The following is a 144,179-nucleotide window of genomic DNA, read 5'->3' as shown; positions in this document are numbered from 1 at the left end:
GATAATGTGATCTCTGAGAACTACCCTGCTAACCGATGACCAGTGTCAACTGAAACACAGATTAGAATCAGAGTGTATGAGAAAAGCAGTGCTCTATCAGCTAGAAACTTCTGAAGTCATGCAATTTACCACTTAAAATGGTGACTAGTGGAATTTCAGAGCTAGATGAAAACTGTGAGGTCCTCTAACGCAACGTGTTTATTCTGCAGATAAGGACCCTGAGGCCCCAGATAGGTGACATGAATCCTATAAGGTCATATATAGATCTATGAGGGAAGGGACTGAAAGCAGAGCCTGGTGCTGTTTCCATCACTCCATTCACCTCCCTTTCAAAGAGCCCCAGTGTGTGTGTGTGTGTGTGTGTGTGTGTGTGTGTGTTGTTTCAACTCCGAGTTCTTTTTCCCCCCAAAACTTGATAGGTAAATTACATACAGAGGCTTTAAGTGAACAGCTGAATAAGTTTTGACAAATGCATACACCTTAAAAGAAATATCTAGTAATGGAATTGATGGGCAATAAGGTAGACACATAAAACTGTCAAACAGTCTTTCAAAGTGGCTGTACCATTTTACATCCTATCAGCAATTTATGAGAGTTCCAGTTTCTCCACATCTTATCAACGCTTGAATGTCCAGTCTTTCAAATTGTAACTGTTCTGGAGGATGGGTAGTGCAATCTCATTATCGTTTTAATTTCTATTTCCCTGATTAATGATGTTGTGCATATTTTTATTACCAACCTACTATTAAGCATACATCGGATGATTTATAAATACAAACAAATGAATAAACAATCTTAAAAATGATGATTTTGTTAGTCCCCATAGAATTAAGTACCTCTGCAGGGAAATTTGGATATTCTAGTTTTCTTTTCATGAGCTCTGATGCTTCCTTTTCTCTCAGCAAATTACTTGTGGCAAGAAAATATATTAATAAATAAGCCACTAGTGATTCTTTCTAAAGTAGTTGTTCCAGCAATTAAATATTTGATGATTTCAGTAAGGACATTGGTTATAAAAATTTAAGAGGGGCAGCAATGGAGTGTAGGGCACAGTGTGGCCTTTGAAGTCTTAGAGAATTAGATTCCAGTCCTGGCTCAAGTTCTTACAAGTTTCAGTTTTATCCCCTGTAAAATGGAGACAAAATTATCTCCTGTACTGGTTTTTTATTGATGCACTAGCAACTTACCACAAACGCGGTGGCTTAAAACAAACACATTTACTTTACAGTTCTGGAAGTCAAAAGTCTAAAATGGGTATCACTGGGCCAAAACGAGGATGGCACAGGGCAGCATTTCCACTGTGTTTTCTTGACTTTTCCAGCTTCTAGAGGTGCCCACATTCCCTGGTTGGTGGCCCCTTCCGTCTTCAAGGCAGCAATGGAAGGGTGAGTCTTTCTAACATTAGGTAGTGACTCTGCTTCCATCATCACAGCTTCTCTGACCCTAATTCTCCCACCTTCTCTCACTAATAAGGATCCTGTTTTAACACTGGGCCCACCTGGACGATCCAGGAAATCTCCCCATCTCAAGGTTCCTAAGTCAATCCCTTGTGCAAAGTCCCTTTCACCATGGAAGGGAAGAGTCATAGGATGTAGACAATGTTAGGGGATATTGTGGGCATTTGTGGCTGAACAAGTGTTTTCCCAGGTCAGGGTCCTGGCATCACACTTGACCACAGTAACAGCAACCACATAACAATTCTCTGGCTTAAGCCCCAAGCTGCAGAATTGCAGGACCTCTAACCCTCGCCTTTACCCCCACAAGAGCCCCCCACTTGTGCTCTCCAGCCTGTAGCACCTTCTTCCCTCCTCTGCTAATGTGCTGAGAACATCAGAGAAGCTGGTCAAGTCCTGACCAAGGCCCCTGCAAGACACACACACGTAACCTTCTCCAGGTCTCCAGCTCTGTTACCTGCTCCCTGGTCCCAGAACGGGGTTTAGACCTTTACTGCTACTACCCAGATGCCATTTCTGCAGGATTGTGTAGGTCATTAAGGCCTGGTCTCCACTAAAGTAACTGAAGCCTTGGCTCACTATTGTCCCCTACTCCACCTTCTCTGAATACACTGAACAAACCCTATGAGCACCATATTCATCATGGTCACTGCATATGGTCATGTCGATTACAACAGTCCAACAGATGGCAGTCTAGAGCCTCAAGGAGGTGGTACCTTTCTAATTCACAAAAAGGTGCCCTAAGGACTAGCAGCATGTCCCTGTTATGGAGGGGCCTTGAGAGCCTATTACCCCTCTCATGGTACATGGGAGGCAAATTCAGCCCTGCGAACCCTGTGCTCTCAACCCCTCACATCATCCCCAACACAAAGGATCCAGAGGCAAGTGCACAAAGCCTCCCAGCATGCCCTCCCACCCAGGCTAAAGGAGAGAAGTGCCCCCACTGGGCTGCAGGTACCTCCAAGTACCATCTTTCTTTTCATCCCTGAGACCTTCCCTGGAGAAGACGGCCTCTTTCATTTATTGCAGCATTATTGATAAGAGCCAAGATAGGAAAGCAACCTAGGTGTATCCATTGATAGGTGAATGGATAAAGAAGATACACCCCCACACACACATAGACACACACACACAATGGAATATTACCTGTCCATAAAAAAAAAAAAAAACAAAAAAAACAATGAAATCCTGCCATTTGGGAAAACATGGATGGACTTAGAAGGTATTACTCAAAGTAAAGTAAGTGAGAGAAAGACAAATATTGCATGATTTCACTTCTATGCAGAATTTCTAAAAATCAAAACAAATGAACAAACAAAACAAAAACATGTCCTGGCTGCTGTGGCTCAGTGGATTGAGTGCCAGCCTGCAAACCAAAGGGTGGCTGGTTCAATTCCTAGTCAGGGCACATGCCTGGGTTGCAGGCCAGTTCCCCAGTTTGGGACACAAGAAGCAACTACACGTGATGTTTCTCTCCTCTTCTTTTTCTCTTTCTTCCCCTCTCTCTAAAAATAAATAATAAATAAAATCTTTAAAAAAAACAAACTCAAAGAAACAAAGAACAAACTGTTAGTAGCCAGAGGGGAGGAGAGTAGAGGGACAGGTGAAAAAAGTGAAGAGGAATATAGTCAATAATAGTGTGATGAATTCACACAGTGACAGGCGGCTATTAGACATCGTGTGGTGAGCACAGCATAAGCTATGTAAGTGTCAAATCACTTCGTTGTACAGCTGGAAAATGAATATAATATTGCATACAAGCTATAACTTAAACTTTTTTTAATTAAAAATAAAGAAGTTCTCTCACTAGAATGCAAGAGGGATGAAGCCTCCCACTGTCCCTTGCTATCCTGCCTGAGCGTTACCCCACAGATTTATGGGGGTCAGGGGTTGATTTCATTTTCCTGGGTAGCAGAAGTTTCTCCTTTTCTGGTTCCATGACTCCCTAAGGCATTGCAAACAAGGGAGGGGGGCCTGAGCAGGCCTTAAAGGGTGACATTCAAGGCATCCATTGGGTAGTCTTGAATGTGCTTACAGTATTCCCTCATGTATCGCGGGTATTAGGTTCTAGACCCCACCGCAATAAGTGAAAATCCGCAAAGGAGGAATCTTACATTTATTTTAGTATTTATATATATTTTAAGGCTTTATAAACCCTTCCCACACACTTATAATCCATTCCCAGTCCCTTATTAACCTTTCCCACTCCCTTATTAACCTTTTCCACACTTTTATAAACACTAGTTATGTTCTTAAACATATTCTACACTCTTAAACCTATGTTAACTTTAACAACATACATATACAGTACCATAAAATTCCATAATGTAGCAAAAAAATCCACGACAAATAATTAAATATAATATTTGTAAAAATCCCGCGATACACTGAGGCCGCTATAAGGGAACCGCACTATAGAGAGGGACTGCTGTAGAGTGAAATGAGGCATGAGAAAGCTCATGCCTGTTCTTAGAGAATGAGTCACACTGAGCAGAGGATGTAAAATATTAAACATCGCAGCTCAGAGCACCCTGATAGCTGACATGCCAGTCGGCGCCCCAGGAGGCAGGGACTACGCTGTATGGTGTGGCAGGAAGTCACATACCCTAAGGCTTGGGCGACCAGGGGAATGGTGAGAGTCATCACAAAGAGAACAAGTTATAAATCGCCAATTACATCAATTAGTGGCTGCACAAATCAGTGGAAAATGTGACGCCAGAGAAATAATTGATTTAGCTGGTTAGTGACGGACAAGGAAATTAACAAAGTTAATGACAAATCTAATGATCAGTTGTCCATGAATGGCAACTCGGCAAACATCATCAAAGAGATTCCTCAATGGAAAAACCTTCTGAACCCTCTTCCTTCTTTCTTCCCGGGACTGTGAGTTGATGGAGGTACACGTGTGCACAAACTTGCACATACACAAGCATGCGTGGTCAATGAACGCAAGGATTCTATGAGACTTTCAGTCTTTTTATGCCTTACATCTCTTTGCCAGAGATCAGTTTTAGAAGGACGCTATGCTCTCCATTTCTTAGCTTTTCCTCTGAAATTGAGCCAGGCTCAGCTATTCCACTGCTTTTCATCCACCGCTTTCTGGAAAGATGAATGGCTGTAACAATGATAGAGAGAAGAATAGAGGTATAATCATAGCCATAAGAATATAAGACGCTGTGTTCTTTAAAATCTCTCCTATACATTATCCCATCTGAAGCTATCAATATGGGCTGCTGTGGAGAAAAATAAGTGATGGCAAAGCACCTGGTAAATAATTAAATACCAGTCATTCATCCTGGTAGTGTTCTGAAGGAAAATAGCCTTCGGCGAATTTAAGGGCTCTCGCCATCAATAAACAGCCATAAAATCTGTTAGCATCAGTCCTCCCTTTAAATTGTTGTTCTGTCTTTTGAAAATGTTGCCTTGCTGAACTGGAAGAGCACAGGTTTCAAAACAAGTGGATGAGAGGGCTATAACAGGGCTCCTCAGGCAGGAACAAAGAGCGCAATATTAACATTTAATTGCACCGACTCCTTCACTAAGTCATTTCATGACATTGGTGTTTCTCCTTGCCCTTTAGGCCAATATACAGTCATGCTACTCCTGGGGAGACCCCCCACCCAACCCTGCCTGTACCATCACACTTCTTTAGGAAGCATTACCTGCGCGTTTTCCCCCTAGCCTTTGAAAAACTGGGGCAATTAGCATAGAATCTATAAGGTTAAAAACCACCTACATTTTGATTTACTTGTTTTCAAAAAGAATAAGCCAGGTACAGTTGTTAATATTTGTTGTTTGCCTTCTGGCTCTGAGTTAATAATAACATAGTTTATAGTTACAGATGTGCAGGCTAGTGCCTGGTGACTTTCTCTTTTTAAACGACTAGAGGCGGTTTGCCTTTTTGTCACTTTGCTTTTATGCTTATATGATATTGTGAATAAACAACTGATGGTTGTGTAACAAGGGACACGTTCCCCTCCCCCAAGGAATGACACATCCTTAGGTAGGAAAGGGACTGAGCCTTGAGTCTTAGAGGTGAGAAGGGGATTTTCCCTCCTGCTGATTCTGAGATGCACAGGTCTGGGCAGACGGGTGATTCCTCGGGGTATCCTGGGGCCACAGCCAGTAACTTTCTGTGGGCCCAGCCACCCTGGCGCTAAGCGGTATCTTGGGCTGCCCAAAGTGAGCCAAGAGACAGAGATTTCCTTTCCTTATGGATCCAGGATGCAAAGGCATGACGGCAGGACAGCAACTGTGAGTTTACCTGTGGTTGTCAGTCATCAAAGCTTTGTTACTTGGGTGGCCTGAGACTGTATCAGACTATGGGATTGTGGACAAAAAAGGGGCCATGTACCAAACCTGACAAGCTCAGGGGAGGCCTGCAGGGTGGGCCTTACAAACTCAGAGACCTAAAGGAACCACATAGGATGGCCTGCGATGAAAACTTCCTAACTAAAAAAGTGAATCATGGCAGGTAGTCATGCCTAGGCTGGTATCTTCCTTGACAAAGGTCAATCTTTACCTTAAGTGAGCCTGTCTATTGTCTTTTTACAACTAGGACAAACTACGTTTGGAATGTCAGAGTAATCCCCTTTATCTAGACCCCTCAGGGCACACTCTCTCACCAAAGCAATGAGGCCACGACCCCCTCATTGTTATCTTGTCTGTATACCATTTCTATCTACTGTAAATGTTGTTAATTATTGCATACCAACCAATGTAAAAGGAATATGTGTCTCCCCATGTTACACTTTATCCAGTCCCAGAGGTCTCCCCACTTGGCCTTCTCCCCCCTCCTTAATCTACTACCAGTGGATTTCATGTAACACTTCTTAGGCCTCCTTCTTTGAATGTAATGTATAAAATAAACCTCAAAAGTGCCATTCTCTGGAGCACTTTCTCAATCAGTTCCAATTTTGTTTTCCAGCAATCAGTTTGGCTCAAATAAACTCATAAAAATTCCCCATAGATTTGGATACTTCTCACATCGACAGGATCACCAGATACCAGTGGTGACAGCTGCCCCGGTCACCACAGATGATCTGAGGTGGCTGAAAAGAGGGCACCAGATGGCTGGATAGCCCATTTGCAGGGCTCATTTCTGCCCATGGCAGGAAGCTTGAAAAACATTTGGAATACTATTAGTGGGTTTGGAAATCTTATAAAAATTTGAATTATAAGAAAATAATTTTGAATTGTTTTTAATTCACTATTATCAACAACCAAATATTTAAATACAATACATTTTATTGATTTTTTTTTTTTTGAGAATGGAATGCGTTTGTAAGATGTTGTCTTAACCATGGGTGCTGGTTGGCTGTTGGGAGCGTCCTTGTAAGAGAGGATTTAATGTTGGAAGCACTGCTGTGTGGATTACAAGGAATGATTGGCTGCTTTTAGAGGCCCAGGCACGATATAAGTCACTACCAAGAAACACTCTGATTAACACCCCAGAACACCAGAGCAGATCAGTATATCCTGACAGAGCCTTAAATTCCATTTCCAGTCTCCTGCCTCCAGTCATGGCCAACTGCCCTTCCATCGATTTGTGCAGTAAAAATCTACTCACTGTCCTTGATATCTCAGCTACTGGTCTTGGCGCTGGAGGCAGAGCGCTCACCAGAATCCATCCTCATGCAACATATCTGTAGCAGAAGAAAACAAACAATTAACAAATACATTAAAATGCCTTAATACATAATCTAATATTAGGCAGTGATGGGTGTTATATAAAGAGAAATAAAGCAGGGAATGGGGAGGTGGTGGGGGCAGAGAATGTCATCCTAGCATGCCCAGGAGAGGCCTCCCTGGTGAGGCCATTGTGAGCCAGGCTCTGAAGAGGGCAGAGGATTCTGAGCAGGAGTGGTCTGAAAGGCCATGGTGGTTCATGAAACTGTTAGGAAACCCCTGTGAGTGGAGTGGAGTGGGGTAAGTGGACGGGAGAGTCATAGAAAGTAAAGTAGGAGAAATAACCAGAAGCCGGGTCAGGTCGGTCCTAGGCAGGCCATGGGAAGACATTTCGATGTCATTTTTGATGACATGGGAGCCATTGGAATGTCTTGAGCAGGGAAGCAACTTGATCTGATTTGCTTTGTTTGGGACTCTGTGCTTTCTGGACGTGTGTGTCTTTATCCATGTTAGGGAAGTTTTCAGCCATTATTTCTTCAAATAGGTTCTCAATTCCTTCCTCTCTCTCTCTCTCTCTTCTTTTTCTGGTACGCCTTGATGCAGATGTTGTTAAGCATGATGTTGTCCCAGAGGTCTGTTAAACCATCTTCATTTTTTAAAGTTCTTTTTTCTTTTTATTGCTTTGATTGGGTGTTTTCTGCTACCTTGTCTTCCAAATCTTTGATTCAGTCCTGTGCTGCTTCTAATCTTCTGTTGATTCCTGCTAGTGTATACTTCACATCAGTTATTGTATTCTTTATTTCTGACTGGTTCTTTTTTTTTTTTTATGCTTACTATCTCTGTGTTGAAGTTCTTGCTCAGTTTATTCATTCTTCCCCCAAGTTCCTTAAGCATCCTTATAACCAGTGTCTTGAACTCTGTATCTGGTACATTGCTTGCTTCCATTTCATTTAGTTCTTTTTCTGGAGATTTCTCCTGTTCTTTCATTTGGGACATGTTTCTTTGTCTCTCCCTGTTTTGGCTACCACTCTGTGTTTGTTCCTATGTATTAGCTAGATCGGCTATGTCTCCCAGCCTTGGAAGGGTGACCTTATGCAGTAGATGTCCTTTGGGGCCCAGTGGCCCAGTCTTCCTGATCTACTGGAGTGAGTGCTCCAAGAGTGTCCCAATTATAGTTGAGCCTTAATTGCTGTTGGCACACCAGTGGGTGGGATTGACTCTTAGGCTGGCTGGCTATGAGGGGGCTGACCACGTGGAGCAAGATTTGTTACAACAGAGTCCAGTGTCTGCCAAGACCTCCCTTTGGCTGTGTCACTTGGGGAGCTAAACAGGTGGTGCTCTCTTGTGTTCTGAATCTTGCCCCTAGGTGTGTTGGTTCTGGGGACTCTTGGGATGTACTTCAGTGCAGATCAATGTCAGACACTGCTGTGACAGGTCCTGGGCTACCTATTAGGAGCTACAGAGTAATTCATGGTTTGTAGCTGCCTGTGCTTGGCCTGGATGTGTGTGGGAGGGGCCATGCTGTGAAGTAAGGCCATCTGCCACCAGTACCAAGCTTGGTCAGCAGGAGACCCAAGGCACTCAAAGACATGCTGCCACCTGCCGGCTGCTTATAAGACATGAATGTTGAAAGAGCCTCAGGCAGTAGGTGAGCTGGATGAGGCAAGCTATTTGGGAGTCACCAGGGCAGCGCAAGTGGTGTTCACCAGGTTAATACAGATCCAGATTTGGTGCCAGCAGGCCTGGAGATAGTCAGCAAAAGTTTCAGGGTACACCAAGGCCAACTGCTACCTGCCTGGGGCCTGCAGAATTTTGCAGTGGGTCCGGGTCTGAGGGTGGAGCCACTGGATGGTAATGTAGATCCAGATCTGGTCATGTCGGCAGAAGGGTCAATACAACACATCGGTGGCCATCCCTCCAGCCCTCCCCCTGAAGCCACACAACTCAGTTTCTCCCTATAGTCTCTGGCACGTCCCACCCCCCACCCCCCACAAGCCACTGTTCCTCCACCAGAGTTCAAAGTCAATGCCTGCAACCAACAGTTTGTGCGCTGACCCTTTAAGGGGACTCCTGGGTTTCCAGCAGCCTTCTGTCTCATCAGGAGGTTGGAATTCCTGTTGATTTTCACAGCCACATGTTATGTGGGTTCCTCTTGCTGGCAATGGTGTTCTGGGCTGGGGAGCCTGGCGTGGCGCTGAGACCCCTTCTTCCTCAAAGGGGACCTCAGCAGCTGAGCTCTCCCTCCAGATTCTCAACCACCAGTCTCGATGTGGCGTTTTCCTTTATATTCTTAGTTACAGGACTTCTGTGCAGCTAGTCTTCGGATGGTTCTCCAGGTTAACTGTTCCATAATTTAGTCGTGATTTTGATGTGGTTATGGGAGGAGGTGAGTGCATTGTCTCCCTACTCCATCATCTTGACCGGATCCCTTGCAATAAAATTTTACATTTAATTTTTGTATATACTTTTCAATCTGTCCCTTAAAAAAAACTATGACAGCAGGAAAAAGACTGAATTGCACCATGGCGGGGGCAAATAACTCAAGATTCAATAGCGACACCTACTGGCAGTAAATAGCACCAGCTGAAAAGCATTTAATTCTTGACAGTTTTCCGTTTTTTTCTTCCTCAGCTGATAGTGTCCAGGCTGACCTTTTGTGTTGAATAAACACCCCTAAACGTTCTTGGAGTCATCTGAGGAGGGAGGTCTCCAGAGAAGGGAAAAAGTTATTTTCCTGGTGGGTAGGATAGGGACCCAGAGTCATAATTTAATTTTGGTAATAAGGATACACTATGCTTTCTCTGAGGTAAAATGCTCTTTGGATAATTCAGGGGGATGGGTTCTCCCTGGACTGGAATTTTCTGAGCAGCGGCTCGGGCTGTCACCAACAATTCTTTTGCTATATAATCTGAGAGGAAGGTTGGAAGGGACTCTGGCCAACAGAGAGTCTCGCCTTAGGACTTTGAACTGTAGAATAAAGGCAGTAGCAGGTGTGTTCACTTCCGATGAATTCTGGTTGGCTCTTGATGTATAGCTTTTCCCAAGACCCTAAAGACATGCCATGGTCAATGTTAAAGACAGTTTAAAATTTCATCTTTTCTGCCAATAGCTTGATGCTACAGAAGATCCTCAAGAATCTACAGTGCCCAGATGCAGCTCATGCAATCCCATGAGAGTCATGGGCTCTTTATATTCTCAGTCTTTATTCTAAATAATGAAAAGAATAAATGGTGCAAATAAATGAAAACATCCAAAATGATAAAGGGAAAAACTCACATAGCTGAAAAAAATGTTTCTACCCTGAAGTGTTTACCATAACAATACCATAAAAGGTCATCACGCATATGGGAATATTACACGGATTAGAAGATAAATAAAATTAATGAGTTGGACTTGCAAATCACCTTCCCAGTTGGAGCCTGAGGCAAATAAAACAGGAAGCACAGAGCTGACAATCCTCTAGATTTGCAGTAGTTTGGTCTGAAGTTCTTTGTGGAAATAGAATTCTCATCCTATTCCAACCTGGTATGTATTCTTGTCTTCACTTTATTCTTGGCTTTGTTTAACGTGTAGGGAAAGATTTATGCTTCATTGGGAACTGCATTGTCTGTATGTACTCTAGGGCATACCCCTCTGGGGTTACCTGATTCTCATTGTAACTCAGTAAAGTGTAGATAATAATAATTATTGTGTATAGACATGCAAATTCGGTCCTGCCAAGTAGATGTTTAATTGACTTCCTTCTCCCACAGTGAAAGGAGCCAGTTTTGTCTCTCTTTGTACATTCATTTAAATATTCCTGAGCTATAAATACACCTATTTCAACTTCTACCTTAAACTGTTTATCAGTTTCCTCATTAATAAAATCGTTAACGTATTTTCACTTTGCTATCTGTATTTATGTTATGAGTCTACCCTATTTTGAATATTATCTTCTGAAAATTATCATTTTTGAAATTATAAAATTATTTTTTAAAATAACCTTTTTGAACATAAAGTTTTTAAAAAGTTCTTACCTACTATTTCTATTGCTTTACTATATTTTACCTAACTTTTGCATTGTCTTAAATTCTTTCTGAAATAAGCTGGGGTATAAATGAATAAACAATAAGTACTTAATAACCAAAATGTTCAGGTGATATCTAAAGTTCTTTCTTTGATATTCTATGCAGCTGGGAACAGGAAGGTCAGAAGTAAACCTTCTTTCATATAACTTCTTTTATTGGTGTAAAATATACACAACATAAAATTTACCAATTTAATCTCTTTTAAGAAATATGCTTTCTTACAAGCAGGGTATGAGTGTTCCCTAAGAAAATACAACAAACCCCAAAAGAGTGAGGTCTTAGCCATGTTCCAAGGGCAGAACTTAACCCACCTGGGCGTGGATCTGCCGCCAGGGTTCTCCGCCAGCTAGCCCAGCTACATGATTTGGAACGAAGTGCGCTCCTAACATATAGCGCTGGGTGGAGAGCAGGGGTTATACCACTTCCTACTGTCACTGTTGGAAACCTCAAATCCTTGATTCAAGTAAATTTTTGAAAAAGAAATTCAGTGATGAAATTCCTTGTAATTACCATGCTACCTGTGACTACAGTTAATCAGGGAAGAAAAACCATCAGAGGAATCGATACAGGGGGTTGTGAGACATGCTGACTGTGATAGCATTTGCTTTAGGAAGTTAAACAAGTAGGGGGAGGAGGCCTAGTTTGAAATTGGCCAGAGTTCCTAAGCATCTGGATAACACAAGACAAAAAGTGAGTGGTTTTATAGAAGAGCTTAGAGAGGTTGCTCCCCACCCCCCCCACTCCCGCATTGGAGAACAATAAAATGAAAGCTTCTTTTTAATTCATTTAATATTTAAATGAACCACTGGAGGTAAACACAAGCTACTCATGCTGTAGGTAACCAGCCTGGGAGCTTGGCCACCTTGGGTCCTGACTGTCCTTGGAGGGTAGAGGGCATCACTTTGTCAGCACACCTGTAACCATTCAAGCACCCTGGTCAGGAAGCCCTACCTTGGCAATGCAGCCTGCAGCCCCTCCAGAGAGAGGACAGATATTGCATGGCTTCACCCTCACTGGAATCACATTGTTAGGCTCTCTGGTGTGGTCCAAGGCCCCAGGTAAACAAACACACTCATCAGGTAGGACATCCCAAGGGCCTAGAGATGGGGGGACAAGGGCAAAGGCCAGGCCTCTTGGGTATGGTTAATCCTTTATTACATACACTGGCAAAAGCTAGCCACCCTTCACCAACCAGGAACTCCTCTGAGTTAATAGGAAACTGAACCGAGACAGGGACACTTATCCTCTTTTACCACCACTAAAGCTTGACTTCTCCACTTAGGTAGCATCCTCAAGTTCTACCTCTTCCCATGAATGTCCACCCCCTGTTAGGGGAAACCTGATCATGGCGTTGAGGTTTGGCCTTTGCTAGCAATTCAGAAGAACAACTGTATCAGCACACGACACAGCTGCTCCCAATGGCCACTGGAAGAAGTCACACACATCAGTAGGTATAGGAGAAAATACAATTAGTCACAGCATATGCTCAAAACAACAAGTAACAGGGACTGTGGGTCCCCTACAGTCCTCCTCAGAGGGAAGTTCTCCCACTTTTCTGTTCAGTCCTCCTTAGTCCTTAGGCTGCCGCCCTCTGCTTGTTGGACGTACAAGTGTTCAGATTATTGAACAGCTGGTTTCCATGTAATGAGTGACCTGAGTTGAGAATGTTTTACTCTGAGTTCCCTGGAGAAGTACAGCCCGAGACAAGGGCTTGCAAGGAGATGGTTTATCTTGGGAAGTGGTTCCAAAGGGGAATGGGGACAGCGAAGCAGGTAAGGAAGGAACACCAATACAAGGAAATGTTATTAAGACGACCACCATTTTGGGAACGGAGGCTTTAGGATCCTGTTTGGGACTCTCCAAGGAGCTGTGTAGAGTGTGTCTCAGAATTGTCTGCCCTGGAAATAGAAGATGACTGTAGCGTTTGTGCACCACCTCCTGTTGTCTTTGGGGAAGGGTTGCTTCCTGGAGTGTTGACTCCATTGTGCTTCCCCATGTGCACAGGCATCAGGACGTCTGAGTGGTGTGCAGGTGTTTCTACAGCATAGGCAGCCACCACCCAAAGTGGACAACTGCAGCACTGCAGCCCCTTCTGGGACCTCCCTGAAGGACAGCGGTGAAGGCAAACGCTCCCTGGGGACAGAACTTCAGACAGTGCAGTTTGCCCGGAAGGAGACATGGAATTACATACCAGTGGTGGCCAATGGTATCATGGGCAGTCAGGGACTTGGGGGGAATGTGATTGCTAAACTGGTAACGAAGAAATTTAAGAAAGAAGTATGTGGGTAGACCTCACAGAGTGGGCAAAATTAATGGAGATGTGTGTGTCCCGTGTGAATGCTCACCAAAGGGCAACCTCGGCAGATAAGGACCTAGATCATCAGGTGGACAGGGTGGCCCACCCTGTGGATGCCAGCCAGCCAGTCTCTTTCTCCAGCCACCCCTATTATCACCCAGTGGGCTCACAAATCAAGTGGCCGTGGTGGCAGGGATGAGGTCAGACATGGGCTCAGCCACAAGGACTTCCACTCGCCAAGGCCCAGTTGGCTGTGGTCACTGCTGAGTGCCTTATCTGCCCGCAGCAGAAACTGACACTGAGACTCTACATGGCACCGTTTCCCAGATGATCAGTCAGCTGCACACCTGGTGGCGGGTTGATTACACTGGACATTTTCCATGATGGAAGGAGCAACGTTTCATTTTTACTGGAATAAACACTTAGCCTGGATACCGATTTACCTTCCCTGTAAACACTGCTGCCGCCAGAACTACTCTCTGCAGACGTATAGAACGCCTGATCCACCCACTGTCACGCATCCTTCACAGCACTGCTTCCAATCGGTGAAATCACTTCACAGCAAAAGCAGTGTGCTGAGGGGCTCATCCTCATGGGCGTCACTGGTCTTACCATGTTTCCAATTATCCTGAAGCAGCTGGCTTCATAGGATGGTGAAGGGCCCTTAGGAAGGTTCAGTTACCACATCCAGCTAGGTGGCAATACTTTGCAGGACAGGGGCAAGTTTCTTCAGCAGGCCCTATATGCTCTGACTCAGCATCCAATCCGTGGCGCTGTTCACCATAGCTGGGACTCCTGGGGCCAAGAATAAAGGGAGTGGCGCCCCTCCCTATGACCCTTAGTGTCTCACTAGCAAGATTTTGCTTCCTCTTCCAACAACTTCATGCTCTCCAATCCTAGAGGTCTAAGTTCCAGAGGAAAGAATGCTGTCCCCAAGAGACTCAACAATTCCATTTGACTGAAAGTTAAGGTGGCCTCCTAGTCACTGTGGGCTCCTCAGGCCTCTGAGTCACCAGGCAAGGACGAGAGTTATGGTGTTGGCTTGGGTGACTGATCCTGACCACCAAGGGGAAGCTGGATTGCCCTCTCCACAGTGGAAGGAAGGAGTCTGTCTGGAATTCAGGAGACCCCCTACATCATCTCCTAGTACTACATTGCCCTATGGTTAAGGTCAATGGAAAGTGACAGCCCAATCCAGGCAGGAAGAGTAATAGCCCAGACTCTTCAGGAGTAAAGAACCACAACCAACTGAGGAGCTTACTGAAGGCACAGGGATCACAGAGCTGCGATCAAAAGTAGTTGTAATACCAGCTACGAGCTCATGAACAGTTACAGAAACAAGGATTATAATGGTCACAAATTTTGTTATAAACATGTTTGTGTGTATATTCATATGTTAAACAAATATCTTTGTTTTCTTCTTGTTCCCTTATGTCATGTAAGATGCACTGACTTTATGTCAATACAGTCATGTGCCACATAACAGAAAGATATGTGGAAATCAAGTATGTATCCATTTAAGTTTAATAACTATTGCCTGAGTGCTTCTCCAAAGATGTTAGAAAAGCAAATTCCTGAGTCAGAGTGCTTGTTTCCTGGGGAGAACTTCTTTCTTCAGGGTGGTTTGGAGGACAAACAAGATTCATCAGTGATCTCTTGGGCACAAATGTCATAGAAAGGGAAGTATAAATAATGGAAATAGCATGAGATTTGGGGCTCGCTGGTTGTGTGTCATTAAGAAAAACATTCGGCCTTGCTATGTTTCACTTCCCCACAGCAAAGACTCGCTACCGAAGCCTCCAGAGTCCGACTCTTGGGCTTCCAATCCTGTCACTGTCACTAACTAGCATGTGATCTTGGGCCAACTAACCTCCCTGCACTTCAGTTTCGTCACCTGTTTAATAACGATGATAAAGATCCAGGTCACCACGTATCCTGGTTTGCCTGGGACAGCTCTGGCTTATGTTTGTGGTTCTGCGATAATTATTGATAGTGCCCTGGTTTCAGTGATAAACATATGCTCACTCTAATAATGGGAACTGCGCGTTATAAGGTTGTTGAGAGGATTATTAGTTACCACGTACAGAGTGTTTCGGCTGATCAGTCACGCTCCTCTTCATCCTTTCAGGGTGTTTCAGTGCCTGCTATGCTCCACTTTCCTGGGGGCTGGGCCGTATGAGGAACAAGGCAACTACTCAGGGTCTGGGGCCTGACACGGTGGTTAAGTGTGCAGGCACGGATGCTCAGCTACGCAAGCGTGAATCCCGGCTCTACTCTCTGTGTGACCTCAAGCAGGTAGTTTCAGTTCACACCTGTCCTATGGCTTGTTATGAAGATTGAATGGGCTCATATTGGCAAAGCACTGTAAGTGCTACATAAATATTCATTGAATAAAATAAATGGAAATTTCATTCCAAATGGTAGGAAGATTGGACACATTGTATTGGTATGTGCAATGGTTACATGCATTTTTACTGGAGATTTGTCTTTTTAAGCTAAAGTTGTTCATGCCGGTGGTTTTCCCAAAACAAAGGAAGACTCCTCCCAAGGTGAAGTGATGGCTCCCCCACTTCTAGAGCCAGGAGCCTTCCAGGAACTTTTAAGGGGACATTTTTTTTCTAATAAAAAAATCTATAGTCCCATCATATTCTCACAACCACCGTAGAAAAAAGATATTATTAATAGGGTTCTTGTAAGGAAACTGAGGCTCAAAGACACTCCAAGGTCACAAAGCTTTGGTCGGTCTTTTTAAATTAAATCTTTAGTAAAGGTGTTAAGGTGAATGTGGCATTTAAGTGTTTGCTAGAAGACAGCAAGCAAGCTTCAGGTACTGAATCAGGCCAGAACAAGTCATAAAAACACATTTTCGAAGCCAACATGAAGAAGCTGGACGGTTCCATTCCTGGAGATAGAAAAGCTGTAATCAGGGAGACCCCGACTCAAACACAGGCATTCTAGCTGCACAGACGTATATAGAAAACTGCGGCGATGGGACGAGAAGAGACCCTGAAGCTGATGAGGGCGAGGGACCCAACGGTCAGCCCTGATCTTTCATGGGATGAGATAACACACCCTCCCGCGGGTGCCCCCTGCAGCCCAACTCTATGCGACTCAGAGTTTCAGGGCCCTCTCCACCCACCAGCTCCCAGGCTTCCGCAGATTTCACCCCTCCCTGTTTCCGACATCCATAAGCACAGGAACGCTTTCTTTTCTGTCAAGAGACTCCAAACATTTCAAATGGCTAATGCATGTGAGTCTAATTCCGGCTTTGCCGACTGAAACCTGAGTACAACAACGACCTTTATTTGCCATAATACATGCACACCCATGCACTTAGCGGTGCTTCCGCCCTCACCCACCACCGCTGGGAATGTGCGAAATGCGCCTGTTAAATACCCTAATCCTTTTTCTCTGAGTGCCTTTTTCCCTGGAGCCTTGCAAGTAGTTCTCTACTAATGGCCTATTTTTAAGGGTCTCCTTGAGACCGGAGATGACGCTTGGGCTTTAAATCTAATGGCCTCAGAGCCTGTCCCCATTTTAAACATTTCTAACATGCTCATAAAGACACCCAGAACAATGGCCTACTTCCCATTGGCTTCTCGTGTGCCCTAGGGGAGTCCTGACTGAGGTGATGCCTTTCTAACTCCAGCGTAGGTGGCAATGGCGATGCCCTATCTAACTGTGGGCCGATTTCCCTGGCACGGGTCACAAGCCGTTGACCCATCTCCCAGTCTCCTCTGGATACTCGTGTGGTTTCTCACAGATCCAAAAGAAGATTGAAGAGCAAAGACAGAACATCTCAGAAATGTAAAACAGAGGGAAGAATCATAGATGTTTTCCCCTCTTTAAATATTAATCATTTTAAGTGTATAATTTTAAGGGTGCCTTGATGTTGCTTGACAGCTCTCACAGGAGAACTTCCTTTCCTTTCGCAATTCTGTTCCTGGATTTCTCTTAGCTCAAGTCAGAGGTGAGGTTTCACTGCTCTGCTCCAAATCCTGTGGCTGACGGGTGGGCGGTTCTGGAGTAATTGTTAACCTGGTGCCGCTGCTAGGCATCTTGATCCTGGGTTGTACATTTCTAACTCTTGAGACCCCAGGCGAGAACACATGAGAGAAGGAAAGGATAAAAGGGTGAAGAGGCTGAGAAAATGTGTTTTTTTCCCTGGAAGCCCTTTCTGTCTTCATGCCATAGGCAACAGCTGAACCATCAAAAACCTGTTTATAATTACCATTAGTGAAACCAGGGGCTTTGGGGAATATTGGCCCCGAACACAGGCAAGAGTGGCCTATCTTGATACAGTTTGCAAAAGGGAAGGAAGACATAGGATTTTAAAAAGTTGAAATACAGAATGTCCTATATTAATTGCTAAACTCATATGGCTCTACTTATGGCAATTTTTAAAACAGATGTTATAAGGGTATATTCCTTTTTAAAAGTATATATTTTAAGCCCTGGCTGGTGTGGCTCAGTGGATTGAGTGCCGGCCTGCAAACCAAAGGGTCGCTGGTTCAATTTTGAGTCAGGGCACATACCTGGCTTGCAGGTCAGGTCCCCAGTTGGGGGCATGTGAGAGGTAACCACACATTGATGTTTCTCTTCCTCTCTTTCTCCCTCTCTCCCCCTCTCTCTAAAATATATATAAATAAAATCTTAAAAAGTAAAAAAAAAAAAATAAAAGTCCTAACTTGTAAAAAATAAAATAAATAATAAATAAAAAATACATATATATTTTATTTTTAAGAGTTTTTTAAAAAGTACACACACACACACACACATTTGGAGAAGGGAGTCACTTTTCCTGGAAATTACCAAAGCCACACAATCTCATGGTCTATACCAGGCTGATTAATGCTTGATTGGTGAGAGAAATCTAAGTGAGAGCTAGTTAGTTCAATGTTATCACCCACCTGGCCACGTTAGTCTTGAGCACTTTCTCCAGAGGATTACATTCTCACTATCTCCTGATGTAGCCACCAGAGTGAAATTCCTACCCTCTCTGGGTGCTTCAATGCTTCGCGAGGGGTGGAGGAGGCTGATAAGAAAGAGTGTCACAGGAGTGGAGGCTGGAGCTATGCATGGACTGAGCTTGAGTGGAGCCAGCTTGGGAACTCACACAGAAACCTTCTGAGTTATTACACTTTTCTTCCTCCTCCAGTTCCAGCACATCGGGGGATGCAGTTTGGTTTTCCTTTGGCAATAAGATGCATCTAATTGGCCACAAGGAGCTCATTCTGCATTTACTGCCCAAGTGCAGGCAAATCAGTCTATTTACCTGCTCTAAAAATACTGTGATCTAAGGTTGTGCTTCTAGGACGTGCAGGAAAGTCTGACACACAGGGCGCATGGGAGCTTCTGGGGCTTCCTGACATTCAGGAGCAGGGCAATAGGTCATGATGTACTTAATAATCAGATTTTTATTATATAGCTCTGTACCATTTACAACATTATATTTTTGTGTGCTTGCTTTGGCAATACATGCAGTATATGAAGTTATTTTTTTTTTACCTGCATCATAGTAATTGAGAGCAGCCTTGTTTGGTGGGAAAGGCATAGCTTTGGAGTAAACCAGAGCTGCATTATTAACTTGGGTGCCTCCCTAAGCAACTCTGGGAACTCAGGAGCTCAATGCTTCATTCCTCCCACCTCCGCTCCTCACTGCAAATGTGGTCCCCAGCCATACAGAGTGAGAGAGACCATGTTCAAGTTCATATGAGAGTAGCTGGCTGAGGAACACGCTCTGAGAACCAGAGACCTAGCAACTATTATCATCTTACTGAATTTAGCCTTCTTAAATAGGGCACCAATTTTCCATTCATACTGATGTGTCTTGCTTTTCCTTTTCTGTCTCTGTCAGAATTTAAAAATTACTTCCTTGACAAACTCTCCTGTCTTGAGTTATTAATGCTTTCTTGTCTGTTATGAATAAAACTTTTAGTCATAAAGTTTCACTTGGTGCAGCAATGCAATAGATGTGTGTGGATTTCTCTTATAGTCTGCAACTCTAATTTTTCCACTCCCTTCATTTTGGTTGTGTTTGTTGACTTTCCTAAGTACACAAATAATAATGTAACAGGTTCATTAGCTAAAGCAAGTGCAACTTTGTAAACAAGGTTATTCTTTTCTCTAATTACCTGTTAAACAGTAGTCTTTCCTCCCTGCCCTTAAACAAAATCTGTGGCAGGTCTCACCATTTCTCTAGCTGATCTTAGGTGGGTCTGTTACTAAAAGTCCTTCACAATTGTTCTGGCTGGGCCTCCAACCTATCAGAACTCATGCTGTCCCGAGGGCTAGAGCCCGAGGCCCCCTGCGGGGCCAGGCTGGGGGGGCTGGGGGGTGCGGGATTTTTTTTTTTTTCTTAAATTCTGTATCTTGGGGCCTGTGGAGAGTCCCAGGTGAAGGGGTCCTGGCAGCCTCGCGCGCATGTTTGTGTGTGTGTGTGTGTTTGTGTGTGTGTGTGTGTGTCTGTCTGTCTCAGGCTGGAGCATTTACCATCTGGTACAGAAGGACTTAATAGATTAGTATTTCGATGAGTGGGCCAGCCGTACTGTTGTGGACTGGCTCAGGATCAGCCTTATTCTTAGACAGTAAAACAACCCTCTGGTTACGTCTAGTACCAAGTCACTGCTCACAGTTTTATCTCGTATGTTAGTCTTCACTTAATAGTAAAGCCTTTCCTCTACCCCAGGCTGAGGAAAGGAGAGAAGACAGTCTCTTTTTTTCTTGCCTGTGCCTCCCGCTGCTCTTTCCTGGCCACCGGGATGCCGGGCAGCTCCCCATGGGATGGGGCTGGAGGTCGGGGAGGCAACTGATTAGAGCCAGGCACAGGTGCACTGGTTCTCTGGTGGTCGCAGTATATAACACTGTCTGTAAAAAAGCAGATAGCTACTGCTAACATCCCTAAGACTATAATAAATAAATCCAGGTATGTTAACTGGGGCTGTGGTTGCGGGTCTGTAAGCGACAAGCAGGTCCAAGTGTTGATATCGCCACCAAGTGGGCATAGAATGTAATGCACCACTTTACAGCAAATAGGGCAATAATCTATAATTTCAAAAATACCATTAAAAAAGGTGGCTGAAGCAGTATGTATACATCTTTGAAAAATAGTTCGGTAAAAAAAAGGGAAGATAATAAGGAGTAGCTGAAATGTGTGTATGTGTACTTAAAATAATTTTCTATGATCAAACCACATTACCAAGAAACACAAATCATTCGGAAAAAAGAAAGAGAAAGAAAACAGAACCCCTTAACCCTAGTACAAATATGGTTAAAATTTTATTGTATTTTCTTCTAACATTTTTCTATAATGACAATAATAATTACTAGGTGTCATTTAGCAAGCTAAACGCTATATGCCAAACTCTTTTCTAAATGCTTTAAAAATATTTTCTCAACAGGTAGGTGAATAAATAAAATGTAGTACACACATACAATGGAACATTATTCAATTATAAGAAAAGAAATGGAATTCTGGTATATGCTACAAAATGGATAAACCATGAAAACATTATGCTAAGTGAAATAATCCAGACACAAAAGAACAAATATTGTATAATTCCACTTATATGAGGTACCTACAATAGGCAAATTCATAAAGAAAGAAATTAGAATAGAAATTTCCACGGCCTGGGGGGAGGGGAGAATGGGGGTTAGTGTTTAATGAGTAGAGTTTCTTTTGGAAATGATGAAACACGTTGGAAATGGATAGCGCTGATCACTGCACAATATTATGAATGTACTTAATGTCATTCAGTGGTGCACTTAAAAATGGTTAAAGTGGTAAATTTTGTTTACCACAAAAATGTATTCTGATTCAAACTTCCTAACAATTCAATAAGATGAGTTACACAACTAATAAATGGATTTGAACCCAGGTGGGCTGACTACAGAGCCCACATTCTTTGCCCGTATTTTTAAAAAGAGAGAGAACGTTACCATGAAACTACACCTGCCCATCACCTGGCCTCACCAATTATCTGTTTATGGCCAGTCTTGTTTTATCTGTTCCTCCACCTGCTCCCTGCCCCACCCAGAGGGTATTTTGATGCAATTCCCAGCCATCACTAATCTGTAAATATTTCACTATACATCTCTAAAAGAATAATTTTTTAAAAGCATTGTAACACCTAAAAAAAAAAAACAATTTCTTCATATCGTCAATTACTCAGTTACTGTTCACATTTCCCAAATTGCCTAATAATTTTTAAGTTTGTTTGAATTTGGACCCACACATATCCCATATACTGCAATTGGTTGCTGTGTTTCTAAACCTTCCACCACGAAGTGCCCCCTCCATCTTTTGTTGTTGTTGTACTTAGGTTTTGTTGTTGTTGTTTTTTAAATGATGTGCATCATGTGTCTCCTAGAGTTTCCTCCAGTCCGGATTTTGCTCATTGCGTCCTGCAGAGTCATTCAATGGGTTCCTTTGTCCCCTGTGATCCCTGCCCAGTGGTGGTTATACCTGGAGGCTTCCCCAGTGCCTGGGTTGGCTGCTTCGGCAAGAAGTCACAGGTGGTGTTCTGTACGCCCATCAGGAGGCACAGGATATCCAGATGCCTGTTTTTACTGTTCATGATGTTAGCTGTCATGGATAATTATTGCCCCGATCATTAATTCACCCAGGACTGGGAAACGATGATGTTCCCTCTTTATGTATGAGCTGGAACCCTTTTATAAAGAAATGTTTTTCTTTCTCAAATAGTTGGTTACCAGGGTACAGTTTGTAGAGAAAGAGCAGGATAAAGCTTTGATCATTTCCCTTTACCAGTTTTCAGAATGCTGTTTCCTAGCAGTGAGTTTTGTTTGCCTTAATATAATTTTGAGCGTACACATTTGAAGATTTCTGATGTGTTTCAATCTGTCATAGTTACTGTGATAGGCATGTTACAGAACCCCTGGGCTGCTCCAATTGAAAACAAACCCACGGGCTCTTTAGTTAGGGGCCCGATTGCTCGCCGCAAGAATTATAACTCTCAATACCAGAGTTTAGTGAAAAGAAAATGAATTGTTTATTTAACAGTTATATAGATTTAGATTATTTGTGGATTTCTGCTGTTAAGTCTTATGTTCTTTAAACAACCATAAACACATATCCTTGCCTCCCCCCTACCAAACCTGGCCAGTCTTAGGAAGGTCAGAAACACCGTTTCCCTACTTTCCAAACACAGTTCAGCTTTACCAGTAGCTGCCAATCACTCAATTCTGATTGGGAGGTCCTTTCTGTGCTGTGGTGCCCTCCAGCTCTCAATACAGGACCACCTGGATTCTCAGCCTCCTTGTAAACTGCCTTCTTCCTGCAAACCATGTTGATCGCCTCTCCTTCTCAAAACCGCATGGCGAGAGCCTCTTAAAGCAGCCTGGAGACCCCTTCTCCAAGCCACATGGAGGGAGTGCTCCACAGCGAGAGCGCCTCTTAAAGCAGCCTGGAGACCCCTCTCAAAACCACATGGAGAACTTAGCTTCTTTATTCTTCATGGAGAAGGCCCCTTCACCAAGCCGCATGGAGGGGGCAAGAACAAGAGCGAGAGCTAAAATGTCCGCAGCTGCTTATATATCCCTGACTGCGTCTTCTGATGCAGGGGGTGTTGCAAACAGTTCTGACCATTCACAGAACCTCACGCAGGCTCTGTGTGCTTTTTCCATACCTTCCCCTGGTCAAAGACCCCTCCCATTTACCTGAGGCTTTGGATGCATTAAAGCCATTTTGCATAAGAAAGACACTAGCCACCAGCCTCAGGCATGTGGAGGCATTCTGAAAGCTGCTTCCTTCTCCCCATCCCCCAGCCGCAAACTCTGGGGATTTTTGGACTCCCCTGTTTCTGTAACAGGCAGAATAATGCTCCCCAAAGATGTCCATGTCCTAATCCCAGGAACCTGTGACTATGCTGTGTTACATGGCAGAGAGGAATTGAGGTAGTGCATGGAAGCAAGGTTGCTGCCCAGCTGACTGTACGATAGGAAGATATCCTGGATAATCTGGGTGGACCCAGTATACCACTTTTAAGGGTCCTTAAAAGCAAAAGAGGGAGGCAGAAGAGGAGGTCAAACCGATGCGATGTGAGGGCTCTGCCATTGCTGGCTTTGAAGATGGAGGCGACTGGTCATGATTCAAGGAAAACACAGCCTCCAGAAGCTGGAGAAGACAAGGATGCGGATTTTCCTCTAAAGCTTCCCACAAGGAATGCAGTCCTGCTGACATCTTGACTTTTAGCTCAGGGAACCCCATGTTGGGTTTGTAATCTAGAAAACTGCAACTTTGTGCTGTTTTAAACCACTTAGTTGTAGTAATTTGTTACAGCAGCAGCAGAGAACTGATACAGTTGCTATCGTTACTGATGCTCATATTAATCCATCTTCGGCCAGTGTTATCTTTTTTAAATGGACTTCCAAGACCTTGGGTTGTCTTGTTTTCTGGTATGACTAGGTGTTCCTGGCCCCCCTACTGCTAAACTCTTAGAATTTGACTTTTACCTCAACGTCTTTTCTCTTGATGGTAACCGGTGATTTTAAGTAGAAAACATCTACTCTTTATCATTTTTGTTTTCTCTGTAGCACTTGACACTACTCTTGTTCTTTTCCAAAAGACGCCTTTCCTCCCCTATGACCACAGAATCCTGTTTCAGTGCCCTTCTTCGGTCTCCCTTCCTAGCCCCCTAAGGTTGTCCTCAGTCCTCACTTCTTCTTTCTCTACTCTCTTCCTCAGTAATTCCATTCATGCAATAATGCCCCACCCCAAGGTCAATGGCTCCTAAACCTGTATTTCCCTCCCTTATCTCACCCTCTCCAAGCACCAGGACCTCATTTCCAACTGCTTGCTGGTAGTTGCCACCGGTACAAACAGCCAGCACCTCAGATTCATTGCAAAGCCTTTATTCCCATCGTCCCCCAGCTCTTTCCTGTTTCTGTTCTCTCTGACACTTAGATTTAAACGCTGGGTGCTACTGAAAAACCTTCCTTGTTCTGCGACCCTCCTAAAATAAGAAATATAACTGGCACCCAATACTTAATTATAATATTTTTATTTTTGTTTTGTTTTTCCCATAAGAAATAAAATTTTTAAAGTTTGTTTTGCCCCTGTGACTGGTGTGGCTCAGTGGGTTGCACAGAGTCCTGCAAATCGAAAGGTCATTGGTTTGATTCCTGGTCAGGGCATATGCCTGGGTTGCAGGCCAGGTCCCTGGTTGGGGGCAGAGGCAACTGATTGATGTTTCTCTGGCACATCAATGTTTCTCTCCATTTCTTTCTCCCTCCCTTACCCTCTCTCTAAAAATAATAAATAAAATAAAAATACAATTCCATAAAGTTTGTTTTGCCCTTGCGTGTCCATCCATGGCCACAGAACCCCATGAGAAACCACATACTTGTCAGAGGCTGCTTTGTGAGCAGGGGGTTAGCTGGGTTGAAAATTTAACAGTCTCCAGCTAAAATGGTGTGCGTGTGTGGCTTTCTTATGGGGTTGCAACATGAAGTCTTTGCTGAAGCCCCCTCTTCACTGAGAAAGCTGAGGTGGTCCCTGCCAATGCTTTTGCAACTTTCCTCTCTATGCGCTCTGTCTGACAAACCTTATTTTGTTTTCCTTAGAAATATTAGTATTGTCAATCTGGTGACTGGCACATAAAATCACAAAATTAACTGAGATGGACATCACTAAACTAGCAGTATTTCTAGCTACCTGAGAAGCTATACATTTCTATTTAACACTTGGTATAACCCTTAAGAAATATCACTTGAAAACAGCTATTTGTACAGATGCTGTGATGTTAGGTGTGGGCTTTAAAGGCCTGTGCTTCATTGTGGAGCTTAGCGCCCTCTTGTGCTTACTGCGAAGCACAGCCGGCTCTCCATGATTTCCCAGTCTTATTTTTAAACACACCTTTTAGTTTGCAGGAACTGAGAAAAGAACATGAACTTCTTTAGACCCCCTATCTTCTCTTTCATCCTACTTTATCCAACACTATCATTTCCACGTTTATTCCCTCCACATCTCCCAGATCATATTTGACCCTGTAACTTTTTATTAAATTGTCTAAATTTACATCTGTGTAATTTTTATGCTTCCAAGAAATACTTTCACATATTAGGCACAAAAACATGTGGTATAGATGAGTATATGGAACCAGAGAAAACTCAATCAGTTGTATCAGATAATACAGGCAGTGGGGAGGCAGAGGTAGTGAGGAAGAGGAGAGCTGGGGGGCAGGTCTCCTCTTACGTGACTCTTCAAAAATGCCCTGTGTTTTGAAAGAGTCTGGAAAGTGACCTAATATGGATGTGCTGACCATAGACCTTGACAGTGATGGATTTTAAACCTCCATTCTTATTTTCACCAATTGTGCAAACTTGGATAAATTGTTTAACTTCCCTATTTTCAAATGTTCTAATCTGTAAGATAATAATAGTACCTTCCTCACAGGGCTTTCAGGATGACTAACTGAGATAATATATGCAGTATACTTCTAGTATACAAATTGTATATTTAAAAATACATGTTAGACTTCCGGCCAAGGTGGAGGCCTAAACAGACACGCTGGGTCTCCCTCCACAACTAAGAAGGAATACAATTATCTCAAAACTAGACACAACCAGAAGTTCCAGAAAATCAAACTGCATGAAAGTCCAACAAACAAAGATATAAAGAAGAAATACTCACCCAGACAGGTAGGAGGGGCAGAGCCCGGTCAGAGAGGACACAGTGTGGTGACGGCAGCAGCAGTGGCAGTGGCAGGCCAGCAGAAAGCACAGCCACACATTTTAAAAAGTGGGGAGGAATATCTGGGGAGTGTTCCCAGCTCCTGACCAGACCACACAGCTCACAGTCCCAGCACCAAGGAAAATCAAGCCTCATTGCTTCTGACTGTGCAAACCAGTGGGGGTTTGGGCAGAGGAAGAAACTGCCAGTCTTTCAGCAGAGTCTGCTTGTTTAAAGGGCCCACATGGTCCTAGAACATTCGCAGATGCACCCACTCTGGGAACGACAGCCAGGGCAACAGCTAGAGAGGTGCCAGTCCTATATGGAAGTGGGAGAAGTGCCTGGTAAAGGGGTGAGTGCTGAACAAGTGACATTGTTCCCCTCAGACCCTTCCCCCACATAAAGTGCCACAATGTGGTGAAACAATTGCCCTGTGCTGACGAATATCTAATGCTCTGCCCCTTACAATATAACAGGAGTGACAGCTCTATCTAAGACACAGAGGCAAACAAACACAGGAGCCTGTCAAGATGAGGAGACAGAAAAGTATGGCCCAAAAGGGAGAATGGATCAAGGTTCCAGAGGGAGAAATAAGCGATGAAGAGATAGCCAACCTAACAGATGCAGAGTTTAAAACACTGGTGATAAAGATGCTCACAGGTTTGACAGATATGCTTGAGTACGGCAAATGCATAAGGGAAGAAGTGAAGGCTATACTAAGTGAAACAAAGGAAAATCCACACAAAACCAATGGTGAAGGGAAGGAAACAGGGGTTCAGATCAATGATTTGGAACACAAGGAAGAAAAACACAGTCAACCAGTACAGAATGAGAAAACGAGAATTGAAAAAAATGAGGAGAGGCTTAAGAACCTTGGGAACAACTTTAAACGTGCCAACATCTGAATCACAGGGGTGCCAGAAGGAGAAGAGGAAGAGCAAGAAATTGAAAGCTTATGTGAAAAAATAATGAAGGAAAACTTCCCAAATTTGGTGAAGGAAATAGACATACAAGTCCAGGAAGCACAGAGTCCCAAACAAGCTAGATCTGAGGAGGACCACACCAAGATATATCATAATTAAAATGCCAAAGGTGAAAGATAAAGAGAGAATCTTAAAAGCAGGAAAAAAAAGCAGAGGGTTACCTCCAAAGGGGTGCCTATAAGACTATTAGCTGGTTTCTCAAAAGACACTTTGCAGGAAAGAAGGGACTGTCAGGAAGCATTCAATGTGATGAAGAGCAAGGATCTACAACCAAGATTACTCTATCCAGCAAAGCTATCATTTAAAATGGAAGGGCAGATAAAGTGCTTCCCAGACAAGGTAAAGCTAAAGGAGTTCATCATCACAAAGCCATTATTAGTTGAAATGTTAAAGGGACTTATTTGAGAAAAAAAAGATCGACGCTGTGAATATTAAAATGACAACAAACTCACAACTATCAACAACTGAATCTAAAAAATAACAACTAAAACAAACTAAGCAAACAACCAGAACAGGAACAGAATTACAGATGTGGGGATCATTTGCAGGGTTATCAGGGAAAGGGGAGAAATGGGGAAATAGTGCAGGGATTAAGAAGCATAATTGGTTGGTATAAAATAGACAGGGGGAAGTTAAGAATAATATAGGAAAGAGTGAAGCCAAAGAACATACATGCATGACCCATGGACATGAACTAAGGGAGGTGGTATTGCTGGAGGGAGGGGGTTCTGGGTATAGGGGAGCAAAGGCGAAAAAATAGGGACTACTGTAACAACATAATCAATAAAATATACTTAAAAAATACATGTTAAATTAAAATAACAGACATAAGGCAAATATAATACTAAAAGGCCAAATCAGGACAATGTAAAATGGCTTCTTTTTGTAAACGTGCATCCTGAATGATTCTGAAAGAAGAATGGACATATTTCTCTGGTAAATGGTAATCTAAAAATAAATTATCATAGCTGTAGATTCCATTGCGGAAAATGTTTAACCTCAAAAACAAGTTGGTCTTTTTTGTGAAAGGCATGGAACTGACTGTGAAGAGAGGGACCGATCCACAAACTCTTCCAGAACCTCCAAATGGCAATGACAACAACACCTCAAAGAACAGAACATTTGTACACTAATTCAATGTTAAGACCCAAACAAATATTCAGAATACACTCAACAGGACCAATTTATACAAAGTCATAAAATCCTTCTTAGCTCTCCCTTCAGATAACCTAAACTTGTTCATTCTGAACTCTGTGAGGGACCCTTAAAAAACATGCCCATCACAACGGCTATCGGACCCACCGACTACTTCCTCCTGGGGAGCCGGGAGCTAAGGAAGCAGGTCCTCCCAAGGTTGTTTTTTTGGAGTAAGAGAAAGCCAAGGACTGGGACAGAGATGGGACCCTGAAAACCTACTGAGTGGCTTGCTTTAGAAAGCTGTACCGAAGGGGGGAAATTAACAAGGTAACTGGATTTCCCCTTGGGTAGCTGAATGGGGAAATGTGAGCTGGTCGATAGCAGATGTAGACACAAAAAAGAAGGAAAGTCTAAAAGAGGAATTATATTAGTGACAACATGTTAAAGATCCAGTAACTCTTGTTGAAGGGGCAAACATGCTAATCTGGTCTCTAGAGCTGCCTTAGTCTGTGAATGGTGCTGTTCTGAGAAGTCTTTTAATAAACCCTCATGACTTGAGATAGTTGTCTGGTCCATGCAATCAAGAAGGAGTAATTAGCCACAGCGTGGGGGGAATTAAAGGAGAGTCGGGCGCTATTTTTCGTAACTACAGAGTTTCAGTACGAGAGGGGGAGAAAGTTTTGAAGATGGATAATGTTGATGCTTGCTTAATAATGCAAGTGCCACTGAACTGTACACTTAAAATGGTTAGAATGGTAATTTTCTGTTATGTGTATTTTCCTATACTTGAAAAAAAGTTTTAACAAAGCTGAACAAAAACATGTAACATGGGAAAGGATCTGGGAGAAACCTCTCATAACTTAAGATACCAAATATGAAAGATGAAAACAATGCTCACAAACATCTGTTACTTGAAGTAACATAGCTATTCGTGTTGGATTTATGATATTAGGTGTGAAAATATGGGTCTGATAAGTTGTAAGGTATTAAGCATCTCTTACTACTGTTGATATTGTCTCCTGAAACAATATTGTCTAGAAAATTAAACAAGTTAGAGCTTTAAAAGTGATGCTAACAGAACAAAAATGTATTAGGTCAGTTTATAATCAAGATGACAGTTATACCTTTTTTTTTTTTCTTACTATGTACGATATTTGCTCCTCAAGTCAATAGCTGATTAGCTGGTAGAACAGCAAAGCTCAAACACCAGAAGTAAACCCCGAGGCGACGTTTGTTCAGCAAATGCTCACTCTACAAATACAGGAGGGCAGGCAATGCCCACGAATCTCGCCTAATGCCGTCTCTGACATCCAGGCCTGGAGCGAGGCTCAGGGTAAGAAACACTGAAGAAAGTCTTAAGAGACGCCAGTGACTACCTCTTTTTGTGTTGCTGTAACCAGGAAGCAGAAAATGAGGCTAAAATTAAAGCAGGTGAAAGTTCATGTATGTAAAAAATACTAAGCCAGTGAATGTTTGGCCCAGAATTTTTATTAGTCATATTATAAATAATCTCATACAGATTTTAACCACTGAACTGCCTCCCATCAGCATCCAGAATTTTCCTTGTGAACATACTGAAAACCGGGAAGTAACCACTTGCACATTCATGGGTCTCGCCCCGCTTCTTCTCTGAGGACATTGACCAAACGCAGGGCAGAGGACCATCTTTTAATCAAATCAGTTTTCCTTAACTCCTATTTGGAGCTTTGCTCAGGTCACACAGGCATTCTGCTGATGTCACACCTGACAAGTGATATCACCTCGTGACTGTGAGCTAAAAAGGCACCAACACAATGCAAGGACAGACACCGGAAATAGAAACACACCAAAGGGAAAGAAGGAAATGATAAAGACAAAGAAAAAGTGCAAGAAATGAGTCACACTATAATCAAACTTTCAGCCTGATAGTCTGGCACGAACTGTTCATCATTGTCAGGTACCTGAGCTGAAGGAAAAAAAATTTTTAATTAAGAGATAAACTGCTAAGTTGTAAAGATTGTCAGGTAAGATCCTTCATGTCAGATCTTTTTAGGCTGAGATCAAACCTATTATTATCTGCCAGTGAGCTCCTATTTAAAACGGCATTGACAGCAATACTTGAGGGGAAGTAGAAGTGATCATTGATATCAACTAGAAAACATGCATGCCAGAAATACAACGGTGGCAATCCCTCTGAATTTCACCTGCCAGATGGAAATAAAAGACACATGCAAAATAAAAGAAGCTGCAGGATTTCTATTAGCGGCAGTGTCTCTTTTTGCAAAAATGGAGTAAAAGGTATTTCAATTCACCCACTGCCAGTGCTCAAACCATTTAAATTAACCACATAAATCTTTCAAATTATGTGCGGTTATCACACACATTCTGCTGCTTTACAGATGTCTGGTTTTGAGCACCTGAAACGCGGTCAGACCAGATTGAGATGCTCTTCACACGTATGACACACACTGACTTTTGTGAACTTAGTACTAAAGGAGGAGGGAAACTCAATTTTTACACCAACTGCACGTTGAAATGATAGTATTTTAGACATACCTGGTTAAATAAAATCTATGATTAAAATTTAAAGAATAAATTATTAAAAAGTAAATTATTCACAAAATGTATATAACATATTAAACCTAGTTCAAAGATTAAAAAAAATAAAATATTTTTATCATGGTTGATTTAGATATCAAAATAACCTACTTCAAATAGACAAACTATTATAAAAATGAATTTTTACATGCACACAAATATAGACACCCACACACATACAAATTACATAAGAGTTAGGTTACTTTTTGGTACAAATATAATGAGATATTCTAATTAATTTTTGCTATGATCTAATTAGCTAGTATTACTTTACTAGTATCTAATATTTAAAACTTTTATCCAATCAACTCATATTAAAACAGATGTCAGTTAATTTTTTAAAAACCTATTCTGTATGGGGACTACTTATTAAAATAATTGGTCTCTGTTGAAAAATCTTTGAGTTGGTAATTAAATGAGTTAAGAAAAATTCTACATAAAAATTCTATATTCAAACATTCTGTATAAAAATGAATATAATATACATAGAGTTAAAGTTTCTTTTTATCAACTTATATATAGTATTTTTTTAAGTGGAAATCTTTGGCTGAATAAAGTTTGTTATATTATTAGGAGCAGAACCAATGATAATCTTGCCTATTATCAAAATATAAGTAGTTTCACATTCAACCATTTTCTAATAACTTTCTTCTGTACACCAATTAAAGATAAATTCCAGCCTGTGCCACCAAATGAAACCAAACAAATTAATAAGTTTTTTTCCCCTAATAATAACAAATGCCTATTTCATCAGCCTATACTGGAAGAAGGGTTCTTTTCTCTACATATTCTACAAATATCTGATGCCATGGGTAACTAAACTTACCCAAACTTTAAATCATAGTACTATGACTTGCTAGCTGTGTAAATTGTGTATTATTTGACTTTTTGAACTCCATTTTACTCATCGGTTTAACATGGACAACACAGGTTTTTTGTTTGTTTTGTTGTTGTTGTTTTTTGTTTTTGGTGAGGATTAAATGAAAGTGTCTAAATACAACACCAGATATACAAGAAATGTTACTTATTTTCCCCTTTGCAAGCTTCCACCACTCACCCATTTTTTTTTTTTTTTCAATTCTCCACAAAAAAACTATAGTAGTCTCATCTTATCTGAGATTTTGGTTGCCTGTGCTCACTTGTGACAAACCATGGCTTGAAAATATTAAACGGAAAATTCCAGAAAATAACAATTGGTAACCTAACTTCAAAATGGTGAGCCACTCTGAATAGTGTGATGAAATCTCGCGCTGTCTGCGCCCACCTGCCTGGTGCATGAACCACCCCTTGGTCCCAGCGTCCCCACGCTGCAGACACTCCTGGACTGTCAGTTACGTAGCAGCCACTAGATTATTAGGTCCACTGTCTCAGTATCACAGAGCTTGTGTTCACGTAACTCTTATTTAACTTAGTGATGTCCTCAAAGTGCCAGCGTAATGATATTGGAGATTGGGAAAAGCCAGAGAGGCCAGAAAGTGCTTCCTTCAAGCGAAAAGATGAGCACAGTGCAGAAAGATTGAGAGAGCCAGAGAGAGATCCCACCCACATAAGTTTTATTACAGTATATTGTTATAGTTGTCTTACTATCATCCATTGTTCATCGCTTACTGTGCCTAAGTTATGAATTTAACTTTATGACAGGTAGGTGTGTATGTATAGAGAAAAGACAGAGTATATATAGCATTGGGTGCTATCTGCAGTTTCAGGCATTCACTGGGGGTCTGGGAACGTATTCCCCATGGGAAAGGGGAACTACTGTAGTGCATTAGTGCCAAGGGTACAAAGCTAAACAGAAAATAGACTTTGTCCTCCAGAGGCTCAGAGACTCTGATGGGAAATGGGCGAAGGGGATGTCCAACACGCAAACGAATGGGGGCGGGACTGAAGTTGATTCTAACAGGTGCAGTGATTGCTTCCTACTATTAGAAAAGATGCTGCCCAGTGTTTCCATCCACTCGGAGGAAGCTCGGTTAATAGAATTCATAGCCTGTCTCCGTTCCCTTACCCCTTCCTCTGGAAAACTATGGATTTAGGAAGAATTAAAATGGGCCTGTGTGAACCAAGTCTTCTCTTCTTCATTTTGGGATCAAGAAGCAGAGTCTAACTCTGGTCCTGCATTGCCTACCAGTGGGTGCTTACATCTGCCTAACTCTTTCCCTAAGCTTTCCAACTTTATCTTTATCGGTAATCAACACTTAATTTCCCACCTACCTGTTCTTTGTTTTATTTTTCATTTTGTTCAGAATCTGAGTAGGTAAGAGAGATCATTATTTGAACCCTCTGGAGACATCAACACTCACCCAGAGTTTTTTAAGACCATATATGAACTCCTCCAACCACTGTTGTCTGGAGTATTGAGGGAACTGGGCCAAGAGCCAAAACAGGCTGATCAGAAATACTATACGACTTAAGGTCAGGATGAACAAATGAGCCATGCCAATTACATCTTGTACTGAAGCCAAATATGTGTGGAGTATGGCTGAATCCCAATAACTGTAGTGTAGAGCCCCAAACTCCTGCCACCTGCCAGCTCCAGATTTATTCTTGGATTTTCATAAAAGTCCACGGGTATGCTGGGAGACAGTTCTCCAGGGGTCTCTCATATTCTACTTTCCTTGTGAACAGGGATACTGTTCTAGAGAACAGGGCCTTTGGGTGATTTTTTCCAAGGATGTTTATATAATGAACAGCCTCAGAATAGAGAGATAGGTTTACTTACTGCCCAGTAAAAGAAAGATAATGTCCCCCATGGGGGCAAAGGTCAGGAAGGCTCAGGCCCATTATAAAAGATTGGGTTCCCTGTGTTGTGGGTTCCTCACATGATGTAACCCGCCTTATGTGCAGGTCTCATCTGCCCCTTTTGGTGTTGCCCTGTGGGAATTAGGGATTGGAGAACTGACACCACAATGCAGCATTTAATAAACTGTCCTTTGTCTGTGATCTGAGGATCTTCTGTTTATTGCCAGCGTCCACTACATGGCAGCAGGATGACTTGTTAGCTTGCAAGGAGGGTAAAATCTCTGAGTCCTCACCACTGACAGGATCCCTTATAAAAACAAAACAAGCCTTCAAAACTTCCCTTTATCTGATATTTCTTGGGAAAGTCTCTTTTCCTTACCAGGAGCCCTGACTAGAACATATTTAAAACAAATCATTCTGGGGAGAAAGGAAGTTCCAGCGATAGGAGTGATACAAAAGCTAAGTAGGGCATAGAGCTAACAGCACATGCAGATCTACCCAGAACTGAGCCCAGGGATCTCCCCAATGGGGAACCAACTCAGTGTATGTGAGGGTCGTGATTCCACTTCCTCCCTCACATCCGTTGCTCCTCACCTTTGCGCAATCCACGTGAGGCCAGTAGCTCCCTTAGTCCCCATCAGCAAGTCACTGATGGTTGTGCTGAGATCTGGATATTATTCTTTTTAGAGGTAACAAGGTACTTAAAAGCCTTCAATCTTTTCTTTGTGTTCTTAGCCACTAACTAGTATTTACACATATTCTTTTTTTTTAATTATTGATTTTAGAAAGAGAAGGGAGAGAGATATTTGTTGTCCCACTTATCTATACATTTATTGGCTGATTATTGTATGTGCCCTGACTGGGTATTGAACCCACAACTTTGGCATATGAGGGCGACACTCTAACCAACTGAATTACCATGCCAGGACCTAGATATAATATTCTTAAATTTTGTTATCAGCCTTTGGAAATGTCCTGTATGTCACTGCGTTTTAACTACTCAAAGTGATGGACTATTTGAGTCACTCGCACTGTTACCAGGGACCCCTGGGTGGTCACAACGACTAGACAGGGTTGAGGTTAGAAACCGTATGTGACATCAAACACTGAGAGCTAAGGGTCAAGAGGCAGAACTGTAGTAGAAAGAGCCAGGGCTTTGGAGTCAGAGACCTGACTTTGAATCTTAGTTCTACCACTTGCCGATGAGCAATTTAACATCTGTCAGCTTCATTTTCTCATAAACAAAGTGCAGTCAGTAATTACCTCTGCCCACCCCCATGCGCAGGATCGTCGTGTTAAATGCGAACAGGTATAAAAAACACGATACGCATGCAGTTGGAGCACAAACTATCGAAGCTATAAAATAGCTCCCATTATCATTTTCAATGAGGAACTTTGATCCTGCTTACCAAAACAGCGCAAATGGACTCATTTACAATTTAGAGAAGAGAATGCAGCCTACAAGAGGGCTATTGAGGCTTTTCTTTGGGGCATACACTGAAAACCAGAATGCAATTTATCTTTGAATGTCCAAATGAGATTTCTTTCACGACTGATTTAGAGCCGGCCCAGCACTTATTCCAAAATCATCAACAAGGAGAAAGGAGTTAGGACGCCATCAGCAAAAATCACAGGACTCAGAAGGCAGGCAATCCTACTCCTCAGGAAAAAAAGGAAAAGAAAGGGTATTAGTATTATTCACTCCAGCCTGGGATGCAGAGTGAGACCGGTGTGGGGGTCGGGGAAGAAACAAGACTGCGACACTGTCAGATCGCGGGGAAAGAGAGTATCATCCCTCTGCCGTTAGAGCAGAGCTCAGGTCCCAGGCTACTGCCTTGCAGGGACCGGCCACAGGCGAGAGAGCCTGACGGGAGCAGTTCGGGAGGCCTGGCAGCCGCCCTCCTCCCTCCTGTGGAGCTAAAATGAAGCGCATGGGCGATAATGGAGGAGAAACTGGGACTTGGTTAGATGAGATGAGAGAACTGCAGAGAAAGGTCTGTAGCAGCCTCGTCCCTCAGAGAAAGCACCCACCTTGGGCGTGGAGCAAAAGCCTACGAATCCAGGGGAAGGGTTTGGGCAGAGGAACTTCTGGGGATGGAGAAACAAAAAGGAGAGACCTGAAGGGTGAACGTCTCAGCCAGAAGGAAAGGGCAAAATACGTGGCTGACCCCTTGCTGCTAAGCCATTTGCTCCATTGTCAAGCTGAACAAGGCAGGAGGCTAAGAAGGCAAGCAGAAAGGCTCCAAGGAGCAGAACTGCGTTTGTATCAGTCTTGTAGTGCTGAGGAGACACAGGTAGAGTTCAAGACTCACCTTGAGACGAGCCCAGTCAGCTCTCCTGGGCCTGCGGGAACCCTGGAAGGCTACACTTTTAAGAGCCCAGTTGAACCAAAGCCTTTCCAAACCCAGCCTGGAGTCCGCTGAGTCTCTAAATGAATTCAGGTCATTATCCTCCAGTCTACACACCTAGCAAAGCTAGGTGCTGAGTTTCTCAGTGTATGCTGAAGGTCCAGAAGGACAGACAAGAGCAAAGGGCCCGTGAAGATGTCACGAATCTCACGCAGGTAGGGCTGCACGGGAGAGGAAGGAATGATCTGAAAGGGGCCAAGACCACAAGGCTGCTGTTGTGGACCGTGTGGAAGAATAAGCCCGCTCCACTGTGAGGGCTGCGGAGGGTGAGGCCTGGACAGCCGCCCGCAGGGGGGAAAGGAAGTATGAGTTCTTTAAAAAGGCAGGAAGGGATGACCCAGTTGACATGGAGTTTTAGAAGGCACCATGGAAAGGCAGGGTCAGTATATGAGATACTCCCGAAGTCATGCTCCTGTGTGGCCTTTGGTAGTAACCACCTCTCTGAGCCTTACTGTTTACTTAGGTATAAAATAGGGACAGCACCGCAGGTCCTCGACTAGTCATTTCATTGTAACATTAATGAGATGCCAGAGAAACTTAACTCTTGTTTATACCAAGTAGTCTAGGATAAAACTGGTTTTGTGACATGCCATTTCGCTGAAGTTGCAGAACCTATCAACAAAGGACTTCCCTAATAAGGTAAATAAGGATAAATTGAGATGTGAATGCACCTTATAACTATAAAGCAATTTGATTTATGAGCCTAAAATTTGGGCAAATGTTATATGCTAAATGAAGTATGTATTTGGGTTACCAACAGATGACTAGTTATATGTTCCTGAAAATTTTATGCCAATGTATTTTATTCCACGTGAATGTGAAACTCATTTAAACCAAAGAAGGTAAAAAAAAAATAATAATAAGGGTGTCAAATGTCCTAGAGAGCACCAGAGACAACTGGGGATAAAAAAGACTAGACATGGGACGTTACTGCTAACCTTGGGAGCGGTGATTTTTTTATATGTGATTTTGAAGGAATTTGACCTGGATGTAAAATGAACAAATATCTCAGTGCCTACCAGTTAAGAGCTTTCACACACATGTTCAGTGAATGCTCAACAGTGACCTTATTAGGTACAGATTATTTCTATTCTCCAGATGGCAAAGCTCTACTGTAAACCAGGGGTCAAGTACCTCATTCCATAAAGTGCCAGTAAGCATATTAGGCTTTGAGGGTCCTACACTCTGTAGCAACTACTCAGCTCTGATGCTGTAGCTCGAAAGTAGCCCTAGAGGACACGAATGAATGAGGCTGCGTCCCGGTCAGGTTGAATTTACTGCAACAGGTGCCTGACCAGGTTGGCCCACGGGCTGTTTGCCAACCTCCACTCTTAACACGATTTTCCTAATTCCAGACCCAGCCTCCCTGCATTGCACCGCAAATACAATTCAGTGCAATGGTCCTTTGTCAAAATACACTGTTCAAGCTATAGACACATTTAATAGCACCAATGTGGAACGTGGCCGCATTTCTAATGAAGAAAAAACAAAAAAGAGACTCATTAGCATCTTTGGAGAGAGTGGGCTTTGATAAGACTTAATATGAGTCAGGGTATCTCGAGTCTGGTTTCAGCTATGTTGCTCAAGTTAGAATTTTTGTTTCTTTTCCAATTTAGACAATCTTTATTGGCAGTGTTGAGTGCAAAATGGTAACAAATCCAAGGTAGGGAAAAGGAGGGGCGTGGCTCCTCTCCCCCAGCCTGAGCTGGGCCCTGCAACCAGGTCAGTGGGGTAAGAGCACTCTGACTGTGGCCACTCTGGGGCCAGCACCCTCCAAAGAACACGGTCCAGGCCCAAGGGCTTTTAACAACATGGGGGAGGGGAAGAGAAATGGGCTATGCTCCACCCCAGGCCGCTTCGCTTCTGTTCACCACTTACCTCGCCCCCCTTGTAAAAACCAAGATCTCTTCCAGTTCCAACACTCTGGGACTTCTCTAAAGTGATTAAAATATCCCATTTTACCAAAGTTCTTGCATTTCTAAAACCGTTGATGATGTATCCATTACTGTACACTAGTCCTCTTGCCATTGTGAGTTTCTGTATACAAAGCTATACTTTGTTGGCGGTACATAGGGAGACCACCAGTTAAGTTTGTTCTAAGGACCTGGATATATCTACTCTTTGAGAAATAGTAAAGCTGTTCAGCTTTCTGAGTGAACCAAGACAGCCTGAGAGTATGACCAGAGTTTTCAAATACCACAAACCCCAAATAAGGTTACCTAGCATCCAACCGTTACTAAGCAAGTGGAAACCTAGTATTTTTATTGTACTCTAAGTATGTCAACACCAGGACAATGGTCAGTCTCCTACACCAATAATGTAGCCCAAGAAGCAGTTCAGTGTGTACCCAGAACTGCCTAGTGGAGACTCATCCGGGAAACAAGCTTCGGGTCACTATAGACGTGTATTTATATGCTGCCAGATATCAACCTGGCTTGTATGAACTATACCTTAATTAGCCACGCTTAATCCACGCTCAGCAACTTCTCAGTTGACTTTCAAGGTACTCTGATATGATGAAGGGAGCCAAAGGCCCCATCACGAGACACGAATACTCTTCATCGAATGAAAATTGGTTTTGGTTTACCTTAGTCTGAGCTCGACTGATACAGAACAGCCCGAGTCTAGTGAACCAGGGAGAGCCAGCCTTGGTAGGGCCTCCTTCTAGACAGCATGTGACTTCCAGCACAGCCTTTTCAGTTTACCACAATCTCCAGCGGTTAAAGCAAAAATGGACAGTACAGTATGTCTATAAACTAGAGAAAAATGCAGGAAGAGGATGACCCAAAGGAGCATTTCTACCAAATGCCAACTACTTAAAATAAACTGCCAACTTAAAAAGTGGAATAAGTAGAACATAGAGGTGAGCACATCAGATTTAGAACAGGAATTGAATCAGTATTAAGGGCACTGCAGTGTACTTGCAAGAATCCTAGATTAAGGAAACAAAAGCCCAGGGCAAGCACTGCTGGTATAGATCATTGGCTCCGGTTCTTGATACACACCGTGAATACCCAAACCACTTGTGCTATGTAACCTTAAGTCAATTAAAACTAAACACAAAACCCAGGATGTAGGGGTCACTTGGAAGAAACAGTCCTTACATAAGGGCAACACACTGCTAGATTTCTTTCTTAAATCCTCACCTGAGGATTTTTAAAATTGGTTTTAGACTCAACTACTTAGCCAGGGCCTGTTCTCATTTTTTAAAAATTTCTAAGAGCATATGGCTCTATCACTTACATTGTAAGTAACCAGAAGTACTGAGTAAAACTGGTCTAGAACACAGCGGGTACTCAGTAATCACCTCTGCCAACACTGGCCTTAGTTCATGTAGGAGGCACAGAAATAGATCAACTCCCTGGCCCTCATGTCCCTCCACATGGGTCCAGAATTGTCTCTTAGAAGGTAAATTGCTACACTGTCCCTGAACACCACCAACTTATGCCATTACCAAGTTCCATTACAAAGGCTTTACCTCTAAAAGATTTCCTGGATGGATTTTAAAAAATTCCGTACCATCAACACTCAGACTAACACTTAATTTCTCTCCCATCTCCATAAAATTTCCAGGAACTACTCTAAATGTACAGTATAGACTATGGATGAAATAATTTAGTACATAAATTAACACATGACCAGAAAGTACATTCTTCTATCCACGTCTGTCATAAATGCTGCAGTAGTCACACGAGTATAAATTATTTAAGTCCTAGTTCAGGCTGTCCCAGAAGACCGAGTAAATATAATCTAATGGTATAACTAGTAACACCACTGCATCAATATTTAGACCTACCTTACTTTTCAACCATTAAAATTTGAGTATCAGGTATTAAAAAATCAATCACATTAGAAAAATCATGATCTGATTTTGTTTTTAATTATCCTAAGCTTTAAGATCACATAATTTACAATTTTGTGATGATCTATTCTCCTATACTTTAATCTTAGTTTTAGTGAGCGGGCAAAAGCCCCACTGCCGACCACACACATACATAGCAACCCCACAGTCGTTTTTGAATAGCCGTTCAAGACAATCCTGAATTACAACTTAGTGTGATTTAAAGAATTCACAAATTGTGCTCCTGTATCTGTCATGCTGAATTTTAAAAGCATCTGACCTTATAGATCATCTATAAAATGTGAGAAGTGTTAAATATTCTTTATTTGATATTATACAGAAACCACACTAAAACTAGCCTTTCATTAAGTAAAAGGCAACAGTTTTGATACAGGGTATTTTAACTGAATTGGCATAGTTGGAACCAAAGAGATAAAAATGGACACTGCCAGCCTACCTGCATCCCTTTTAACAGGCTAATGAACACAATTTGGAACACAAGCAAGTCTTGCTTTTCTAATAATCAGTGAAGGGATTTCTTCAGTATTTAAAGATGTTACTATAACCAGTTACATGAATCTAAATATAAAACCAATCTCCTACAGGTTTTGAGACAGCATTCACCATCTCTGTGAAAAGCTGAATATTACAAACCAAGTCGAATCATATTTTTAAAAGGGGAAAATAGTGGTAGCAGTCGCTGAACCAAAATTACCATCAAAGTTCAAAAAGCTGATCATTTTCATTTAACCATAAGCCAATATTATTTAAATCAGAATGTTCTATCAGCCATTCATGATCTGCATTCTGGTCTGTAAGATCAATTTAAATATGATGCACATAAAAAAGGTCATGAGACATTTGTAATAAATAAGGCAGTGGCCAGCTATTACTCATTAGTAGCTTTTTTGAGATAGGCTATCAAATCTGCCCTTTCTGAACTCTTCTTAATGCCAGCGAAGATCATTTTTGTTCCAGGGATGTACTTCTTGGGATTCTCCAAATACTCCATCAGTGTAGCCTCTCCCCAGGTGATGCCTGAACAAGAAGAGATGTGTTAAGTATTTTCCACTCCCGATAAAGGGTTCACCATTTACTTTCATGGTATTTGTGCTCTGGTCATTTAACTATCCCTCTTACCTTTGCTCTTGTTGGCATCTGTGTAAGAAAATCCAGGGGCCTGGCCTGTCTTTCGCCCAAAAAGACCGTGGAGATTTGGCCCAGTCTTGTGCTTGCCTCCCTTTTCCACAGTATGGCACTGGGCACACTTCTGAACAAAAATCTTCTTGCCCTTCTCAATATCACCCATTTTAAAATCTGAAAATGAAAAGACTCAATTTATTAAGTTTTTCTTCCAAGTAAAAACACAGCGGTAACCAACCCAACGATCACTGAATTACCCATCCATTGTATATCTGGGACAGTCAGTTCCAGACTCAAATCTTGTTATACTTAGTACACTTGCAACACGCGCTTTAATACCGAAAATACTACTTGGAAGAACTTCCTTAAAAACATGTGTGTGTTTAAATAAGGGATGGTTCAAGTCGCCGAGGAAGCAAAGTGGGAACCAACCTAGTTCGAAATTGTTTCCAAAGACGAGGTCAAGGTCACAAAAAGTCAAGAATCCGATTAAGTTTGAAGGTTAGTACATTAAGCCAAAACCACCAAATTTTCAACTAAGAATGCCTATTGTATTCATACAACTTAAACCAACCCCCTATGAAGAGGGGGCAAAGTACATTAAGAGGTCATGGTTGAGTCAGCTTGTTCAGATCACTCTAAAGTGCCTTCCTGTGGGTGAGAGGTAAGTGGCGGGCTGCGAGATCTGCCAGACACCCCCATCCTCCACCTCTGGGGTCCCTGGGGGGCGACCACGAGGTCACCCATCCGGGCCGATTTCAAGGAGACCGTGATGGAGTCTTTCTGAGATGCCTGAGCAGCTTAGGGGGGGAAGCGACAAGTGGTCAGAAAATGACCCCTCTTCGGAGAAGCAGTAGTTTTTGCCCTCTGGGAAGCAGGACGTGACGCGCTGGACACCGTCCTCCCGCACCCCTCTCCACCCCGGAAAGTCTTAGCTATCATTTCTACCGCCTCTCAGCCCCGATAACGGAAGGGCCGTGTTCAGTCGGAAACGCTTCCCAGCCGCCTCCAGGATTTCAGAGCTTTGACCTAGTTCGGGGCGGGAGGCGGGGGGCGGGGTTCAACCCCACCTGAAGCCGTACCCCACCGGGTTCAGCCTGGCCACAGTCCGGGATCCTAACTCTCGGCCCGACCCGCCCGCGTGGGCTCCACTTGGGGAGACCCCAGGCGCAGGCCTCCAACCGCCCGCACGTCCCCACGCTGGTACGCGCCCCCGTGGGTAGGCCTCCACCTGCTGCGTTCTCTGTGCCTTCCGCTCACCGCTCTTTCGTCGCGCGAAACACAGAGCTCCCCACTCGCTAGCCGGACGTCCCGCTCTCTAGGTCCAAGGACACGCCGGTCCGCACCTAAGTACCGGTGTTGGTGCAACCGAACTCGCTCCGCCTTTTTGCGGCTCGACGTGCGGCCGGGCCGACTAATGCGCAGTGACGTAGCCGTATCTTATTGGCCCTGGTCGCGGGGCCTGCGTCACCGACCTGCGCGCGCATGCCGGCTAGCAGGGTAGGATGTATCGCGTGTATGCCCTTCCTGTCGAAGCCACTCTTGCCGCGGAGTTACGACAGTCCACTGGACGTACGGCACGGGGCTGACGTCACCCTCCGGCCTTAGAGTGCACGAGTGAGTCGACGGGGCGGGGGTGCAGTGGACGCCCCTGGTGGATCGAGGGCGTTAACCTGCGGAGGTTACTGCCGTTGTGCTCCGGGACGTTTAGCATTTCAGGAAGGCGTTTTGCCAACCCCGGAGAGAGACGTCCCCAGACTACCTTCCCTCCAGCTGGCGACCTTTACACGTACTTGGTCATACTTGCACGGCTGGCGCCAGCTGCACCCACAGAGATAGCCTGGAATCGGGAGTTAACAGGAGTTGGACACGCGCACCTGACCTTGATCTTCCTCCACCCCGTTCCTTTAAGTCATCTTCCAAATCTCCCCTTGATGACCGCCCCGGGACTCGGGGTGGTGCTGCAGGTGCGGCAGAGACTGGATTCCAGCTCTGGCCCCTTGCTTGCTGCCTTCTTTTCCGCCAACACCAGTTTGTCGCTCGCGTCTGTGTGCAGAAAGAACGAGGAGAGTGTGTAGGCAGCATCTAGGAAGCAACATTGTTAACATGATTAAAAAACTCTTGGAAATCTAGACGGGATTTACATCCCATCTAACCTAGGTGAAGGTCACGTTCAAGTAAACTAATGTGGTTGGGGCTCTACTGGAACACAGGTTGGATTACCACAGCTTCCAGCTGTATACTTTTTCTCCAGAACTGGCTCCCCTTCCTGCTCTGTTATGTTACTGGAAAGTTTCTTCTTGACTCTCCTGTCCCTCAAATTGAACTCCCGAGTTGTAATGAATTTTTCTTCCCCATATTCTCTCTAGCATTGTCGTATTTATTAAGTGTTTACCGAATACATGTTATGTACAATACCTAGAGTAAATCAGTGAGGACTTTTTCTCTGATAAAACTTCATGGTAGCAGCCTTTCTCCTGCCCCCAAGTTCAGCAACAGATACCAGAAGTTTGAACTCCATTACCTTAGATCCCTTCCAAACCACTGGGCCTCTGGTTTCTGCTCCAGAGCACCCTATTTCCTTTATGACAATTATTTTTTCTGTGTCCTGACTTCCAGTTCTCCTCTTAAAAGTTCACACACTATTGCCACAGAAGTGTGCTATAAAACAGCAGAAATTACACTATTCAAGACCTCGTGTGGGTACTACTGAAGTAGGCTCATTTGGCTATCCAAGTTAGTAAAAGAGCAAGCTTAGCAATACCTTGCAAATTCAGCCTGTACTTTGGAGGTTCTGATATTGTTTACCAGGCAGATTTCAAAAAGAGCCAGACATAACTTCTATAAGTGAAAATTATAACCGTTGACATAAACTATATTTAGCATAAAGGTTTTAGAAAACCCAATGACAAGCAAAACTAAGCAATTTATATGTTTATGTACATACATACATACACAAATGTGTATGGTGTACACCATAGCTATATATAAGTGAAAGGAATGACAAGGGCATATAAGCCTGGAGAAAAGGAGCATTACGCTATTCTAAACTCCTTGCATTATCCAGGAAGAGGGTATATTTTAGATTCTAGGGAAACAAATAATAGAAAAGTTGTGTATATTTTCCAAAGTAAGGAGAAAAATGGAATAGCAATAAATATTTTTTAAAAGGCAAGAAAAAAGAGGGAAAAATAAACAGGCAGGGAAAAAAAAACCCATTGTAAGATAGTAGTTTAAAACCCAAGTAGATCAGTTATTACAGTAGATGAAATTCTGTAGTTATCAAATATTTTTAAATTTGGATATTTCAAAAATGAAATAGTTGCTCTTTACAAAAAAATGCACCTAAAACATAAGAGTACAAAAAGTTTGAAAGTAAAAGTATGGACTTATATAACAGAAAAACATCTCGTAAGATCAAAGAAAATGGCACGAAAAACCCATATGAAAAATGACAAATCTTATATTGAATTGATAATAAGTATTAATGAAAAGATCAAATGAAACATTCCTTGAAAAATACAATTTATCAAAACATAGGAGTAAAGAGAAAACTTGAAATTAGTCCATAATTTAAAGCTTTCCCATAAAGGAAACCCGAGGCTCAGATGCCTCTAATGGTAAATTATATTAAGCATTTAAGAAAGAATTAATCTCAGTAACTTCAATATATTCTTCCAGAGGACAGAAAGAGAGTATATACTCTTACTACATATAGAATAGCAGCTCCAGTTAACATCATCATCTTATTAAGTTTAAAATAATATGTTTCTCCTTCTCCCAAATCCATACATCTTGTGAATAGACCAAATAGGTGACTTAAATAAGGTGTGACAAGAATAATCACCTCTGCATTTTTCAAGTCTTTGATAGTGGTACTAATTAATAACCTGTGTATTCTCTTCACCTCCTTTGTCAAGATGTGGTATTGAGTTTTTTGGGGGGGAAGAAGTGCTCAGGTACTTCCACTGGGCCTTTTTTTATTTGATGGGCTGGGGATCCAAAACAGGATTCTGCCAGTTGTTAAATGTATCTGTTCTAGTGTCATAGTCAAGAACTGGGGAAGTAACCACAGCACATCTGTGTTCCTATTGGCTTCACCAAGAGGCCAACTTGGGTAAAACCTGTTAAACCTCTCTCATAGTGGTCTTCTGAAAGTGGTCTTCTGGCTCCCAAGGGATTAGTGTTAGCTAAGAACCAATGCTTAATAATCTTGAAATAAATAGGTTATGTCCTTTTCTGCAGTGCATAGTTACTCCTTGGATCCCTTTGTGAAAAGCTAGATGGAAGATTTAGAATAGATATTCACTGTGATTTTAATTTGCATTTCCCTAATGGCTAATGATGTTCAGCATCTTCTGTTGTGCTAATGGCCCATCTACATATCTTCTTCAGTGAAATGTTTTTTAATATCTTTTGCCCATTTTCTAATTGGATTGTTATTTTACTGTTGAATTTTTAGTGTTATTAATATATTCTGGATATTCATTCTTCGTTAGATATGTGGTTTGCTAGATATTTTCTCCCAGTGTGTAGCATAGCTTTTCATCCTCATACCAGGATCTTTTGCAGAGCAAAAGTTTTAAATTATTATGAAGGCTAATTTATCCATTTTTTTAAATGGATCACTGTTTGGTGTCAAGTCTAAAAACTTACGGCTGAATGAAGCAAATCTAACAAACATTTTCTCTGTACTGCACAGCACAGAATTCTTGCACTTGGAACACTAGCTAGCACTTTAGCACTATGCTTGCGGGCCATTTGAAACAGTAGAATCACCAACGAAAGACACAAAAAAATTGAAAACCGTTGCGTGAAGTAGACCGCAACAAAGACACTTTGTTTGCAGTGTGAGAACTGAAGGTAGAATGTGACGATGTTCAGCCTTAGCTGGGAACTCCCTCTTGGAGACTTGACATCTGTCAGTTTTCTGGTAGCCAGGTTGGGGAGGGAACTGCACCTCTCAGACTGAGAAGTCAGTGTTGATAAGACCACTTGCTGGTTATTCTCTTCTTGCCTATCTAGATCCATTCCCCCACCCCACCCCACCCCACACACACTTTGTTTGCGTTGGGACCACTATATCCTGAATCCCTTTGCTCTTGACTTCTAGTTGGGTTCGCCAGTGGGAGGCACTGTAATACTAGGCTCTTCTCTTTCCCGGAGGGTTGGGAGTGGTAAGGCTTTTAGCTATTGCTCGTTCCTAGGTGCCCCGCTATTGAAGTTCCCACGTCTTTGTAAATAGTCCCTGCACTAAATGCCCCTCAGTGGAAGCCTTTGAGGGTCTGTTTCCTGCTGGGCCCCTCATTTATAATAGTACCCATGTCCTGTTTTCAGAACAGCACCCAGTCCTCAGCTACGCCTGGTGTTCTCCATGCGGGAAATCCTGTTTTACCTTTCTTCAGAAAATAATCCTCAGGACTCCGTCGGGATGTGGAGTGGGGTACAGAAAGGATCTAAGTAGCCAACTATGCCTTCGCTTTCACTCAAACTGTCTTGATTTGGCAACCCCCACCCCCACCCCTACTCCACCCCTGCCTCACACACTTCTGGTACTGAGTTCCTGAGCCTTCTGAGGATTCTGATGTGTAAACTGGGCTCTTTTCCCCACTGCCAGTGGGTCCTAGTATCTTTAGTTAGGAGCCATCTTTTTAATCCACCTCCTTTCCAAAATGTTTCTAATATCTCCGCTCCTATTCCCCCGATTGACCCAGCTAGTTTATGCTTTTGTATATAGGATAAAACAGAAAATTCAGTAAAAAACAAAACCAAAAAACTTTACTGAAGTTTTCATGAACTTTTTAGAGTAACTGAAATTAGATGCATGGATTCAATCTATGTTGATCTGGAAACCTCCGTAAGGTTTTTTTCAAAATTGATGGTATGATGAGCATAATAGGAGTGTAGGTATTCTTCGTCACCTAATAAGGCCAGATCCATGAGCCTCAACAACCAGCAGAGTTAGGAGGAGGGCCTGACACCTTACAAGCGCTGAGGATGCCTGGGGACATCTGGAGAGAAGGCCTGCGCCAGGGCTGCGCAGAGGTGGGAGGAGTGGATACGTGCACAGAGTCACAACATGCAACCCGGGGGAAACGTGCAGTCAAACCCCCCAAGTCCTATTCTGTGGAGTTGCGCCTCTCAAAGCTCTTTGGAATTCCAGTCCAATGATACACTTTATGATAAAAGGATCATATTCATTTAAGAAATGCGTGTACTCCATCCCCTTCACCTTGGACATCCCCAAATGTGTTAAATATTAAAGGCTATGCAGACTCCTGTGGTAAAGTCATGTGACTGGCTTTGCTGCCCCCAGTTGTCTCCAATATTAGTTTACCATACAACATTTTGTTTCCCGTAATATCTAATATAACTAGTACTATAGAAAAGGGTTTGGAAAAAAATTCTCTAATTTTAGTCCAGAATAGTTTTAAAGAAAGTGAAGCCAAATTATATGTTGGTCATGACACAAAAAGAAAAATTAAAAGAAAGAAATCTCAGTCCTTCTAGAAATTCCTTATGAACTTTCCATGATAAACTACCGAACAGCAAGTGGGGTTCTGCCCACCGCCCAGTAGGCGAACTCTGGAGGCAGAGATTTAGTGAAAAAGGAAAGGGGTTGTTTAATGAAAAGTTACAGTTTTGGAAGAATGGCAGCCTTCTGCCTCAGAGCTCATTCTCTCTAAAACACCCGAAGGCAAATGAACCCTGCCACCCTTTGCCAGGTTAGTTGAAAACGGCACCTGGAATTCCTTCTATTTAAAATACCACCTTTCGGGAAACGCAGGCGGTCACTCTGGGTTCAGGTGTCTTTCCGGAGGCCGCACGCTCGCTGGAGTCCTACTCGTGGCGCGCTGCGCTTCTCCCCTCTCCTGCCTGCCCAATGCCTGCACCGGATTCCTCGGGCCATCGGCTTGCCAGTGTCTCCGTGCACCGGGCTGAGCAGGGCTGCACAGCGCGGTGTCAGTCGCCAGCGCGGTCGCTGCTGCCTGCACAGGGAGGAGCCTGGGAACCCTGCCAGGCTGCTCGGTCTCCAGGGCCCGCAGGAATGCTCGGGCTCCCTGAGCGAGCGAGGGGAACCAGAAGGGAAAAAGGGCCGCATCTCAACCCACCCTCAGTTTAAAACACCGACCTCAAATCCTATGCGCTCCAGAGGCAAGTAGGAGGGCCTTTTCCTCTGTCCAAACAGCTCACCAGCCTGGCGCATGCCCAGTGCAGGGGTCTTCTCCTGTTACCATGTTCACCTCCGCGGTACACGTTTGCTGCGACCTCTTCAGCCCATTCATACTCTGTGCAAGCTTCCTCCTGCTGTGTCAGGAGCTAGGCTAGTTTGTTTATCCTTACGTGGGGGTACGGAAACGTATCACTCAGGCTGTGGCTTCAATTCTGCCGCCTCCGACACTTCTGGACCCCTCCCTTCTCAGGGGAAGGCAGACTCCCACACGCTTGGGATTTCTCTCCCCAGGTCTCCCCTGTAACATTGGCACATTAAATGAACTGACCTGCATCTGGGTTAACTAAACTCTTGTGGACACCTTCCCAAAATGATGACATTTGGCTTTAGGATAATTGATATTAAGCTATTTGTTATGGTCCAAATGTTTGTGTCCTCTAAAATTCGTATGCTGAAATCCCAGCCCCCAAAGTTATGTATGAGGATGGGGCCTTGGGAGGTGATTAGTCCTAAAGACAGAACCCTCATAAATGAGATTAGTGCCCTTATATAAAGAGTCCCCAGAGAGATCCCTCTCCCCTTCCACCATGTGAAATTACAGTGAGAACCTCACCAGACACCTACCAGCACCATGACCTTGGACTTTCCAGCCTTCAGAACCAGGAGAAGTAAAAGTTTGTAGTTTATAAGCTACCTAGTATATAGTACTTTGTTATACAACGGACTAAGGCAGCATCCTTTCTTACTACAGTAAGAATGCACCAGTTACTAATTAAAGTCACTGCCAGATCTTCACAATACAATCATTTTTTTCTGCATTAAAGAAATGGTTGTTTCTCTACCAGAAGTTTAAAGGAAAAGAAGCTATAGCTTAGGACATGTGCATGCAGAGCATTTTGGGTTTCATCTTTTTCTACTGACTTACTTTGTCCACCTGTATATAAAAAAACAGGACCCACACACTTACTGATTAAGGTAATGTAGTTTGTGGAGTTGTCCATCCCTCAATTACCTGGGAATTTGAGTTTGGTCTTTTGTACCTAATGTTATTTTGTACATTTACATAAAGGGACAGTGTTCACATATTTTTTTTTTTTTTATTAAGGTAATATAAATTGTATATTGTCAGTTATTGGGCTTTTGAGTGTTTTAGAATATTCATCTTTTTAAAATAATGTAAACTTTGTCATACACATTGTTTTTCATGGTTTTTGAAAATTCCATGGTGTATAATTTGAAAATGAGATTAAAGACCATAAGTTTTTCTGGTTCTAATATTTTATTGCCAAACTGTTAAACTTTTCAAGAAGTCAAAACATCACTTTTTCTAGGTTCCTCTGACCAGATCCTAACTTAAATTCCTGAAAACATAAACCTTGTTAATAAGGTTGTTATGGCTCCTCTATAAAACAGAACCCAGCAACAAGGAAGAAATTGTATTATATTTTCTTGCAAGAGGCTGGTTTTTGAAGGGAAAGATGATTTTCTCAATTATAGAAATAATAAGAATTATGGTCGTAGAATTGGTGTTTCATCCCTGAATGCACCTTATCCCTGAGGTCTTTATGGTCTTCTAGAACTGATTTATGGAAACGTTTTTGTGCACCGCTTTTTGAAAAAGAGTTCCTAAGCTCCAGCAAGTCGGTTTGAGTCTTGGCCTCTCCAAGTCTAGGTATCCAACCCAGAAGTGATCGTGTTTCTTCATCATTTTCTGTGTTAAAGGTCAACTGTTCTTCCGGCTTCCTTAAAAAATGTCCTAGATTCAAAGCTTCCAAGTCTGGTTTATTTTGTAAAATACTAGACTTATTAAGGCTAACAGGATTTTGACACATAACGTATGGGTCACATAAGGCAGACTTAAAATGTTCATATGGAATATAACGGTTTGGGTTACAGTACGGTATAGGTTGGGGTCTCCAGTACAAATCTTCTGTCTTTTTAGTATTTGTGATTTTTGGAAATGGTTGAACGCCACAAATGTTAGTCAGATCTTTCGTTGGGTAACAAGGTGGGCATGCATAGGTAGATAACAAGCTTTGTTCTTCCTTAATCTTGTCTTCAATTTCCTGGTATTTATTGGTTCTGCCCCCTGGTGCGTTATCACTAAGTGTCATAATTTCTGTAGAACTGGGTACGAAGGTATGAAAATTACACAAAACTCTAGGGGTACAATCGGGACAGGAGGGTGGTCTTTGCTCCACAATAGCCTCCAGAGGACGTCGGTGCTGAAGCAATCGAGCAATTCGTCCTTCGAAGGGCCTGGGGGGTTTTAAGACAGGATGGGATTTTTCTCGCTGTAGTGGTGAGATAAAAAAGAGAAAAGTGATTGAGGGTATTGCCACAATGGGAAGTCAAAAGTCCCACCCATTCTCACTGTCAGAGTAAAACCAGGATGGGTGTACCAGTACACACTCCGCTGTTCTTTGATATTTATAAAGATATTGAAATTTGGATCCTAATAAACATGTTTTTCTCCTCTATCAATTTTTGCTAATATTTAAGAGTGTATTTTTACTTGGTGATATAGAAATTCCTCTATGTAGAACTCTTTGCCTTCAAAGAGTTATCTTCTATAACTTTCAAAGATATAGAAGAATCACTGGAACAAAACTCCTGCCCGTCACCAGCAGATGATGTTAATAGTAACGGGCAGTTATTTGAGTCTGCCGAAGCCTTCTTTATTAGGCTAAGGCAAGAGTTTTTAAACCTTGGCTGAATCAGCTTTGGAGCTGACGGAAAATGAGATTCCTAAACTTGATCCTCTGAGACTGTGATTCACAAGGTCTGCAGTGGGGCTCAGGAATCTGCTAAATATTGGTCTGACAGGAATTAGTCATATCTCTTCTTGTTTTTTTCGATGTTTTATAAAAATTGTGAACTCAGTCATGTCCATAACTGCAAAAGTAGTGGGTGTATTGAAAGGGTTATTAACGGATATGTGTCTATGGGGGGCAGGGGGAAGAGGGGAGGTGTGGACTTGGAAGGGGCATGCGGGAACTATGTGGGATAATGGTGATTTTCAGTACATGGAGAGAGGTTTGGGTTACAGAGGTGTATGCATCAAAACTCACTGATTGTGCACTTAGGATTTGTACAGATCATTGAATGTATATTATACCTTAAAAGAAGAAACTTAAAACTGAACTCTGGTTAATGACATGCATATTGAATGTTTAGGGGTGAAGTATACTAATGTCTTTAATTTACTCTGAAATGTATAAAAATAATGAGTATTGATGGAGTGGCTGGAGGGACGGAAAGAAGAATTATGCGGTGAGTATAGTAGATGCCAGTAGTAGAATCCAGGTGGTGGGCACACGCTTGGTAGCTGTAAAATTATTTAAACTTTTCTGTGTTGGAACATTTTTATATGTTGAAGAAGAAAACTAAAAAACAACGGATATATGATGATGATGGAATAGAGAGCAGAGAGAAAAATGAGAATGGTGAGAAATTAACGGTGGTTTGGACTTAGGAAAAAATGGACTCGGGGACATCCTTCTGGAGCCTACTTTGTTCATAGTTGACAAACTCCCACACTGTCATTAACAAACCTGTTACAAGCTTTAACTAATGAGGTTCAAGTAGATCTATGAAAAAAAGGAGACACCCCCCCAGCTCTTTGAAACGCTCTGTTTAATTTGTCATAAACAAAAAGTATAGGGTGTATCATATTCTATTTTAACAGTATTTCTTTATGCAAGAAGCAGTTTTTAATACCATTATTCTATTCTACTACAGAAAAATATTTCATACACATTTATTAGCACTAAAATATGCCTTCTCAGATCTGTTATTTGTGCTTTAGTCAGAAATCAGCAAGATTTACTGAAAATTCCAACTATTTTAGGCATACTTTATCTTTTACTTGCACAGTAATTCTGCACATAATATACTGACAAGTATCCTTTGTATACATGCACATGTATTTAATAAAAATGATAAAGCTGCTTCCTGAAGGCTAGACTGCTGGGTCAAGTCTGTGGAAATCTGGACAGTTGCTGAACACACCTGACAACGTCAGACAATGCGTATCACCTTTTCTAGCCTTAGAGAATGCTTGTTGCGTGTGAAAAAATTAAAAACCGTCCAGTGAATGCTACAGCACAGCCTATGGAACTACTTCTGGTGTTAATGATTTTATATTGCTTTGGGAAATACTGACGCTAATGTAAAACAATGTGCACAGTTCAGCATATAAAAAGAGTCCACTTGAAATAGCTTATAGTTATTTTACCACAATTTATGTCTTTGAAACTATTAATTTTGTTTTCAAAATTTTGTAATTTTAGAGGCTAAAATTTAGGACCCAAATAAAACAATAAATGAATACTATCAGGTCACTTTCCTTCATTTATATAATTAAGCCAATAGTTTATAGCTTCTCTCACTAAAGGGGATGGTCATTACTTTCAGGCCATTTCATATAATCAATTAAGAAATCTGATATTTACAGAGAATTTATTGATTTTTGACTGTAACTCAGCCAACTCTCAATTATTGTGGATATGAGGAAGAAGGCTTTATCTCTTCAAACGCTGTGATAATGTATAAGATATACAAATGTGCAAAGATTCACAGAATTTAAGAATCTCATGAAATTACTAGTAAGCTTTTGTAAATCAATTCCTTTGTGAATTTTAGCAACAGTAACCCAGTATAAAATCTGTTTAATAAATACAAAACAACCAGTATCATGAAGAAAAAAAGGAAACCTTGCTTTTTCTTCAAAATAGTGGAGAAAAGTATTCAAACCAGTTTAAATAAATTCACAATGACTTTCTAAAATGAGTTAACTTTTTCCTTTTTCTAATTTAGTCACCAACACTGAAAAATAAGTGGGCAAAGCAAGAAAGAACCCAATACGTGGACATCCTCCCCCCCCCCCCCCCAAAATAACCGAGAGCTGACTGCAATTACTTACAGGCTTTGGGTCAAATCCCATCTGTCCAGTTAACTCCGCTGCCTCCTTTTCATAATAATCGTCCAGTTCCAGGGGGTTCATGGGCCCCAGACCTTAATGGAAACATCACGTCTTTTTATTTGGTTAAGTGAAAAATGGCACATAAATGACCTTTTAGAGAAAAACTTACCCATTTCCCTTTGTAATATAATTAGGACCAATACAGTGAAAACCAACTTTATCTCCCGGTTACCTGCTAAGGGAAACATACCGCCCACCTTAATTTCTGTTAGTACTTAGATTAAAAAATACGGGGAAATATTAGACGATGAAAGCCTGTAACAGCATTTGTCAACTATCTAATTTTGTTCTTTTTACTTGTATTAAAGTGAACTCATACCTGTAAAATCATGAGCGTATGAAGTGATCCAGTGAGACCTCTCAAGATTTCTTTGTATGTTGGCTTCTTTTGGAGAGTTAATAGGATCCCATGGATTTAAACAAGTGTTAGGAGCGAAGGTTTTAGGAGGTTTGGGGTAGAATACTTGCTTGTTTTTCTCAACACATTTAGGAAACTAGAATAAGAACACAAAAGATTATTGTTATTAATGTTGTCTAGTAGAATAAGAGCTGATTCACTTTCTCACCAGGAGCGGCGGCAAAGAAATTCCAGGCAACAGAAACAATGAGAGTTGAGCTGAGCTTTGAAGAGTGAGCAAGTGTTAGATAGGCAAGAGGCCACGACAGGAGGGTGTGCAGGAACTGGAAATGGCTGAGAACCTGCTGGAGGGTAGCGGGTGGAGCCAGATCCTGAAGGGTCTTCGTAGCTCAGTTAAAGCATTAGATTTACACTTAGGTCCTGGTTGTTGCCAAGGGGTGTGGCATGAGGAAAGCAACATTTTAACAAGCAGGTAGAAATGAGGGAACTAGAAAGAAGGAACTAAACTCCAGACATGGAAACTTCGGCTATTAAGAACATGAAATGATGGAATGAGCTCTAAAACAGCTTCTCATATTTCTGGGTTGCTTAGATTTTGCTTGAAAGAATGCGAGATCCAGTAAAACGGATCATTCTTTCAGGGCTTTTCTTGATGTACAACTTTACAAAACACGAACAGGACACTGCTTACTTCATAGACGGCTAGGTGACATTGCCGTGACCACACTGTGGCCTGCTACGATGGAATTCAAATGTTCCCGGCCTTCCATAGTTATATCCTGCCTACCTCACAGGGTGTTAGGCACTAGGAGATAACATGGAGAACACCCGGCACTGCCCCTCACAAACTCGCTGGCCACTGAACATCACCTAGCGTTATTTTCAAATTTCTAGCCACTTCCCTTCATGATTTAAAATGTCCTTTTTTGGTGTCCTCCCTCCTGGGAGCATGCCTGCCCTTCTTTCTTAGGTATGCTTCTTCTCCCTAAGTTCTACGGGTCCCGAGACTTGCAACCAGGGCGGCAACGGGCATCGGCAGCTCTCCAGGGCTGACCCCCTGAATCTGTCTCCAAGGCCCCCTTTTCTCTGACTTTCCAGTGAGCTGCCAGCAGCCCTGCCTTGGCTCACTTCCTCCCATAATGTATCCAGAGAACCGAAGCAGCCCTTCCCAGGCTCGCTCCTGTTCCTTCTTCTGTCCTAAGTCCTTCCTTGTCCCACTGCCCCCAGCTTTAAAAAAACACGCTCTCAAATTTTTTTTTTTTAAATCCATGTGGAGTCATGGTATGGACTGCTATGATCGTAAGATAGTCACAAACTCTCTGAGCCTCAGTTTCCTCTTCTATGAAATGGGGATGGTGATACTAACCTTATGAGTTTATTGTTAAGGCTAAATGATGTACTGTATCTAAAGTGGTCTAAAGTGGTTAGTGTGTGTAGCGATTTCTTAATAAACAGTGGCTATTGTTTTATTTTTGATTATACACAAATATAACGGTTAGCACAATGAATGGCGAATCTTCCTGAAAACTCTCCCATTTACTCTGTACATATTCGGAGTTACTTGGTACATTATGAATCATAAGGATAGAGTTGGGGGACACAGAGTCAGTGAAATACATTCCTTTTCCACCTTCTTTTGGGAGGAACCTTTCTTTTGTAACTGGAAATATTACATAACTGCCCGGAGTACCTGAAATCAGCTAAGAACCTTCCCCCCCTCCAAAAAAAAAGTGAATCTTGGTGAAAATCTCAAAATTTTCACCCAGAAAGAATATAAAAACAATCCACCTTTTGGATTTTTAAATCCAAAATGCAGTAAAAGCATTTTTTTTTTTTTTTACTTTGTTTTAAACACATCAAAAAGATACTTACATCATAATATACACCCTGACCTGGCCAAGTCAAAGCTTTCTTCTTTGAATCCATGGGAAAATCAAGCAGTTCGTACCTGTAAGGATTACCTGAAATTTTCGGGGAAAGCACTGTTATCCGGAAAGTATAAGAATAGTCTTCTAAGTTATGGATTTATGGGTGCAATAAATAGAAACAAGATAATATGAGGTAGAGAGAACACAGGTGCACATCTTAGCTATATATTTATAACTTTGTTTGACTTCTTGCTCCCCCCCACCCTACCCCCACTTAGTGTATAGCATGTGGGTTACACAGACTATGACTCTAACCCTAGTGCTTCCAGCAGTAGTAGGCTTTTCCCTGCCTAAATATCAAGAAATGGAGTTAGTACTTGCTTACCAAAAAGGTATCAAAAGAGAACATCTTAAAGACTAGTTTCCTAGGTATTGGTGGTACAATATTCTTCCCTTATCTTCAGAGGGTACATGAAACCAAGGAGGGTACTGAACCCTATATACACTATGGTTTTTTCAGCCTGATAACCCAGATGCCTCCTCAGTGAGTCATGGGTGGGTAGCACATACAGTGTGAACATGCAGGACAAAGGGATGATTTATGCCAGGGCGGGGCAGAGCGGGACATTGGGAGATTTCATCACATTGCTCAGAATGGTGTGTGATTTAAAACTTATGAATGGTTTATTGTGGGAATTTTCCATTTAATATTTCAGACCATGGTTGACTGTGGATAACTGAGTGATAAAAATAGTAACTGCTAACACTTATCTCTATGATCCATGAAGTAGTACTTATATTTCCATTTTATAGATTGGGATGTGGAGGCACAGAAGTGAAACAGCATCCCCATGGTCCACGGGGAGTGGAAGAGCCAGAGCTCTGTCCATACGGTCTGTTTCCATAGTCCATGCTCTGTAACACGCCACTGTAATCTCTCTCACGGTGTTACTGCCTACTGATAAGGGACTGAGGCTGAGAGTGATGATGGCAGTATCTGTTCTTACACTTGGGTTGAATTATTCACCTACGGAGGATGCTTGGGTCTTTCCTTCTTCACAGACCACATGCATTCAACAAGTATTTATCTCTGCCTACCATGTACCTTTTCTGTCACCTTAGTTACCTTCACTCTTCTGCTGTAGGTTTCTTCTCTGTTCTGAGGAGTATAGCGTGGGAGAGACTTGATGACCATTGTATGGGTTTACCATCCCCTTTAATAAAACTCATCTGGGAGGACCCCAATCTTTGCCTCTGTGATAACATGCTCCCAGGTGCTAAGAGGAACTGAACAAACTGCTCCCACCACTTTCTGAGTCTTATTTCAGTGAGAGTCTGTCTTTCACTTCCATCATGGCAGCTACATCCATGTCCAGACTGAGGCTCTGAGCCCACCATTGTCCCTTGTGCTGATCACCTGAGCTAGGGCAGAATTTTTAAAAGCTAAACCATAGGAGCACAAAGGAAATAACAACAAAATATTAAGTAGAATAAAAACAACCAATAATACAATGTTTGTTTCTGATTCTACCATGGGAGGTTCTGTATAAAGAAGAAAAGTTAAGATCATCTGCAGAGAATCTGATTTAATTGATCTGTGGTGAGGTCCCTGCTGACTCAAAAGTGCGGCCACAGCTGAGTACTTTTCTAATCTGATGGGTCGCACTTCTGTGACTTGAGTCCTTTGTCCTAGTTTCTTTAATTTTATTATTGAATAAACTCCAAATATAAGAAAAATTAATACTGTTCTGATTCAAAATCATATTTTACCTCTTGTCTTCAAAACCACTGTATCATATGCATTGGTTGGCACAGTGGGAGGAAATGGCCGTTGGCTTCGGGCTTTAATGCCAGTGTATTGATCCTTAGGTGATGTGAAGGTCGGGAACATGGCACCGCGACAGATGTGTGTGTGGTACGGGTGTTCAATTGGATACGGGACGCAGATTTCGCTGAGATTTAGTTGAACAAACAAAACAAAACACAACAGAAGTGCAATTAAAACGATTAAATATTCATTGGAACCCTCCTTTGTGGCAGGTACTGTTCTAATCCCTGGGGATATGACAGCAAGCCAAAATCCCTGTACTCAAGGAGGTAGCATTTTGGTGGAATATATACCAAAAAAACATATGGAATTTTCTTAATTTTGCTAGACAAATCAAAAATAAATTTAATTTGTAAAATAAATGATAATTTTTTATTAGTGAGTAACTGTCTTTTATTTTTTTAGTGTTTTTTTAAATTAATTAAATTAATTAATTGGGAGGGGACCCCCCACTCTGTAAAAATTCCCCACTCTCCGACTTAAGATCCTTTATAATCTTATAAAAGACAACAGGCGAAGGTCTCATGCTCCTCTAGCTGCTTCAAGCTGGACATGGATGAATAACTTTCACTGACCAAAATATGAAGAAGATACATGAATTATATAGTTTTTAGAATTTCTAGTTGCTTTGATTCTTGCCTCTTGTTTTAAGAGGATCCTAGTACTTTATTTTATGGAATCAGTTTGGGCATTTGGCTTCAGTATACAAAGTGATCTCTGACCATCATGCATTGAACTTTCAACCCAAGCCATGCCTGCCTGCCAGCCTGCCTTCCTTCCTTCGTTCCTTCGTTCCTTCGTTCCTTCGTTCCTTCCTTCCTTCCTTCCTTCCCTCACGTATTTTTAGAGAGGGCAAAGGGATGCAGAAAGAAGGGGAGAGAAACATTGATGTGCAATAGACACACCAATCGGTTTCCTCTCTCACACCCTCAGCCAGGGACCTGGCCTGCAACCCATGCATGTGCCCTGAGTGGGAATGGAACAAGCAGCCTTTTGGTTTTGGGGATGATTGATACCCAACCCACTGAGCCATACTGCTTAGGGCAGGCCATCTGTTTCTTTAAGCAATCAGTCAACAAAATATACTGCCTCTGTATGTACACAGTGCTGCTCAGAAATCAAAAAGCCAAAGGTAGCTAGTACACTGGAAAAAAAAAAAATTCAACAAGTTAAAAAGTTCACAAAGATATAAATTTCCTATCATCTGACAAACTACAAGGTTTAAAAAAACCTCATCTATCTAAATTAGAAGAAAATGGAGATTAGGAAGTACATGGAATAGAGAAATGTTTATATATAATTAGAAAACAAAGTAAGAAAAAGGAAGATCAGTGCCCTGGCCAGGCCGCTCAGTTGGTTGGAGCATTGTCCCCATACACCAGAAGGTTGTGGGTTTGATCCCTGGTCAGAGCGCATATAGGAGGCAATCAATGGATGTTTCTCACATTGATATTTTTCTCCCCCTGCACTCTCTTCATCTCTCTCTAAAATCAATAAAAATAAACATACCCTTGATGAGGATTAAGAAAAAAAGATTAGCAGGGGATATAATTGGGAGAAATGAGTAATACAGTTACCTTGGACTTGTACCAGCCTCTCCTTCCAATTGTTAAAAAAACCTTTCATGAAAAGTCTCGTTTGTCCTCACACTAAGACCTACAGATTGCCAATATTTTTTTCTTGACTAGAATAAGGAAAGAAAATACACATTTTATACTTACCCTATTGTTGAGTTAGGTGGTTTGGGCATCCTAGAATAAAAACAGGAAACAAATCCTCATTTTTATTAAGGACTTTTTAAAGCTTACCTTTCTATTAGAAACTTGCTTAAGAATAAAGAAATATCTCATTTTCCAACTATAATGTCTTTAAGATAATATTGACTTTATAAAATCTTTTTAAAATTATATTTTGTTGATTATGATATTACAGTTGTCCCTGTTTTTCCTTCTTTGCCCCCCTCCACCCAGCACCCCTCACTCCTTCAGGCAGTCCCCCGGCCATTGCTTCTGTCCATGGGTCACATATGTGTTTAAGTACGTTGGCTACTCCATTTCCTGTACTGTACTTTACATCCCTGTCGCTATTCTGTGACTACCTATTTGTAGTCCTTAATCCCCTCACCTCTTCACCCATCCCCCGACCCCCCAACTGGCAAAACACTCTCCATATCCATGATTTTGACTCTGTTCTTGTTTGCTTAGTTTTTTAAATTCAATTGTTGATAGATATGTATATAATGCCATTTTATTATTCATAGTTTTGATCTTCTTTTTCTTAAATAAGTCCCTGTAACATTTCATGTAATAATCGTTTGGTGAGGATGAACTCTTAGTTTATTTCTTGTCTGGGAAGTTCTTTATCTGCCCTTCAATTCTAAATGATAGCTTTGCTGGGTAGAGCAGTCTTGATATAGGTCCCTGCTTTTCATGACTTTGAATAATTCCTGCCAATTCCTTCTAGCCTGCAAGGTTTCTTTTGAGAAATCAGTTGACAGTCTTATGGGACCTCCTCTGTAGGTAACTAACTTCTTTTCTCTTGCTGCTTTTAATATTCTCTCTTTATCTTTAACCTTTAGCATTTTAATTATGATGTGTCTTGATGTGGGCCCCTTTGGGTTCACCTTGTTTGGGACCCTCTGTACTTCCTGGATGTGTATGTCTGTTTTCTGTCATTATTTTTTCAAATAGGTCTTCAATTTCTTGCTCTATCTCTTCTCCTTCTGGCACCTCCATGATGTGAATGTTGATATGCTTGAAGTTTTCTCACTGGCTTCTTACACTATCCTTGTTTTTTTGGATTCTTTTTTGATTTTGCTGTTCTTTTGGTGTGTTTTTGCTTCCTTATGTTCCAAATCAGTGATTTGATTCCCAGCTTCATTTACTCTATTGTTTATTCCCTGTAAATTATTCTTTATTTCAGTTAGTGTATCCTTTATTTCTGACTGGTCCTTTTTTATGCTGTTGAGGTTCTCACTGTTACTTGAGCAGCCTTATAACCAGTGTTTTGAATTCTGTTCTAATAGATTACTTGTCTCCATTTAGTTTAGTGTTTGTTTGTTTTTTTTGTCCTGGCATTTTGTTCTGCTATTTCATTTGGGATATGTTTTTTTGTCTCCTCACTTTGGAAGTCTCCCTGTGTCTGTTTCTATGTATTAGGTAGAGCTTCTATGTGTCCCAGGCTTGGTAGAGTGGCCTAATGTAGTAGGTGTTCTGTTTTGCATTTCTTATTTGCAGTGCAGTTGGGACTACCTACTTCTAATGATGAGAGCTCTGGTTCTTCTGACATTCACCTCCTAGTCAGGTGGTAGCAGAAGTGCTCTGAGGCAGCCTGCCACCATGCATGTGGTGCAACTGCGTGACCTAAAGTGACCTGAACGTGGCCTGGCTAGGGAAGCTATGTCAGTACTGTGTGTGCTTTGATATTTTGCCCAGGATTGCCAATCTCATCCAGTTGACAGAGAGGCTCGAACAAAACTAGCAAACTTCTGAAAGTATGCCTTTTCTGAATCAGTTCATTTGAAGGTTGTGTATTTACTAATTACGCTGCTAGGAACAAAGTCCATATTAGGGAAGGATTGTCATCCATTTCCACTGGACTCCAACAATTACCGGTAGTTTCAAACTATGCAAATATTTCTAAAATATTTCAGATATGAAAAATGAAAAGGGTGGTAAACAGCTGACAGTAAAGGTCAGTAAAATTGAGTATACGCTTTAATTTTTTGTTTCTCTATTTAGAAAATGGTATATTCAGCATATAATTTTATTAAGCCTATATTATTAACACATGAGTCACATGAACCATAAAATGTTTATACCCTTCTTTATTTGGATTCTACGTTTGTGGATTCGCAACTAAAAAAACAAAAACAAAAACAAAACGACCACCACGTTTTGTCTTCCAATTATATTTCTGGTTGATTTGGGGAAAAGGGGACAATGAATATAAAAATTCCAGGGATCTAGAGTTACTAGATTGGCTATTATTTGTGAAAGTAAAAGGAAAAGGAAAAGGAAAACTTCTAAAAGAAAAACCCTTCCAAGTATGAAAATAAAATGAATGAAAAAAAATAGGCTTAGAGACACCAGTTCCTTGCCTGAACCAGTCTAGTATTTTACTGCTATACTATGTATCTAGTTTTCCAAGTTAACTAATCCCAAAGGGAGAAACAGGCTTTAGTGATCACATAATGTCTTTTTGGCTCCCTCTTGTGGCTAAACTCTATATTAACTTCCTATCTATAAACGGATTCCTAATATTTCTAATAGCCAACGGTGAAGGGATATTTTCATTGTTACTTCAGTATTGTCAGTATTTTATCTTTATCTGAAAATTAAAAAGTATGATTTTTGTATTATATACAACAAACTATTTCAACAAGTAAAAAATAATTACCAACTATTCCTTATCCAAAAGAGGCTTAGGGGGTAATCTTATTAAGATTTATTTGTAGATTATCCTAATGTACATATTATAAAATTCTAATTAAAAATTTTGTTGAGGGCACAAAGGCATTTTCTATGAACCTTTAAAGAAATGTAATATTCTTATTAGATTGAGTAACTAGGTCAAAGGCAGGGAAATGGACCAAGATAGCCGGTCTAAATCCCTTCAAACATTACTCTTCCATATTTCTTATTTTTTCTTTACTTGTTTAAACACCACAAACTATTAGTGTGTTTTAAGTTTATTTGTTTTATTTTTTGTCATTTGTTTGGTCTTGGTTTCTATTATTAATGTTCTCTATTTAAAAAAAGGAATACTTTTGTATTTTCTACAAGTTCCCATTTTGGGGCTTTTTTATTTCTCATATAACTCATTTTCACTTAAAAAGTGTTATTTGATCTTATGTAAGGAAAATAAACCCCAAACTTACAAAGAATCATTTCCATAGATGTCACTTTTTTTGTTCTGGGTCAAATAATAGAATTGTTCAATAGGAAGCTTTCTGAAAAGAAAGAAAAGATTAAATTGAACATCTTTTCAAATCAATACAGTGTAACAGTGAGATAGGAAAAGACAAAGAGACTAATACAAGTATATGTATATATGGAAATTCCATTTGTTAAAAGGAGGCATTTTAGATCAGCAGAGAAGGATTTACTTTTCATTAAACAAAGCAGGGAGGTAGGAGAGGATTAAGGGGGGATAAATGGTGATGGAAGGAGACTTGACTTGGGTGGTGAGCACACAATACAATACACAGATGAGGTACTGCAGAATTGCATACCTGAAACCTGTATAATTTTATTAACCAATGTCACCCCAATAAATTCAATAAATAAGTAAAAGCAAAAATAAACAATGCAGGAAAAATTCACTAGCCACTCGGACCAAAATAGATTTCGGTTTCATACTACTGACAAAGATAATTTCAGACAGATTAAAATCTGAAGAATTGGGAAACACATACAAATTTTAAAAAAAACATACAAAAATATTTTTCTCCTGGTGGTAGGAAAAACATTTTATATAAGATTTTTCTTTTAAAAGTCAAAAACCAAAAGGACATATGATAACGTCAAGTGAAAAATGTGAAGGTAGGACAGCATAAAAATCTCAGCTAAAACACAGACTGGAAGAAATGCTTGCAATAAGGATATGTAAAGGAGTAATATACAGAACATAAAGAAGAACTAAGAACCTAGAGCTGAAAGACAAACAATAAAAGTGGGTAAAGAAAGAATAAGAACAGAAAATGTAAATGGCTATACCTAAGAAAAAAGTACTCAACCTAAGCAGAGAAATGCATTCTGATAACTAAAGTACTCATTAGATCGGCAAAAATTATACGGTTTGATACTATAATACAGTTGGCCAAGAGTATGGGGAAATGGATACTTTTAGCCACTACCAGAAGAATATAAAACACTGGCGCTATAGCTACCAGAATTAAAAATATTTATATATTGTAATCCGTAACTTCCATTTAGGATTTTCCCCAGAGAAACATTTGTGTATGAGCTCAAGCAGGACTGTACAAGCATATTCATTACTTATAATTAATGCAAAGAAAAAAAAACAAAACAAAACAGGTGATGGTGGAAATATTATGAGAATGGCTAAATAATTTATGATGTACCCATATTGTGGACCACTATGAGAAATTAAAAAGAATGAGAGAGATCTGTATTTATAATCTCTAGATTGTACAGAGATAAAAAGAATGAACTTGCCTAACACTATATATCAAATGTAACCAAACATAAACTAACACAATCTATTTGCAATGGGTGCCTATATAATTATGTAAGTGTGTAACAAACGGTGTGCCTCAAGGAGACACACCAAAGTGGTAACTCCAGTTCCCTCTAGGAAGGAGACTAGGATTGGTGGGGTGGCGGGCAAAGAAGGCTGGACCTTACAGGGTTTTTTAAAAAGATAATTTTTTAGAGCAGTTTTAGTTTCACAGCAAAATTGTGAGGAAGGCAGAGATTTCCCATATGCCCTTTACTCTCACACATCCTTAGCCTAACCCACTATCAACATCTCCCGCCAGAGTGGTATACTGGTTACAATTGATGAACATGTTATCACCTGAAGTCTCACTCTTGGGGCTTTTGTAACGTTTCAATATATTGCAGTACTCAACTGTCCCGCATGGCTGCCCGATATCTTTTGAACACCCACCCTATATCTCATCTCCCCAACATAGGTTCCAAAAACCTTGCTTTCTCCGCCCCTAAGAATGGCCGTAGAGTGTGAGGGCTTTTGGTACCCCACAGGATGCTCAGCAAGGAAACCCCATGATAGACAGTGTTCTCATTAATTAGGTAGATAAAATGAGCAACTCCGTGAGCATCAGTCAGGCTTTCTCTGGCCACCCCAGTGCTTGCTCAGTGGATCCGTAAGCTAAGTTATCACGGTGGCAGAGAAAGACGTTGTTCTGTGTAGACTCATCAACATGAACTTCACCTTCATCAAAACTGACCTGGTCACATTTGAATTTGCCAGCAGAAGTTACCAATGCTAAATACTTCAGAGAGGAAAATCTCACTGGGGGTACTAGTCAGCCATGCGCTGGGAGGCTGGTTACACTGGACCCTTCCATCACGGAAGATACGATTTATCCTCCTAGGACCAGACATCTGTAAATGTGGATTTCCCTTTCCTTCTTGCTATACTGCTGCCAGTTACCTCACCGGCGGACTTTCTCAATGCCTTGTTCACTACCTGCCATTTAAACAATTGCACTTCTGAAGTAAGTAATCTACCACATAAAACGTAAGGCAATGGTTGAATTTAAAGGGTACACTGGTGTTATCAGATACGCATAATGGTAGAATAGCCTGTTGAAGATTCAGTGATGGCTGAGCGTGGCACAGGCTTTGAACCAATAACCAAGAAATAGTTTCAGGGTTGAAGTGGGAGTGATGTCTCTCACTGTTTACTTTGTTATATTTGAGAACTAGATTTTATTTCCTCCATAGCCTCTGGGCTTTGCTGGTTTAGAGGTCAAGGGAGAAATGCTTTCATCAGAGAACACAATGGTCCTATTGAATTGGATGTTGAACTGATAATGTGGTAATCTGGGGCTCCTTATGACTCTGGAGAAAGCAGGCTAGAAAGGACTGTATCAGGTCAAGAGCAAGAGGATTGTCGCTATGCAATGATGGAGGAAAGGTGTATTTCCAGAACCTAAATTGCTTCCAGTGGCATAAAATTAATGGAGTACTGTAGTAGTCTCACACTAAAAGCTTAGATCTCTCAGGAACAGAACTTGGGGTTGCCCCACCAGGGAATGAACTCCTACCAGTTCAGGTACTGGCTGACAGCAAGGGAACTTGAACAAGGTGGATGGGTGGTGGAGGAAGGAAATGATAACATCAACGAGAGCCTCCTGTCAGCTGTAGTCACATCCCATATTTTCTTCCTTGCTGTGTCCTGTATATTTTAATATATGAACTACTTTTTCTTCTCCTTTTCCCTCATTATTTCATATAGGGTGTGTTGGTGATGGTTTATTAACTGCATACATGTGGGCTCTCAGGACAAGATTATGACTAGACAGGACTGAACGTCACGCAGAGATCCTGGACTTGGAGCTGGATGCAGGGACTGATGAGACTTCGGGTCTTCCCTTTTGGGGAGCTCAGCACATTTTCATTTGTCTGCTTTGTATTGCTTTACTCAGGCTTTCAAAAGGTCATCGGCTGCCACACGCCCCGGGTGTTACTGTTTCTCTCTCTAGCTGTGGCTTGTCTTCCCTACTTTCTTTGGACTGCTTCAGAACAACAAACTAGTTAGCTAGGTTGTTAGAAAGCCAGGCAACCAGGATTGTTAGAGAAAGCAGGGGTAAGGAGGCTGTGTGTGAAGGTTTGATGGATTTATTTTGACTAAATTTTGTAACTTTTAGTAAATAACGTGACATTTTCCTTGCTGCTCAGGTTTTTTTTCTTCTTTCTCTTCAGTTTTAGCCTGTGTTTTAAATAAAGTTGCTGAAAGATTGACTTTAAGATTATTGAAATATTTTAATAATTGAAAACAATGCCCAATAGATTCTAATGACTATGGATTGATGAACAAATTAGAAATCAAAAGCTCCAAAAAATCAAGAACATCTGCATAAATTAGGCCATCTATTTGTTCAAGCAAAAATATTTTAAATTAAATCTCTCAGGAATATTCCTATTTAGTTTTAGATAAAATGTGATTAGCAAGGGAATTAAATTAATCAAAATTTCTGATCATAATACTTGAACATCTCTAAGGACAGAAAGACATCCATACAGATTTTTATTTTACTGACTTCACAATTAGAAATTACATAATTAGTTTTCCCATCTGTGTCTTCTTATAAATAGCAAAAGAAGTTAAGTTTGGAGGTAGATCAAGTTCAAAAGGACTTACAACAGAAATAAAACGAATACTAACACCTCTGTGTGAAAGGCAGAAAGACTACTTACCTTGGCCAGGTTTCTCCACCAAATCCATTGTGCTGATGTCCCTTGCCCATGACACGAGGAGGTTCGCATTTTGGCCTGTGTTCCTCAGGGAGTGAAATGGGGATCATCCCACCATATTCCCTGTCAGCGCCCCAAGGGCACCGACACTGTTGGAGTGACTCCCTTAATTCCCGATACCTGTGAAAAAGATTTTTTTCAATAGTTTCGGTATGGAATACTACAGTGTGAATGTTTGCATCGCCTCCCAAATTTATATGTGGAAATCCTAATGCCCAATGCGATGGTATAGGAAGGTGAAGCCCTTATGTGTGGGACAAGTGCTCTTACAAAAGCCACCCCAGGGAGATCGCTAGCCCCTTCCACCACGCGAGGACAGAGCAGGAAGGTGCCAGCTGTGAACCAGGAAGAAGGCTCTCAGCAGATGATGACGCTGCTGGCGCCATGATCCTGGACTTGCAGCCTCCAGAGCCGTGAGAAATGAATGTTTGTTGTTTGTAAGCCCCTCAGTCTGTGGTAGTTTGTTATAGCTGCCCAATCGGACTAAGACAAACAACTAAATTACCACAGCTTCAAAATTATTTTTAGATTACATTCGTTAGAACACAAACAGAATTCTCAGTGCTCGGTATATTATGACAGATACTGGTTATTTTGGCATCACTGTATTGCTGAAGGAATGAGGTTAAATTCCTGAGGGCCTAGAGATTATCCTTTTTTAAAAAAAGATTTTATTTATTTTTAGAGAGCAGGAAAGGGAGGGAGAAAGAGAAGGAGAGAAACATCAATGTGTGGTTGCCTCTTGCGTGCCCCCAGCCGGGGGACCTGGCCCACAACGCAGGCGTGTGAACTGACTGGGAATCAAACTGATGACCCTTTGGTTCACAGGCTGGTGCTCAATCCACTGAGTCACACCAGCCAGGGATTTTTTTGACAGTTGTGGTATGTATGCTTATTTATTTTAAATGTCTTTATTGAAATATAATTGACATGGCATACAATTCATACATTTTTTAAAGTGTACGATTTAATTGTTTTTATTATATTTACAAGTATGTACAATTATCGCAATAATTTTAGGACATTTTTATCATCTCCAAAAGAAACTTTGTACTCTTTAGACATCATCTCCCGCCTCCAACCCCAGCCCTAAGCAACCAGTCACTGTTCTACTTTCTATCTACACGGATTTGCTTATTCTGGATATTTCACATAAATGAAATCTATAGGTGGTCTTTTGTGACTATATCACATGTCAGTGGTTCATTCCTTTTAATGGCTGAACAATATTCCATTGTATGGATATAAGACATTTTCTTTATCCAGTCATCTGTTAATGGACATTTGGGTGGTTTCCATCTTTTGGCTATTGTTAATAAGCTGCTATCCACATTTATGGTCAAGTTTTTGTTTGAATACTTGTTTTCAATTCTTTTGGGTATATACCTAACAGTGGAATGCTGGGTCATATAGTAATTCTATGATTAATTTTTTGAAGTCCTGTCAAACTCTTTTCAACAGTGGAAATTTCTATCACCATTGATGTACAAGGGCTCCAGTTTCTCCATATCCTTGCCAATACTTGTTCATTTCCTTTAAAAAAAAATTATAGCCATTCTAATGCATATGAAGTGGTATTTTTTTGTGGTTTTAATTTCCATTTTCCTAATGACTAATGATGTTGAACATCTTTTCATGGGCTTATTGGCCATTTGTATATGTTCTCTGAAGAAATATCAACTCAGATCCTTGGCCATTTTTAAACTGGGTTGTCTTATTATTGAGATGTACTTGATACACGTCTCTTATAAGAGATAGGATTTGCAAGTATTTTCTCCTTTTGTGTATGTTGTCTTCATTTTTTATAGCATCCTTTGAAGCACAAGTTTTTAATTTAAATGAAGTCCAATTTATCTATTTTTTATTTTGTTGCTTGTACTTTAGTGTCATATCTAAGAATATATTGCCAAATCCAAGATCATGAAGATTTACCCCTATGTTTTTTTCCGAAAGTTTTTTAGTTTTACCCCTTAAATTCAGGTCTCTGATCCATGTTGAGTTAATTTTTATGCACGATGTGAGGTTAGGGTACAAACCTCTTTCTTCTGCATGTGGATATCCAGTTTTCCCAGCACCGTTTGTTGAAAAGACTATTCTTCCCTCGTTGACTGGTCTTGGCTACAGATTATCTTTTGATATTAAAAAATGGAGAGTACTGTAAAGGTGCAGAAAAACTCGCTCCTAAGTTCTACCTAGAGCTTCTTTAAGAGTGATTCTCAAAGTGTGGATCATGAACCAGCAACATCAGCATCTCCTAAGAGCTTGTTAGAAATACAAATTCTTGCACTGGCTGGTGTGGCTCAGTGGATTGAGCACTGGTCTGCCAACCAAAGGGTTGCCAGTTCAGTTCCCAGTCAGGGCACGTGCCTGGGTTGTGGGCCAGATCCTTAGTTAGGGGTGAGCCCCCCCCGTGAGAGACAGTCATATATTGATGTTTCTCTCCCTCTTTCTCCCTCCCTTCCCCTCTCTCTAAAATACTCAAAAAAAAAAAAAAATCATAGATTCATCACAGTAGCTACTGTAGAGCAAAATGAGGACAAGTCACTGTAGACAAGATCTCTGCCACACTCACCACAGAGTCCCCAGGATAAAACAGAGTGTTTTGTGAATATATGGTGCTCAACAAATATTCACTGACTATGCAGTTTTCCTTGGAAGCAGATAATGATATGAAAATCTTAAAAAGGGAACCATCTGTATTTTGGGTTAAATTTTCTTGGGGAAGTTGAATTCTGTTCCTATTTGACCTTATTGATTTGCCTAGAGAAGATAAGACAAAACAATGTTGAAAAGAAAAGAAAAAAAAAGTTCTTAAAAGCGACTAGTCATTAACAAGTCAGAAAGGAACAGCAGAGCTGCCTAAGAGGGAAAACGGGGACCCAGGGAGGTAAACAAGCACAGATACCTCTTTTGCCCTTACGGCAGTGTCACTTCTGGCAAATTTTTGTTTTAAGGACTTCGCAGAGTGAGGGATACAGATACCAGTCAGGGGAGGAACTTAAAGAAGACCATCTCCAAAATAAGCTGGGACCTCAAAAGGCTCCCCTCTCCTTCATGTTAAAAGTGAGTCAGAAGTAAACTAGGTATTCAGTCATCATCTGCCCAAGTTTGCATCTGCCCATCACTTGACCTTGGGTTTAAGTGGTCTAGGATAGGCAGTATACTCCCCAGAACCTTCAGGACCAACCGGATTTCTTTCTGAAGGAAGGATTCCTAGGGGAATCATAGTCTAAATGAGTCCGAATGATGAGTAGGACATCTAGATGGAAGAGAGAGGAGATTCTAGGCAGGGGACTAACATGGGAAAAGGCCTAGAGGTTAGAAAAGTATGGGGTTGAAAATTCCTGACACTGTGGGCTCCAGAATCCTTAGGTAAAAACTTGCTTTGCTTGGTGGAATATTTCGTTAGGCCACTTGGGTAGAGACAGAGACTGCAAATATGGGTGTTGGTAAGAGATTCAGCAACTTCAGACATTACGCTGCTCGGAAGTGGGAGAGATTTTTTTTTTTTTTTTTTGCTACTGCAAGAAGGGGAGCAAAGGGAGAGGAAGAAGCTAGCAGGACAGAAGAGCAGGAGAACCTGGCGACAGCTGGGCTAAAGAACTTTAATGATATGGAATTTATGGCTACCAAGGGGCTTTAAGTTATGTTGTTTGGTGCGAAGTGATTCTTCCTCTTGACCCCTAACTGACTAGTGAAATTTACCAGGCTCACAAACGCTCTGTGTGGCTCAGGAGGCCTTTGGAGAAAACTGAGGAATGACTGATTTTTGTGTCTGGGTCAAAATGTTGTTGAATAGAAAGAGCACAGTGGAACCAGAAGCCTGCCCTCTACCCCCATCCTGGGAATTAGTATACATTTTGAGAAAGGCTTTGGAAATCCAGAAGGTATGGAATAAAGATTTGAGTGGAAGTTATCTAGATCTAAAGGGATGAGAACATAAAGTAGAATTTTGGGCTAAATCAGCAGAGCTGATATAGAACTCAGGAAATTGAGGCGCAGTAGAGAAGAGCTAGAGTGAGAGGTGAAGCAAGAGGGGAAAACATGAATGGGGGGCCTTATAAGCCTTTTGGACTATACATCTGGGCAATGGAGGGCCAGTTACAACTGTGGGAGAGGAGTTTGGAGAGAGAGGTACAGACTGTGGAGCTCCTTTCTTCTCTGTAGCAGACAGTGCTTGGCGTAATGTAATTCCCCGTAAATATGTGCTGATGGGAATAAAGAACTAACATGCATCATTGTCTTATAAATGGAATGCTTTATCTCATAAGTCACCAAGAGCGGTTGGCAAACTACAGCCCAGAGGCCATATCCAACCTACTGCTTGTTTTTGTAAGTAAAATTTTATTGGAATGCAGCCATAGCCATTTATTATATATTATCTATTGTCTAAGACTGTTTTTGCCCTATAAAAGCAGAATTGAGTAATTTGACAGAGACTGTCAAGCCTAAAATATTTACTGTCTGGTCCTTTACAGAAGAAGTTTGCAAACCTCTGCACTAGCTAGTCAAGGAGAACCTAGGAGAACATAAATTTGCGGTGCTGTAGAAGGGATGGTGACATTCAGCTCTCAGACCACTGAGGCTGTCACCAACACTATGACTATAACCAACAGATATGGTGTGGGGAGTATGACAAATGAAAAAAAAATTTTTTTTTAAACACATTTGGTAAAACCCAGCATCCATTATGATCAAAACTCTCAGCACAGTGGGAATAGAGGAAACATGCCTAAACATAATGAAGACCATATGACAAACCCACTGCCGCATCACACTCAATGGCAAAAACTACAAGTGTTCCCCTTAAGATCAGGAACAACAGGGATGTCCGCTTTCACCTCTTATTCAACATAGTACAAGAAGTCCTAGCCACAGCAGTCAGACAAGAGCAAGAAATAAAAGGGATCCAAATTGAAAAGGAAGAAGTAAAACTGTCTTTATTTGCAGATGACATTAAGCTGTACATAGAGAATCTAAAAGATTCCACCACAAAACTACTAGATCTGATAAGTGAATTCAGCAAAGTATCAGGATACAAAATTAATATCCAGAAATCAGTGCATTTTTATAAGCCAATCATGAACTAACAGGGAAATTAAGAAAACAACCCATTCACAATTGCTTCAAAAAGAATAAAATACCTTGGAATAAACCTAACCAAGGATATAAAAGATCTATACTCAGAAAACTGTAAGACACTAAAGGAAGAAATTGAAGATACAAATAAGTGGAAGCGCATACCGTGTTCACGGATAGGAAGAATTAATGTCATTGAAATGTCCATACTACCCAAAATAATCTATAGATCCAATGCAATTCCTACCAAGATTCCAATGACATATTTCACAGAACTAGAACAAATATTTAAAAAATTTATATGGAACCACAAAAGGCCCCACATAGCAAAGGCAATCTTGAGAAAGATGAACAAAGTTGGAGGAATCATGCTAACTAATATCAAATTATACCACAAGGCCATAGTAATCAAAACAGCCTGGTACTGGCATAAAAACAGATCCATAGATCAATGGAACAGAAGAGAGAGCCCAGAAATAAACCTACACCTTTATAGTCAATTAATATTTGACAGAGGAAGCACATACAATGGGCTGAATATAGTTTATTCAATAACTGGTATTTGGAAAGTTGGACAGATATGTGCAGAAAAATGAAATTAGACCACCTTCCTACACCACAAACAAGAATAAATTCAAAATGGATCATCCTTAAATGTTAGACCAGAAACCATAAAAACCCTAGAAGAAAATATAGGCAGTAAAATCTCAGACATTGCTCATAGAAATTTTTTTATCAGATATATCTCCCCAGGCAAGGGAAACAAAAGGAAAAAATAAACAAATGGAACTATATATATGTAAGAAACAAGGACATAGTGACTCCCAAACCAGTAGAAAATCATTAGTAACAAAGGGCAAATGTAATTAGAGGGTCTTAAGGGGCATCCTGAAGGGGGAAAGATAGTCATCACCAGACAAAGGGAAAATGGGAGAAGGCAGTTGACAGTAGTAACATATTTACAAATCACAATAGGGGCATTTAGATAATCGCATTAGATTGTAACTCTGGAGTAACCAGTAATGGAGAAATGGGGGAGAAGGAGAGGGAGGGGGAGCTAATCGCATTATTATAAAACCAGATTTCTTTGTCTACTTGGGGCGCACATTCTCCTGGCTGAGGGTGCGCCCGACTCTGCAGACTCGTGAATAAACACCTTGCTTTGCTGCTCAAGTCCTGTGTCCCGGTTTTTATTGTGAGCATTTCTCACATATAACAAACTAAAAAGGTTTTGCACAGCAAAGGAAAATATTAATAAAACAAAAAGACAGCCTACAGAATGGGAGAACATATTCGCGGATACATCTGATAAGGGGTTAGTATCGAAAATTTAAAAAGTACTTACAAAACTCAACACCAGGAAGACAAACAACCCAATTAAAAAATGGGCAAAGGGACTGAATAGACACTTATCAAGGAGGACATACAGAGGGCCAATAGACATATGAAAAGATGCTCAACATCACTAGTCATCAGAGAGACGCTAATTAAAATCACAATGAGAAATCATCTCACACCTGTCAGAATGGCCATCATCAACAAATCAACAAACAACAAGTGCTGGCGAGGACGTGGAGAAACGGGAACCCTTTTGCACTGTTGGTGGGGATGCAGACTGGGGCAGCCACTGTACCAGTATGGAGTTACCTCAAAAAATTAAAAATGGATCTGCTTTTGACCCAGAGATCCCACTTCTGGGAATATATCTTAAGGAACTCAAAACACTAATTCAAAAGAACATAAGCACCCCTATGTCCATTGCAGCACTATTTACAACTGCCAAGATATGGAAGCAGCCCAAATGTCAATTAATAGATGAGTGGATAAAACAACTATGGGACATTTACACATGGGAATTCTACTTGGCCATAAAACAGAAAAGTTTACCCTTTGCGACAGTATAGATGGACCTGGAGAACATTCGTCGTCGTCATCGGCAGCCGTCCGTCTCGAGAGACGATGGTGTAGCTTCTTAAGAGTCTATCTGCACCACCGAGAATGGCTGTGCAGTCCGACTCGGGAGTGACACGGTATCTGTCTCCTCCCGTGTTGAATCGACATCTTGCGATGACGCTGGAGTGTCCTCTCCAGTGGAGCTGAAGCTACAGAGCCTGGGCAGGGTGATATGGAGGGTCTGCTGTTGCCCATGCAGTAGACCCCCCCCTCTCTTCGCAGCTGAAGGATCCAAGGGAAAGACGGAGTCAATACAGCTTGGCTTCAGGTGCGCCGCAGGAGTTGCCGGTGTTGACTACAACGTCAAACCGCCTTAGGGACTCCGGCTCCGGATTTTCTGTCGGGGTTTACTCCCTTAGCCTTTCCCCTGAAGAGGTATGCCGCAAGGCGGCGGAGGTTTTTTGAAGTCAGAGTTTTCCTTCTCTGATGTGCCCTGACTGGAAGATCGAACCAGCGACACTTAGCTCGCAGGCCGACGCTCAATCCACTGAGCCAAACCAGCCAGGGTCGATTATGCTAAGTGAAATAAGCCAGTCAGAGAAAGACAAATGCCATATGATTTCACTCCTATGTGGAATCTAATGAACAAACTGAACTAGCAAGCAAAACAGACAGACTCATAGATGGGGAGCAGATGACAGCTAGTGGGGGGAGGGGAGGTTAGGGGGTGGAGGGACAATAAGGAGAAAGGACTCATGAACAGGGAGAACAGTGAGGTAATTCCTAGGGGTGAGGGAGGTATAAGGGGACTGAATGGTAATGAAAAAAAAAAATACAATAAAGATTAAATTAAAAAATAAAGTAAAAAAAAAGGCGAAGCAAAAGCAAGTCATATTTCCCTTTTATTTTAGGGTCTCATATTTTTTCCTTTAGCTTTAATAATAATTATATAGAAGGAACTAATTAAAATAAATATTGAGGTTTAAGGATTAAATAATTTTAAAGCTTAAATACATGTCCCTATAACAAAGAAAATAACAGATTATTAGTGTTAAAATCTGTAGCCTCATAAAATTAAGTGTTTACTTGTTTTTAAGAAAGATATGCTCCCTATGGATGAACCAATATCTCTCTGATGTCACTTTATAGAATTTTGAACACTATATTCTAATCTCAGGGGGCTGAATTTAACCAGTAATTATTAGAAGGCTCAGAACAAAGATATTCTCACTTTTAGTTGGCAGAGAGCTAACAGTAAAAAAATACTCAGTAATCAGAAAGCACTGGAATGAATCCAGAAACAAAATGGGAACATATAATGAAATCTTAAGCAATTCTCAAGGTACTTCCTTATCGATACGTATATCTGTCTAATGAGATAAAGAGCTTGCTAGAGGTAAGCAGATGTCAACTGAATGGAAAAAAGGAGACAGACATCTGTGATTCTGAATAGCTGTACCTATCATTCCTCAATTTTCAATGGAAGGAATACAGAAGATACAACCTATTTATTATTATTTTAAAAGGCAATCAACTGAATATATATATCAGTGACTACTGTAATTGCCTCAAAATTTACCAGTGAAGAAAATATCTTTAGTATGAAGATTAACTTGCCCTAGGAAAATGGGTAAGCCAGAACCATAATGCTGGTTTTCTTACTGTTTTCAGTGTTTTCTACTAGCCCAGTGGTTCTCCAAATAAGCTGAAAAAACCTTCTAAAAATGCAGATTCCCTAGACCCACTTCAAACCTAGTGAGCTAGAATACCTACAGACAGAGCCTGGGAATCCGTATTTTTAGAAAGCTTCTCAGGTGATTTTGATGTACCCTGTCTGCATACCAGTGGTGGGTAACGATGCTGAACTGCGTTGCTTATTCTGGAAAGAATTTTAAAAAGTAGGCTGATGTGAACAAATCATTTTGCATTGCTATTAAGATGATGAACTTAGCTCAGAATACATTATGATATTTAAAAAAGACATCCCCTTAAGTACATCCATGTTTAGAAAACGAAGCTGCTGAGAGAGGTAAGTATACCAGGACTCATATTCATCCTTATCATGATGAAGGATAATTCCTAAAAGCCAGGAGCTTTTTGTTTTGTTTTGTTTTTGACATTTGACTTGGGAGTCATTGACCCCAGAGGCAGATTAAGGTCAGTTGAGGCCTCGGGCACAGAAGAAAATATTGAGCTCCTTAAAAAAAAGAGAAAGGGAAAATAAAAATACTTATATGCATGGAAAACTATTTTTAAAACCATAAATGAAACAAGTACATATCCACAAACTAAATTTACATCCCTGCATATCTGCGTATATTGTAAGTCTGCACTGCAAGGAGAACCTTTGTAAGTACAAAGTAGCAAACACGATTCTATTGCTCAGATGAGCCGTAGTGTGGCCACGTGGGGCCTATGCAGCGTAGTAATGAAATAATGAAAATAAGCGAATATAAACATCTATCAGGTTTTACCGCCGATTGTAAACTTGTACGTAATTAAAATTGCACATACGAAACCAAACTTGGTGTCATTAGTAAAAAAGTGTAAAGTTGGGGTTTTGTGGGGCCCTTCAGAAGTAGGGGCCCAGGGTGCGCTCCTGGTGCGCCCGCCATTAAATCCGGCTCTGATTGACCCTGAACCTGGTCCGATGAAATAAGCCTCTGCATTGATAGAGCAGAAGCACCAATCAAAGTTCTCTTGATGGCACTTTCCAGAGCAGTTCAGAAGAACAACATTGAGAGACAAGGGAACTTCTGTTTCTGTAAGCTGCCCAGCTGACTCCTAAGAGGGAGTGAATGGGAGGGGTTCAAAGAATACATGATCATCCTGACTCTCCCATTTAGGGAATATGAAAGAAGCTACACGGAGCAAAAGAGAAGGTAGTATTAGCACTTAGGAGCCAGGAACATTGTTCTACATAGATACTGCTTCAGATAATACCTTATTGTAGTTTATACATAACTGAGTATGTGTTTAATTTTAGTCAGTTAATGAAAAATAATTACTTTCTCAAACATGCTTCTCTTAAATTTCATGCCAGTTAAAGGATTTTGGAGCCAGTAACTAACCAACTATAAGACCATTTAGATAGAAGGGATCAAAATTTCAGTGAAAAGCCTTCCATGCGTACTTTTGAGGGGATAAAGAACCAAGCAGATACGGCAGCCCTAAATTCCTACTCAGGTCCCTCTCGGCCAAATATAAAACCTCACAATGCTGCTACGAGCCAGGGTCACCTGCTCACCCCAGATTGCACATGACCTGCTAAGGGCTCCCTCTGCCCAAGGGAAGCTCTGCCTAATCTGCTGGCCATTGGAGCTGAGCAGGAATTTGGGGCCGACAGCCACTTTTTGGAATCAGCTTGTAGTAGAAAAGCAGTTGCAGCAAGGATTGACTCAGTAGAAGTGAGCTGAGCCCTCTTCCCCACAAATATGAAAACAATTTACAAAAAACAAGCTGAATATGATCTTTAAATTTAAAAAAAAATGTAGAGAACACATGTTGAGGTGTTAACAGTGGTCATTATTCTGCACAAAGGAAGTACAGAGGTTTTCTTTCTTGTACTTTAATTTTATAATTCTTCTATAAACAAATGAAAATTTGTTTTCTTTATGGATTTTCATGAATTCTAAATTATTTACAAGGAATGTCTTAGTTTTAAAATTAGGAAAAATATCTTTTTCCTTTTTCATATAAAGAGCATGTTTCAAACTGAAACAGACCATGCAAGTCTGATCAAGATGGTGAGAGCTTAGAAGCAAGAAGAAGGAGGACTGAAGTCTGTAAAGAGCCAGGCTTAGTCTGGCAAAGAGAACCCCAAATGCCAAAAGAATCTTCACACTCTTCAAGGGCTGCTCTCCTACAGATGACCGATTTTTCTTATTTTGCGTGGCTTCGGAGGTAAGAGCCAGGGTCAGCATGTAGGAATTACAAGGAGGAAAAATGTTCTCTGTGGGAAGAAAATGATCTAACAACCAGAAGCATTCAAAAGTGGAATGGACTACTTGTGTGGCAGTGATGCTGCAGTTTGCAAGTGCCTGAACTGAGGCTAGGTGACTCCTGTCTGATTTCTTAAAGAAATAATTCTTAAATAAGAGGTCTGGCAAAGTGAAATTAAAAAATAAAAACAAAGAAAAAAACAGGAAAACAAACACAGAGGCTAGTTTTTCACCATCTATGTGTTCTGAGAATTTTTTCCCCCTCAAAATGATTCAAGTAAATACAATACAGAAGAGCTGGCACTAGGACCTTGGAAAGTTTGGTTTACTTGTTACTTCATACATAAAATGGGGATAATAATAGTACTTACCTTATAGGGTTGTTTGAGGATTAAGAGAGTTACTACGTAGAAAGCGTTTGGTACAGTGCCCACACATAGTAATGATTAAATACATATTAGATGCAATTTTAATCATAATCTGTAATTAATGTTACAGGACTTTTGGTAAGCCAAAAATTTAGGCAGCAACTATGAACAAGAGACTCTGAGAGTATTTTTAACCAGATGGTATCATAAAATAAAAAAAATAAGCAGATTAATTTTCAAATGAAGGAACCAATCATTCTACAGTTCTAGAATGTAGTGGATGAATTTGATGGCTACCTTTTAAAAATACACACCAACTTTTTATCAAAATCCTAAAAGATGCGGAGCACGTTAAGGTTTAGATAATTGTCATGTGATACCTGCCCTATGGTGCGATGAACAGAACAGCCCCATAATCGTGTTTCTTTCTCATATATAAAAATATACTAATATATTAAAACCCTTTTAAACTCTTTTGCTTTCTCTAGTTTTTACCTGTGCTGGGAGGCAGTTGGGCGGGTGGCTGTTTGTAGCGGGGTGTGCAGTTGGTTCGAGTAAAAGGTGTCTGACAGTATGTCCGCTCCTTCAAGCTCCCTGCAGCAGTAGGGCCTGCCGTGGATTACCTCCATGCTTCTGGGCTAAACAGGCACGACCTGGAAAAGAAAGGGAGGGCACGCTTGGTTTGGGGGTGGACTGACTTGGTCACTGTCACACTGACTCTCCCTCAGGGCAGGCAGGAAACATGCTTTGTACAGCTAAATTGTTCAACCCAACGCTGCAGAGAAATCAGGGGCTTCCTCACTGAGAGCTCCTCTGCGGACCCTCAGATGCCACATCAATAAGACATAGCAACTGAAGTTCTATTGAAATTAACTTCAATCGATACAAATCCACGAAGCGTAGGATGTTCCTAGGTCCATACAAGGCCTCCCTACTTCGCGGGCAAGGGCTGAAATTCAATTCTTGCCTCAAATTTAACCATAGCTATTCAGGAAACCATAGCTGATCACGTTCCCCCGCGTCCCCCGAAACCCCCGCCTCGCATGGCCTTTCTAAAAAGTAGGGAGTCTCATTATCCGACAGAATCAACAGCTTCTAAAGGCTTCGGGTATCCGGAAAGAGGGAAGTCCTTTAGAGGGGTGGATAATCAGTGGTGAAGCATGAGCTGGACCCCAGAGAGTAAGAATCCCACCCCTCCCTCGGACTTGGAGGGAGACGCCAAGGAGGCGCCACGGCCAGGACCGCGGGCCCCGCCGATCGGTGCCTCGGGGTTTCCGACGCACCTGGGACATCAGCCTGGGAGCTGCACCGGAGCGCGCCTCCCCTTCCCTTCCCCGGAGCTGGCGGGCCTTCGCGGAGTGTGGAATTCCGCCGTCGTCCGCACCTGCGGCCCCGGGAGCTTGCGGGCAGGTGCGGGCGAGGGAGAGAGACACGGACTGCGAGTAGGCCAGGGGTGGGGCTGAGGGTGCCTGTGACGGTGACCATGACCGTGGCGCTAGGTAATGCATTCTTGCGGGGCAGCCGGCAGCTCGGTGAAGTTTCGCAGGAAGGGAGCCTAGGAGCTCCCACACAGGTAAGAATCGGAAGCGGAAACGGAACCGGAAGCGAGGAGAGAAGACTAGACGCTCAGTCCGAGTTGAAATAGGCTTTTCACTGCCCCAGGCCCCCAGCTCTGGCCCCGCCCCCTTATTTGGCCCCGCCCCCGTTCCTCGTCCCGCCCCCAGGCGCCCTCTGGTGGCGGCATCGTTTCTTTTTCGAAGGGCTGCAGGTTCCAGCGATGTCTGGGCTGGGCGTTCTTCTTTATCTGCTGGACCGAGGGCCAGGGAAGAGGGGAACAGGAAACCCTGGTGAGGGGAGAGCATGCGACCTATCCTCCCTTCTCCCTCTCTTTCATGGGGGACAGTGCAGCCAGATCGAGGGATGCAATCATAGAAAACAATCGTCGGCAGCCGTCCGTCGAGAATGGCTGTGCAGTCCGACTCGGGAGTGACACGGTATCTGTCTCCTCCCGTGTTAAATCGACATCTTGCGATGACGCTGGAGTGTCCTCTCCAGTGAAGCTGAAGCTACAGAGCCTGGGCAGGGTGATATGGAGGGTCTGCTGTCGCCCATGCAGCAGACCCCCCCTCTCTTCGCAGCTGAGGGATCCAAGGGAAAGACGGAGTCAATACAGCTTGGCTTCAGGTGCGCCGCAGGAGTTGCCGGTGTTGACTACAACGTCAAACCGCCTTAGGGACTCCGGCTCCGGATTTTCTGTCGGGGTTTACTCCCTTAGCCTTTCCCCTGAAGAGGTATGCCGCAAGGCAGCGGAGGTTTTTTGGAGTCAGAGTTTTCCTTCTCTGATGTGCCCTGACTGGAAGATCGAACCAGCGACACTTAGCTCGCAGGCCTACGCTCAATCCACTGAGCCAAACCAGCCAGGAAATAGGCTCATTCTAGTCTTCCCTTATTCTAGAGATGATTTAAGACAGTTTGTGATAGAATCACTCCCACCTCCTGAGACCATCCAATCCAGAGCAAAGCCCTGCTTCCTTGAGCCATCCCCAAATCACATAATAGGTATTTCAATATTAGTGATGTAATACAGAAGCACTTTACTAAGGGGGGGGGGGGGGACATGAGAGGGAACATTTAACGTTCCACAGAAAATATAGGAAAATCAGGATAATAAAGAGGATAAGAGCATAGCTTTGATTTCCAGACAAACCTCGATTTTTTTTGTCATATATAAGATGAGGATAATATCTACCTCATAGGGCTGTTGTAGGATTTAAAATTACATTCACACACACACACACACACACACACAGACTTATAACTATATCATAGTATATGTTAAATAAATATCAGTAGTTCCCCCTTATCCTCGGGATATGTTTCCCGACCCCCAGTGGATACCTGAAATCATGGATAGTACTGAACCCTGTATATACTGTTTATTCTGTATATACATACCTATGATAAAGTTTAAAGAGTAAGATGTTAACAGCTGACAACACCATATCTGACTTTGAAGGGAGCTGTATTGTCTGAACAATGACATTACTTTCGTACCCCTACAGTTTGTTGATCTGGGATTGTAACATTTTGTTGTTAATTTGGATGATATGAAATCCCAACAAGGTGTGAAGGAGGAGAAGTCATTTTTAGATGAACAAGTCTTCAAACAATGTACCTTCCAAGCATCTTTCTATTTAAGTCAATGATTTGCTCTCCCCTTGAATTCAAAGGCAATTTTTAACTGATACAAGTAATATAATCATTTTTGTTTGTTTTTAGTTTGTTTTAGAAATGTGAAGTCATGTAGAAAAAATTCTAAACAAATTCATAGTGGTTGGTTCTGCAGAATAGAAATTGAGGTTGGGTGGGGTTAGGCTTGAGACAGTAGTTTTTCATCTACTTGGGACACTTTTAAGGATGAAAGGGGGCACTATTAAAATTACACTGGGATAATAAGCATAGATCAGAAATGTTCCTGGAAAACTGGATGCAGTCATCCTAGTTACAAGCCCTGTAGAATTGTTTTTGATTTTTAAAACTTTGTGCATGTATTTCTTTCCAACATAAAATTAATGTTAAAAGAAGACTGGTAAGATTTTGGAAGTCAATTACTACAGCTTCACAGTCCATGCAGAAATGACATTTGTGATATTCCTCATGTATAACCACCCACTCTATGCTCAAACGCCTTTCCTTAGCTCCTGTTAGATCTATCACAGGGCAGCTGTAATTTGTTAGCAGTTTTTTTCAAACTTGCCAATTCCACCAGTGATACAGAACCCTTTCTCTTCTACGACTAGCCCTGGTTTTATTTTTTAAGATTTTATTTATTTATTTTTCAGAGAGAGGGGAAGAGAGGGAAAAAGAGATGGAGAGAAACATTGATGATGTGCAAGAGATTTGTGAAACACCGATCAATTGCCTCTTGCGCACCTCCACCTGGCCAGCAACCCAGGCATGTGCTTGGACTGGGAATCGAACCAGAGACCTTTTGGTTTGCAGGCCAGCACTTAACCCACTGAGCCACATCAGCCAGGGCTAGTCCTGATTTTTAAAGTGCATTGTTTTCATTAGTCCAAAAGAAGGGACACTGCTACCTTATCTGATCCCCCAGCTTTTCTGAACCACTGTGCTGTGTTTATTAGTTTTTGAGGGAATAGGGCCCATAGAACTGAAAAAATGGGGAAAGCAAGTTTGCTTAGGTTAAGACTTCAGAAGTGATTTAGTGTCTTGGGTAAGGTCATGTATAACCCTATAAGGTAAAAGCCTTATCAAGTTTGATTGGCAGGTGAAAGGCTCATGCATCAGAGAAACTGCTGACTTTGGTGATGTATAAGCCCTGGCTCCATGCCTGCTCCACTCCTCTTTCAGGCTGCCACCATTGCCCTCTCACTGTCCTGTGATGTAGGACACGGCCAAGATTGACACAGGGAGAAGGTTGAAGGGGCAGTTGTTAAAATGTCACCCATCCAGCCTGAAATCCAAATGGCTTAATTCACCATGATGTGTTCTAATTAATGAGAGCGAAAAAGTGAAGAGGTTGTGGTTTCTAATCAAACAAAGTAATGCTTTAGCTACTGAAATGCAAATGGCCTAATTGGGATGGAAACAAAAATTAATTAGGTCAAAAGATATATTAAGAGGAAGCTAAAAACATCTTTGCCACAGATTTATGGTTGGTTTGTGGGCTTAAAAAAACAAAAAAACAAAACGTACACATGGAAATTAGAAAGTCAAGTGTTAATATTTTAACATTTGATCGCCTTGTAACTTCAATGACTATTTCAATTTTATAATAAACACAACCTTTGCATTTATGGCAGATATTTTAACATAGAAAGAACATGGCTGATTCTTAATTGCGGTTTCTTTTGTGTTAAGTACTCTGCCTTTCCTTGAGGATGCACTGATTCCCTGATGCTAATTATCCTTAACTCATAGCTAGACTCAGGCTGCAAAAATGTTACTTGTGCCTTCTATAAACTGTTGAGCGTAGCTGATTGTATGTTAGTTTAAAATTTAAAGTTGTTAACTGGGCTTTAAGTATAGCGTATAGTGTATTGTACAGTATACAACCAGAGGATCTTAGAGGTTTTTTGTTGTGGTAGTAGTGGTGGGTATAATTATTTTGGTCAAGCAATTTATAATTAGTTAAGTACAAATGTGGAGCATTTCCTGCCCTCTAGTGGTTAAAAGCAATTTTGCAATATTTGTTACATTTCAGTCCTTTATGTTAGAAGGGAAAAGTTACATGTTATTTTAAGAGCTGTTTGAAAATTATGTAGGTGCATTGCTGTAGCTAATCAGCATTGTTGCATATTTTAAGAGACACAATAGTTTTCTATTTTATTAACCACAATATACCAACGCCTGGAAATCTGGCAAGAAGTAAAATAAATTTTGAGATCATTTTTCTTTGGGATTAAATACAATTGCTCTACCTCTACAAAGAGTATTAATTCAACATTAATCTCATTATAATTTAATTTCATTCCTGATTTTAACTGTGATTTTTTCTGTTTGGCTCCTTTCGTATGTTAGTTCCTACATTTAGAAAGAGAATAATGGGCAATAATACCTCCTGTTTTCTAAGCTACACATAGGAATAAATGCATTACATGAATGTAATATCATGAGAGGGAAACTTCATGATATATGAAAACATGAACTATTAGGAAGAATGGGATAGAGCACTGAAGTTCAAAGAGAAGTGCTATAAAATAGCTTATGAATAATTGTTCATTGTTCTTCACTTCTCAAGAAAATAAAACTAACCAAACTTTTCATTTTGATAACTATTATGAAATAAATACCTCCCCATACCTGACTGTTCCAGGTATTTCTGGAGAAGCATTAGCTCTGGGCCCAGGTGATCCAACATAGTATCAGCTGGTGAGATGATAACATAGTTCAGGAGAAAAAAAGATGAGCAGCAATTACCGCATTGAAAACAAGCTTAAATTGAATAAAGGGAAAATTTAACATCTTGGTGAAAAATGTGACATTCCTAAATAATATATGAGTCTGTCAGTCAGGGCATCTTGAAAAGGCATCAACCTTATTATTGTCATAGAGAATTTTTTTTTTCAGGCAAAGTAACACTAAAGCATTGGGAATGGTTATTTAGGTATTAATAGTGTCAGTATAACTAGAGAATAGACTATGTAGGAAGGGAAGTGAGATGCATTTAAGGCTACTGCATTATACACTAAAGATGGTTAAAATGGTAAATTTTATGTTATGTATATTTCACCACATTAAAAATACAAAAAAAAAAACAAAAACAAGTGAAATCTCGATTTTTTAATACTTCTAACAACAATGAATAAAATGTGCAATACCTAATAAACATGTTAGGTACTCAGGGCCACTTAATAAATAGTAAGTTGAAATAAACATTGGATATAATAAAGAGGGATGAACGTTCACCACATAGTATTTTCCTAATTCAAGCCTGAGTCTAAGAAGCAAAGTGACTCTATTTTCCACAGAGAAGCTGGAAACAGACTTCAGTCTGGGGAAAGGAAGGAGGAGGCCACAATACTGGAATTCTCTTACCATTCATGTCAGTGAATTATATTCTGATTTATTTTAATTTCTTTACTACTTTGCCCTAATTCCTGAGTAAGATCTGTAAGAGACTGGAAATAACCCAGAGACTGAAAGGCCTATCCTTGCAGAAGTTTGTCTCCTGACTCCTTTCCCCGACTCCGCGTACCAATGACGGCATATTCCAGCAGCTCTCTTGAGCAAGCAGTTCAGTTCTCCACTGAAGCAAAAACTGGCAGTTGAGTTTCATCATCAACAATAGCACTTTGTGTGCTCCAGGGAAGGGAGCATCATTGATTGCTCCTCTAGAGTCGAAGATTAAAGTGGTCCAGTGTTTATTCTGTGATATTTTTACCCTTTATAGTCATTACTGATCAGGTAGTCCTCTCCTTTCATGCTCTTAAGGCAGTGGTTCTCAACCTTCCTAATGCCGCGACCCTTTAACGCAGTTCCTCATGTTGTGGTGACCCCCAACCATAAAATTATTTTCGTTGCTACTTCATAACTGTAATTTTGCTACTGTTATAAATCGTAATGTAAATATCTGATATGCAGGATGTATTTTCACTGTTACAAATTGAACATAATTAAAGCATAGTGATTCATTACAAAAACAATATGTAATTATATATGTGTTTTCCGACAGTCTTAGGCGACCCCTGTGAAAGGGTCATTCGACCACCAAAGGGGCCGCGACCCACAGGTTGAGAACCGCTGTCTTAAGGTTAAATACTTTATTAAATCTGTCCAGGAATCTATGGTTTTTTTCCTTCCTTCCTTTCTCTTTCCCTCCCTCCTTGCTCTTTCTTCCTTTTCTCTTTATGAAATCTGTGTATAGTGTTATAAAACACTGAGGATTTATTCTTGGGCTCTAGGGCGCTCATGTTTTCTTTTTTAAAGCTTAACTCAACCAATGTTTCCTGAATGCTTAGAATGTTTGAGGGCTGGATTGGAGCTGGCTGTGTGGTGGTGGACAGAATAGAGGGTGGAGGAGAAGAGCACACACTCTGAATTCCGACGGATCTCTGAGCCCACTCATTAACTCCATTTCTTCCAGAAAGTTCTTTCTGAGCTCAGTTCTCATGTATAAAAACGGGCATAACAGGAATGGGTAAAGCAGCATTAAATGTTAAAACAGACATAGTTCTCATAACAATCAGTAGTCACTAGTATTGTATTATTAAGCTTGGGAAGAGTAAGACAGTCTAGTGCAGTGGTTCCTAATGAGGAATGACTTTGCGCCCCAGCGACCATTGTCAATGTCTGGAGACATATTTAGTTGTTATGTTTGTGGGGTGGTGCTACCGCTATCTAGTGGGTAGAGGCTATCGGTGCTGTTAAATACCCTATGGCACAAGGCAGCCACCCCGGCAAAGAATGATCTCAAACGTTAATGGTGTTGACACTGGCCTGGTGAAAGAAAAAAAATTTAAAATGTTAAATGTTTTAGATAACAAGGAAGTGAGTTTATAGAGGCCGGGCAGGATATCTAGTTGTCCATCCAAAATCCATGCTTTTCGAGCCATAGTAACAGTGGCTGGCGCAATGGGTCTGATGGAGAAACTGGATTTCCCAGCTTCATTTGCAGGTTGGAGTGGCCAAAGACATGGAAGCTGATGGATGGTGATTTTTAAGGGGCCCTTCGAAAAAGAGCACCCCATTGTCCATCCCTTTGTTTTTGCTGCCTGGAAGGGGATGTGTGGCTTGGTGGGAGTCATATGCTTAGGGCAGTGGACGAGAAAGATGGCAGGAATCTAGATCCTTGATGATGGTGGAATTTCCATACCAGCCAGAACCGCTTCCTTCTAGATATTTTCATGTGGGGGGAAAAATTGTCTTTCTTGGTTAAAACAATGTTATTTAGGTTTTCTGTTATATGCAGCTGCATTCAAATTTGAACTGGGTCTTGAAGGGGTTTAACAGAAAAGGGGCCTTTGAGGTGAAGGGGTTGGAATGCACAAAGATACAGCAATGTAAAAGTGCATCTTTCTGGGAATAACATGTAGTTTGAGAAGGTCCAAAGGAGAAGTGTCACATAATGTCCGCTTTTAGGGAAAAAAGGACACACAGACGTGAAGTGGAGGCCAAGCACTCTCACCTTTCCTGCCGATTTCATTTTGTTGGTCACACTTAGGTGCACGCTGGCCTTTCATTTTTCTCACTGAGAAATTGGTCCCCGAGTCAGTACATTTTTTTTTCCTTTTTGTATTTCTCAAGGTCACTGTCATAGTATGATGCATGAAATTGTAAGCCTGAGATCACATGGAGGTTGCCTTCTATGAAAATCCTTGACGTATATAATGTGTCATCTCCAGCTTTCCCCCAAAGCCCCTACCCTCCACTCACCTTTATAGGCTACCTGAGTTTCGGGTCAGGACCAATCCAAGTGGAACTTTGTTGGGGAAAGGAAGTGTGGGAAGAGAGGATATTTGGGGGGATGAGCCTGGGAAAGCACATGGAGGAGAGGAGCATAATTACCTGCTCACTTCTGTGTTGTACTCCTGTAAAAAGCCAGTAGCTGGAGGAGGGTCAGATTAAACCACCTGAGTGATTTTGATTATTTTGGCATTATGTTCATGTCACTGTAAAGGGCCAATCAGATAATACTATTCATTTATAAATTGAATTAGATATTAATTTAAAATAATTCTAAAAATAAAAATCTTCTATTGCAGTAATTCTTGAACATCATGGGATCACAAATTCCCATGAGAATTTAACCTCAGAGCCCTGGCCTGGTAGCTCAGCTGGTTAGAGCATTATCCTAATATGCCAAGGTTGTGGGTTTGATCTCCGGTCAGGGTACATACAAAAATCAACCAATGAATTCATAAATAAGTGGAACAACAAATCGATGTCTCTCTCTCTTCCTTCTTCTCTCTCTCTAAAATTAATTAAAAAGATTAAAAAAGAATTTAACTCCAGAACTCCAAACCCTCTCCCCAGAAAAATGCACGTGTATATGTAATGATTCAGAGAAATTGTCATTTTTACCAGCTATAAGCATTCTTAGGAGGGCAGATTTATCTTTGTTGCAAAGAATGTCAAAAGTGAAGTTTTAACTAAAACATCAAAATCTAATAGATGTAAAATTCCCAAAGCAAGATCACCGTGTGCAGACTTTTTGAAGGAAATGGTTTCCTGAGTTCTCAATTCCCTCACCCGCTTGGGGACGATTAAAGGGCAGGATTTGGGTTTATGAGGAGACTTCTTTGGAGAGCGGTGTTACCTTGCTGTGAATGCCCCAGGTGTCCGGGGGTTACTACTGCGTCCCTTCCCCTTCCCCAGCGAGAGGCTTCCATACGATGAGGAAATGTGTTCCATGTTGTTGAGAGAAACGAAGGACTGGTGCCCGGCTCCAGGCCAGAAGCGAAAGCGCTGGGGGCGGCAGAATGGAGCAGCGTGGAGGGGTGTGGGGGTGGGGGGAGTGAGCAGACAAAGGCTTCAGGACAGAGGAGTTGTTTTGAGTCCTACTGAAGAGGACCCCCAGAAGAGAAATGGACACGAGTGGAGTGGGTGCCTGTGCCCCAGGGTGGCAGCCGAGGCCAGCCTGAGGGTTGAAAGGTGACACGGGAAACAAGAGTTTCAGGGAGAGGGCCTCGCGACGGTGGGTGGTACCATCCTTTGTGTCCTGGGAGTGAATCTGTCCACCTGGGTGCGAACTGTACTCTCTCTTTGTCTCTCATCTCAAATTCCCTTCCATCTCAGTGAAGTCCAGCAAAGCAAGAAGTGAGGAAGCCAGGTGAGGCTGGAAGAGAAAGCAGACAGAATTTGACTCGCTCAGGAACAGTAGAGGATGGATGGATGAATGAATGAATGAATGAATGAACGGCTGAACACATTGAAATGCTGATTACAATACAGTCCAGACAGTGTGTTTTTGACTTAGTGAGGCCAAAGGCCTGACATCACTTGAGAGCAGCAATGAAGTTCATGGCATCTGGCCAAGCTTTCATGCAGGGTTGGGGAAGATTTCTGCACGATCCTTTCCCTGTCCCTTACATTTTAAGGGGGACTATGGGATGCAAAAATAGAGTTGCGTTTTGACCACATCTCACAAGTTTTACAGTTATACTTATACTGACTCTAGGATGTAAGCAGACCTGCTGGGCCTGCATGAAGGCTAGCCTTGGGTTTTATGTAGGAAACTCTGATTAATACACACGGGGAGGCACTGGGTGTTGGGAATGTGAGCACAGGAGCCAGCAGGGCGAAGTTTGGGGGAGCAGGGCAAGCTACATAATTGATTGGGCCCAGTACAAAATAAAAATACCGGCCCCTTTGTCCAAAGTTATTAAGAATTTCAAGACAGTGACAAGAGGATATTTAACCAAACTCAGGGCCCTATATGACTGCTCCAAGCCCATGAAGTCACTTTGGGGTGAGCAACAGAAGTTGAAGAGGAAAATATGATGGCGCAGCTGATGACAACTGGCAAAACATTGTGAGGTCTCAAGGCACCGACTTTGAAGGGCACTGAGGCACCATTGTCCTGTGTACGATGTTTCGTGTATCTTGTATCTTCTTCATTAAATGTTTCTATTTTTCATATTCCATGGCTGGACACCTTCTGGACAGACCTCATATTTCACCTTTACATTACAATATTCTTTAAATTTTTAACATCACTTTCAAGATACTAGCTGTACTGACAAGAAAAAAATTGCTGCCAATGGCAATCGATTAAGGGAGTTATTCATTGCCATCTTCATTACAGAGTTGTAGCAGATTACAGGCCACACTTTATATGGTCTTTAGGGACAAACTCTGAATTTCTTATTTCTCTTGTTTCAATTCTGCATCACTTATTTCTAGAATGCCCATCTCCTAAAACATAAGCAGTATAACATGTTTCATCTATCAGACAGTACCATGTGGGAGCCTATAAACATGCAAGCCCTGTGGTCTTAGTTGCTTAATTGTACTTGAATTGAATTTTCTTGCACTTGAAATGAGTGAGCTGTTGATGGGATCCTGACTTTGCAATGGGCACTCAGACTCACAAACTGAGCACTAACTCACCTCTCCCTCAGCGCTGCCTCACTCCCAACATCTGGTGCGTTGCCAGATTCTACCTCTGTGTAATAGCTCAGGACCTCAGCAGACACATCAGTGGCCCTCCCTTTTCTCTAGTGCTTTACCCGGCCCCGAGTGCCTGCACTCTGTGCCCTTCCCTCATCCTTGTTGCCTTCTTTCCTCTCCTCTCTGCGTGCTTTTTGCTTTGCCAAACTGAACCCCAGCTGTTGTTGGTTCACCTTGCTTTCACACCTTTACTCATACCGTTCTCTTCCCCTGAAAATATCCTCTCTCCTTTCATCGTTCTCTGAATGTTCAAAATGGAGCCACCCTTCAAAGTCCAACTCACGCAGCATGCCTGGATTCCCACATGAAGAAACAAACGATCTCTTTCTATTGACCCTTCATAGGAACTTACTAGCACCTCTCACGTCATTTCATGCCTTCTGTCAAATATTGAGGGCTTACTATGCATAAGACACAGTTCTAAGCATAGGGGATATGGCAGTGGACAAAAATTATGGGATTTACAGAACTGAAATTCTACTAAAGGAGATGGACCCTAAATATGTAATATTTTAGGTGGTGAAAAGTACCACCAGAAAAAAAAAATAAACCAGAAGTGTTCCGAGGTCTTGCTAATAAGGTGTTATAGTATGCCACCTTCCTCTTTCAGGTCTTAACTAAAGTGCCATGTACTACTTTATTCAAAGAAAACTTTTTACATGTACTTTCTACTAGAAACTAATACACAGCTTATTTGTTTTGACTCTCTTACAGTACCTTGCACTCTGGTTTGTCCACAGAAGATACTCAATAAATACTGATTAATTAATACAAAGAATGATTATAATAAATTATTTATGAAATGAGATCCAGAAAAAAATTTTGATTTAAATTTGAGAAGGAAAACCTCCTGAATTTGAAAACTGAGTGTCTTTTGTACTTGCAGACAACTCACATGGGACCTTTTATGATACAGAGGTCAAGTGTTGGACAATGTCATAAGCTTAAACTCCCAGTCCTGTCACTGAATGTTCCTACTTAGTGTGTGGCCACAGGATAATGAGATGGCTCATCTGGGGCTTAGGAGAAGCCATCTCACTACTTTATACCTATAGTCATGTTTATTCCTGACCTTTGTAGTTCTCAATTTGTAAGTATTTATTTCTTTGTGTATTTGCCTTTTCCTTCCAAGAAACTTAACTTTCTTAGAAACTTCTTTTGAAAAGATGTATTAAAAAAAATGTTTTAATCCTCACCTGAGGACATGCTTATTGATTTTAGAGAGAGGGGGTAGTGGGGGAGAGAGAGAGAGGGCAAGAAACATTGATCTGAGAGAGAAACATCGATTGGTTGCCTCTCTTATGCATCCTGACGAAGGACCGAACCTGCAACCTAGGTATGTGCCCTTCACAGGAATTGAACCCATAATCCTTCAGTTTACTGGATGATGCTCCAACCAACTGAGTCCCATTGGACAGGGCTGAAAAGCTGTAATCTTTTTTAAAGTTTCTGGACCAGCTGTACATAAGTTCCCATGCATTTTAATGGGTTTTCAGGTATTAACCTTGGTTGTTTTTTATCAGGATTCTGGATTTCTCGGGGCTGGCAGGTCATGGAGTGAAGCAATTCACTGACAGACGGTGAATGCTTAGATTATTGAGCACATCACTCAGTGTCATGGTGACACTTTCAGCTCTTGTTCTCCCAGTCCTTTGGGGCAGATTAGGAACATGTCTCGAGATGCTTCCCTCTATATTCCTCCCAAATCTCAGAGACAGGGTGGCCATTGCTCCAGTGTTCCTTTCCTCTTCCACAGTCCTCCCAAATCTCAAGGGCAAAGTTGATGCTGAATGTGGCATTTGGTTGCCTGCAGGTGTGCTCATCTTCATGACATTTTTTGGACATTGTCTTTTAATTCTTCAAAACTGAGACTTACTTTCTTTTCTCCTTTAAGATCTTCTGTAGGCTACCATTAGAAATGATCATTAAAATTATTTATTATTGTTATAAGCAATAGACTTGAACCCGAAATTAACTGAAATCCAGACTTTAATCCATAGAATTGTTAAAGCTACAAACAAAGTTTGTGTTTTCATGTACAGAATATTTGAATAAATAATTTGCATTAAGCTTTTTAAAGCAATCTAGTTTCTCTGTCCCTGGACTACTGTAAGACAACTATAAAATATTAATAAAATATATAAAGTGAATTCAGCAATGTGTTTGAACAGCAGGAATATAATGAGGTATCGAAATGCGGAAAAAGTTTATTTTACTGCAGTTGTTCTCTTTTGGTTTTTGATTCATCTAGTTAATGTCCCTTCCTGTCTCTTGCTTTTTCCTCTGTAGTGGGTACATGGAAACAGGGATGAGCCGGGTTTTGAGGTACGGTTGGAGGAGGCTCCACTGAATTTCATTTTTACCAGTTCATATTCAGAGTTCCAGTCTAAAAGCATTTCTCAAGAAACATTATATTTTTACTGGTATATAAATTACATTTTAAGTAAAGCATCAATTAGTTTGTGGGTCACTGCCTCAATAATATACCAACTATAGAGAAACCATTTAAAGCACAGCAATTATATAATTAGATTTAGTTTAACCATGAAAGTTTGTCCATATAAAGATTTTTAAGTGATTGTTCTCTGATTGTAAAAAGTAATATATACTCATTTCAGCAAACTTGGAAAATACCTAAAAGCATAAAGAAGAAAATAAAAATAACTTTCAATTCCACCATCTAGGGATAATTATTTTAGTTAGATTGACCACAAACTTACCAGCTTGTATTTGCTAAGTAGAAAGTATGAATGTTCTATTTTTTTTTTGTTTGTAATTGAAGACAGTTCAGATGGCCAGCTGAAAGTACCCAGATCTTCATTCTGCAACTATTTATTGCAACCGTATACTTCTGAGTCAACCAAAAAGTATTAATGCACCTTGTGCTTGCTAAGTATCATACCCTGTATGTATCATACATGCGCAGACTGTTTGCTACTGTGTTCAAATATGCACATCACATCTATCCACTGTCATGGGAAGGCTGAAGTTTGACAAAAAACCAAAGCACAATGAACTCTTCCCTACCCTCCATACAAGCATTTGACTCTGGACAAATAGATAGTTAACGCTGGTCACATTACATAGAGTTAAAAACTTACTTCAGGACATTTGCCATAATTTTCTTTGCCATGAAGATTGGACATCATTAATTCATCTGCACAAAAGATGTTCGATGTTAACAAGTGGCTAAAGTCAATAAAATAAATTGTTTCATTTTGTCTAAAATCTAGAATTAAGTTTATATGTGCAGCCTGATGTCTCCAAGAAGGAAAACTGCAGTCTTTTTTTTTTTTTTTTACTGTCTAAAAGCAAAGGAGAATTTGCTTTAATGGGAAAATCAATCCCATGTATTTTAAATACTAATATTAGAGTGTTTAACTAAAATATGTATATATGGAATATGGGTAATTCATTCTGGAAGACAGCACTGTTTCTGCTCTCAAATTCATTAACTTGGAAAATAAAATTTTCTCATTAAAAAGGAGCTTCTAATTAGGTAAGTTTGGGACCACAGTAATTAAGGTTCCAAACGGAATGCTTTATTTCTTCGAGCTCACACAGAAAGTATTTTAGTGTTTGTGTCAGTTCTCGGGAGAAGGAAAAAATAGTATTCAGGACATGCTAGCCACGTTAAAAAATTTTTTTTTTAATCTACACAAAAGAATCAGGCATCGTATTTTCAAAATGTCAAACAAAATTTAGAACGTGAAAATAATTCTAAATCACGTACTACGCAAATAAAATGCCATTAATTAACTTTCTGTAAAATGCTGTTTGGTTATTAAAAAGCTTCAAGAGTAAATGTCAGCTGTAATGTGAAGGGTGTACATAACACCATGTGACGGGCATTTTGACAAACTGGCTGTCCCAGGAGAAGCTGGAGGCAGTTCAAGGCCTTTTGTATGTGCCCTGTGGGCCTTGTTTGGCAAAACTGTGTAAATCACTGGGATTTTATTTCCATGAGATGCTGCATCCTACCTTCGTCCTCAAAGCCCTTAAGAACCGTAGCAGAGGTTTGGTTAAGTCGCACACAGGCTGATTTTGTGGCTCCCCTGGCCCGTATTATTTCAGTAATCTCACATTGCCACAGGCATACAGACATCAGGGCATAAGAAAAGAATTTACAGAAATAAATGCTTATGTACTGAAATGCCAAAGAGAGTCTTTTTTGGAGCAGATGACTGGCATTCTCAAACACCCACCTTATCACTAGGCTGCCTAGGTTTGAAAGAAATCATTGCTTCTTCCCACCTGGCCATTCAGCCCTCTCCAGAGAAAAAGACCTTCCACTGATTAATTTCCAACACTCTAGCTACTTCTAGACACAGACACTTAGAGGTGGATTCACAAAAGAGCAAGTCATGACATTGTACCTTTGGTCTCAAGAATTGTACCACCTTTGGCCCCTCTCACTAACCTGCTGTAATCTGAGGTATAAGATGGGCAGAAGTGAAGACCTTTCTCTGTAGCCTAGATCTCCAGAATAAATCAGAAAGCTGAAAAGACCAGTGGGTAAACTTTAGGGAACCCCAAGTCACACGCACCCACCGCCTCTCTTAAGGCAATTGACATCACTGGCCGCGTTTGTTCTGGTGTGTGGTAGCTGCGGCTCCTCACAGAGGCAATTAATTCAATTCATACTGTATTGTTAATTATGTAACGCTGTTGTTGGATTATTTGGGTTTAATTTCCCTGAGGATTAAATACATTCTTCTTCTAAATTGTTTCTTTGCAAACTGCTGATGGAACTTCCTTTTCTTGTGGTCAGTAGACCCAAACTTTTGAGAAATGGGAGAAGCCAGGCGCAAGTTATGTGGGTCAAGTTCACACTCTGGAAAAAGTAGAAGGGATTGGCCTGGGTCCCTTCCAAAACATGTCTATATCTAGTTGTTTCACACCTGAGCTGTTCACCAGTTTTCAGCGCTGCTCTAGGTTACTGCTTGTAGATCCAGAGTAGCTGATATGACGGATGATCCCCCTGCCGCCACCGGGTTTAAGCTTTGAGTGTCATTACCGTTATCTTATTACAGAGCTTGGCTGTTTTCAACGCCATGTGCAGTTAGCTCTGAAGACGTTAATAGATATAAAAGAAGCTTACTTACCATACACTATACAAAGTCACCATAAGTCTTTTGATAAAATGTGCTGCCACATATATTGCACATTTAGGGATTCTTGATGAGACATATGAGCACACAAAACATTAAAAATATGTATTTGTCTCCCTGACATGTGGTATTTACATACATGCTTCACTTACTGAGATTTTAGAGACTTTAAAGCCATTCCCTTCTAAGCCTGTCTCTCTGGCCTGGACACTGTCCTCGGCTCTAGACCCCACCCCCACCCCCCTGATACTCGGCTTCCTGCCAGACAGTGGCTGTCCAACAAGCATCTCAAGCCCAGCATGTCCCAAATGGAATTTATCTTTTCAATACCCGTCTCTCTCCCTATGTTTCCCATTTCAATGAAGAGTACTGTATTGAGTAGGGTCCAATCAGGAGACAGAAAACACATGGTCATTTGAACAGGAAATGATTAATATAAACAATTATGCACTATAACAGGGACTAACTATAAAAAGGTAAAGAATACCCTGGGGCCAGGGGAGAGTATCCAAGGAAAGGACAAACTGACTGGAATTCAGACCATATTGAAGAAGGTGTGGATGGCAGAGGAGTTTGCTGGGGTACCCCAAACCATGCCTGGACATACTTACAAGCAAGAGACACCCTTCTGGGGTGCAGATGGGCCAAGGCTGGGAAGGCAACCTCTGGGCTTTCTCAGACTCAATAGGCCTCTGCCACTGGAATTCAGTAGAGGTGAGTGCTGCTGGATGTCCCCACCGTGCACCACAGGCAGCCCTGCACAGGGGCAAAAAGAAGCAAATGGAAGCATGTCTGAAGCAGAGCAAGTCCCTTCTTCCCGTCTTTTACTGAACAAGCCAAATGCCAGCTGCAAAGGAGAAGTGCTCACTGGGTCCATTTCCACGATCTCAGAGCAGGAAATGAGGAGTGGATTTGGAGCTGAGAGGCGGTAACCTGGTAACCAGCACAGGGAGAATCATCCACCTTTTTGTCCAAGCCAAAAGCCTTTATAAGATACATAAGTGTTTCCTCCTCTTTTGTCCCGCATCCCATTATGCAGTTAATGAACCATTGTTTCTAGTTTTGAGCTATTACACTCAATAGACAATATTTTTTTGAGCACTTACCATGTGCCACGAACTGTTGGAAGTACTTTGTGAATTAACTTATCTTTCATAATAATCTCATGAGCAGGTACTATTATTATTGTTCCTCTACTACAGAAAGGGCAGAGAAGGAAAACTCTGACTCCAAAAAACCTCCGCTGCCTTGCGGCATACCTCTAGGGGAAAGGCTAAGGGAGTAAACCCCGACAGAAAATCCGGAGCCGGAGTCCCTAAGGCGGTTTGACGTTGTAGTCAACACCGGCAACTCCTGCGGCGCACCTGAACCCAAGCTGTATCGACTCCGTCTTTCCCTTGGACCCTTCAGCTGCGAAGAGAGGGGGGGGTCTGCTGCATGGGCAACAGCAGACCCTCCATATTACCCTGCCCAGGCTCTGTAGCTTCAGCGTCATCACAAGATGTCGATTCAACACGGGAGGAGACAGATACCATGTCACTCCCGAGTCGGACTGCACAGCCATTCTCGGCGGTGCAGATAGACTCTTAAGAAGCTACACCATCGTCTCTCGAGACTGACGGCTGCCGACTACAGAAAGGGAAACTGAGGTGCAGAGGGATTAAGTAACTTTCCCTGTAAGTGGCAGAGTCAGGATTTGAACTCAAGCCATTTGAATACTTCCTCATTGTGCTAGTCTGCCCAATCAGGTCTGCTTTCATTCCTCTAAATAGCTTTTATACCTGTCCGTGTCTCTCTCTTCCAATTGCCATTGCTCGGTTACGATTTTTCTCCTGTCTAGACCTTTGTCTTGGTCCTCTCCAATTCTGCCTCCATAATGCAATCAGAATTTTAAAAATAAAGTACAACTACTTATGGGTTCTCCTTTAATACCTTTCTATGATTTCCCACTTCTCTTGCAATCCTTAGAGAGGTCGGTTTTCATTTTAATCGTACTCTTCTTATTTCTCCAGCATTCTCTCCCTCCATGCCCAACCAACTCTTTGCTTTATGACAAATTTCTCTCTGTTCTTCCAAATAGATGTGCTTTCTCTTGCCTCCAGGCCTCTTGTTCATGATTTTCCTGTGCATGAAATATCTGTCCATGTCTTATACCTTTTCATTGTTTGGGTCTCAGCTGAGGCATCACGTGTCTCAGGAAGTGTCTTCTGACTTCCAGCTCCAACAAAAGGTTCTTTGCTCTTTCCTAGTCATGGCCCTGTTCATGTTCACGGTGTTGCTTCCTCGTTTTCCCCTCTGCTGCTCAGGAGACTGTTTGAGGGCAGGACCGAGCTTGTGCAGGTCACAGTGGCTCCTCCGTTGTCATGGGTGCTCAGGACATTTTATTTCTAAATGAATGAATACATTTTTTCATTAGTATTGGAAATAGGAGTTAAAACTGGAGTTGCTTGTTAATTATTTTCCCCAGTTTTGGCTGTCGACCAGAGTTTTCTCTTTTACTGTGACTTACACACTGTTAGAGCTGACGTTTGTTGGTTTATCTTGAAGTCATAACATCTTAACATTCTCCTGTTGAGGATTCACATCTAAGGTGCTCCAGGATGGAGACCCATACGTGACAGTCAGGAAGAAAGAGATTGGATGTGTGTTTAGATTTATTTTATTATAGTGCAACATACTGCTCTTTAGGGTCAATGTGTTCTGATGGGTGTGGCCATGTCGATGAGTTCAAACACCAGGAAGGGTGTGAAGAGGAACTACGCAGCCCCATGGAGGGCTTCCGGGAGACACTTCCATCTTCCATCAGGCAGACTCCACAGGCCGACTGGCTTTTCTGGCTGAGGGCAGAAAAGGGTTCTCTGATTGCTTATTATTTCTCCGTGTGCACTGGGTGCACCTTAACCTCTGGCAGGCAGCTAGAGCAGGGGGACAAATCATTTCCATCCATCAGGAATGGAGCTCACTTGAGTTGGGTTTAGGACTTCTTAAGGCTCTAGTAAAGTGTTTAAAATCAGAGGTTGTTTTTGTGCCATGGGCTGCAAGTTTTTAAAAAAATCTTTATATAGAAGGTCCCGCTCACTCCACACATTTATCTGTGTCTCCTGAGGCCACGGTGAGACTTATCAGAGAGGCGGTGAATGTTAATATCCAGAGGAACCTCATGGTATCACCCTTCTCCTCACCCTGGACCCAGCAGATTACTTCCAGGGCCTTTTTACACTACTTATTTGTCTTCTTCCATCTAAGCACAAGCCAGTTGTATTGGGCAGAAAAATTTATGGGCCTTATAGTCTTATTTTGCATTTCATGATTGCAAAGTATTTTGCAGCCATTTGTTAACTAATTTCAGGCCCTCTTTAGAGGTGGGTGGTGGAATTACTGTATAATTCATTTCAGCATTATGTGTGCAGGGAGAAAGAAATACCTGCCTTGGTTTCAAATAAAATCATCCTATGCAAATTGCATAAAATGACTATTTCTAAAATGTGTAGTGGTGCCTTTGTTTCAAGATTTATGAGTGGTTTGTTATAATGAGCTTGTCATATTTTGATAGCAGTGTTGTATTTACTTCTCTGCTTTTTTTTATGACAGATTACAATACCAAGGCCTTGAAGGTGTCCACGCAAAGGTGAGGCAAAGATTATTTCTCCATATACTAAACGCGGTTGAAATTCAATTCTAGTTGAAGTAACTTAAAGAATCAATTTGTACAATACAAGAATAAACATTAAATATTTATAAAAATTAATTCATATGATTTATTCTAGAAGGCTGTTTAAATGGCAAGGTCCCTATGTCTAAAGGACATATTTCAGAACAACGTATGGAACAAACTTTCAGTATCACTATTAGATCTTTCAAACAATATGGAGTGGTAATGTTATAAAAAATTCTTAAAGCACTTGTGCAAGGCTGATTAGGAAGCAGCCTCTCTACAGCACAGCTTTCCAATTCAAGCTTTTTAATGTTCATTTTTATGGACATTTTTTTTCCTTGCAGGAAAAATGTGTGATTTTTACTGGCCTGGCAGGGGGTTGTGGTACCTCTTGCCAAAGTGTCAGGAAAACTCAGAATTCTTTACATGAGGGACAAAGACCATATGTTTAGTTAAAACAACCCATAGCTTTTATACAAATATAGCTAATGGAAACCAAGACCTTTACTTGGATATTTTTCTTTTTCTTTGGCTAGCCTTGCTTTTGATATTTTTAAAATAAGCCAGCAGCCACCTTGTTATTCCAACCCGAGCAGAATAATTTAGGTTCTTACCGAGGGTGTGATTTTTAAGATCTTGCTTTTTTCTTTTTTTTTTTTAATTTTTGATTTTTAATTTTTTTGTTTTGTTTTATCTTTGTTTTGGAGGATTCTGCTCTCAAAAGTGAAATGTGCTCTTCAAACAATAACTTGCTTTAATAAAAGAAAACTTGCAAATTTCAATAGCTTAGGAAGAACTTAGCCTCGTCTTTGGGCTTTTTACTCTAGCCTAGCCACACTGGAGAGGAAATTTGTTACTTAAACCGACACCACTACGGGCTTGGAAGATGTTTAGGAAGGATGACTGTTTCCCATCTCAAACAGAAATCAGGGAAGATGGGCAGCTAATAAAAATTGGCATCGTCACTAATGCGGAACCTGCGAGATGCTCTTTCACCTCTGTTGAGAAAAAGATGATAATGGGGCTAATAGAAAAATGTACATGAACTTTGTCTTCGGGGCTGATGCGGTGTCGGTGCTCCTGAGTGCTGTCAAGAGCTTCCACAAAGGTTCCCAGCGGCCCTGGAGCTGCAGTGGTTGTGAGCAGAAAGCAGGGCTAGCTCTGCACACCTGCATGATCATGCCAGCACTCGGACTTCATGCTGCTCTGTTACCAGTCTTTTGGCTTTGGCCACCTCACCTGCCCCTCTGCTCTAGGTCTGAGCTCACGTGGGTACCTTGTATTGGTGATCTCCTGCATCATTTGAATCACAGTGCTTGGACTTCATCACTGAGAAGGGATTTACACTTCCTTCCCTTCAACACTGGTTTTATTGCCCCCTCCGAAGGGATGTGTTCATGATTCATTGATAGGAGTAGCCAATGATCCGTGATCTAGAAGCATCCAACCGGAAAGACTGATGTAGAGCTTCCAGTGAATACCACCTCTGTCTGTGCCCTACCCCCCAACCTCTGGGTCAAGAGCAGTAGAATAGCCCTTTCTGTGTTTTTGTATTCTTTAGCCTGATTTGTTTTTCTAAATTTACCACTTCATAACTTCCCTTACTGTATATCTTAACCTGATCTAATTTGGATGAAAATATTCAGGGGTAAGGAGTCCCAGAATCCTGGGCTAACCTGTGCATGGTGAGAGATGGAATAGGCGAGAAATCACTATGGGCTCACTTTGGACCTCCCTGCCTCTTAACCAGTTTCCTATTCTTGTAAATATTTTGTAGCTGCGGCTTTCATATTGGCACAGCTGCACAACCAGGCTCTCCCTTACCTGATATATTACTGAGAGTTCCTTGGTTGCATGTTACTGAAACTTCTAATTGTTTAAGCAAAATGGGGAGTTTATTGTGAGGATACTGGGATGTCTTATGAATGTGATCGAGACTATAGAACACCTGGAGCTTAGAACTCGGGTCACCATTTGGCCTTTTTTTTTGGATTCTCATTTCTTCCCTCAGTGCATCAGTTTCATTATCCCCTCCAATGGCTATCTTGATTTTTCTACTTCTCTATTAATTTGCTAATACCTTCTGAGTTTACAGAGCTTCAATTTCAGCCCCTCCCCCTCAGTTACAGATTCAAAATACCAGGGAAGGATTCTGATTGGCCCCATCTAGATAAGATGCCCCATCCTGAACCAATCATCTGTGGCCAGGGGTGGGTCAAACCGCAGTAACATATAAGATCCTACTGCAAATCTGTGAAAGAGTTGGGGGTTGGTGATGTTACTTCGAAGACAATAAAAATGGTGTCAAATACAGCTGGATAGATAGAAGGGAGAATCTGGACTCTTCTCTCCCTGAATCCATTTACCTATTCAGAGAAAAACTGCTTCCCAAGGTGATGAAAAATTAAGTTCTGAGTCGTAGTCAGAGGACCACTTAACCATTGTTGGTGTGGATGTTTCTCTGTTTCCCTCTAAAGATGCTGAGGAGGTCTCTATCCTAGCCGTGTGATTCCGGTAGACAGTGCTTTCATCTATGCCATCTGGGTCTTTGTTTTTGCAAGCAGGTGTTCTTGTGCGATATTTTTGTGGCTCATGTGGGGCTTTGACGGTAAAAACAAAACAAAACAAAACAAATTCTAGATCTTCCTTCCCCAGGGGCAGCTGAGGGCACAATTCCCAGCCATTTCCTTCTATATCCATCAAAAACAGTGCCAACTTTAAGGGCTGTAAGATTCCTTTTTTCCCCTGGCACGTGAGAGCCCTGGCTCAGGTGTCTCTCTTTGGCATTTGGAGGTGCTCCTGTTTCCAGTGTTATTCTCAACACCAGATATGAAGTGCTATCCTGAGAATTTCACGGCCAGGTGGTTTGGTCCCTAAATAATCCTAAACTCTTTTTCAACTTGGGCCTCTTTCCTAAATGTTTTACATCCTTTGTTTTGCCGTGGTGATACCTTCTTGCCTCATTTATTCCCACTGCGTTTATTAAGGTTGGGTGAGTTCTGTGACCCAGAGTAGGATTCCTCCTTGTTTTTGAGCAAGAAAGTTTATTTTTCTATTACGTCGGCAGATTTGCCATTTTCTGCCTGACACGTGACTAGTCTTCCCTTGGAAACAATCCAGAATTCCCTTTCGTTATATAATGAATTGTGTAGAGATCAGTAAGGAGTGTTTATTTTGGACATGGTAAAATTAAGACTCTTGAGTATAATTCCAAATATAAGCATATATTCTTTTGGTAATTAGCTTCATTGTTCTCTGTCAATGTTTTGACAGTATTTACACTAGATTAAAAGTGGTAATACTGGGACATCCTAGTTCAGTCTTGCAAGCATATCTGTCTACAATAAAATATTTGCTTTCAGTGATAGAAAGTATTTTAGAAGTGTTCATTAAAACAGTTTGATAACTGTGTATTCATTATTAATAACCCAAGGCAGGGAATTACATATTATGTGACTCATGCAACCAATAAGGAAGCTACCATTTCCATAATTATAAAGAATTCATATCACATCCATTTTACTATTCTATATCATTTGACCCATTTATGGCTCATTATGAAAGAGTGAGATTTAAAAATTTATAAAGTTTTTTAAATGAAAAATCTGCTAGGAAATTTCTCCCTCCCTTAGCCAGCAGGCCAGGCCATTTGGTTCCACACCTCTCTCCTCTAACTACCCTCTCGCAAAGGAAGTTCAGGCTATGCTGACTGGCTTCCCCAGGATAGAGCCTGAGCACATGTGCTCCCCTCTGGGAAGCGTTCTGGGGGGTCAGTTGTGAGCGCTGTTGGAGTAGGGGCGAGTGATGTGCGTTGGCCACATTCTGGAACAAATTAGAGCCATGGGGTGAGGGGCAGCCATTCTGCTCATGGTTCTCTATTCAATGGCACATGTCAGTTTCTGAATGGCTCATTTGGAGAAAACACTGAGCAAATCCTCAGCAGGGCCGACTGAGTCATCAGTCCAGAAGTTGTCCCCCAGATGTCAGTTACTGGCTGCTGCTACTCTGCTGCTTTTATTCTCACTGTCCTTTAGAGCTCACTGTGTGGTGGGAGGGAGAGGGAGTGGGGTGCTGGTGGGAGATGAACTTTTATCTTGTAGGCTTTCTTTCTGGCACTGAAGAGAGAACCAGGCCTAGTGAATAATTCTTGGCCTGTTATTCTTTTTCCTCACCTCCACTCCCAATCTCAAAAGCTATTGAACTTGGAGCATCTTGTAATTGGGGCCAAGGAGATCCTCAGATTTTTGTCACACCTGAGAACCTGAGGTAACATTGTTTTTACTACATGGTAAAACGAGTACCCAGAGACTCTAACTCCTCTTGCATGTGGTCCGATTGCGTCACCCTCCCCACTGCACCCCACTTTGGATGGGCCTGTGAACAACAGTTGCTGAAGTGATTTTGAGGAGATGTGACATTTGCGGACTGTGGCCACCGACCAAAGAATCTGAGTGACGCTATCCAACATTTTACAGGCTACACAATATAAACTGGCCAGCATTATTGCTTATACTAACAGCTCGAACCAAGTTTCCTAAGCTTACAGAGCAGACCTCTTACTGCTGTTTATTTTATTATCAGCAAACAAAAGGGAATAAGGAAACAGCATAGAGCAGCTGAACGAGAGTGGTTTTGGAGGGTGTTACACTCAGGTAATACGTAGAGGGGGTGACTTTCTCTTTTCTAAAACCAAAAAGGACTTAATTTGCACAGAAATAAAATGGAAAAAACAAAAGGAAAGGTAGAAAAAGTTATAAGAAGAGATTCTGCACGGGCCTTGCAGGATGGCAGTGATGTACATATTAAGGCAGCCACAAGGCAAATGTTAAAAACTGTAGGGAAGTTTCCAGTGTGATGGATAGAACTTTAATATTAATATAGGATTCATCATGATAATGTAAGTCATAGATCTAAATCACCCTCCATGCATTGAATCAGTCCTTTCCCAACCTATTATACAGGTAGTACATGCTTTAAATAGTGTCCTGGAACAGGCCTGAAGTCCTTCTTTATCGATGATTTCTGGAGTTCTGTTCATGGGGAGAGGGGCTCACTGAGTCATTAATCTTTTACTATGTTATCCAGACCATTTGCACTTATCCCCTTTTTATCAATATTTAGTATGCCTTAAAACATACAAAAATTGCATTTTTTCACAAATAGAAAACGATATTATTTCACCAGCATGCAGTGAGTTTGAAGGAAAGATCTGCTTATTAATCTATTTGTTGATTATTATACAAAGAAGAAAAGTGTTTGGTTTCGTCGCCTAGTACATCATCACCAACCCTATGCATATGTGTTGTTTGGTCTTCTCCCTCTGGGTTTTCTAGCCTTCTTGTGACACTGACCTCAAACAGATGGTGGCACAGCCTCTGAAGAATTCATCCTATAGGACAGCGACAACCCTTTGGAATGAGAGTGATTGTAGTGTTGGTAGCAGTAATAATGAATGTTAAGACTTGTCTGCTGCTTTTTCCAACAGGGATTTGAACACTCATTAGGAGAGCATGCAATCCCCTTTTCTTATTTTAGTCTAAAATGCACATGAAAATAAACCCATGAGTATAGGTCACAAATACAGACATAAAGTGTGTACAGAGACAAGTTAGATCCTCAAGTGCTATAAAGAAAAGGGGTCTTTCCTTAGGCCTAGGATTCACTGCATACAATGACCATTTTTTCTAGATTTGCAATGCTCATTGGCTCCACTCCACTCCAGTTCTGCACCCACGGAGTGACCAATGTTAACACTTGGGTGTATCATCTCATGTTTTGGTTGGTATAACCTTTGAGGGTGTAAAGGTCCAAAGAAGTTTTGCTGTAAATAAAGCTGTTTAATATTGTAGGACCCAGAATTTCCTTGTGGGGTTCTTTAATTTTTTTCCCAAATAAGATCTGTGAACACTGGGATATGCTGGCCCAATAGAAGTCTACATGAACTTGGCTTCTTCTGTGTTCAGGCTTTGATTTTCACTGGAAACTTAATGATGAACCTCAATCTATCCTTTAAGTCCTGGCTCAGGTGTCAATTTCCTCTGGAGATTTCTCCACTTGTGCTAAAATACGTACATAATTGTTCCCTTTTGCTCCTTGTCCTCTGTAGCATTTGTGTGTGTGTATGTGTGTGTGGGCAAACCTATGTTAATATTTAAATCATGAGCTAATTTATATCTTATTTTCCCCCTTCTACACTTTCCTTTATTTTAAGGAATGTGTTTTTTCTCTTAGTGCCCGACAGAGTACTTAGCTCATTGTAAATGTTCAACAAATACCTGCTGAAGTAATAATGAATGAATAAGTAGAACCTGGGAACTTGAGCAGAAAGGTTATCTTTCTGATGTGTTGATATATGATTAATGAATGAGCTCTTTTGAATCAAGTACTTTTTCCATTATAGCGACTAATTTCCATACAGTTGATGGGATTGAAATTGACTCTGATGTTAAATGGTTAATCATTTAGTGTATGAAAAATACAAGATTGACCATTGTTCAGCCTGTTTCTTCCTTTGTATAGACATGAACGGTATAGATGAGAAGTTCTACTACCCGGTTATAACAGAGACTTGTTAAAATTTATACTCACAATCAGTCCACAACTCAGAATTTTCCTTGTTTTAAACTGCTATGGGGAAAAATAGAATTTATAGATCTTTTAAAAACCTAGCACTATTGATTTAAAGGATTACAGACTTGACTATATTATGCTTATAACCTTTTTATTTGTATGAGTTAAAACATTTATTTCTGATATGCTCTAGGTTTCAGGCTTACAAATTTTATTGTGGTTTAGGTATGTTCTCCTCATTTTCATCCCTCCTTCCCTCCCTCCCTCCCTCCCTTCTTTCCTACTTTCCTTCCTTCTTCCCCTTTTTAAAATCTTTAAAAAGATGTACTAGAATAAAGATAATATCTTTGGCTCCATCTCACTGCAGTTCTATGCCCATGGACTGGCCAGTGTTAACATTTTGGTGCATCACTTCATATATTTGGTTGGCATAAATTTGGGAGAGGTGTGAGGACCCAGGCCAGGATGAAGGCTAGAAGGCTACATTTATAACATTCTTTTCTACGTTTCCTTATTCTCTATCTTTTTAAAAATTAAAGTATAGTTGCCATACAATATTATATTAATTTCAGGTGTGCAACATAGTGATTTGACGTTCATAGTCTTTATGATGTGATTACCACAATAAGTCTAGTCGTCGTCGTCGTCGGCAGCCGTCCGTCTCGAGAGACGATGGTGTAGCTTCTTAAGAGTCTATCTGCACCGCCGAGAATGGCTGTGCAGTCTGACTCGGGAGTGACAGTATCTGTCTCCTCCCGTGCTGAATCGACATCTTGCGATGACGCTGGGGTGTCCTCTCCAGTGAAGCTGAAGCTACAGAGCCTGGGCAGGGTGATATGGAGGGTCTGCTGTTGCCCATGCAGCAGACCCCCCCCCTCTCTTCGCAGCTGAAGGGTCCAAGGGAAAGACGGAGTCAATACAGCTTGGCTTCAGGTGCGCCGCAGGAGTTGCCGGTGTTGACTACAACGTCAAACCGCCTTAGGGACTCCGGCTCCGGATTTTCTGTCGGGGTTTACTCCCTTAGCCTTTCCCCTGAAGAGGTATGCCGCAAGGCAGCAGAGGTTTTTTGGAGTCAGAGTTTTCCTTCTCTGATGTGCCCTGACTGGAAGATCGAACCAGCGACACTTAGCTCGCAGGCCGACACTCAATCCACTGAGCCAAACCAGCCAGGGGAAATAAGTCTAGTCGAGTCGGCAGCCGTCCGTCTTGAGAGACGATGGTGTAGCTTCTTAAGAGTCTATCTGCACCGCCGAGAATGGCTGTGCAGTCCGACTCGGGAGTGACACGGTATCTGTCTCCTCCCGTGTTGAATCGACATCTTGCGATGACGCTGGAGTGTCCTCTCCAGTGAAGCTGAAGCTACAGAGCCTGGGCAGGGTGATATGGAGGGTCTGCTGTTGCCCATGCAACAGACCCCCCCTCTCTTCGCAGCTGAAGGGTCCAAGGGAAAGACGGAGTCAATACAGCTTGGCTTCAGGTGCACCGCAGGAGTTGCCGGTGTTGACTACAACGTCAAACCGCCTTAGGGACTCTGGCTCCGGATTTTCTGTCGGGGTTTACTCCCTTAGCCTTTCCCCTGAAGAGGTATGTCGCAAGGCAGCGGAGGTTTTTTGGAGTCAGAGTTTTCCTTCTCTGATGTGCCCTGACTGGAAGATCGAACCAGTGACACTTAGCTCGCAGGCCGACGCTCAATCCACTGAGCCAAACCAGCCAGGGTTGGAATAAGTCTAGTAACCACCTGTTATCACCCAAAGTTATTCTGATAATATTGACTATTTTCTCCTACTGCGTTTTGAAGATGATTCACAAAGCTCCAATCTGGTAAGGACATCAAAAGAGAGGAATTAATATGCCCAAGAAACTTCATTATGTTTCTGTCATAGAGACTAGGCTGGCAAATTAGCTAGGGTTAGGTCAGCTCATTTTGCAGTGTTGTCAGAATGTGAAAAAGAGGCAGAGCACCTGACTGGGGGAAGAGGAGAAAGAGGGAATTAAGCCAGAAAGGTAGTTAGACTGGGTCAGTAACACCCACTCTCTGCCACCTCCCCCATCCCTTCATATATATATATATATATATATATATATATATATATATATATATATATATATATTTAACCAATGAAGGCTACACTGCAGCTAAGGGACACTCATGGGTACCCCTGGTATCACGGGAAGGCCTCAGACAAAAGCAAAAGGGGTGACAGTAGTTGAGGAGGAAGGGGTGAGTGGGACTGTCTGATGCCGTGGGCAGAGCACTCGATTCAGAAAGCAGATTTCTAAAAGTACTCTACTTAGAAAGCACTCAGTTTAGAGAAGTCTAGATTTTCAGCTTCTGTGTAACCTTGGGCAATTATTTCGCTTATAGTTTCTTCATGCGAAAATTTATGGCTTACCAGCTGATCTCTAAGGACTCTGAACGTCAGCGGTGGCGCGAGATAAAGAACCTGAGAGGGCCGGAGGTAAGAAAGCGATGTATATACGTGATCAGTGAAGGTCACCCAACTCATGTGCCCCTGAACTCGTCTGCTCAGGAGCAGTTCCTGCTTCCTCAAATCTGGGAGATAGTTGCTCAGATCTAGAAGTTTCTGTTCGTTAGCGGGGTGGAGATGAGAATCTGGCTCATAGAGAAAGGAGCGGTTTTATATACAACCCCTGCTGGGAAGCCAGAAGACAGTGGTTAACCAGGTAAATTGTGTACCTGCAGGTTCATCTCAGGAAACCAAATGTGGAAATGATGACTACATCCTCTGACTTTCATGTTTACATGAGGTTATTTTGACAGGGCACAAACTTTTTGGCTAGGTACCAGAGGTTCCTGAGAACCAATGTCTGTAGCCAGACTTAGACTCAAAACCATTTGAAGGCCAACACAGGGAAAATGAGTTTCACATTCTTAGGTGACTGCTCTGGTGTCTGAATTCCAAAGGTGCTTTAGAAACAGAGCTCAGACTTGGACCCTTGACCATCAGAGTTCTCTCTGCAGCGCATTTCAGGGTAACCTTGGGGACGATCCACTGTGGAATGTCAGAACAGAAGAGTCCATTTCCAGGGCTGTAAGCTCTTAGCTGATTCCCCAGGAAGCAGTCCTGCGAAGCCATTCTTATTTTTACATATGGCATATCTGAAAAAGGGATTATTCGACCATTGGAACATTTTTTATGTGCCTCTGAAGGCAAGATATGTTTTGTCCTCCATCAAGTCTTAAAAATATTTATCCTGGCATCTTCCCATTTTTCTTTCCACATGGAAACTATATTTTAAAGACTAGCTGTGAAATCATTCCTAGGTATGCACATTATATGGAGATTTTAGAAAAACTTTTAAGGAAAATGAATATAAGATGCTATTTCTTTAATGTACCAGACATTACAAGTGATTCTCTTGCTGAGCTTTTCTTGATTAGCAAGATGTAATAAAATGACGTCTAGTCTCACCCTGTGGCAGGTACACTTCATCTGGTGGGGCAGTATATTGAAAAGAGCATGGAAGATAAGAAAAAAAAAAAAGGGAGTTTGAGAAAAATGCCTTCATGATAGCCTTGTGAATACAACGTTATCTTCTGGTTAAATAAAGCACCAGCAATAATTTGGGCTTAGGTATGTTCTTCAATTATGCATTTGATTTTGGTAATAAAAGACGCATGCTTTTCAATAACGTTTGGAATTTAAATATACTGTTTCTTTTCCCCAGTCTTCAGGAGAGCACTTACCAATGTAAAAGTTACCTCTAACCCATTCCTGTCCATTAAAAATTAAATGCCTTTACAGTAAATTATTAAAAGTGCTAGGCTGGCTGCAAATCATCAAAGGTACCATAAACCATTATGCAGGCAAGCAAGTGAGAAGTCTGATTAAATCTAAGGGATCAGAAGAGATATGCATCCCTCGATATCCATCGCAAATTCCAAACTACAAAAGCAACCATAAAATGCTACGTTAAATTACTTTCAAAAAACTCTACCAGGATTTTCAAAATTCAACGGTGACTTGCCTTTTCAATCAAGTATAAACTAAGAAGCTTCTACTGCAAAGCACAGAGACACCGCTGTCTACAGGTTATTTCTACTTTCTTTAAACCTGCAGCCTTATTTTTTCAAACTGATATCACTCACTAAAGGGGATTGAGGCATTCTAACAGTTTTCCAAAAAGCTAGTTATTAAGTTCTGTTTTCCCACAAAGTGTCTTTACTCTCTTTTGATTAAACATTGAAAAGAAATGATGGGCCCTGAATGTTGCAGCAAAATCATACTGTTACAGGTATTTAAAGTACTTAAATAAAATGTTTAAAGAAAAAAGACAACTTACGGTTTGGGTTTAAATAAGGTAATATATATCTACTGTAAAATGCCTAGCTATTCACATACGTATAAAGTAGTCTATTGAAACAACTCCTTGACAAATAAGGAAAAGTAGGAAAAAGAAAAATATAAGCATGGAGGGAACGATTGGTGAAATAGTGATAATTGTGAAGGAGAGGAACAGCAGCCAAAACAAGCATTTGCAATTGGGTTACAGAGCAGGGGCTGCTCTCAAGTCTCCCACCCCTGCTCCCATCTGCCGAGTGAGATGAGGCTAAATAATTCTGCAGTTTAGCTGGGATTCGTTCAAGTGGCTAATAAATCGGAATGAATAAGTGAAAAGCAGGCATTTGAGGCCAAAAAAGTATCAAGTGATTTCATCCGTCAGTGGTTCTGAACCTTTCCATCAGAATCACCTGGAAGACTTGTTAAACCCCAGGTTGGGGTAGGAGGGTGGTAACCCCTTTCTGCGTCAGGGCTGGGGCCCAAAAATTTGCATTTCTAATCAGCTGGCAGGCGAGGCCAGTGCTGCTGGTCCGGGGACCAGACTCTGAGAAGCAGTGGCTTAGGTCGCCCAGCTACCCACCCACCCTGGGAGGCAGGTGTTCTTAGCCCCATTTTACGGACGAGAAAACAGATGAGTGGCGAGTCTGGGAAACGTGTCAGAGTAATGGTTTGAATTCTGGTGAAAGAGAAGCTGAGAAATTGCCTTCCAAGACTCTTCAGAATTTCTAAATCACCCCAGTAGGTGTCAGAAAAGCAAGACAACGACTATTCACCTCTACTTTCCCATCACCCTCCAGAAGCAAGGGTGTCATTAGAAAGAGACCCCTCCCCCAAACAAACAAACAAACAAAAACCCCCCACAACAACCTGTCACATACCCAGGACTGTGTGGACCCAGAGAACACAATGAGAAGGGAAGCCATTTTTTAGAGATCCTTGATCACTTTAGATGGAGAAACTGAGGTATGGAAAGGTTTATGATTTGTTTGATTTTACATCTGACATGAGTGGCAGCATGGAGATGTCTCTTTGTGGGACTTGAGGGCCAGGGGAACCAAGGGAAGCATGCTGAGGCTCATGATGCTTCCTGTGTTGTGATTCTAGTCTGTGGTCTCTGATCCAAGAGTCGTGTTTTCTGCAAGCACCCATGAACTAGTGACATCGAATTGCAGCTTTGATGCTTTTAGTGACAAGAATGGAATGCTGATGGAGACATGACCTTCTGGAAGAGGAAGGACAAAGTTTTCATGAGCCAGGTTCAGAGAGATGAGAGGTATTCCTGGGATCTGGCAGTGAATGTTCTTGCCCAAGTCATGGGGAGGAGGGCTCTGCATGGGAGGTGGGGGTGGAGGAAGGGTTTCCCACTATTTTGTCAGTTAAGAAATGTGAAAAGGGTGAGTTACAAAAAGTAGGAATAAACAAATTACCCCTGTGGCACTTGATTGTTGCTTATTCTTCTTGGTTGACAGAGGAAGGGGTGTTACCATGACAATGGCAAATAAGCACCATGGCCCCATCTGAAAGGCAGTGTGTCTGTAGCTATTGAGCCAGGAGTCTCCCAAACCAAAAAATTGGTGTCAGCAATGAGGACCTTGGTATTTAAATAGAGCTTTGGGTGAACCACAAGCATTAATTTGGATGAACTGAAAACATTGGTGAAGCCGTAAGCAGGAGGCCACTCAGAAGGAAAAGTGAACCCAACACCTGCCTCGCCTAACAGCACAAAGGCACTGCTTTCATCCTCCTGGCTCTTTTCACAGCCTGACTTGGTCAGGAGAAATGGGGTGCTAGGTGCAGGGGGCTCCAAAGGCCCTCAGACCAGCAGGGTGGAATTGTAGAGATGTGTTCTCAGGGGCACAGAAAAGGGGACCCTGGGTCTGGTGCTTGCTATACACGAGGTAGTATGTGAGGGAGGAACTAGGACTGATGCTTAGGCTCTGACCCCAAGGTGAGGGTTTGAGAGAGGAGAAAAGAGGCCAACAATAAAACTTCCTTCCTGCCACGCCTGCCCTCCCACCAGAGCCTTGATCTGCCTGCTAGTCTTCAATCCCTGCCCTCCCGGCTGGGAAATGCATGATCTGGAAACCTGCTGTGGGCTCTGATGTGCACTCAGGCCAGACTCCTCGGTGCCTGAATTCATCTTACGGGATGCGGACACGGTTGGAAGTAGGGAGGGAGAGCTAACGTGGCCCTCTGCCTGGGGCTTCTGGGCCATCAATGAACTATTGTTGTGGTTTCCACTGATGAGTGAATAATTGGTAATAATGTTTTATATGCTTATACCATGAATGACATCAGAGGGAATTCTGCCCAGGGACCAGTACAGTACTCGGGAGGGTTCTGTCCCCTCCCGACTGGTCCAGCAGAGCAATATATAAACCCAGATGGGAAAAGGGAAATCTCAGCGTTAGCTAAGGGCATACCCTCTGCGAGAGTGCTAGGAGGGGCCATTTTTCAGTACAATACATCACCTTTCTGACACAGCCACCAAATACTGCTTCCCCTTTTCTCCCAAAGACAGCTATTGACGTGCTACTAACGTCTCATTGAAACGCAATGTCTTATTAAGCTGGATATACCCATTTTGGGATGGGTCAACATGGACTCAACAAAACAAAGTGGGAGCGGTCCAATAAAGCTGTTTTTCTAAATGGAAATGGCATCTTTAAGAGAGCAGCTCTCGGGCCGTCTGAGTTTTACATGAAACTCAGTGAGTTTTATGAAAGTTTGACATGAAAACGCAAGTTTTACATGAACAAGTGGCAGTCATCTCTTTGGGAGACATTCTATCCCCCATCCCACCGCCTGAAGCAAAGCTGCTGGCTCCAGGGGGCCCTTCATTCACCGAGACTCACCTGTGAGCCCAGAGCTAGTGCACTTGGGCTCCACTAAACTGGAAATTGATGGAGCCCATTGGATGGCGGCAGTTGTCCAATTCCAATGACAGTTCTGGAAGACTAACTTCAACACAGACGAACGGCTTAGCCGAGCCAGTACCAGAGCTGGTGCCTGCAGGAAAGAATGATCTCTGCAGTGAGAGAGCGTTCAGTTCTTTTCTCATCCGGCCTGCAGCATGCTAATAATAATAATTACCTATAGAATGCTACCGTGTTATCTATTACAGTCCTCTCAGCCATGCTGCAAGACAGATATTATTATTATTATGATTTGTTGTTACATAGAAAATTTAAAAAATTTAAGACATTAAGATTCTTGGCTAAGGTTCAGATGTAATGAGAAGCAGATCCAGGATGCAAACCTAGATTTTTTTTTTTTTTTTTTTTTTTTTTTTTTTTTTTACTGTGTGGTTGCCTCTCACTCGCGTCCTTAACTGGGGACCTGATGTGCAACCTGTTAATCTGCCCTGAGTGGGAATCGAACCAGCGACACTTGGCTCGCAGGCCGATGCTCAATCCACTGAGCCACAGCAGCCAGGGCTAAACCTGGATTTTTCTGATGTCAGGATATATACCCTTTCCATTGCCCAGTGCTTCCTAGGGAATCTCAGATGTCCCTTCCGGTTCTGGCCCCTTATTATGCAGTGATTCTGTTGTTTTCATAATAGTCCTATCATAGTCCACCTGCGTCAGCATATATGAGCATGTGCTAGGTGCTAGGGTAGGGGGTTGACTAGTGTGCGACATAACCTCAGATGAATTGTTTACTCCTGTTCAGACAGCATGTCAGTCTTACAGTGTAGAGCACAGTGCTGTACTGGTTAGAGCGAACGCTAAGCTGCTACAGCAAAGAGGCCCAATAATATAAGGCCTGTCCTGAAAGTATCCAGCAATATAAAATGAAAAATAGAGACATTTATTGAAGAAGATACAAGGTACAAGAGACATTGTACACAGGACAATGACGCCTCAGTCCCCTTCAAAGTAGCCACCTTGGGACCTCACACAGTTCTCCCAGAGTCATTAGCAACTGCAGCATGATGTTCCTTCTGCTCTGGTAGCAGAAGCCGCAGAACAAATTTTTCCATGACACATTTCATGCCAAGATCCTGTGTCAGATTCTCGGACACAGTGGTATCTGGAATCCCCAGACCAGCTTCTAGTTCTTACACTGTCAGTTGCTGATTTTTGTTGATTGCAGCTCATACACGTTCAACATTCTCAGGTGTTCTGCAGGCCTTCCAGAACGTGGATCACTTTCAACAGATTCTTGACCAGCTTTGAAGCATTTGTGCCACAGTTTCATTTGCTCTGCACTCATTGCATCGTCCCCAAAAGCCTTCTGAATCATTCGAATAGTTTCCAGGGAAGAATTTTCAAGCTTAATGAAAAATTTGATGCAGATTTGTTGCTCTACTTGATTAATCACGTTGAATGCAACAGCCACACAGTACACAGGCTCAATCAGCAGCACCTTCCGCCCCCACTGACTAGTACAGTGAAGTCGTCATTGTTCACACATGCACACTCCAGTCCACTATCCTTGGCTACCAGGTTACATTGATGTTGCACAAACCTTTCCCTATATTAACAATGGCTGGACTTTTTTTCTGGACAGACCTCTTATAGTAGTTTAAGGAACAAAGAACAAAGATCTTTATTCTTGTTCCCAGAGAAGTTCAGGATGGACAGATGGACCCATTTGCTTTGTGTAGTCACTCAGGGTTCCTTCTGGCTTGTTTCTCCCACCCCTTAGGGCACTGTCTTCTTCATCATGGTGGAAGCTGGTTTGCAGGCACATCTATGTTCCAGCTCATGAGGAAAGGTCAGAAAAGGGTGGAGCACATGTATAGTGTTTTAAGGCTTAGCGTAGAAATTGCACATATCACTTCCAACTTGTATTCCTGCTGGGGAGACCTTCATCACATGATTGGGCTTAGTTCCCAAGGAGGGCGTTCAGGGGTAGGGAGCTGGCTGTATGCTCCGCTAAAACTCTGTCACTATGGAAGAGGAGTGGGATCCATTTGGGGGGACAGCTATAAACCTTTGCCACGAGAATACTCTCTAAATCTCTCTCATAATATGTGTAGTACAGTTTTATTTATTTGTCTCCCCCCACTGGCCTGTGAGTTCTTTGGGGACCAGGGTCTGTGCTTTCACTTCTGAATCTCCAGTCTCTCACTCCCTGACCCTCATGTATGAAGTACTCATTATATTTCTGATGGAGAATGAATGAGGCAAGTTGAAGTGTGGGTTTGGGGGAGCAGTACAAGGGCAAAAATGAGTGTTACTTTCATCGTTCAGAGAGCAAAGCTGAGCTTACCTAGGGCACTGCACACCAAATATGTATAAGGCATTCGATGAAAAGCTTTGCTGGGAAAAGAATGAACTAATTCAGCTATTAAAAAAAAGAAAGCAAAATTCAGATGTGACACTCTGCAGCTCAGCTCAGAAGAAACAATTGCCTGATTGTCACCAGGTGACCTCACTTTTCTCAGCAGTCATCAGCATGAGTAGATATAAAACAGGTGAACCTGTAAGTTTGCGCAACTTTTGAATAGAGGTAGAGGTTGTAAAAGTGGTTTTGAAGCACATGGGAGGAGCTGCTTCTATGAAACCTGCTTTTCCAGCCTCGCAGTAAGATCAGAGTAGGGGCCCAGGACCTTTGTTCTTTTGCAGACCCCCGCTCCCCACTCCCTGTAAAAGGAGAGTTTCCATCTGGCCTAAGTCAGCAGAACCAAGCAGGGCTGCCCATCCTGGGCTCCTGGAGACAACAACAGATGGCAAATAGGCAAAGCAAATTAATCAAGCCACCAAATGTTCTCGGATTTGGTTTTCAAATTCACCAGGTGGTTATACATGGCCACTGTCGTTGTGTGTATCATATTTATTTGACAGCATTGTCCAGCCCTTACATTCCCTTCACTGGCTCTGGCTAGAGAATATGTGGATTGTATTTCAATTAGCACATCTCAAATATTCAAGGGAGTGCTGAGGCTTAAAAAAAAACCAACAACAACAAAAAAACCCCTAGTATGCCAGCAATTTATGCACAAAGGCTATCCATAAGGCTCATTTCAGTGTTCCAATGTAGCCTAAAGGATAAAGGCTTCAGCTCAGTCTTTTTGAAATCTAGGTTTAAAAAAGTTCCTTGAACATGTTACCAGACACCCTTTGGGAATTCTTGACCATCTCTCCGGAGGAGTCCGTCATGGCTTTTTAAGATCTCCTCTCATCCTCCCTTCCTATCTCTTCCAATAGTCCTCACGAGGACCTAGCTTAGGATGGAGCAGACTGTCTAACAGTCTAACAGTCCATCTGTCTCCCTTCTCTGCAGTACTTCTCTACATGAGAGACTTTTGGCCGTGAGTAGGCAGCCAAATGTCAACATGGCATCAAACGCCGAAGAAAGCACTAGCCTACGTGGGTACGGGCCACCAACACCGAGGGCACGGGCTCTTCTCATACAACACCTGGATTGGTTGTGTCCCTCCTACAGGGTATTTTTAACATTAAAAAAAACAAAAAACAAAAACAGCCTCCTGGGAAGAATTATCAAGAGGACAATTTTGTTATAGGCAGGAAGGAGGTAAGAATAGGTGAAATCAAGGTACCAGGCCAGGCATGGTGGGCACATAAATGTCTTAAAGGACCACAAAAATGTCCCAAATATATATTAAAGTACCTATAGATCCAGTGAACTCAAGGCAGTGTGACGTACTGGGCTGAGAGTCAGACAGTCCAGGTTCTGGTCTCGTCTCTGCTGGTTTTCCTGTTACCTCCCCGGAGCAGTTTCCTTTCAGCAGAACGATGGGGTAGCACTCCCAACGTGATACTGAATGGGCCACATCCACGTGGTGTGGCAGGTCTAAGCCAAAGTTTCATGAGGATGGAGAAGGGCCAAGAGGAGGAGCTGCAGGCAGGGTCAACTCTGGGAAACATTCCCTTTACCAGTCACATGATGTACGAGACCCAGACTTGCCTGCAAGGACCTCAACCAGAATTTTTTTGCTTGCTGCCAAGAGAGTGAAAACCAGGAAAACAACTGTTATGATATCTTTGAATCAGGGCTAGTCTTGAGATAAATTAAATCATAGTAAATTATTTTCCTTATATACCACTTTTCAGTTTCTAAAGTGCTTTTAAGCCTTACTCTTTTTTGGGGGGGGGGCGGGCAAATGGAGATTATGAATTCATTTTAGAGATGATGTTGTATTGAACCTGCTAGCAAATGGTAGAGACTGGGCAGAAGTAATGATGTGATTGAGAAGGCCAAAGATCTCATCTGCCCCAAATTATGTCCTTTAACACTGCCAACATGTGAGAAGTACCTCCCCGTTAACCCTGGAGCATGGGTTAGTGATAAGATCAAATTGGTTAGTTGTCATCTAATGTATAGCAAAATCCTGGGAAAATCAGGCACATATGAGATACATTTTGTTAAAAGGGAGGCTGGAGGGAAAGGCGTAGATACTCACATAGTTTTCACATGGGCGAGGTAAGTCCAGGTTGGTGCTTTGAGGGAGACCCAGGGCAGTGTGAGTGCCTAATGCATCTTCAGGACTGAGGCTTGGAGGGGAATACAATTGGGGATACAGGGGCAGAGGTGAGTTCACAAAGCAGATGTTTTTACACATTAAGCTATTCCACATTTTTGTCTAAGGTAGGTACTGTCTGGAATACCACATTTAGCCCTGGCTCGTGTGGCTCAGTGGAGTGAGTGCTGGCCTGCGAACCAAAGGGTCACTGGTTCAATTCCCAGTCAAGGCACATGACTGGGTTGCGGGCCACGTCCCCAGCTGGGAGCGTATGAGAGGCGACCACACATTCATGTTTCTCTCCCTCTCTTTCTCCCTCCCTTCACCTCTCTGTAAAAATAAATACATAAAATCTTTTAAAAAATACCACATTTAGCTCAATGAAGGAAAACAATGAATACTTGGACAAGAGGTTCTCAAATGTTAGTGTAGATAAGAATGGCTCCCATTGCTTATTCATATTACAAGTCTCTACTCCCAGGATTCTTACTGTCTAGGTTTGGGATGTTGCCTAGGAACCTACGTTTACAAATGATCATGCCAGGTGATTCTAGATTTTTCATCCAAAAAATGAACAATGGACATTTGGCATAATACTTGAGTGATATTTAGGTCTTCCCTTACCTGTGGTTGTTTTGTGCATCGTGCTTTATCGCCACTGGGAGTGAGCCACGCTGGTGGGGTCTGGAGGCAATGGGCAGGTGCATCATGGTATTTATATCTGCTGCCATGGAAGAGAGTTCTTCCCCCACAACCCCATGCAGAGTCCTTGGGTTGAATTATGGGGACCTCCTCCTGCATTTTCTCAGCAAAGATACAGCTCAGACAACCTGTCCCTCTTGCTGCCTCTGAGGCAGATTATGCAAAGCAGTTAGGGAGCTTCTTGGTGTGACTGGAAGGGAGTGGAAGGTAGAGAGTAAACGGGGAAATTGAGCAGAAACCCGTTTCCAGTACCTCCATCAGGGAATGGAAAGAGCGGGCAGACTTTGAGTAATGGGGCCATAATTCCATCCCAGGGTTCTGGCAAAAGCATAAGCCACTTGAATTCTTCCTGGTTAGTTATGAACACTGTACCCTCCCAACCCCCATGCTTCCTTCTGCCTTAGAAGATTAATAGCTCTGTAAATTACAATTGCATTAAAATATATCTACTATATCTTAATATGAGGCTTTCATATAGGTAGGAAAGTGCCTTCAACTTACATCTTCCCGGTGACATGTTTTGCTCTGTGCACTAATGCAGTTTCAGTTTTGCAAAATAAAAAGGGACTTCCAGACTGATGTAAGCTCCACAAAAGGCTGTGGGTCTCGAGTCAGACCATTCTGAGCAGCTGGACAGCAAACAAAAAGCCCGAAGGAAAAAAAGAGAAGTGAATATTTGAAGATTTGAGTGAGTGTGTGTGTCATAGAGAGAGAGAGAGAGAGAGAGATCCTGAATGCACAAGGTATTTTCAAGTCAATATACCTTTGAAGATTTGTACCTTTGAAAGTATATTTGAAGAAATATACCTTTGAAGATTTCCTGTGCAGGGATGTGATACGATGAAAATTACATTCAGAGTAGATTCCTTGTTCAGGTCAGCAGGCTGGTTGGAACAGAGCCCTGAGCAGAACAAGAAGCTTTATTTTGAGGTGCTTAGGGTAGCCTACAGGGAGCTTGAGGACATGAGGAGCAAAGTGCCCTGTGCAGAGAGCAGAGGAACCCACTTTCTCTCCCTGCCCCATGATTCTCTGTGAAGTTGTGCTCATGTCCAGGTTTCTTTCTGGGTTTTCATACACATGCATGTCATACTCCAGGGATAGGGCCAAGGGCAGTGAAAGCCACATCTCCTGATTTGTAGCTCAGTACCTGCCAGGCTCTCTTGATGTCATGGTATTAATCTTTAAGGTGATAATTCTTTAATTACTCATTGAAATTGTATTGCCTGAATTCCTTAAATCAGAGTTTAGATTCTCTCCCCAAACAGGGGTTGCATCAGTGTTAGCACTCCCTCTGTACTGTGGCTCTGGAAGGCAAGGGGGAGAGAAGAAGTAAAGGGGAAGAAAAAGAAAGAAGACGAAAGGAAGGGGAAGAAGAATAAAAGGGGCGAGGAGGACAGAGGGGAGAGAAGCAGTTAAAACCATCTAAAGATAGGATGGGGGGTCAAAGGGCTCAGGTGGCTGCAAATACCTGCCGCAGATCTAGAAGCAGAGGGAGGCATCCTGGGAAGTAAGAGCAGCTTCTCGCTTTCACCACGTGGGGGCAGACTCTACTTAGGAGAGAGCAGCAGTTTAAGAAGCCTGCCGGGTAACCGTGATCCTCATAATGCAGAGGACTCAGTATTGACCTAATCATTCACGCCCTGCAGGCTTTCAAGTCCTTTGCTAGCTAGAGAGCGCCTATATCTGGTCTCAATGCCTGGGCGAATTAAAAAAAAAAAAAAAAAAAAAAAGCCGACTTTGCTCAGATTTTCACAGAACGCGGATTACAGAATTACAGTTAAACAGATACCATAAATAGCCAAACGCTTTGACATCTCCCCTTACTATTTAAAATGTACTATCACCCAAGCTTTGATGCAGGACTCTTTTCTGTGTGTCTTTCTCTTTACTGCCGGGTTATTGCGTAGACATTATATGTGCATTATTGTTCTAGGCATTTCAAAAGGTTGGAATGTGCTCTTAATTTCTTGCAGCTCCTTCTCAGTCTTTGCTTCTGTTTCAATGCAAGGTGATAGCGTGCATGGGAACATGTATGACACTTTCCAAAAAAAAAAAAAAATTCATAAACTCTGAGCATTGGTGTTAAATATTTTTATTTGGAGAATAGTTGAAAGCAACCAAATTACTGCTGCTAGTTCTGTGGTGCTTAAAAAGCAATTGTCACTTACATGTGATTGCTTCTGCACATAAAGTGACTACCATAGTGGTAGCAGAGGGAGGCCTGAGCTGAGATATTGAAGGGGAACTGCTTCCTCCACCCCCGAAGTTAAATATTATCCCAGATTAACTGTATTGCAATGTCCAGGTTGTTTTCCTTCTGGTAGAACTTGCCCTTTTTTTGAACCATATAGATCAAGTTAATTCCGGCAAGTACATTCTCCAAAATAGACTTTCTAAGTAGCCTATTAAAGGCAGAACCTCTTAAAAATAAAATAAAATAACTTCTCTTTGAAATGGTGATTGGGCCTCTGAGATAAAAAATTCCATTTGCAAGGTTAAAGGGAATAATAAGAACTTCCTACGGGTTGAGTAAGGACTGAGGAAAATGCAACTTTGCTCTTCTTAATTTTTTTTTTTTTTAATAAAGGAACAGCAAACTGATCAAACAATTGTGGGAAGTTTGGTTCCATCAGTCTCATGCTTTTTAATAAGCTTAATTAGTAATAAAACTCAGTGAGTATTCAAGGCGACAGTTTTACTCAAACTGTGAAATTTGGTGGCATGAGAAGAAATGAGGCAAAGCTACGGATCTGTAGCAAGGTGCTGGGTCCCCCCATCTCTGCATCTCCAAGTCTAATGGGAGGAGCATTATCTCCATTTGAGATTTACAGAACTTCACATTCATTTGGTCAATGGCCCATTTAACATTTATAATTCTTTACAGTGACCTGAGAGGATTATTTCTAGAGGTGGTTGCCATTCTCTTCTTTCTATTTTGCAAGCTATGTGCCTATGTGATGAAGCCCTTGCAAGGGAAAAAATATGAGATGCCTTTTAAAATAATTTCTCATTCTTAAAAAACAGGAGAACTAACTATAAGGAATGATTTAGTCTTGGTCTCTGTCTTTGCAACAGTGGAAAATTGGGAGAGGATCAAACATCCTCTCTGATTTGGCCCAACCCTTTTTGGTTTAATAGTGTCTTAAAATGAAATCTATGACACAGTCTTCATCGGGGCTATTAATTTAATTTGTACCTTGCAGAAACGTGATTCGAAATTTTCTGGAATGCAGACTGAGGGAAAAGTTTTATAATGAAGAAAGAAAGGGACATCTGGAATTTTCTCTGAAAGCTAATGGTTTCTCTTATGTGAAAATCAAAGGCTTTGACTCCAACTTTGAGATTCCCTTTTCAGTTCACTGGTGTTAGGAGAGAAGGTCTGATGTATACAGAGGGGCTGACAAAATTCGTGGGGTCTGTTTTTTTTGAAAACAAGTATATGGCCAAGACTTTGGCTTTCTCTTATTTGGCTCCATCCCCTGAGAGCCTCGTTTATTTTTAGAACCTAATTTTATCATTCATTCTACTAACCTTAAAATCTCAAGGCAATTTTAGAAAAAAGTAAACCAAAAGTAAATGCTTAGGGAACACACAGGCCATATCTATACATGAGACCAAACATTTCCAACCTTCCCTTGCTATTCACCTCTAAATAACTACTCTTTCTTCTAGAGCCTTCCACTCGTTTTTGGGACAAACACCTGGGAATGTCTTCAGGCTCGTTGTACAGGACCTCAGTGGGATCCTGCAGGGAGTCGAGAAAACGGAGCTCCCTCTGACTTTACTTTCTGGGGAAACTACACTGAAAGGAGGTCTGACCTGTGCTGACTGCTCAGGTGACAGGAAATTCTGGTCCAGGTGTCCCTCCCCTCCACTGAACAGGAGGACCCTGATGTTCCAGACGATGACTTTTAGCATCCTATGGAGAGGTGGCTTCAAGTGGTCTAGTGTTCTATAGCCAACCCCTCCCCACACCCAGAAGCTCGAATGTGGCTGTGAAAAGGATGAGAAACAAAAAAGGAGCAAAAAAAGGTAATAGCAGTCACTGAAGACATAGATTTATCTTCTCTTTTGAAAAAAAAAAAAAAAAAATCCCAGCATAAAATCCAGTAGTTACATAGAAAATTGTGGAAATTTCTCAGAAGATCCCATCCCACACTGCAAACTCAGCCCCAAGCACCTGCCAGGACCTGCCTGCTCTTGGGAGCTGTGCACGTTTGGGGGGAAAGGACTCCTGCAGCTGCAGGGGACAGACACTCAATTCAGACTTCTTGTAAAAGGGATTCCAGGGGTGCCTCTCGCTTCTTGGATTAAGTGATGTTACTGAGATTTGGATCTTCTCTGTGTCTCCCACTCGTACTTGTTTTTGCCTGTTCGTTTTCAGCCAGGTAAGCAACATCACCACTGGATGCCTGAGACTTATACTCAACCACCTTAGGGATCTCAGCAAGCAGGGGATGGAAGGTGAAGTCAGGTCTGGGTTAAGGGGTCACCCAGGTGGATGAGGTTATCTTCACCCAAACCGCAAAAAATGAGTTTTCCATAGGAAAGATAGGTTCTATTACCAGAAGCATCCAGGAAAGTGATTCTGGGCACCCCAAGCCAAAAAATGTCCAGTATGCAGTCCTTAATCTATGCACACCAAGAAAGCCACTGTTCCAGATTCAATACTATATTGCCATGGTCTTACTGGGTGCGTTTTGTCTCTTAGAGAAACTGATGTTTGTTTCTCTGTCCGCTCCCTTGGGTCCAGTTTGAATCTGTACCTTGACCTCTGCCCTCACATAGGGCTTCCATCACATGACATGATGCTCATCTTATCAATATTTCTTAACACTGTGGATACCTTAAGTGGTGGCCTGATACCCTTTTGGCTTCATCATGGGCACTCCCAGAATCTATTACCTATCTTCTGCAGTGGACATGTCTCTCTGTCTTTGTTCCAGGGGTGGCCCCTTGTCTAGATGGAGAAACATTGCTCATTTCTGGCCAGCTCAGTCTGTCTCCCTGGGCCCCTCCTGGCCTGCTCTGTCTCACAGCCGGGCCTAACCAGGTATTGACAGGACATGACTTGTTACACTGCAGAGAACCTGCCAGCTTTGCGCACGGACTGATCCCTGGCCAACACGCTCATTTACTGGCCTGCAAATAAGGGCCTGGAGAAATGCGAGGGCATGAGCTTCTAGATGACAACAACGAACACGTGCGGTGGGTGCACTTTTCCCTTTCATGTGCATGGAAAGTATTAGAAGGGGAAACATTTCCCTCAGGGCATATTTTACATTGGCAGTCATGTTTTCCTGGAAATTGATTTAACTTTTAACACTTCAGAAAGGGTCTCATGTAAAACATTTAATAGCCAGGGAGAAAACCTGTATTTCCTATCTTTCGGCACCACCATGGCTGTAAAACGCCCTTCCCCACTGACTAGACTCTACTGTTCCCTACTTTATGATCTCACTCCGCTTCATTCATTCCCTCCCTCCTCTATTCATTCATAAACATTTGAATGTCAGGCTCCTAGGAAGGCACTAGGGGTATAAAACCAAATAAGACCATGGCCTTGCCCTTACGCTCGAGGGGCTCTGTTCTAAGCCTACTCAATCCCGATGAATAAACACAGAATTCAGACATGGTGGGACAGAGGTTCTTAGATGCATCTAGGACATCAAACAGGGGCTCAGAGGAGATAACATTGTGGGGTGGGCTGGGGGGCAGGCACAGCTTCAGCGAGAAGGCAGCCCTTGAAGTGAATCATGTAGAATGTTCTAGCAAGAATTCATTAGGTGGAAACATAGAGTAAGTATTCCAGGAAAAAGGAAAGTCCCAGGAAGCGTGTTCCAGGAGCGGTCATGCTGGAGGACGTAGGGCTTAAGCCAACATGGTGGGTTTGAGAATGAGTAAGCAGTACAGTGGCATGTGGGGCGGGAACAGGGCGGGGAGAGAGGGAAGAAGCAGGATGCACGCGTGGGTGGTAGGCAGAGGCCAGATCTTGAAAGGTTTTGTAAATTATTATAAGGAGTTTATGTTTTATCCAGAGGTAAGGAGAAATATTAAAGGTTTTGAAGCAGGAGTCTTTCATGACTTGATCATCACTTTAGGAAGCACATCACTCTGGCATTAGTGGTAGCATAGCTACAGAGGAGGAGAATGAGGCAGGAAGACCAGCTAAGGGGCCGTTGCAGTAGTTCAGGCCTGGGGTGGTGAGAGCTTGAACTAGGGCAGTAAAGGTGGGTTTGGAGATAAGGGAGAAGATTTAAAATACATTAAAAGGCATTGGACGTGACAGATACTTAGGATAAATATCTGGCTTTAGTGTTGGGTGATGCAGTATGTGCTAAGGCCACTAAGTTAGTCTGAGGAATACAGGCTTACTCATTGCGTGCAGACTAAGGCACCGATCAGCTTTAGATCCATCCAGTTGGAATTACATGAGAGACGTGCAGGTACGGGTGTCCAGTAGCTATTTGCTATGTGAACCTGGAGTTCAAGAGACAGGTCTTGGCTAAAGATTTGTATTTGAGAGTTGTTTGTCATAATGGAGAGAATGGCTTCATGGTGGGGTGGGAGGCATGGCATCATTTAGTGAGTACATACAGAACGACGAGGGAAGAGGACCGAGGACAAATGAAGGACACACCATTTCGCTGAGAAGCAGGAGGAGCAGTCAGTGGACAGAGAGGGCCAGGCCAAATGAGGAGGCCAGGGAGCTCATGGAGGTTCAGGGTCGAGCACATTTTAGTAGGAAAGGAATGGGAAGCGGTGCCATGGAGAAGCACAGTGAGAGGAAGACCGGGAGAGCATCACTGGGTTTGTCAATGAAAAGTTCTCTGGTGACTTTGCATGAGTCAAGTATCAGCAGAGTGAGGACCAGGAGCTCGAAGACAGGGAGCTGAGAAGTGAGTGCTGGTGGGGAAGGAGGGCTATTGCATGCAGAGTATTTGTGTTGCTGGTTGAGTCTCACTTCTGTCTCCTAGACTGTAAGCCCAGAGGAAGTGGGGGCACAGCTGATTTTGGTCCACATTATAATCCTAGTACTGAGTTCAGTGCCTCATCCACAGTAGTCACTTAATAAATATTTGGTGAATAAGAGGAGAGAGGCTCAGTGGTAGATCAGCACATAAGGTACAAGAGAGGCTTTTTATTTTCTACCACAAAGTTTGAGGAAAAAAATAGATGAGCTTGAAAATCTCCATGGAGCAAGGTTTCAGAGGAAGTATAAAGAGGCAGATTTCTGCTGTGAATATTACAACATAAATTTGGCATTTCCTCTAGCTCTTTCTAGAAATCATCCAAAAACAAAAATGAGCACGAGAAACAGAAACTCCCCAGTCCAGTTTTGAAGTAACTAAGGAACTGTAAATTCCCAAAGCAACGGTAATGGTAATGGAGAAGGGGAAAATTAATTGGTGAGAATGTGGAGAGAGGATGTGGAGATCGCAGATCTCAAAGACCCAGCAAAGAAAAAGTGGGGATACCCTGAGGTGCAAAACCACAAATCCTCATTGCAACAGGAGGCAGGGGCCCATGGTGGCTCTGGACTCTGTTTACTTTTAAAAATCCAGAGAAACAGAGCCAAACGAGAAATCATGCAGAACGGCTGTAGAGAGGAAATGGACTGTCTCCATGGCATCAGGGGAGGAGAGAAAGTTGCTATTGTGAGAGCGGACCTCTGCTGCCAATCACCGCCAATCACCAAACCCTGGGCAATGAGAGTATTCCAGGCACACAGGATGTGGTGTGCCCTGGCTCCTTCCCAGCATATATCTGCAAACAGTTGGTCTAAAAGCTCATTTCTTTTAACAATGAGGAATCAAAGAGTGAGAATCCATATAAAAATGAACTATTGGGAAAAGCAAGAAGAAACACGAAAATATGTTAGACAAAGAATGCTCATGAGGAACATCAAGCCTTGGACTAGCTTAATATTTGACCGAATCTATTGCATGAATTGAAAATAATCAATAACACATTTTTTTTTTTAATGAAAAAAAACTTGATACAGAGATGTGAGTGCCCTGGGGAGAGATGGTGAAATGTACGGGAAGATAAAATATGAACTGGAAGAGCTCAAGAAAGGAATGTAAGAAAAAAAAGTGAAATCATTATAAAAATAAAGGCAAATTGGAAGGAAGACAGTGAGGCTAGATACTGCTAAAACATAGCGAAATGAGGTAGAAGAGGGTAAAGTGGGTCAAATATATGGAGATGGAAGGAGACCTGACTTTGGGTGGTGAACACACAATGCAATATGTATACAGACGGCGTATTATACAATTGTGCACTTTAAATCCATGTAATTTTGTTAACCAACATCACCTCAAGTAAATTTAATAAAATAAAAAAATAAAACACAAAAGGCATAGAGATTCAATTAAGAATGGGAGAAAGATAAAAAGAAGTAAAGAAACTATTTAAAAGAATGAGAGAACGTGAAAGCTAGACAACAGGCAAAGAATATCCAACGTCCACAATGTTATTTAAGAGATGCTCAACCGCCCTCGCAGTAAGAGAAATGCAGATCAAACACACACCGAGAGAAGGCCTTCTATTTCTAGCAATATCACTACGATACAAGTAGATCCTGCTAGGGACAACATGGATGCTGCTTAATGGTTTGAAGAGAAGGAACATGTTTTTCTATGAGATTAGAGGGAAGGAAATAGGGTTGGTTCGGATACACGAACTTCATCGACTTCCTTCCTTTACAACATGTTCCCTCCTTATAGTGGAGCTGAGCACAACTGCTGGGGGGGCGGGGGAGGGGACGGGAAGGAGGGAAGCAGCATCAGAAGAGTGCTGGAGATTTGGGAAAACATCTGTGCGCGGTGGAGGAGAATGTTCTCTGGAAGGCGTAAAAGAATCGGCTGCAGAGTGTCTCTGCGTTGCCCGTCTGTACGATGTGGTCTCCCGCGGCGTGGTTCCCCTGCCGGTTTAAGGAGTGAGGAAGAGAAACGTCGGGGGCTCCAGAACGGATCAGACAAAGGAGCAAGAGTGCTGGCAAAGAAGAGTTGGAATGAAAATGGGAGGTGGGGGTGGGGTGGGTCCAAGGAGGTTGGTGAGTTATTGAATTTTAAGATTTTAGAAGTTGAGGATTCCATGCCATAGACCTCTAGGAGCGGGGAGGCTCCCTGATGCCCTTTGTTTCTTTCTTCGCCCCAAGTAGTAGACATGCTAATCTCCTTGGTCAGATTCCAGGATATTGATTAGGTCCATTTACTCACCGTGAAGTCAGGTTAAAAAAAGATTTCAGTTCCTGGATGTGACTTGCTCTCTTCTCTCTCTTTCACCCTAGTGGCCAAAGGGGCTGCTGCCCAGGGTTTATTATGTGGACCACTGTCCATCTTTTCTTCTTCTGTCTTTCTTGTCCGAGCAGCTTGAGGAGATAAGCCCTGTGGGCTAACCCTCTTGTCTCTTTATTCAAGATGCAGGCTTTGGCCTCACCTACTGCTTTAGTCTGAGGTTTACTGGACTATGGGTAGGGCGCTCTGTGTGCTCCAGGCCAAACCACTTCGTTTGTTTCCCAGGGTGAGGCTGTTCTTTGGGGAAGGGTGGCCAAGACCAGAGACCCTTAGCAACTGTCTTCTTTACTGTGCAGGCAACTCCCTCCAGCATCTGACAACAAAAGAAAAGAATGTTGCGGTACGGTCATAGGCATAAGAATTTGCAGTGAAGAGGGGCTGAAAGCCATTGAAATAAAAGAAAAGTTAAAGCTTCATGTTTTCTTAGGCATAGAAATGTCAGAAGCACTTAAAAAATTTATTTTTATTTATTTTTTTAATATGCTTTGTTGTTTATGAGAAGCACTTTTGATTCAAGCTTGGAGTGAAATGCTTCAACAAAGAGTTGCTAATTTTAAAGCAGCCATCTCAAAAACCAAAGATGTGTTGTGATTTTTATAGTATTGAAAAGAAAAAGGGCTTAGGACTGGACTGGAAACAAACAAACAAACAAACAAACAAACATCGTTTAATGAACCAGTAAGTTCAGTAACACTTCACATGAATACTAAATTACAAATCCTAAGCTATTAGTATTACAGCAGGATACACAAATCTTGATATGGATATCCCTATAAATACTGAGGTTTACATTTCAGATGGGGAAAGATAAGTTCTGTAGTAAAATAATTTGTCATGAGGGGAATCCATATCTCTTTACAGGGAGATATAACAGAGAAAAATCTGCCAAGCATGAAAGAACAGAGAGTTTGTTAATCTCACTTGGGACCTTAAACCCTTAGTCTTTGTTGAGATCCCTAAATCACAAATGTGGCTTTCTTATTAACACAGATGATGGATTTACAGTACAATGTCTGAATAAGAAAAAATACTTAATTGTAGATCCAAATGACATTTTTATTTCTCAAAAAGGGGTCTGTATTCCTACGGGGACAAGGATGGGGTTATCTTAAATCCCCCCCAATTGGAATGGATTTGAGAGGATGGCAGCTCCTCAGTGAATGGGTCCTAAAGTTTCCGTAGTTGGGATGTGGGGTGAAACTTGAATATAGAGAGTGGGAATAAAGGTAGTAAAAGAAGCTGACAATTTCTGCACAGAATCTGTCTCTTACCAAGTAGGCAAATAGATGATGTAATGATTAGTTTTATATCTTTTAAAAAATGTAATAAAAGAGTCATCTTTAGTGAAGACACTGGGAGTTGTGTTTGGAAGAAGTTTTAAACGAGTTATTTTTCACTGATTGGGTGATTTGGGAAGGTAGAGGAAGAGAAAGGCACCATTACCTCAGAGTGGCTTAGCCATTCTTACCAGTCCAATTCTGAGACTCAACCAGCTCCAGAAGCTTGTCTTCAATAGCTCTTACCTGGGTCAGTCGACCTATCTATATATCTAATATCTATTCAGCCATCCATCGTCTATAATTTTGCTCTAGTTGTGTTGAGATATAATTCACACACCATGCAATTCACCCATCTACAGTGTACAAGTAAATGATTTTTTAGTATGTAGAGAGGGCTGAAAAAAAAAAATAACAGAAATGGGACTAATATTTGTGTTTTAACTCAAAATCCAGTGTTTTTTTTACTCCTATGCTGATAATAGGCTGGTGACACTATAGACACTGAATCGCCAAGGCAGGAAATTGTAGCAAATATTAATTAAGGACATTCCAAGTCTGAGTAAACAAAAAAAAATTGGATTGAATTATGAATTACTGTAGAAAGAAATTGCATGGCTTCTTGTGCCTCATTAACAGCTAATTAATTGCTACCATGTAAATACCTTAATTATACAAACATCTTATGAATAAAGAAGAAAATAATTTATAAACAAAGGAAAGAACAGATGTGACTCTACACATTAGAAAATAAAATGATTACCCAAAGAGTACTCAACCAGTTGGAGAGGTGAGCTGGATCTATCAAGATGATACGTAACAGTAGATGAAGGCAAAGTTCTCCACTTAGGATCTCAAAATCTGCTGCACGTGTGTTGCAACATCCATCAGAGGGACATCAGCTTCTCTCTGTGCTAAGCTCAGTTATAGTAGCGTAGCACCTAGGTGGATATGTGGTAGGCTCATGGCTGATGTATCTGTACAGGGAATGACAGGAAGGATTTGTTCTGCAGTGTTCCAACATGTTCCTCTCTGCTGCACGTACCACGAGGGAGGTTGGCTAAACTCTGTTCTTATTTCTATATCCTTCTTTGCACCCAGAAAGGTGCTCAAATTAATGCTATGTTGTTTAAGACAGCTCAATGACAAGTATGACAAAAGATACAACAGTGTGGTAAAGCCATTGGAAAGGCCAATAAAAGTCTTTTTTTACCTTTGGCTGGTGTGGCTTAGTGGATTGAGTGCCAGCCTGTGAACCAAAGCATCACCAGTTCGATTCCCAGTCAGGGTACATGCCTTGGTTGCAGGCCAGGTCCCCAGTAGGGGGCATGTAAGAGGCAACCACACACTGATGTTTCTCTCCCTCTCTTTCTCCCTTCCTCCCCCTCTCTCTAAAAATAAATAAGTGAAATCTTTAAAAAGAAGTCTTTCTTCAGTAGAAAAGCAGCTAAAACAGAGGCCAGCATATTAAGAACTGTTGATCAAACAAGTCCTGCTGTTTTATCGGCACATAGCCATGCCCATTCTTTGATGTACTGTCTATATGTAGCTGCTTTTGTGCTACCATGGCTGAGTTGAATAATTGCACAGAGACTGTATGGCTGATAGAGCTGAAGATATTTACTCTCTGCCCTTTACAGAAAATGTTTGTTCATCCAGAATCTACCACAAAGATGTGGGATAGGGAGGAGAGTGCAGCTCCAACCTCTGCTCCAGCCATTGCAATGAAAAAGTGATAAGGACAGTGGAAGCATGCTTGGAGGAAAACTTGCCGCCATGTGCAAGAACAAATTAAGTTCCATCTGGGGTGAGAGAGATGGAGATATTTTAACTGGAAAGAGAAGCTTTGAAGATGGAAGGAGGTGGAAGGGAGTGGAAGATTCTTATCTGAATTAAAAAGCTGAAAGAAGGCTGAGTGGAAGGACTTTGTAGCCCCAACTAGGACCATAGGTGACAGTTACAAGGAGATCCTTTAGTGGACTTTCTAACAATGAGGAATTCAAAAACATAACAGGCTGGCCTGGGAGGTGGGACTTCCTTGTCAGGGCTCCAAGTGCTCATCGGTGGACTGGATGATTGCATATCAGGGATAGTAGAGAGGAGATTCAGAAATAAGAACTGTCACCATGTTGGGGATGCCTACTACCTACCATCATTTCTTTATATAATCACCTTTAATCCTTATAAATAACTTTGTATTGTTATTAACCTCACTTTGTGGAAAAGGATAATACAGAGAGAGTAAAATGTTTGTGCAAACATACAATTCTAGTAAATGTGAAATCTATAGTCAGATGGGGTGTTGGATAAGAATTATTTCTTTAAAAAACTTTTTGGGATATTTTGAAAAGCAGAACAGGGCAAAGAGTAACATAACTACAGTCACTATTTCTACCACCCAGAGTTTATAACTATTAACAGTTGTCAATCCTGGGTTGTAAAAATATCTATGACACTTATTTGTGGGTTAGTTATCGTCAGCAACCGTCCGTCTCGAGAGACGATGGTGTAGCTTCTTAAGAGTCTATCTGCACCGCCGAGAATGGCTGTGCAGTCCGACTCGGGAGTGACATGGTATCTGTCTCCTCCCGTGTTGAATCGACATCTTGCGATGACGCTGGAGTGTCCTCTCCAGTGAAGCTGAAGCTGCAGAGCCTGGGCAGGGTGATATGGAGGGTCTGCTGTTGCCCATGCAGCAGACCCCCCCTCTCTTCGCAGCTGAAGGGTCCAAGGGAAAGACAGAGTCAATACAGCTTGGCTTCAGGTGCGCCGCAGGAGTTGCCGGTGTTGACTACAACGTCAAACCGCCTTAGGGACTCCGGCTCCGGATTTTCTGTCGGGGTTTACTCCCTTAGCCTTTCCCCTGAAGAGGTATGCCGCAAGGCAGCGGAGGTTTTTTGGAGTCAGAGTTTTCCTTCTCTGATGTGCCCTGACTGGAAGATCGAACCAGCGACACTTAGCTCGCAGGCCGACGCTCAATCCACTGAGCCAAACCAGCCAGGGTTATGGGTTAGTTATATTAATTATATAATTAAATATTTTAATACTCTTTAAAAACAAAATAATTAATACATACCTTGAAATGTTATACTTTCAGTATTTGTAGATACTATCTGTTTTTAAACAACCAGGATATCCATTCTTATGCCTTTTTTGACAAGTATTCTTCGGTTCTCCATGAGACTCTCTGATCACAAACTCAATTATATACTGTATTTTTCACACTATAAGACACACCTGACATAAGACACACCTAGATTTAGAGGAAAACAAGAAAAAAATATTCTGAACCAAATGGTGTACTAAAATATTTAATAAAATATAACAGAATAATATTTCAACCATGTAGAGTGACCAGCAGTCAACATCAGTATTAAGAACCATCATCACTGCCATTAACAAATGAGGAGAGACTTTAAGGTTCAAGTGCTCTCCTCGTTTTCTGTGAACCCCAAGAACTCATTGTCGCTAGTGTCAGAATTTATGAAGCTCAGTTGCTCACAATCACCGATATCACTTTCTTTGCTCTCTTCATACTGACCAGACGCCCTGAGATTCAGCAGTAAAGTGGCACATTTAAGCGTCTCCAGGGGTTTTGCGTGGGCCCACCACTTCTCCTTCTAACAGCTGTCGCCACCGCTGACAGGTCAGGTTAACACACATCATGGTCTGTGATGCAATATTCGCTCCATAAGATGCACAGGCATTCCCCCCTCTACTTTTGGGGAAAAAAGAGTGCATCTTATGGAGCGAAAAATACAGTACATATTGCTTATTTTCATCTACAAGTTAATCATCCAAACCATTGCCTCCCTTTGCATGATCCTGGTGCCACTTTGTATGGCCCCGCTGCGACGGACTTAGTAAAAAGAACAAGATCTTGCATTATTAGACTAGGTTTTATCTTGTAATTAAACACATTTTAATTAGGGTGCATAAAAAATGGGAAATGATCGATTCAACCTTCTGTATTATAACTTTGTTTTACGTTTTTCTTTCTTCCTTGCCTCATTCTATTCCTCATTTTTCATCTTTTAAAAAAATTTTTTTTATTTTTAGAGAGAGGGGAAGGGAAGGAGAAAGACAGGGGGAGAAACATCAATGTGTGGTTGCATTTGCACACCCCCACTGGGGACCTGGGCCGCAACCCAGGCATGTGCCCTGACTGGGAATCGAACCAGTGACCCTTTGTTCGCAGGCTGGTACTCAATCCAACTAAGCCACACCAGCCAGGGCTCATTTTTCATCTTGAAACAGCATACAAGCTGTACTTGACTGGTGGTCATCATAGCTGACTGAAGTTGTTAATGTTTCTGAGCCCATTATCTTCCATCCTCTCTTCAGTCCTGCCAAACTGCTGTGTTCTCCAGGCACAAAATGATTCCACTTAACAACTGTACCTTAATGAGACGGGAAGTGGGAGCTTACTGTTTTTCCCAGGATGAACAGAGCCACCCAGTAGAGAACTCAAAGTTATGGGTCATTTTCTTAATGAAAATGTTGATCAGATCAAACGGGTTGTTTCGGTGGCTTCTGCTCTACTCGGCTGGAGAATTGCGCCTGCTGCTAAGTAATGGCCCCAGTGTGTTCATAGGAGTCCCGTGGGGGAAGGGGTTCTCACATGCCTTCTCAGACTGGTGACAGCCTCAGCTTTCCCTCTTTCCTTCTACTCTGGTGCCCTTCTTTTGGGGTTCTGCTGCTTCCCCCAAGCATTCCATCGGGCAGCCAATGCTGCAGTTTCCTTTGGCCACCACCCTGAACAGCACCACGAATGGAAGAAAGCCTGTGAGATTCCAGAGCTTTGTATGGTTTGCAGCACAGTTGAGGGGACAGTGACTCTTCTTTGTGTCCTCTCTACTGGGGTAGCACCAAGGCCCCTTGTGCCCAATTCCCTCAGAGATTTTGATGAAGCTGTTTGTATTAGTTTGCTAGGGCTGATGTGACTGCCAAGTTACATCAAAGTACTGCAAACTGGGTGGCTTAAATGGAAAGTTGTTTTACAGTTTTGGAGGCGAAATCTGAAGTCAAGGCATGGGCAGGATTGGGTGGTTCTGAGAAATGTGAGGGACCATCTGTCCTATGTATCTCTCCTACCTTCTGGTGGTTTGCTGGTAATCTGCGGTGTTCCTTGGCTTGTAGGGGCATCACCCTGATCCCTGCCTTCATGCTCACGTGGTGTTCTCCCTGTGTGTGTCTGCACCCAAAGCCCCCCTTTCCATAAGAACACCAGTCATAATGGATTAGGGCCCGTTCTATTTCAGCATGCTCTCATCATAACTAACTACATCCCAGTAAGATTGTATTCTGGGACACTGGCGGCAACGGTCTGCACATACACATTTTACGAGGACACAATTCAACCCATAACCCTACTCCTTCAGGGTTTTTTGAGTTTTAGTAAGAATGGACAGGGCCACCTTGGTTACAAGATTGTGACCAATGGAGGATAAAAAGGACAACACAGATGAGTCACTTTGTAAAGGGAAAAGCACAGTCCCGATGGAAGCTGTTATTAAGGAAGAATGCTTTTGTGTTGGCATGGAGGATCCCATCAAGCTGTCTGCATAGGGGACACTAAAGCAAACCCTTCTGCCCTTCTTCCTCTAGTCGTCGTTAGAAAGATGGGGGTGGTGGTTCCATTTTCACTCACAGGAAGTTGCTGGTCTTATAAAGGAGCTGGTGTTGCACAAAGTGAGAGATGCTCCTAACACTCAACCTGTCTTCCGCTCAGAGGATTGCTTACTACCTTTTCCCAAAGACAGTGAACTACAACATAATTCAATCTATTTTTGCTGACATTTAAGTGCACAATGAATGTTTGTGGAATGCATGAAGAAGGTGAGAATTTATCTTTTATATGCTACTAGGAGACTGTGGAGAGAAAAAGGGGATCGCTTACCTGCCCCTTCTGATTTCCCTGGGTGATGAGGATAAAATCAGATTATTTACTAAAAGCACTTGGAAAGTTACTACACCTTTGGTCGGTCCTGTCAATGCCTATTCCTTAGTCCCGAGGCTTGTCACGAGAGCAGGTTCAGGGTTTGATAAGTGTGGGAGGTGACAGACCTAGAGTTTCCCTGCCTATTTTGAGGCAAAGATAGTCAAAACTCTGCACCTCTTATCTCAATGAGTGCTACAAAATCTGGTTTTCTCTTATCTTTTACTGGCATAGAGCTTCATGTTCAGTCTAGCCTTTTAAAGACAAGAACCAACTTCTCATATACTTTTCTAGTCTTAACAAAATCAACCACAAATTAATAAAGCATAAGCCAAGGAAAACGGTAGTTGGTTGAAAAAAAATATAACCCAGTTGCTTAAATGCCAATTAAATAAAAAAAAACTACATTCATGCAATCATGTGTTCCATAAGATTTCCACAAAAGCCTCTGATTAGTTTTATGAAAAAATAGAAATATGGTCCATTTCAAACAATTTATTAAATATAGTTATCTATTGATTACTGTGACTTGCAACACTGTTGGGTTAAGAATTCATTTTCAACACACGCCCCTTTAAATATGTTCCTTGAGGCTGTGTTGAGCCATCAGAGCTCACATACCTGTTTTCCAATCAGTTGAACCTTAGGTGGTTGAGAACAGTCAGCTATAAAGGAAGGCGAGAAGACTCAGAGGACAATCTACGAGCTGAAGTGGAGAAAGAATACATAGAAGCCAATAGTTAGTGATTCTTGAGAATGAATTGGAAATAGGGCTTTTAGTAGAAAAGAGGAAAAAGTTAATGGGGGAAAAATGGATTCAAGATTTGAAAGAAAAAACTGCATGTTGATGAAGCCAGGAAGGGTGAACTTGGGTCTCAAATGGAAGGGAGAGTGTTAGGATAAAGAAGCAGCTCCTCTTCTGAGCCAGGAGAAAGTGAAGGTGGGGAGGCAGTTACGGTGACGGTTCACCTTGTGAAAATTTAGAGATCTCACCTTAACCTCATTTTATGCAGCAGGAAACTGAAGTCCAGAGAGGTGAAGTGACCTGTCCAATCATCTGCCACGAGGTGAGTCCCAGGTCTAATACCCGGTTACGGTTTCCCTTCCTCACCATTTTATTCCTGTTCCCTCTCATTTCCACTTTCTTACAACCACACTTTTGCTTCCTTGGAGCATTACACAATTGTTTACTAGATATGGTTGATGACTGTGGAAAAGAAAAATCTAATAAGAAAGCAAATTTAATTTAGATGAGAAACAATTTAAATGCTTAATTGGTTGGAAAAAAAATCAAGAACAGGTGGTGCTTTAGTCTGCTTGGAATCTTCAAATGAGACTCTGGATATTATTTTGTGTTCAAAATGACAAATGTAGAAGTCCTTGAATATAATGATACATCACGGCATGCAAGGTGTGGTGATTATATGAAAAAAATACAATTTGGACTACAGAGAACATCAACTTTTTAAAGAGTGGAGGCAGATTCCAACCGCACACCTGATATGTACATGGACTCGTACAGATTGTATCAGTCATTGTAGTCAAGTGTTCATGTAGTCACTCAATGGCCTGGGAGAATAAGGCCACGCGGCCACTTTTCCAAGGGTGCCACACTGTTATTTGTACCCCATTATGCCAAAGGCAAGACACTCATGGTCCTACTTTTCTATCTTTCACTCCAAAACTACCTAAACCTCCTGCCAATGCCCTCTAGTCAAAGACCCCAAGGAACACACCTGTATTTGAACAAGTACATTTATCACTCATCCTAGTGAGGGAGAATATCTACCATGGAAATGTGTCGAGAAGAGGGTATTAGGAAGGACTTATAATAGGACTTGAGTTTGGTTGGATAATTTAGGGGAGAAGCTGAGGAAGCAAGGGTCTATCCTGGATTGGGTGCTGTCTGAAGTCAAAGACAATTCTATGATTGAATATCTCAATGAATCTTATCTTTCGAGAGGGCAGCAAAGCGAAAGCTGTGATGGGGAAAGAAGCAGCAGCCACTCATATTACCTGGGATTCTTGGTCATCTGTGGCTTGGACGATGTCCCTGCTTTGTCTGTGGTTAGATGTGATTACCGAGTGGCCATAGTTTTGTCTTGTCCTGTTGTGGTCACTGAGCGGCCTTGTCTGAGGTTGATTTTCTGTGAAATTGTTTGTGTCCAACAAGAGACCTTCAGGGCCCCGCTAATCATACTAGGTCAGCTCTTTGGATGTCAGGGGCTGCTTTTCTTCCTTGGTGTGAAATTATTTAGAAAAAAAAAGGCAAAGTTTTGAGATGTAATATCTAAAATAGAGTGTGTGCACGTGTGTGTCCACTGAATAGTGTGTATTTTGGGTATATTGAGTAAGAGCAGTGGCAGCCTTGTACTAGCCACCCCGACTTCCTCACATGGACTCCCTTCTTTCGTATTACAGCGATAGCACCTCTCAGTGAAGTCTGGGTTCAAGCAGAGAATAAACGAGTCAGCATCCGAAGGCTGGACTTACCTCATTAGCATGTTGCCTGAATAAGCTGTGCTAACCAGCCCGAATGTACAGTAGTATCAGAATTCTCAGATCTTTGCAATTTTCAAAGAGCTCAGAGAGCTTGAATGTTAAGAAGGTGAATAAATAATTCTAACGTAGAATTTAATCATTTCATATTGGCGGTGGTAGTGCCTAATGCTTCCATTTATTAATTTGCAGTCTTGTTCAAGGCACATGCTAGTAGTGACTTTAAGACTGTGTACAGCAGTAATTATCAAAAATAAAGTCATTTTTCTTGTTCTCAGACTTGTAGACTGCCTTCTACAGTTCTGGAGGCACTTCTAAAAATTTGAGGGGAAAATGTTGATTTGTGGTCTCTCTATAGAAGCCATTTCATGTGGAGTTGCCAATTCTTACTGCAAACAAAAAGCCTTTTAAGCAATCATCAAGTAGCTCGTGTTCAGTAACAAAATTTGGATTTATTCATTTTGGGTCCCAGAAAGTTATGCACTTCTTTGACTCTGTAAATGTCCTTTTTGGTCTCATCCAACAGAAGAGTGACTCAGAGAGAATATTACCAGATATCAGGAAGCCTGGGTCTCAGTCCTGGTTCTGCCCCTAACTAGGAGGCTAGGCATAAGTTATATGATTTTTCTGGGTTTTAGAGTCCTTGTCTAAAGTGGCCATATTATTGCTTGCTTTTCCTATGTTGGAGTTACTAGGTCAAGTGAAATATGCTTATTAATGAAAAAATAGCTGTTTTAAATTCCACATGCCTCCAAAAAGATGGAGCACCTTACAGACAAAATGGCATTCTGCTAATGGTCCTTTCATATAGGAGAACACATTGAAGGAATTTGGAAATACAAAAGTGAGTTTGGCATAGTTTGGGAATAGAAAATGCGGAGAGCCAAATAATTCTGCACAAGCTGGGTATCACTATAAAATGGGACTGTTTAAGGGCAAATCAGAGAGAGAAACAGGAAGGACAAGAAAAAAGAAATAATCAGCAAGAAGGCAGGAGGTCTAGAGATACACCAGAGGAGGGTGCCTGATAGAATTTTCAAGAATAGTTATGTGTAATGTACTTTAAATCCATCTGTTGGCAGTGCAGCAATATAATCCTCCACTTACGACCTTCAGTAAAAGTTTTTCAAAACACAAGAACTTTCTTTACAACTTGCTTGAAATGAAGGTGGGAGGGGGTTGGGTTGAAGGCAATCTAGGAGAAGAAAAAAAAAATAACTAAAAAGTGCAAAACAGAGAACAAAAATTCAGTAGAGGCAGAAAACTCAAAATAGAAATGACTATAGAACATAAGTTCTTCCAGGAACACTAAGAGGCCTTGGGCAGGCATTCCAGAGAATACAGGGTGGAAGTTGAGCCGATTTTATAGATAGACCCTTACAGGGCAGGGTGACCTAAGATGATATGTGGGTGAGGATTATAAAAGACTTGGGGTGGGGGAAGCAAAGCAATATAAGTTGTTACCATGACTTGCAGAGTTAGGGAAAATATCTAGATAATTCAAACCAAAATAAATTTAAAAATCAAACTCCTTTGCTTCTAATATGTAGCTAATTTAAGAAAAAGTTTAGTTCTTAGCCTGCTGTCATAATATTCCCAGTCAAGACACAATTTTGCAGAACCTATAAGGAAATTGAGCATACACCTCCCCTCCCCCAAATTTTGGTGTCAAAAAAGACAACTAATTTCAAGTGGTTCTCCATTATTCATTATTCTGAGGACAGAGCAACGCTTTCAAACGCAGTTTTCAATGTTTTTTATTTGCCAGTGTCTACAAACAGGGTTGATGTTTTAAACCTGAGATCATGGTTGGGGCTTAGTTTGAATATCTACCTGGGAGGATTTTGAGACCCCCAGGGCTTTTCTGGAGGCATGATTGGGTATATTCTCCAGAGCTGGAATAAGGGTCAGAGGGAGGAAAACCAGGGCATGTGGGACCTTTGTTTTTGTCTTTCTCTCAGCACTGCCTGGAGCAGGTAAAGTTTTCTCCAGAGTAACCACTTTCCGGGGGCCAGCAGCATCGAAACCCTGCCCCCCCCTGCCCCCAGGCCCATTGAACTGGAATCTGCATTTTCCTGTTTGAGAAGCACTAACTTAGGAAGTGTTACATAAATCTGTTTCTTCGGTGTTATGAGAGCCGGCCAGTGAAAAAGTGAAGGGATGTCACTGCTGTCACATGAGGGATTTGGCAGTGAATTCAATGTAAATTGTGCAATTTAGGACAGAGAAGGGACAGTAAGGACTTGGCCATACCCGGGGCTCTGTGAGAGTTTACGAAAGGGCCTGGGTGGTTTCTCAGTGTGCTCCTCACTGAAGAGGAACTAGCGGTTGCCTACCAAGAAACCAGATACAGTATTCCCTCCCTCATCGCGGGTATTACGTTTTAGACCCCTCCGCGGTAGGTGAAAATCCACGAGGTAGGAACCTTACATTTATTTTACTATTTATATATATTTTAAGGCTTTATAAACCCTTCCCATGCACTTATAAACTGTTCCCAGCCCCTTATTAACCTTTCCCACTCCCTTATTAACCTTTTCCACACTTTTATAAACACTACTTATGTTGTTAAACATATTCTACACTCTTAAACCTACGTAACTTAAACAACATATGTATACAGTACCACAAAATCCCGCGATATAGTGAAAAATCTGTGATAAATAATTAAATATAATATTTTTAAAAATCCCATGCTAAGTGAACCGCGATATAGAGAGTATAGCTGATATTTTTGCTATTCTGAACAGGATTCTAAAGCCAATAGAAATTTTGAGAAGTAATCTAGCTGTTATGATCCTAGTGAAGGGCTGAGAAGAAAAAAAAAAGAGTAACATTAGTTTCTAAGGTCAAAAAAAGTATCTTCTATATCCTTTATATCATCTTAAAACTCCTGATAGAGTGGGACTCTCATAAAATGAGCACTCAATAAATGTCATTAACAGTGATTTGCACCCCAGTGGTAATATTTTTAATGCAACTCATTTCCACAAATGTTCTGCTTTCCATGTTAACTTTTATATACCCAGCAACCAAACATGTAAACTGCTGAGCATACAGAATATTAGGCTCCAGCTAAGTGTGATTAGATATTGATTTCTGACTCCCACAAACATTTAGGGATGCAGAAGCTCTTGGGCACTGGATCATTATAGACTGTGAGGCTGACGTTGGCAGAATCCCAACAGTCACAATTTGTGAAAAATTCTCGAGTGGCTGCAAGGCCCAGGCTATGGATGTGACCCTTGTGTGTGGCCCTGATCTGTTCCCTGGTCCACTGATTGTCCTTCTTATCCTGTCTTTGCGGACATATACTTTTGGTCACCAAGGGGAGCAGGTAGAGAGAAATGTTTAGTGCAAACTTATCCTGACTGCGGGAGAAAAACAACTTAGACTTAGAGGTGATGAGCTTGCAGTGAAGAATAGAATAGCATTACTCTTTTATGTTTGTATTGTATCGATGCTCTATATAGTATTATTTTTCATTTGCATTGGGAGTTGCCATCAAAGAACTGTGAAAAAATATCTAAGTCTCAAGTATATGGTATTGAGAAAAAGTTCACTAGTTGTGCAAGATTGAAGACAGCTATACATTTTCGACTTTGCTCTCTTGAGACATGCGGCCTACGACCCCTCTCCCTGAATCTAGGAAGGTTCTATGAGTGCTTTGATCAATAGAATGGGGTGGAAATGATATTTGCTGGTTATTGGATCCAGTCTCTGAGAAACTGGCAACTTCTTTTTTCTGTCTCTTAGAACTCACACACCATCCGATGAGGAAACTAGGTCACATGTAGAGGTTACATGTATGCCTTCCAGTCAGCTGTCCTACCTGAACTCCTAGGTAGTGACTGGTATCGACCAGCCATGTGAATGCTCCGTTTTGGATGTCCAGCACAGGGAAGTCTTCGGATGACTCCAGCCACTCTCTGACCACAATGGTGAGAGAGCCATGGCAGAGGCAGCAAGCTGATCTGGGCAACCAATGGAGCTATGAGAGAGAACAGTGCATTGTTGTAAGACACTACATTTTTGAGCAGTTTGTTATACCACGTAACAACATTTCAGTCAGTGACTAACTGCCTATGTGACAGTGGTCCCATATAATTATAATGGGGATGAAAAATTACTATTGCCTAGTGACATTGTAGCCATGGGAATGTCCCAACTAGGAATGCAAGGCATGACTCATGTGCTGGTGGTGATGCTGGCTCAATTATGTACAGTACACAGTACTTGATAATGATAATAAGCTACTATTTTATTGGTTTATGTATTTAATAGACTATGCTTTAAAAGTTTTTTGCTAATCTTCACCCATGGATATATCTATTGATTCTAAAGAGAGAGGAAGAGAGAAGGAGAGAGAGAGCGAGAGAGAGAAAGAGAAAGAGAAATATCAATTGGTTGTCTGTCATTAATATCTGACATCAATTGGTTGCCTTTGTATGTATCTGCCCAGGGATGGAACTGGTAACCTAGATATGTGCTCTGGCTGGGGATCAAATCCATGACCTTTCCATATACTGGATGATGCTCCAACCAACTGAGTCACACTGGCCATACTTTACTTGATATGATTCTTTTATAGTATACTCTTTCTAGTTATTAAAATAAAGTTTGCTGTAAAACAGTATGCTGTATTATGCTGGCAGCAGCCTCAAACAGCTTGTGTTTATTTGTTTCTTGATTGCATCATTTTCTTTGGTATTTGACTTAATCTCATGTTGTGCACTGTAACATGCTGTACAGGTTTGTAGCCTGGGAGGAATAGGCTCTACTGGACAGCATGTGTGTGTAATAGGCTACACCATCTAGATGTGTGTAAATGCACTCTGTGATGTTTGCACATTTTCTCAAAATATATCTCCATCATCAATTGGCACGTGACTGTACAGCAGTAGATAAGTAGAACACAAGTTACTCTATTTATAGTAGGAGGCTACTCTAAAGCTCTGCAAATCCATTTTCACTCTTCAGACAAGAATGTGAGCCTCACATTGAGAAGACTCCCTGCTGCCCGATGCAAATGCTTGGCCCACCTATGCATGCAACATCATACCTTCTAAAGTTCAAACTTTGAAAGGTGTCTTCTCATTGAGAAAAGCCCTGGGGGAAAATGGGAACTGCAATAGAAAAACAATAAAAAAATATGTTGAGAAAAGCACACGCTAGCTTTATTAGCTGTCACAGAGGCTGTCACAATGGTGAGCCCATCAGGTGTCCCTGGTTCTGTTCTCAAACCCAAAAGCAGCTTTATGCACGTTCTGTGGGCTTGTCCACTCATGATTCCATGTGTCCAGTTCTTCTCACATGGAGCTATTCCGGCAGGGGTCCACCATACAGAGCATCAAACACTGTCCATAAAGTTCCTGTGTTACTGCCTTTTCAGCTGATAAATGGAAGTTCCCCAAGGACTAAGACTATGTTGAAGTCAACATTTTATTTTGGTCTCTCTTCCTGTATCTTGTGATTATGTCAATGCATGCATCACGGCCCACTGAGAGCTGGGTTCTTATAAAGTTCTGGTCCAAACTTCCAAATGGAAATACCAGTCTCCATGTCTGCTCTGTTCTAGGTTAGGATGTTCAGTGCTTGCTGCGTATTAGAATCAACAAGGGGGAGTGTTCATAAAAGCAAAACTACTCATGCCTGGGTCTCACCTTCGATTAATTGAATCAAAATGCAGGGCTGTATCTGAGGGTGGATGCCAGCATTGATTTTTTAAAAAAATTCTCTCCAGGTGATTCATAGATGCAGAGAAGGCTGAGAAGCCTGGCTAGCCTGATGATTATTCATTTGGCCTCGTGTTTTGTGGTACAGAGAATACTACTTGTAGTGTATCTTTCTGTCCAAATCTTACCTGTTCTTTAAGGCCCAGCTCAAATATTATTTTCTTTATGATGCTACATAGTCCTACAGTAGGCATATTTTCTTCCCTTCTTTTTTTGAATTAGGACATTTTATTTTTACCTCTATTTTCTACTTATTGCATATTTTATTATTTCTTTCTCTCCTCTTTATACTTATGATCTGTCTCTTACATCTGTGTATACACTGTGGGAGCTCAATAAATATTTATGAATGAAGATGTGAATGGATGTCAGGAAAGCCATCCTGCTTTGTCATTGCCTTCCCTTGGGCACTAAATATGCTTTTGTGTGGATGGAGGTGGAGGTGCCTACGTATGGCCTCTGTCTATGCTGCTCAATGAGAAATGCCTCCCCTCTTCCCCCTCGCCCCTCACCATGGTAGAGCCGAGCTGCCATTCCTCTTGAACCTTGGTCTCTGATTGCTCCCTGTCCCCGCCTCTCCTCTTACTATTCAGTTAGTTTTTTCTTTCTTATTTAAATCACTCTTCTTTACTAAGGTCTAAATGCCTACTTTCCACTCTCACAGGACATGAATGGTCATCAGAGGGAAGATGGATGCTCCACAGTGTGCTGTGGAATGAAACTTTTGAGAAGCACCAAGACTGATAAGACTGCCTGCTTATCTCCCCACTGGCAAAGGACTAGTTATTTACTGAGTTAAAATGATAAATATTCCAAGAGCAAGCTCTGAAGTCACCAAGCCCCACAGTGCTCTGCAGAGTCTCTGAGGTATCTACACTGATGAAGCCACTAGATGTAAATCTTAGCAGAAGTGCCAAAGGATAATTGTTTTGGGTTTTAGGGCCTCTGCCGAAATATTTCTGATTTTCCAGTTTCCAGCAATCTTAGACGTCTCCTTTTTCACTTGTTGTTTGTAAGATTTTTTTTTCACACCATGCTCTTTACTCATTCATTATTACTTTCACTCTGAAACACAAAGGTTATCTCAGTTTTTTCTTTAGACTTTTAAGAGGTTACTAGAAAAGTCTTCGGATTAGTTCTCTTTTGAAGTTCAGATCTTTCTTAGCTCTAATTCGAGAGGGAGTTATGATTCTGTGATGGACTCGTGGCATTTCTTATTGGGATATAAAAGGTCAGATCTTAATGCTTTCTTGTGATATATGCATCTGGCTCAAGAGCAGGCAGTTTTGAGTGATGGAATTTAATTGTAATTTAGTGAAGGGGGAAGAGATGAGAAATTATGGCTTTGCCTCAGTGCCTGAGCTATACACCTGATTCCTTAGTAATCTGCATGAAGGTTTGTAGGCTAGAGCCTCTCAGGGATACCATCATCATGGCGTGGAGCAAAAGCTCATCTCGGCTCATGTTCCTGTGATTAACTGACATCCTGCCTTGGAAAAATAAAGACAAATGCCAAGATATAGCTTCCTGTCTTCTGAACATTCTGGAAATTCAAATGGATATTACCTATTACCTTCCATTTGGTCCAGCTGCTTTAATATTCTGACATTGTCACTTTCTTTTTTTCCCAGTAAGAATTCAAAAGTAAAAAAATAGACTGCTTAAGGTCAAATTTACTGAACAAAAGTTCTCCCTTCCCAGTCTAAAAAAATCTCTCCTTTCTCTTCTGTTTTACATGAATCCAAGGACTGATCCAACTAGCAGATATGAGTTAGTCATACATTTACTAAAAAGCACTGGGACTGGTTTTAAGGTCTCAATTCTTATTAGCACTTAGAGTCTCTGAACGTCTCTTCCCTCATATGTAAATTACCCTTTAGCCTCAGTTTTCTTATCTAGTAAGTTGCTTTGAGGCTTAAATAAAACTGTAGACTCTTTGGAATTGTTCTGCTCTCTGGAGTTCTGGGGCATACCAAGCCACTCTTCATGGTACCCTTGTAATGAATTCTCTTCTCATGTGGTTTTAATTTTTGCTTGTGGGCTCCATCTCAGCTGGGATTATTTTTGGTCGGTGTGAGTCATAGGTACCCTGACTTGTGGGAGTATATTTACAGAGAGGTTTTACATTTGCCATGGCTGGGTGTCCCAAGGGTTTCACTTGTCCAGGATGAGTTTTCACAGTATTTTGTCAGTTCGAGACGCCAGCACCATGTGGATAGGATTCATCTGGACTCCATATCCACATGTGGCACAGACTGGGGGTGGGGGCCCGCCAGACCTGATGCTTCTTTGATTCTTTTCTGGTCCTTTGGGAGGTTCTCTCACTCCTCTTATGCAAAGGGGGCGGGCTTTATGTAGGAGCCTAGGTTCTAGCATCACGCTTCATATGGACGCAAGGCGTCATCTCTGATTTTCGTGGGGATTTTATGACTCTAGTCCCTTGCTGTTAGGGCCTGCAAACAAGTCCGTTATCCCCCAGGGTTCTGCTGCCTTTGTTGTCATGCTGAGTTCATTTGTGGTGTTTTAGTTACTGGACATTTTCCTTTCTGTGTCTTCTTTTCTTAGGTACTGTAGTTTATCCAGTATCTTTGTTTAGT

The 144,179-nt window shown here is 41.8% G+C and overlaps 3 protein-coding genes across 4 annotated transcripts; all 3 read right to left on the bottom strand.

The window, feature by feature from the left end:
- Positions 1-39,838: 39,838 nt before the first annotated feature.
- Positions 39,839-42,339, bottom strand: CYCS (cytochrome c, somatic). Of its 2 annotated transcripts, none has more exons than XM_090287097.1 (3): positions 42,196-42,339; positions 40,962-41,138; positions 39,839-40,859 (listed from the first exon to the last, which is right to left on the bottom strand). In XM_090287097.1, the coding sequence occupies exons 2-3, from the start codon at positions 41,128-41,130 to the stop codon at positions 40,711-40,713; spliced, it is 318 nt and encodes a 105-aa protein (XP_090143223.1). In that variant the 5' UTR covers positions 41,131-41,138; positions 42,196-42,339; the 3' UTR covers positions 39,839-40,710. The 2 variants fall into 2 exon arrangements, with proteins under 2 accessions (XP_090143223.1, XP_090143222.1); XM_090287096.1 differs by having other exon boundaries at positions 42,225-42,338.
- A 7,115-nt stretch (positions 42,340-49,454) lies between these two features.
- On the bottom strand, positions 49,455-79,053 carry SPMIP4 (sperm microtubule inner protein 4). The gene is made up of 10 exons (XM_090287800.1): positions 78,707-79,053; positions 77,919-78,076; positions 66,086-66,262; positions 62,056-62,127; positions 58,898-58,927; positions 57,119-57,300; positions 55,353-55,441; positions 53,442-53,616; positions 53,063-53,154; positions 49,455-50,432 (listed from the first exon to the last, which is right to left on the bottom strand). The coding sequence occupies exons 2-10, from the start codon at positions 78,050-78,052 to the stop codon at positions 49,626-49,628; spliced, it is 1,758 nt and encodes a 585-aa protein (XP_090143926.1). The 5' UTR covers positions 78,053-78,076; positions 78,707-79,053; the 3' UTR covers positions 49,455-49,625.
- Positions 79,054-90,494: 11,441 nt separating this feature from the next.
- NPVF (neuropeptide VF precursor) lies at positions 90,495-93,245 on the bottom strand. The gene is given in 5 exon segments (XM_090286850.1): positions 90,495-90,649; positions 90,652-90,900; positions 90,903-90,960; positions 92,156-92,246; positions 93,199-93,245. Coding segments are annotated over 5 exon segments (600 nt in total).
- Positions 93,246-144,179: the final 50,934 nt, after the last annotated feature.

Source organism: Furipterus horrens, unplaced genomic scaffold (genome assembly GCF_987537825.1).
Source record: "Furipterus horrens unplaced genomic scaffold, mFurHor1.1.pri manual_scaffold_9, whole genome shotgun sequence".
Classification (NCBI taxonomy): domain Eukaryota; kingdom Metazoa; phylum Chordata; class Mammalia; order Chiroptera; family Furipteridae; genus Furipterus; species Furipterus horrens.
The sequence above is the reverse complement of the archived record's forward strand: the minus strand, read 5'-3'. Positions and strand labels throughout refer to the sequence as shown.

Coding starts and splice junctions, on each gene's coding strand:
- CYCS (XM_090287097.1), bottom strand. CDS start 41,130: ATGGGTGATATTGAGAAGGGCAAGAAGATTTTTGTTCAGAAGTGTGCC. Junction 40,860..40,961: donor AGATGCCAACAAGAGCAAAG/GTAAGAGGGATA, acceptor CTTCTTGTTCAG/GCATCACCTGGGGAGAGGCT.
- SPMIP4 (XM_090287800.1), bottom strand. CDS start 78,052: ATGGAGGTAATCCACGGCAGGCCCTACTGCTGCAGGGAGCTTGAAGGA. Junction 62,128..66,085: donor GGTGGAGAAACCTGGCCAAG/GTAAGTAGTCTT, acceptor CTTTCTTTTCAG/AAAGCTTCCTATTGAACAAT. Junction 58,928..62,055: donor ATCTATGGAAATGATTCTTT/GTAAGTTTGGGG, acceptor TTTTTATTCTAG/GATGCCCAAACCACCTAACT.